The sequence below is a fragment of the Schistocerca piceifrons genome, chromosome 5 (assembly GCF_021461385.2).
Source record: "Schistocerca piceifrons isolate TAMUIC-IGC-003096 chromosome 5, iqSchPice1.1, whole genome shotgun sequence".
NCBI lineage: Eukaryota > Metazoa > Arthropoda > Insecta > Orthoptera > Acrididae > Schistocerca > Schistocerca piceifrons.
This window is the reverse complement of record NC_060142.1, coordinates 479,401,849-479,546,027: the sequence shown is the minus strand read 5'-3', so window position 1 is coordinate 479,546,027 and position 144,179 is coordinate 479,401,849. Positions and strand designations below refer to the sequence as shown.

At 39.6% G+C, this 144,179-nt stretch overlaps 1 protein-coding gene and 1 long non-coding RNA gene across 2 annotated transcripts in view; both read left to right on the top strand.

Annotated features, from left to right (window-relative positions):
* LOC124797843 overlaps positions 1–39,380 on the top strand; it is a 92,252-nt gene extending 52,872 nt beyond the window's left edge. Inside the window, exons 2-3 of the long non-coding RNA XR_007016888.1 lie at positions 20,611–20,678; positions 39,258–39,380. This is a non-coding gene — a long non-coding RNA (uncharacterized LOC124797843). The remainder of the gene's footprint in view (positions 1–20,610; positions 20,679–39,257) is intronic.
* A 35,657-nt stretch (positions 39,381–75,037) lies between these two features.
* LOC124797922 (protein catecholamines up) lies at positions 75,038–124,289 on the top strand. Its single transcript, XM_047261055.1, has 4 exons — positions 75,038–76,165; positions 110,885–111,084; positions 111,196–111,271; positions 122,612–124,289. The coding sequence occupies exons 1-4, from the start codon at positions 75,367–75,369 to the stop codon at positions 122,785–122,787; spliced, it is 1,251 nt and encodes a 416-aa protein (XP_047117011.1). The 5' UTR covers positions 75,038–75,366; the 3' UTR covers positions 122,788–124,289.
* The last annotated feature ends 19,890 nt before the right edge of the window (positions 124,290–144,179 follow it).

Sequence of the window (144,179 nt, the reverse complement as noted above, 5' to 3'; positions counted from 1 at the left end):
ACCAAATCATCTGGCTGGGCCACGGATTTCAAGTCGTTTAGGGTCCACCCCTATATGATCATGAACCCAGGAGAGGCGCTGCAGGCGATGTCGTTCTGTTAACAAAGGCACTCGCGTTGGTCGTCTGCTGCCATAGCCCACTGACGCCACATTTCGGCGGACTCTCCTATCGGAAACGTTCGTCTTATGTCTAACATTGATTTCTGCCATTTTTTCACGCAGCGTTGCTTGCCTGTTAGGACTCACAACTCGACACAAACGCTTCTGCTCTCGATCGTTTCTTGTTGTTCTGGTGCAGGATGTCACGAATCAACCAGGTTGTCACTCATGTAGGCTATATTGGAACTTACGCTGGTTTACCTGTACGGTGGAATATGTTTTATTTTTTCTGTCTATTTTTGTCCATTCATCCGCCCAAGTAGTTTATACCAAAGATTGAAGCGTGGTATACTTGCAGCGATCAAGCCTGTGAAGCTAACGAGAAAAGATGATGAACATTAATCCTCTTATGTTTGTAAAAACTCCTGACGTATGTACTGTCTAGCTCTTCACGTCCATGATAGAGGACTTCAATTTCTGTTTAGTTCACTAATAATGTGAAATACATTAATTCTTATAGTGCAAGGTCAACTTCATTTACCACTTCCTTATTTCACCTGCTCTTTGTATTTACATTACCAGTATCTGTAATACTTCGAAGAAGTAAGAAATGTAAGTAGAGTAAACTGGACGCTGTAACATAGTCTTCGTGGAAGAATAGGACGTAAATAGCTTCAAGTCTCGAAGAAATATCATCTAATAAGTCAATATTCTATGTTACAGATTTCACACGTTTGCAAAAAATTGTAAGCCACCCTGTCTGGAGTGTGTGTCGACGTGTTTAAATTAGCTGAGACACACGCTCCCGAATAAGCTCACTGTTGTTGTGCCTCTTGTGTGGCGCAAGTAAATTTGCATCGTAATCATTATTCTCAAAATTATTAATTAATCAGTAGAACCGGCGAACGTGACAGGATTGTGCAAGATGGGTTAGACAGCTCCAGTAAATAAATGATATAAAACATGTTGTGTAACATTCTATTGTAATAATTCTTTTTTTATTTTCTTCGTTTCATTATGATGAGAGAAAACCAAGGCAGCCACCACATGGTATGCATAAATTATAATTTGTTAACTAGAGGAATTGTAACAGCAACATTTTAGATTATCTATAAGGAACGAAAGAACCCTAACTTATAGCTTACATGACTGCACTTGGTAATGCCTCAATCAAAAGTAGTATCAGTACCTTACCCTATCCCATCACCAATTTGAAGCATTTTTTTTTATTTTAAAGAGTTTGGGATGTGGTTGCAAAAATTGTAAATGACAACAATATCCTATAATACTAGCGCAAAAAACTTTATGTACTGATTGGGAAAATTCCCGTAATCAGTTTTAAGGTTAAAATTCAATTTTATTCCACATTTATAACTTTAAAAAAGATTTACAAAATGGAACGAGTTAAAAAGGTTACCCCTACTAATCAAAACAATACAGAGATAAAAATGTTGCTGTAATGGATGCGATGACAAATGATAGTGACACAAAAAATGTCGATCATATTGACAACAGCTGGGGATATTACAAAAATTCAGTTTATGATGGTAACAATGATGTCTCATCTCCTGATGCTACCTAGTTCACGGTAGATGAGACTAATTCCCAAATCTCACCCAGAAGCATTTTTTCGCACTAAGCCAGTGAAAGACGTACTAATGCAGTCAGTAAACTTCAATTTCTCAATGTTGCAAGAACTTGTTCCAAATGTGACAGAACAAGTCACGGTAGGTACACAAGATGCTAATGTGTCATCAGTGCATCTAATGCAGTACATGCATACAGGCCTCACTAGTGGTGGGACAAGCTATGTTCTGGCTCCTTTTTTAGTGCAGGTTGCCTACATCAGGGGCAGGTATGCACTTATGAGAAAACCTATTGTTCTCATTTGACTGACAGGTACTTAACGTTTTGTTCTCCTTTGATTGACAGGTCCTTAACCTATTGTTCTGCTAAAGGGGTCCTTCCTTTTGATTGACAAGCACTTACCCTATTGTTCCCCCACTCCCTACCACTCCACTCCCCCTCAGGAAACCACACCCCTCGCTGCTACAGATACATTTTCAGGCCTGAGTTATTGGAATAGCTCCCATCACTATTATCAATTTAACTGATTACTTAATTAAATTGATCAATTAAGTAACCTCTCCCCCTCTGGTAAATCCCCTTCCCTCCCCCTCCTCTCCCCTCCCTCTGAAAATGGTGGGAAGCTCAAATTCCATCAGGACAATACAACATACCACGGCTACCTCCACTAACCTAAGAAAATGGTGGGAAAATGGGCACTTGGGCTACCTCCACTAACCTAAGGCATCCGACTGCAACCTCTTCCTAGGAATTGGCTGGAAAAGGACTCAGACTGTGCTGGATAGGATGGACATAAGTCTTTATTTAAACAATTAGAGACAGTACTGCCATCAAGTGTGTCCACTCCGAGGTCTGGAGACCAACTGACCTAGTACACAGTACTGTCACCACAGGGTGCTGCCATCGCTTCTATGACATAATCCAAGATGGCGGTGGGGTTTGGATTTCTCCTGCTGTTCATTCTCTGCTCTTTGGAACATGTAGGTCTTGCAAGAAGTAATTACATGGCGCAAACATGTTGCATAACATAATGCTTGGCACTGTACTCTGGGTGCTTTAACCTAATGTTTGGCCCTTTGTCAGTACTTAATCTATTATTCTGTTAAGTGGTTTTCCATGGCACCCCCATTTCCTTAAACTACTGTACTGACTTTGATACTAAATTAAGTAAATATTTATCTCCTCCCACCATTTTCTGATACACTTTTCGAATGTCATATGCTTTTGAACGCCATTTCTGGTGCATTCATCTTTGTCACCCATCCTCTTAAAATATTGTACTGCATTTTACATAAAAATTATGAAAATTAATCTAGTGTTCTGTACATAACTTAAAATTAATTAAATCGATATTCTTCACACGTAAGGGGTAGTTTTTTTTAAGTTCACAGCATCCTATTGGTCGGTGAAGTCGATGGAATATAGTTTAAACAAAAGTTCGATAATAAACAACACATCCAGCCAGTCAACGCCCGACGCCGGCACCGCCGACTGCGCACATGTCCCCAGGAGTCGGGATGCATCAGGGGTCCCCGGAAAGTAATGATGCGGTCGTTAGCTGCCAAATCATGTGTAGGTGTCATTTCGGGTCCCGCAAGGATGAGGCAGTGGCATCTCTTTCATACACGACTCCCAAGAAATACCTGTTCACCTAGGCACCGTTGCTGGCGCAATGATGCACAGCTGCGGTGAAGGTCCAGTGCCCAAAAGAGATGTTGCAATGCTTCCCAGTATAGAACAGGGTGCATTCTTCCTAACAATCCTAATGGAATAGTCCATCCATCATTGAATATACCCGTCAAACTGCTGTTGCTTCTGCCAGTGTGGGAGCTCTGTCCACCCTTTTTCTCTGCAGATGAGACTTTCAGTGGCAAAACTATTTTGTACACAACGCCATATTGCAGTGGCAGTTAAACCCCAGACAAGTAGTCTACAGATAATCAAATACATAAAAGACTCACAAGAATATTGGGAACCAATAACATATTTACCAGTATAACTACAATTGAATATTACGATTACTCCTGCAGTCTGATACTGATAGATGTACAGTTAATGTCTCCTCTTGACAGCTGTTGGTCTGGAATGAATCTCAGTATCTATAGTACACATAATTTTCCACTTAAAAATCTCTCTCATATACTCATGGTTATCGATGCGCTGAATCTATACATCCCTAGCGACAGGACACACACTCATTTTCTCTGGTCATGCCACAACATAAGCCACAGTAACATTACACTGCAATATGTACACATTTCACACAAACAGTGCAGTTATGTTTTATATCTGTAGAACACACGAAAAAATTATGGTATGCCTACACTCACACCGGCTATATGTCTCGATTCTCCTTAGTCCTAGGAAATTATCTGACAAAGTATTCGAATCAGCGCTTCTGGAAGATGCTGTATCCTGCCAAGATTCTCTCAAAGAAGTGTTATGAAGGACAGGCGTCTGGCATTATGTGATAATGAATACCACACCCGCAGACCTAATCCTTGGAAAGATATGACGGACACGTGTTGGTGTACTGTAATTAACATCACTATCGATAGCACAACAAGGAAAATGCGAGGGTACACTTAGGGGTGACGATGAGGGGACATATTGTTACAGCCATATAGCCCGTCCTGTTTGTACACTATAGCAGGTCCAATCGAACACTTGAATTGCTATATTGTGCAGCTGTTTACGAAATGAATCTATCAGCACTTATGTTTGGATATACTCCTCAGTACATTGAAATCACAGTTCACAATGTCCAATCTATCCTTCTGTTTCCTTGTAACATGTATTCTCCATTACTAACGTCCTTTAGGACTGATGTGGGCATAGTATTATTTGTGAACTGTGGTAGGATGTGGACAGTGGACACTATACATCAGGCGTTAGCTGGCCAGACATCCTCGGTATCTGGCCCACCAAATATTTGAGGTGGTACCTATACTGCCAAAAATTGAATTCTGAGGGCTATCGCGACCAATACACCGCGACATTGTCGGAGCTCTATCTTTACAAAGCAGAAGGTGGTTAAACTTGTGGCTATCCACAATAAACAGACAGACCATTCTCCGTGTGATAGTGAAAAAAAGAGTGCTTAACAGAGTAGATTGGCGAAAACAGTTTAAGTAAAAAAATTCTTTGCATTTTATTCTACTCACGAGTCTGGTGCAAGTCTTTCAAATGGACGCCACTTCAGCGACTAGCCTTAGTAATCAATCATTATGGAAGATACTTCTTAAGCGAGGTTTCACTTTCTTTTGACTATGTTGTAAAATACACATAGCAAGTAAACTGTATAACACATTTTTATTTAAAGGAAATTTAAAGAAAATACAATACCTGGTGTACATAATGATATTGGATATTTTAGTTGTAACTGATGTATAAAATTAACTGTAATTAATTAATATCTTGAAAACTCACAGTGTTAAGAGTATTCATGTAAAGAAATTTAACATCTTAGTAATAATTAGTGACTTTTATGTAGCTGTAACTTTCCTTTCATAATTACCTCCAGTTGTGGATCAAGTTTACTGGTGGAGATAATCATCAGCGACTTCAGATGCTCATCACTTAATTTTGATCTGTAAATACTTTTTGCATGTTTCATTTTGGAGAAAGTTTTTTCACACAAATAAGTAGTGCCAAAAGCGGAAAAAAAGCCATGGGCAAATTTATGTAAATTTGGAAACTGTGTGGATATAAGACATTTATAAAATTCCAGTGATGTTGACCTTGACTGTTTTTCTTTAAAAAAGTCACTACATTGCAAATCAATAATTTGAAACTGAAGTGCTGCTGGTAACGCTTCTATATCGACGTCAAAGGGATTTTGAAAAATCTTGATATCGTTTGAATTTGCATCGATATCTGAAAAACGTGATTCAAAATTAATTTTTAAACCAACCAAAGCTTCAATTGCGGAAGTTACAGGAAACGGAATCTCAGTTTGCTGACTGAATGTTTGGCATGTACTAAAGTGCGTGAAGCATACTTTGTTCAACTGAGATTGAAACAAAGGAACCTTTTGTCGAAAGGACTTAACATGCGTTTATAAGTCTGGCAGAAGCTGATTTTCACCCTGCAATTTTAAATTAAGGTCATTCATATGTTTAGTTAAGTCTGTATAAAATGTTAGCTTCTGTAACTCAGCCAGAGGGCGATTCTTTTCGTTCAAAAAATTTTCTGTTACTGTTTGGAGTTCAAATAAATGGGTCAGAACTTTAGCGCAGCTAAGTCAGTGCACTGCAATATAATATGGCAAGTCGCTTTCCTCAATATCTTCAAGAAACTCGTGGAACTGGCGATGACTGAGTGTATGGGATCTGATATAATTAACAACTGAAATAACTGGCTTCAAAACTTCTGACATATCTAAATGTTTTCCACACAAAGACTGTTGGTGAATAATACAATGCACTACTAATGGTTTTGAGCCACCGTCATTCTCTATGGCCTTAGAAAGGAGAGCAACAACACCTTTATTTTTCCACACATGTTTTCGCCACCATCAGTTGCAATACATTTTAATTTCTTCCACTGAAGATTGTTTTTCTGAACTGTCCTCTCAACTCCTTTAAAAATATCTTCGCCAGTGGTCGTCCCGTTAATACTGTGAACATCTTCATACACTTCATAATTTTTGTCAATCCCTCGAATAAAAAGTAGTACTTGAGCAGTATCTGATACATCTGTTGACTCCAGTCTAAGTCTTGATTTTTGTCACGTAGTTGTGCTGATATATTTTGTGCAATGTCATCTATTCTTCAAACCACAGTGTTTGCTGACAAACTTATGTTTTTAAATAAATTAACTTTCTTGGGACACATTTCTTCTGCTTTTGCAATAATGCAGTTCTTAATTAATTCACCGTCGGTAAATGGCTTACACAGTTTCGCTACTAAATGAGCCACACGAAAACTAGCACGAGTTGCTGCATGTTGTTCAGCATTTACTTTCTTAAACAGCGACTGCTGGGTTTTTAGCTGGGGTTTCAAAGACTCATACATTTCCAATCGTTCGCATCCTGTAAACTTGGAGTAATTCTGAGAGTGCTTAGTCTCAAAATGACGTTTGATATTGTATTCTTTGAAGACTGATATTGCTTCATTGCAAATAATACACATTGGTTTGTTGCGTGACTCCACCACGAAATACTTATATCCCCACTGCTCTTCAAAAATTCTATATTTACTGTCAACCTTTGGTTTCTTTTCCATATTTGTACACAACTTCACAAACGATTGTAACCTGAAAATAAAATTGTGCTATTTAATACTAATAAAACCAGGGAGTAGTCTGCCTAAACAAAATGCAATGAATTTATTTTTAAGGTACTTTAATTACTAAGTTGAATACTCACAATTACACTGTAGTTCCACTAAAAAATACACTGAAAAAATACTCAAGTCGTGCTATACGTATTTCGATTTTCAGATTTTCCTTGCCTCTTCGAATTCAAACTTTGAATTGTCCCACACTTCGTCGTCTCACGTATTAGTACAGCGCATAAAACACTAAAAAACTCGTAAGACACTCGCAACATAGACACAATCACGCAACACAAATATTAAATATATGCTCTGGCTCTGCTGGTCGCTACAAGACTACATAACTAAACTTATTGTTGCGCCGCTTGAAATGACAATGCGTTGACATACTCTACCTCTGTTACGTCTTGCAGTAATAGTGTTGCTAACAATGATTATGAGATTTCGCAGGACGCTTTCGTGAAGAATGTGCAATGGCATACTTTTTGTCGGTGAAATTCGCCAGAATAAAATACGCCAGCATTTCGGCCAGGTACGTCCACCAATCAAAATTATGTAATTAAATAAAAATCGTAGTTCGTTTCAAAGCTAGCTATTCCACAACCTTAGATTTTTGCGATTTCATCTTTTCTTTAGCCTTACATTACGGTTATCATGGAGTGCTAGGGTGCTTTAATCCCACTAGGTAGATCTTGGCCCTTATGACTTCGTGGAAGAGTCAATGTGGCCCGCAGACTAAAAAGTTTGGAGACCCCTGCTATACATCTCTCGAAAGTTATATTGTGCATGTATCACACAGAGCCACTGTTTTAAGGAAGTACTTTTCTTGATTTACAGTTCGATATCATAGTTTATCATAGAGAAACCTGCAAGAATAATGTATGCCATTGGCTTGAAATATATTTCTTACATTGGAATATTAACAGCACTGCATTCCACATGACTGATAGGTCGGAAACTGAAGCGATCTAACATTATAGCCTGTCTTAAGTGCAGTACGTTGTAGTCTTAGGAGTGCATGTGTTTATGTGCTCTCTTGCCAGTACCTACCAGGTACTAATCCTAAACTCTAGAACAATACTTTAGAGTTGATAGTGTAGTTGATTTCTGTAAAATGCTTTGAACTCCATCTGTCTGGAGCTCCAAGATGCATAAAAATCATCCATTTCTTGTTCTTCTTAACTATGTGCTATTACATCACAACACTTTCAAATTTGTTACTATTCACCGATCAGGGGTGCTAGCCTACTCGACATGGGTGCACCTGGAAAAATCTTGCGTATTTGGATGGGCGAGGACTCGGCTAGCTCCATTCATTCACAAGACACGGAATGCAGAGGTCTAGTTCTGGTCAGCTGCAGATTAAATCGGTAACGGTGCTGCAGGGCCGGCTGGTCAAAGACAGTGCAGGGGGGACATTTCAGTCTCTAATTTTATCATAAGACTGTGAGAATGCTCTGTGACTCCCATTCGCATTGAGATAGATCGTAAATTGTGCACTATGCAAGAGGTGCTAGAAATATGTAGAGCGCTGCCTGGTATACTTTCATTACGTATGTGTTCGACAATTAACAATGAATGGACGTACTGCACAGTCGTCTATCTACATTTGCATTGATACTCGCAAAGTAGAGACGGGGTGGTTTAGCTGTGATACTGAAATTGGGAAACAGGCTGTCGCATCATTGGTCGGTGTCGAAATTATTGTAAAATTGCTAAAATTGTTCGCACTATCAACTGTGATGCTTATTATTGGAGTACATCCACTGGTACACTGTTGGTTACCACATAATGATTCACTGATATCGATTGTTTGAGTTGGAGAAACAATTTTGGTGGAGGGACAACATCTTCTGGGGATGGATAGCTCTGCAACAGTGATCATGTACATGACTGCAATATGAGGAATCAGTCGAAATGGAAGGCAAAGACATCAGCTATACTTTCACTGTTACAGACAAGAGTAAATATAGGGGACGTCAATCACTCTCGGACAGCAGATTGGAAACTCTCCACAACACTACCAAACTCTTCCAGTTTCCTTATGTTGTAACTGTCTTTAATTTAAAATCATTGAGTATGTGTGGAAAGTTAAGGCAGCCGAGTAACAACATGATTTACACCATGTGATGTCTAGTTTTCTGCTTGAGGCAATGGATCAGAACGTGTTTATATCAGTTTATAACCTGACACAGACCTCAAAGTTGTGGTGGAAAAACAAAATGGCAGTGTACAAAGCGTGTTACAGCAAAAAATAACAATGTTTCAAACAACGACATGGGGTCACAGGGAGCGTCTCTTGCGACTTACAGTATACTCTATGTTATATGGTCATCCTCCTACAGCACAGGTGAAGAAACTTTTGTGCAGTACATCAATACCTGTATATTTAATAGGATTGTCTCATGTGTTCGATGCCAGCACACATGCAGTATTTGTCTTCGATATATGGGAGGAGAGAGATGCGGTAAAAATCTCATCGAGTTCTCTATCGGATTAAGTTAGTGGAGCTTTTATAGTACGTAATTTTTCTCTGGTGGATGGTACAGAATAACGATGACATATGTGTTGTTGGGGAGATAGACGAGAATGGGACCTGAGGGACCTGAATCTGTAGCATCTGCTTGTAGTTTGGAGTAGCACCACAATGCAGTAGCAGAATCCACATCCTTCCCCCAGTTCCCACACTGTCTTTTATACTACCTTGTGTTGCAGGAGCAGGCTTCGTTTGTGGTGAATAGTCAAAACACAGTTCTGTCGCAGTGTCTCAGCGTCGCTTGTTTCTATAAGGGTTGCAGAAGGTGGTAGATATAATTTTCTCTGACTTCTACCCAGTTCCGACTTACACTGGAACAATCACATGCGCAAAGCTGTAGAGACGGTAGTGCAGAGTCTGAGGGCTAGTTGCAAGATGCATAGGGGCTACCTAAAACCATCTTGAAATTTTACTGTAACATATAGGTTTGAGAAAGGTGGCTCGTTTCAAAGCATGAGAGTGCCAGAACTATGATTCACTGTAGTTCAATTCTTTTATCTTGGCGACTCGCGCATGCCCGCCCAGACGCGGGAGATTGCTGCGTTGCCAGTTGCACACGACGCACGCGCCAATAGAAGCAGCGCCATAGTATAGCATAGTTCGCAAGCTTACGTTTAGGGGGGAGCGCGCAGTTCATGAAGTAAAGCCACCCAGCCGCATTAACCCTTTCGCTGCTACAAAGACGTGCTCCCTGCATTCCGCGCTATGCGCGATTTTGTCACTGCACTGCTCGCCTGTGCAGACACATCGTGTTCCGACTGCTTTGACACTCTTATCAATCGATTTCACAAAAACTATGTGGCCAAAAAATTTGATTTTTACTCGTCTTCTTGACTGATACCTTCCCCCCATAAATGACTTAATTTTGTTTCGATGCTCAACGCAGTTATTATGCAGCATTAAATATAGTAAACCATTGCACGAAATTTTGAAGAGTTTGCAGAGGTAGAAGTCCATAGCGTATACTTTCCGTATGGTCGATTTTAGTTGCCACAATTTTGAGAATGAAATGTGGACAGGATACCTAAATTTCATATAAAATTTACTGTCTAACAACAGCTCATTAAGTACCACATAGGTGTCGCATGTAATATTGAGAAATACTCCGTCTTTCGCTACTGTAACAAAAGTTTTATTTATACTGAGCACGTTTGGCTTTATTTTAAGGCACTTCAATCAATCAAAAGGAAGTAGACAAAATACGTTAAACAAAACTGTGGACTTACAAAAACATTAGGACTTGAATATACCGTCTATCAGTGAAGTGCTCTGAGCTATGTCAAATATAATTTTTGTGTGTGGCGCACACAAACATCATTTATTTGCTAAAACACTGATCTGCCAACACAAACGTTGAATATTGTGTTACCGCAGCACAAAACTACGAAAGGTGACTTGGCAATGGAGGAGACAAAATAATGTGCAGAACGTGCAGTACGGCATTTCACAACAGAACAGCAAGGTGATAACACATGAAAACTATGAGTGTCTTAAATCATTGAGTCTTTAGCCATGCAATGACATCATTCGATATAAATAGTCCAGTTGAATATGACGAGTGTATTACACGCCAGGAATACTTCTCGCATAAACCTTATACATCAACAAAATTTAACAAAAATGATGAAATTAGAATTTAACCTCCCATGAAACAGTTTAATATATCTTGATGGATCATTCACAATAAGGGATTGTACTGCTACAGTTGCATCGAACCTTAGACGTAATGCTTTAGCGTTCCTGTTCCATGAGATACGATACAAACTTAACACAGTCGAGATTGACTGTACTCGCAATGTAAGCATAACATCAACTCTTAAAACGTATGTATCTGCTTCTCCTTAGGATTTGAATGATTTAGAATATGCTGGGTGATTCATTGACGAGCCAGTGGATAGAACAGTGGACGATTACAAGAGATTTAGTGCATGTATGTCTTTAAAATTGCTTATGGAATGCTTTGAGGATATGCGGAGAGATATTCTGAATGCTAAACAGGAACTTATTCTGGTATGGAGTGCAATGCATAACTACTAATACCTTCAAGGAGCTCAAGAGGAGAACGAAATCACCATCAATAAAATAATATGGAAAGTGCCACACATCACAATATTGGATAAGTGGCGTTTTAAGCTTCTGAAAGTTCTGAACGTTGGTGTACTTCTACGGTTATCTTTCCGTTCATTAAAGGTTTCTGAGTACCCACTGCTACCAACTGCAAGCAGACAGACGTGAACTATTAAAATCTCTGCTCAGCTGGAAACGCCCAGGTTCATCATACTTGCGTTTAAGACCAACAGAAGAGGGAATATAGCAAATGATTCCACCAAATTTGATAATCTCAAATTAACTAATACCAAAATCTATCTGAACTCTGAATTCCACCTGTATGACAATTTACACCAGCAGTGGGACGAAAATATATACAATGTAGCACATGACATGTATGAGAGGTTCTGTGCTTCATACTATGAAGGGGAGGGATGTCTACTCAGTCAACAGAAATTCGAGGACATGGTGCGAATCATCATAACCGACTGCTCGAAACAGAACGAGATAATTAAATCTGGACCTATAGATGTACGAACAGAATTTGAATCTTCAGCTAATTTCCTAGAACACACTGCAGCGTATGCCCTAGTTCTACATGGTAATGTGATTAATTATACCCCACTCACCACACTTGTGCAACAAGCTGTATAAATGAAAAGGTACTGCGCTATACTCAGACCATTCCACCATGCTATCTCATGGTGTGAAAGTCATTGTAAACGCTGAGGGTACACAGGGTGTTACAAAATGGTACGGCCAAACTTTCAGGAAATATTCCTCGCATACAAATAAAGAAAAGATTTTATGTGGACATGTGTCCGGAAACGCTTAATTTCCATGTTAGAGCTCATTTTAGTTTCGGCAGTATGTACTGTACTTCCTCCATTCACCGCCAGTTCGCCCAATTGAAGGAAGGTAATGTTGACTTCGGTGCTTGTGTTGATATGCGACTTATTGCTCTACAGTTCTAGCATGAAGCACATCAGTACGTAGCATCAACAGGTTAGTGTTCATCACGAACGTGGTTTTGCAGTCAGTGCAATGTTTACAAATGCGGAGTTGGCAGATGCCCATTTGATGTATGGATTAGCACGGGGCAATAGCCGTGGCGCGGTACGTTTGTATCGAGACAGATTTCCAGAACGAAGGTGTCCCGACAGGAAGACGTTCGAAGCAATTGATCGGCGTCTTAGGGAGCACGGAACATTCCAGCCTATGACTCGCGACTGGGGAGACCTAGAACGACGAGGACACCTGCAATGGACGAGGCAATTCTTCGTGCAGTTGACGATAACCGTAATGTCAGCGTCAGAGAAGTTGCTGCCGTACAAGGTAACGTTGACCACGTCACTGTATGGAGAGTGCCACGGGAGAACCAGTTGTTTCCGTACCATGTACAGCGTGTGCAGGCACTATCAGCAGCTGATTGGCCTCCACGGGTACACTTCTGCGAATGGTTCATCCAACAATGTGTCAATCCTCATTTCAGTGCAAATGTTCTCTTTACGGATGAGGCTTCATTCCAACGTGATCAAATTGTAAATTTTCACAATCAACATTTGTGGGTTGACGAGAATCCGCACGCAATTGTACAATCACATCATCAACACAGATTTTCTGTGAACTTTCGGGCAGGCATTGTTGGTGATGTCTTGATTGGGCCCCATGTTCTTCCACCTATGCTCAATGGAGCATGTTATCATGATTTCATACGAGATACTCTACCTGTGCTGCTAGAACATGTGCCTTTACAAGTATGACACAACATGTGGTTCATGCACGATGGAGCTCCTGTGCATTTCAGTCGAAGTATTCGTACGCTTCTCAACAACAGATTCGGTGACCGATGGATTGGAAGAGGCGGACCAATTCCATGGCCTCCGCGCTCTCCTGACCTCAACCCCCTTGACTTTCATTTATGGGGGCATTTGAAAGCTCTTGTCTACGCAACCCCGGTACCAAACGTAGAGACTCTTTGTGCTCGTATTGTGGACGGCTGTGACACAATACGCCATTCTCCAGGGATGCATCAGCACATCAGGGATTCCATGCGACAGTGGGTGGCTGCATGTATCCTCGCTAACGGAGGACATTTTGAACATTTCCTGTAACAAAGTGTTTGAAGCCACGCTGGTACGTTCTGTTGCTGTGTGTTTCCATTCCATGATTAATGTGATTTGAAGAGAAGTAATAAAATAAGCTCTAACATGGAAAGTAAGCGTTTCCGGACACAAGTCCACATAACATATTTTCTTTCTTTGTGTGTGAGGAGTGTTTCCTGAAAGTTTGGCCATACCTTTTTGTAACACCCTGTATATGATGATGAGCACAGGCAGTTCATATTTAAAGATGCTGTATTCGTAGCATACACAGAAGATGCCAGAATAATAGAGACATTCTCAGCCAACATTGCATCACCGAGTTCTTTCAAGGATGTGAAGTGCGCTAGAACATGGAAGAGTGAAAAGTGGTGAAAACATTTCTACCATAAATTCACTGGAATTATCCTGGCATATCCTATAAAAATATGGTGACGTCGCTTCGATTATTCGACCAAACAGGTACCATCATCCACTTGAAGGGGAAGGAGAAGATCTCGTGGATGCGCTGAATCTTAAGTTTGCTGCTGTTCAATTCTATGGGTGTCCTGCTCTCCATCAACTCAAGAATATTTTGAAAACGTAATATTACTTTTAATTTGGCTGAGAAATAAATGAACTTTTACGTCATAATATGTGTCTACTATTTTCCATCATGTTACCACTTTGATTGGGTACAGTTTTACCTAGATACTATATTTGTGGTTTCTTTCAAACACAGGAGATATAATTTTAGACGCGTTTGCCATATGTTTTTGGAAGTGGACACAGTCATGTGCCTCCTGCTCCCATAAGCCAGTTCATGCAAGCACAATAGGCGTAATCCCCTGAAACAAATCTATACATTTTGTTATCTTCCATATGCATTTGTGAGGGTAGGGATCTGTGAAATAATGACATATGGTAACGAATTTTTTCATTCATTCAATTCACAGAGACATAATTTGAATCTTTTGACACACTGTTCCGTTCTCGAGACACAATGCAGTTTTTGAGGTACAGTTCACTTCTTGAGACAGAATTTGACTCTGATATTTCAATGCAGAGATACTTCTAACTTTCACACTACAACAGTAAGACTGGTTGAGAATATGTTTTATAATTTTTGCCAGTAGCGCTGGATAAAAATGTTTACAATTTAAAAAAAAATCTGTACTAAAAACTAATGCAGAGCGACTCTTTTTTACAACAGATAAGTTCCACAGTGCCAGTAGTTGAACATGTGTTTCTGATGGACTGTGTACATGCAGAAACTAATCAGTCTTGGACAGTTAGCAGCAGGTGAATCTTAAAAACTAATGATGTACATAGTACATGCAGATATATACACAGTACATGTACGCTGTGTGTGAATAAATAAACATACAAATATTTTTTATGTGTTTACGCTTTTATCTAGATGTTTTTACTTTTGTTTCACAAATGGTGTGCATATATATTTACACATAACTATACGTATTTTTTCCTTGTTTTATACTCTTTCCAAACATATATGTACAACACATGTACATAGTATACATAAATAAATATGTAAATAAACATATAAGTAAATCAATGTTTACACAACACACACACACACACACACACACACACACACACACACACACACACACACACAAACACACATACAACTACACGTACTATGATAAAAGTGTCATACTACTTTCAGATACACACACACACAAACACATATTCTCTCACTCATTCTCTCCCTCTCATTCAACTGAGTCCCTCATCCCTTCTCTCGCTACTTGGCCTGCCTCTGGGTGGCACCTTCTAATGTATGACATACATACATTTTTTATTGCAGATCTAGAAACCTCATAATTGGCAATTCGTTTGCCTCATCTTTCATAAAGCCAATAACCTTGTTCTGTGGAACAATACCACAAGGATTATCGGCCATGTATGAGGACATGTTGAATTCCTTACCATGGTACCTCATTAATTCGTATAGATCACAGTTTTTTACCCAGTAGCTGAAGCTATCTGTATCCATACAAAGTAATTTAAGATCTGCAAAATGAGTTTTCGGAAACACATAATGAAAGTGGTACAGTGGAGTTTGAATAGGTCTAGTTCCACGTCCTCGCAGAAACAGGCTTCGTAAACTCTACTGCAATCTTCACCGTTTCCACAGCAACAATGTTCTTATGTAATATGGTGACCCACTTAAAATTTTGTCTGATGATGCATTTGCTTAAGTCTCAGCGTCCATTCCATTCGGTTCTAACCAAAATTTCACGTCTTTCCCTCAAAATCTCCATTGTTATGCCGAAAATTGAATTATTCATTAAGTTATAAAAATCTTTCTTAAAGTTACACATCACAGAAACTCTGTCTCGTGTTTAAATCAGTATACACCTTCAACCAGGGGGACTGCTTGAAGGAAATAACCTGGGTGATTCTAACCAGTGGCAGCTATCGTGTAAGAGCACAAGAGCATGTCAACACCCTGACTTTTGACAACATGCGGATTTATTGGTTCTTTTTCTTTGACTGCTGTTAAACGTAATGTAGATGTGGTAATCTGAAGTACACAGCACTAAATCTATGGTGCTATGCTACATTGCTACTCCTCTAGACACCGTGAAATTTGGGATCAGGATCGTGAGCACACCTTCAGTTGTGCATGTTTGAAGGACCTTTTACGCTTGTGCGACTGGCGTGACGTAATCGACTTACATGTCAAATACAGACGACTCTAATAAACAACGTGTACCATTTATAGCGTTTAAAGCTAGCCCTTACCACTCAACTACAAGTTTACATCAGTGCCAACAAGGAGGTAGTATACTGCAGCAGACTTCTATCCCATTTCACTTGGCATAAATTCCGCTAGACGGTGGCATAATCCTCAGATATGGCAGTTCACTCACTATATACTAAAATTAGATCGGACATAAGTATATGTTATAGTTATACTGATAGAAAAATCTTTTTGTGGGAATCAGAATGAGATATAGTATATTAAGTTTTGGATTTTCCCATACAGTAATCCATTGAAGGCGCTGAGAACCATAAAGCACATCATCATTCATTGTAATACTGTAGCATTTATTCATGCTTCTTACATCTACTGATCTTACGATGGATCTGGTTTATCTGCACTGCAGGCCCACATTGTATGTATGAACATTCACAAAAAGCTGTTTCACTTGTTTCTCTGATATTAACTTAAATGTTGGTTCGAAGATGGTGTGCTTTTGGTCCTTATGGTTCTCACAGCCTCATTTGCACTATAGTCAAGTGCCAATGTTGGTAGACAGTACCAGTACTAGCAGAATTTAATCTTTTCCACAAATGGCAGTTTGTACTTAAAGAGTTCCTTGCTTACTGTGTAGGAATCGACTTTCATGTGCAGGGTCAACATGGACTCTGTTGAATCTGTTTTAAGTGCTAATATAAAAGAAAATACCCAGGAAAATTTAGCCACACAGGGACTAGGGCCTCTGAAACCGGATCTATTGACTGACAAAGTGACGAAATCAAATAAATGTGACCATAAGCGAACATATAAAAAAGAAGTGTATGATAAGAATACGTTGTTTTGAGGGTGTAACTTAAGAATATCTGATTGTCATTCTTACGACCCACACAACAAGTATCGCTTATCATACAATTCTTTGTTAAATGTTCTTCCCGGAAGGCAATTTGTTAACTAATATAAGTGTTAGAGATATTGCCCATTTGTCTCAAAAAATTAAAAATCATGAAAGCTCCCGTTATGCAAAAATACAAAACAGAAAGTAGTGAAAGTTTAAACACTATTTTATTCTTGCCATAAACTGTATTTAATTATGCACAAAACAACAAAATTCCACAAAACAATTCTTTCTTTTTTCAGACAAGTTATGCATATAATAATAATAATTATTATTATTATTATTACTGTTATTATTATTGTTGCCAGTGACTGTAGTTGTATAAATATGTTGGGAAGCATAACTGTTATACAGCATATGCTATTAATTTCATGCTGTCATATTTATTTGAATCTCAAAGTTTGTGAACACCTAGAATCTGCACTCATGAGCCACCACTGATTCTAACAAGCTCCATCCCCAAGCTGAGACACTGCTGGAGATGTCAATAATGAATCTCTGCTTATTCCCCAGCATTGTCATCAGTTTTGGAGTGGAGACTCCTCGTGGAACTAAAGTTCGTGCCAAGTAAGAAGTTGGCCCAATTTGCAGCCGTTCTGCGCATCCCCCTCTACTAGTCACTGGCGGCCAATAATATTCATTCTCTGTCCGAGTGGCTAGCAGAGAGTTACAGCTACGGAGCGAGAATCCCGATCCTACATGCTGAACTGTTGCCGTACTTTGTGACAACCAAATTACTCAACTATCAGTTCCTTTGTTTCCTTTTCTCTGCACCAGTATAGCAGTGAATGTGTATCTTGTAAATGTTTAAGTGCGATTAAAAGAAAACTCAGATGACAGCAGTAAATTAGAAGTGCTTCACAAGCAGGCGAGACCGATTATTTACCGCATTTATAACTTTTTCAAACATGAATTTAAAAGCAGGTCTCCTACTGTTGATATTGGAAAACACAAGAACAGACTCCAGAACCATGTGAAATCGGCAACAGAACTGTAAAAAGAATTGTAAACGAAAGTGTCAGAGCTGTAGGAATTGTAGAAACAGCTGGTGTCGTGTAGCCTGGAAAGTATTGAAATCGCAAGGAACTTGTAACACAATGATAATTTTAGCATGCTTCATATGAATGATGAATACCCGACATCACAAGAACGTGTTACAGTTATGCAGCTTTGTCAATATAAAGAATTTTAAAAGACTTTGGTTCCAGATGCGTTAAGAAGAAAGCTTTCAGTTCAAAGAAGTGATGTAGGTGCAGCACGTACTATATGCCATATAAAGATTCACGATACAAAAGAAGGAGGTAGTTCAGCAGTGTATTACCCTGATGAAACATGGGTCAATTAGAATCATTCGAAGAAGATCTGCTGGAAAATGAGTGATGGTACTGGCGGTTTTAAAGTTCTCATAGGAATAGGTTCTCGGATAATTATTCTGCATGCTGACTCTTCTTCTGGTTTTGTTTTTGAGAGAACATGAACGCTATCATTTTCATGGTATGATTCACAGTTCTTGTCATACCTTGCTTTGAAGTCAGTCATTGCAATTATAACTCAACTGTCATAGAGAAAACACCAAGTAGAAACACCAGAAAAGTGCATATCTTTCGCCAGCTTAAATATAAAAATATTAAGAACTTTATAAACCAGACACATGCCGATCTCCTGCAACTCGTTAATTTGTACAAGCCATGCGCCAGAACATACAAACCTTACTTTGTTGCACGTGAATGGGGTTACATAGTTTTGCGTTTACCCCTGTCTCACTGTCATTGTAATCCCTCAGAATTAATTTGAGCAAAAGGTTTTAAGGCTATGTGGGAGAAAAAAGAAGATTCAAGATAACATACAGTGAATCACTTGTGCATAAGGCAATACAAAATGAGGTAACAGACAACATCCCACCTGTAGCGTGGGCACAGTCTGTGTGGCATGCTGAAAAGCTTCAGAAAGAAGAATTTGACAGGGAAATGATGATGGATATAAGCCTTGAACCTATCATCACAAATTAACAATCAGATTGTACGGAAACAGACTCAAATAGAAGTGACAATAGTATTACAGTGTAGACTTTGGAACAAAGTAATAATATTTCTTAGTTTTAAAGACTCATGGTTTAAAAAATACGTTTGTCAACATATCAGTTGTATAAATAATAATGAGAACTTCCTAGCCTTTTTGATTAGGACCTAGTATCATTTTAATTATGCAAACTATGATGTTCATCATATTGCTCAAGGAGAAGTTAAGCTTCTTCTCCCACCATGTTGTAAACCTCTGTCATTTTCAAGGCACGAACTGCGTAAAGCCCTAAAATGACAGTAACTGTTACTTATCAAGATATCGGGTTTCGATGTTATCGTTCAGAATCCCAGGAGTTATTGGCAGAAGATGGTTAATTGTTTGCTTGTTCAATGGATTATAAATACATTCTCTCACTGTAATTTCGAACGTGTTAGTTTAGACTCATAATGCCGGTTCACAACGAAGAATATGACAACTTACTGACCATTTTTACGATAGTCTTTTACATTAATCTTTTCTATCACTAATTCTTTTTTACATGCATTGATTACACTTAACTACAGTCAAACACACACACACACACACACACACACAAAGCCTTACACATGTTTAAAAATTCTATTGAGCAGAAGCAGTTGTCAAACAAATATGATGATTTCGGTTTGTGCTTGAGGTTAATTTTATTGTGTATTAAATTTTTACTCATAATACAGTTCAAATGGCAATAAATAGTAATTATTGCAATCAGTTTCAATTACCATGTCGTTAGACAATTGTCGTTTTGCTTTACATCTTCACAAAGCCGTTTCAGCTGTTCTCGCCTCCCCATGTCACACAGAGTAAATCTGTGGAGCAAGCAGTGGTTGCAATGTCGTAAAGGCGTGAATTGTTATTATTATTATTATCGTTAATTCCCCATTTAGGAGAGTTTTAAAACACAATCAATTTGCACAGCTTTTTTTGTCTCTTTCTTTTCTCTTCCCAAAAACCTCTCATATATTCACTGTGTTTCGTCTTCCTCTCTTCTGTCCACTTCCATCCTGGTTTCTTCTCTTTTGGTGTTTCCTCGAATTTCTGTTTCCTGATTTTTTCTCTGTATTTTTCTCTGTTTGTTATTTCTTCTGTGGAGATATTTAGTTTCTTGAGGTCTTCCTTGGTTTTCTTTGCCCTGTTAGTTTTCTTTGTATCACTCATTACAATGTTAAAAATCTTCTTGATCAGCCTATTTTCGTTCATCCTATAAATGTGCCCATAGAAATTTGACCTTTTTTTCTGATGTTGTTTGTAATTGTCTCTGTCTGTTTGTACATTTGCTTTGTCGGTCTTTTTTCCAGATCCTCTGTTGGTGTGATGGCTGCAGTAGTTTTTTCCATTGGGGTGACTGTAGCGGTGTGGGATATTGGTAAGTGGATCAAATTCATCAGTGGTTCTGTAGGATATGCAGTAGAGAGAGGAAAGTAGTTGAACAGGGGGGGGGGGGGGCGAAATTGCTGCCCTTCAGGCACAGTTAGAGCAGGCTAGGGAAGATCTGAACAGGTTAAGGAGGCTGAAGAAGGGTAAAGAGAGGTGGAAAGTGGCAACAGGTAACAGGAGGAACAGACGTAGAACTTTGTCAGACAGCATTGTGGTGAATGTGAAGAATAAGTTTGACTTGTTGCTTCAGTTAGAAACTCATGAGCCTCAGACAGAGGTTGGTGTAGAGAGGGCACAACAAACTTTCAGCAGAAAATTGAATAACAATGTAGGGAAGTCAGCAAAGAGAAAGAAAGTTTTTTTATTAGGTAGTTCACATGCCAGAAGTGTAGGCCAACTTTTGCAGAACCAGTTAAGATCAGAATACCAGGTCACAAATTTTTTTAAACCTAGTGTTGGTCTGGGTCAGGTTACAGTGGATTTAGGTTCACTCTGTAAAGATTTTACCAAGGAAGACACCATGGTTATTGTGGGTGGGCTGGGCAATAGCATTGACAGAGATCCTGGGTACAATATAGAGTGTGACCTGGCAAAGATTGCATCAGCATCAAGACATAGCAGTGTTGAGTTTGTGTCTGTTCTGAGACGCCATGACCGACCTCATTTAAACTCTTCTTCCAGGAGAGTTAATTTGGAGTTGGAACGGCTACTTGGGTCGGGTGTGGGGTCACATATTGGTTTGGTTCCTGTTGATTCTCAGTAGGTGAGATTATACTAGACATGGCCTACACCTAAACAGGAAAGGGAAGGGTAAACTGACTGGCCTAATAGCAGGAAATGAAAGGGGGTGGAGGAGGCACTGCCAAGAGTGGTAATATACCAGTGGTCATAGATGTTGGAGCAGCACCTTTTTAGGATAGGTAGGACAGAATGAAGTCAAGTTCTGCGAGAAATAAAGATTGAAACAAAGAAAGAGAAAGAAATCAAACAGCATAATCAAGGCACATTGGATCAGTGAACACAGCTATTGGTTAAAAATTTACAGATCAGAAGAAATTTTATTTACACCCGATTTCATCTCGGTAAATGTAAAATGCCAACTATCTGTAGTGCATCAAAACATTCGAGGGTTTACAAGTAAAATTAATGAACTACTTATGTGCATTGATGAATTAGAGTCATCGAACCCAGTTGATATAATCTGCCACTCTGAACATCATGTGACCACTTGTATAGATATGTTGAACCTTACAGAATTAAAGTTAGCCTCTCACTTCTCTAGACAAAATACGGAGAAAGGAGGAGTTGCCACATTTGTTAAAAACAGTTTTAAATTTAAGAATATTGACATTTATAAATTTTGCTTAGAGCAACACTTAGAACCATGTGCAACAGAGATAGAATTTCATAGTAGGTCCTTTATAATAGTAGCCATACACAGAGCACCTTCAGAAAATCTCAACCTGTTTATAAACGGTCTTGAAGATTTATTATCTCATCTAAAATTTAAAAAAAAAAAACAAAGAACTAGTGGTTGCTGGTGATTTTAATATAGATGTCCTGAAAAACACTGTCAGTGAACAGTTACTCAAATCAGTTACTTTTCCCAACTATGGTATACAAATTTTCTAAGACTGCCATTGATAATATCTTTATAGACAATTGTAGGCAACCAAGCCACATTACAAAACCAGTAGTAAATGGGTTATCTGACCACGACATGTAATATCTAACAATAAATTTTGAAAATTGTCAAGGTAAAACTTCTATCAGAACTGAGTACAGAAGGCCAATAAAACAGTCAAAAACTGAGAAATTTAGGAGATTGCTCAAAGAAATTAATTGGATGTATGTTTACAGCATCCAAGACACAAACGGAAAATACAAAACATTCTTAATAAAGTTAGCACCATATTTGAAAATTGTTTTCCCCTCATGGTAACTCAAATTAAGCAGAAGTCTAATAAGAAACCATGGATCACACAAGAGATAAAGATTTAATGTGAGACAAAAAGGAAAATCTATCTGATATCTAGGGACACCTTTGATGCTAGCATTATAGCTCATTACAAAAATTACTGCAAAATATTGAAGAAGGTTATTCAGAAATCTAAACACTTGCATTATGAGAAGAAGATATGTACATCCAGCAATAAAATGAAAACAATATGGGGTATAGTTAAGTCAGAGACAGGTAGGACCAGAAATGAGGAGTAACAAATAGCTCTAAAAATAATTCAAAACCTGGTAACAAATGCATGTTGTGTTGCAAACCATTTAAACAAGTATTTTGTCTCTGTTACTGATAGCATGGGGTTGTCAGGTTCAGTATATAATGCAATGGAATATCTGGGACCAGTGCACACAGGCAATCTCAGTAAAATGGAATTGACACTTACTTCATCCAAAGAAACAGAGTCCATCATAAAGTCCTTGAAATCAAAGCATTCTAGTGGTTATGACAATGCATCAACAAAGTTAATAAAAGAGTGTTCATGTGAGCTTAGTCATATCTTAAGTTATTTGTGTAATCAATCACTTATCACAGGGACATTGCTGGACTGGCTTAAATGTGCTGAAGTTACACCTCTCCACAAGAAAGGTGACGAAGAAATACCATAAAATTACTGACCGATCTCACTTTTGCAAGCTTTTTCAAAAATCTTTGAAAAGGTTATGTTGAAGTGTCTACTTAAGCACCTTAGTGAAAATAACATATTGTCAAAGTCAGAGTTTGGGTTTCTTAAGGGTTCTGATATGGCTATTTACACTTACAGTGAAAAAGTCCTTCATTCATTAGACAACATATTAGAGGCAACTGGCATATTCTGTGACCTATCAAAGGCTTTTGGCTATGTGAATCACAGCATTCTTGTAAGTAAATTAAAATATTACGGCATCACTGGTAGTGCTGCGAAGTGGTTTCAGTCATATCTTACTAATACAAAACAAAAGGTATCATTATGTAACACTTCAGCAGTCAACAATCAGACATCATCTGACTGGGAAGAAATTACATGTGGTGTTCCCCAAGGTTCCATACTAGGTCCACTACTGTTTCTTGTGTATATTAATGTCCTGTCATCTGTTACATTACCAGATGACACGTTTGTCTTATTTGCAGATGATACAAAGATTGCAATAAATAGTAAATCAAATGTAAATTTAGAAATGGCAGGTAATCAAATTTTTACTGACATTAATAAGTGGTTCATAGCCAATTCACTGTCATTAAACTTTGAAAAGACCCACTATATGCAGTTCAGATCTTCCAAGAGATTTCCTTCTACTGTGTGTATAAAATATGATGACATGGAAGTAGGAGAATTTGAAAGTGTAAAATTCTTGGGATTACAACTTTATAATAAATTCAGTTGGGAGCAATATACTAACGAACTGCTAAAGCGCCTAAACAAGTCTGTGTTTACAATGTGAATGATGTCAGACATAGGAGATATAAATATAAAAAACTCGCATATTTTGCTTATTTTCACTCCATTATGTCATATGGTATCATATTTTGAGGTAACTCCACAAACCGGGAAAAACATTTTAGAGTACAGGCAGCATATAATAAGAGTAGTGTGTAGTGTAAATCCAATAACATCATGTCGAAACCTATTCAAAGAATTGGACATACTAACCACAGCTTCTCAGTATATTTATTCCTTAATGAAGTTTGTTGTAAATAATACATCTCTTTCTCCAACTAACTGCTTAATACGCAGCATCAATACTAGGAATAAGAACAATATACATAAATATTTAAAATCACTTACTCTTGCCCAGATAGGAGTCCAGTATTCATCAACGCATATTTTCAATAAGTGACCTGCAACTATTAAGAGTTTAGTTTGAGACAAGGCACAATTTAAACATAATTTAAAATAATTTTTGGTGGCCAACTCCTTCTATTCCATCCATGAATTTCTCAACAAGTGCAGTAGATCATTTTAATGAAATTTATTATACTTTAATTTTTGACGATACTTGGTTGTAACAGACAAGTAACTACCTACCGCGTGAATGATGGATGTATGGAAAGCAGATGTAAGTCTTATGTCTGTAAACAGTGGAAGTTTAATTTTAAATCTTGTACGTAATTTGACTGTTCTTAACTGAGGATCATTAAAATGAATAATTTATTTCAATTTTTGACAACACTTAGTTGTTATAGCCAAGTAACTGGCTACTGTGTGATTGATGGATTTAATGAAAGCAGATGTAAGTATTAAACATGTAAATATTAGAAGTTTAATTTTAATTCATGTACATAATTTTACTGTTTATTTACTGAGGATCATAAAAAATTATGAAGTTCTAGTTTTTCTAATTACATTTTTGTGATGTGTTTATCTGACATGTTCCACACCCGAGAGGATCCCCTATGGAATGAATAATTAATCGAATCTAATCTAATCTCTGAACTGGCCCATAGATCTTTCTCAGAATTTTCCTCTCTTGCTTTTCCATTTCCTTTATTTTCGTTCTTTCCCTGATTACTGTCGTTTCTGGGGCTTACAAGGCTTCTGGTAAGACTACTGTTTTGTAATGTCTTAATTTGGCATTATCGCAAATACTTCTTTTGTTGTAATGGTTCCATGTAAGTCTGTAAGCATTTTGTAGCATTGCAACTCTTTCTTCATTGGCTTTCGAGTTTAGTCCTGTTTTCTGTATAATCTCACCCAGGTATTTGAAACTTTCTACTTGCGCTATCTTTCCATACTTCGTTACCAGTGGGTTTCTGTCTGTGGATTTTGTTTCTGTGTACTGGGTTTTTTCATACGAAATTTGTAGTCCTGTTCTGGCTGCGACTTCATATAGTGTCTCTAGGGCTTCTTTGGCTTCCTTTCTGTTATTTGTTATGATGGCTATATGATTGGCAAACGCCAGATATTTTATGTTGACAATTCTAGTTTTGTGTCTCCCTATCTTTACCCCATTGACTCCTTTGTCCCATGTCCTGATTTTCTCTAAAACTGCGTTAATTAAATTGGGTGACAGGCCATCTCCCTGTCTCACTCCTGTCTTGATTTCCAACGGTTCCGAGATCTCTGCAATGAACTTCGCTTTGGATTTAGTATTTGTTAATGTTTTCTGGATTAGTTTTCTGGTCTTGTTGTCTATCTTCATTTCTTCCAGTGTACTGAAAAGTGTTTCTCTGTCTATGGAATCGTAGGCCTTCTTGAAATCAACAAATGTTATTGTGGTGTTCCCGGACTTTCGCGTTGTTAATATTGTTCTCAGACACCAGATCTGTTCACTGCAAGATCTTCCCTTCCCGAACCCTGCCTGGTATTCTCAGATCTGTGGATCTATCCCAGGTTCTAAGCGATTTAACAGAGATTTGGATAGAATTTTGTATGTCACAGGCAGTAACGAAATTCCTAAATAGTTATTAGGGTCTGTTTTGTCTCCTTTCTCGTGGGGTGGATGTGTTAGGGCTGACTTCCATTCTTCTGGCACCTTTCCGTTTCTCAGGTGTTTTTGATTATTCTGTGTATTTTCGGTGTAATGTTTACATGGTCTAATTTCCATATTTCTGCAATCAGTCCATCTTCTCCTGGTGCTCTGTTATATATCAATGATTTTATTATTTTCAAAATTTCTTCATATGTTGTGGGTTCAGAGTCCTGGCTAGGTTCCAGTTTTGTAAACTGTAATCTCTGCTTTGGTTCATCACAGCTGAGTAATGTGTCAGCGTATCGAGCTAATATTTCACAATTTTTCTTCGATTTTGCCTCCAGTGTTCCATCTTGTCTTTTGAACCATAAGCTTGGAGGTTGATATCCTGTCACATTTTCTCGGAATATTCTGTAAAAATTCCGTGTGTTGTTTCTGGTGAAGTCCTATTCTATCTCCTTCAACCTGCTGTATTCATAACCTCTTTTTTCTCTGCAGATTATTTTTTAAGTGTTTTTCTGTATCCTGTTGAATTCTTCCCATTTTTCTTGTGTTCTATTGCCTTTAAATTTTTTCGAGGACTGTATTCTGTCTTCTATGGCTCTGTCGCAAGTCATGTTCCACCATCACTGTTCCCTTTTTCTCGGTGGTTGCCCCAATGTTATCAGTTCTCTGATTTTTTCTGACAGTTCTGTCCAGTTGTTGCTGTTGATTTTCGTAATTTCTTCTATTATTTCTTTCTTGTTTAGTTGCAGGTACTGGGATCTGTTCTGAAAGGTCTGTTGGTTCTCTTGATTTGTATGTTGGGTATAAATTTTGCTTTGATTTGGAGAAGGTGATGATCAGACTCAAAGATGTGAAATAATATTCTCTCATGACAACTGATCGAAATTGGTTTTAATACTTGTTATTTCCCTCATAGATTTGAATGTATAATATAGCATACTATAGGCAACTGAGCCTGGTTATTGTCCACAGCTATGCAGTTCGGCAATGTGGACTTTGTCTGCCTGTTCCCTGCTGCTGTGCATGTGCAGTTCTCATCTCCCCACACTTCCTTTCCGCTACACCTCTATGCGCAGATGTGCTGTGCTAGGTGATGTGGGATATAGTTGCTCTGGACACAGCAGTAAATCAGCATACACATCATGCAAACTAACAGGGTATGTGAATTCTACCTCCACCACCGTTATGGCAATCAGGTATCTGATATATCTCGAATCAAGGGATGCATTGAACCTGTCACCGACCTGTGGGCTATTCATCTTGGCCTGTCCATGGACATCCCCCGCCCAAATTGGTCAATAGTTCAACGCTGCATTTCGTTTTCTTGAGCATTGTGTCCCAAGGCAACCCAGGTGCTGTTTAATAAAAGGAGGAATCCAGAGAATATGTAGTCATCCATAGATTCTGGAATTTCTCGAAAACATCCACAAGCAAGCACACGTCTGTGTCCGTGTAGAGCTGTGCGTACTCTTCTAAATAAGCAAGCACACGTCTGTGTCCGTATAGAGCTGTGCGTACTCTTCTAAATTGGAGATGCTGAATTCTCGCCAGACATTCATGGCTTGCTCATACTCGCAACTGTTATGGCATCGCCTGTAAGATTACTGGAGAATGCATCTATCTCGGATAGCCTGGTTTCGTTGAGTTTTGCCACAGTATCCAAACACTCATATGGGGAAAGAAACTTTTGCCCACCGGGAAATGCAACTCTAGTGATATGCGTATCATACCAAGATAGAGTTTCAACGAGTTTCTCGAGTGATGCCTGCATGAAATGAAGTATGTCAAGGAAGCGGAGCATAAGTCTTTGCATCATTCGTTTGCAGGATGAAATACGAGTATATTTCTCAACGCTCTCAGGCAGAATGCTGATCTGATCTTTCTCCATGCAAAAATCAGCCAAGTGCTCAACAAGAAAGTAAGCGTCATACCCACTTAAATTATAAAAGGAAACGGATATGTGCCATAGTAACTAGTCCTTCAAATTGGACATATTGCAAGCTGCACCATGGAACTTCTCTGTAATATGATAGTAGTCCCATGAGGACTTTCCGCTGTTCTAATGGCCGCCCATAAATATGACAGTCAACCGAGTTATTATACAAATATTCAGTCTCCACCGATTTGGTCATGGGTATGTTGTTGCTGTAAAGTTTATCAACCTCCTATGAAAGTTTTTGGAGCTCAATGAGCAGCCAAACCGCGGGACTATCCCTGGCATAAGATTTGTAGCGGTTCAAACTTGAATCATAGGACGTTACAATTTGGTACACTGTCACATACAGTGTGTGTTTTTCTGCAAAGACGGTGTGTCAGACTTTAGAGTCACCGTCACAGTGGTTCAGAGGAATCGGTGTTCACTACAAATGGGCATCGCTCCTGATGGTGAGCATGTTTAAGCGTTGTGAATTTGTCTTCCTCAGTAGGCATAATAACACGTATTGGATCCTTGAAAGTGCCATCTATTAGATGTGCTGCTAATAATTTGTCTGAGGAAAAATATTCAGACTCCTTAAGCAAATATACTCTACATGACAATCTGTTGACAGTTGGGAGGAAAGGAGCTGGGATATGTCTTTGATCCGAACATAATGATAATTACCTTTTCCTTATGTTTCCCGTTGGAGATTAAGAGGATGTTTACTTGCATATTACACTCACTAGAAAACTTTGAGAAATGGAGGAGGCTGATGATTGTATGTTTATTCTGCTCATCTGACTTGCTTTTCTTCTCCAGGGTATAAACATGAACCGATGTTCTGGTATTCTGCACCTCAAATTTAGGTATGTCCTGGTCCTTGACAGGGACCTCAATATCATCAAAGCATTTCTGAACGTCAAGGCATCTACTGTATCAAGATCTACACTCTGGATGTGCCTTATAATTTCTCTCGCAAGCCAGGATTGACCATGGAAAACAAGCCTGAAAGTTTTGATTTTGGACATTAATACATCTTTACTTATCATGTGTATGTTTAGGAAGCACCTGTGATGTAGGGGGAGTGTCATTGGTTGGTAATCAACACGTCCTCAGTCCCGGGTTCGAAACCCAACATCGCTTAAATTTTGATAAGTAGTCAACATTGAGGCCAAAGACTTCAGGCACACGAAGTCACCCTCATTCTACCAACGGCCTTGTCAAAGAGACCAGAGGAGTGGACAGAGGTTCAGGACACTCTCTTGTGCTTGGGTTGGGAAACAGACCCTAAAAGCGGAAGAATCAGCAACTATCAGCGGCATGAGGACGCAGAAGGTAATGGAAACCACTGCATAAAAGACACATAACGTGTATCTACAGGACTTGTGGCCAGTAACTGAAAAAGTGTCATGATGGTCTCTCCACTGGTAAAAGATTCTGGAATAGTCCCCCATTCGGATCTCAGGGAGGGGACTGCCAAAGGGGAGGTGAACATGAGGAAAGGATTGAATAACCAACTAAAGGAAGGTTAACTATATATGAGTCAGGGCGTGGAAAGTCAGAAGGTTGAACATGGTAGGGAAGCTAGAAAATCTGAAGGGGGAATGCAAAGGCTCAATCTAGATACAGGAGAGGTCAGTGTTGTGAAATGAAAAGAAGACAAGGATTTCTTTTGGTGAGTATAGGATAATATCAACAGCAGCAGAAAATGGTATAATGGGATAAGTATTCGTTATGAATGGGAAGGTAGTGCAGAGAGTGTGTTGTTGTGTGTCCACAGCTCGTGGTCGTGCGGTAGTGTTCTCGCTTCCCATGCCCGGGTTCCCGGGCTCGATTCCTGGTGGGGTCAGGGATTTTCTCTGCCTCGTGATGACTGGGTATTGTGTGCTGTCCTTAGGTTAGTTAAGTTCTAGGGGACTGATGACCATAGATGTTTAGTCCCATAGTGCTCAGAGCCATTTTTGTTGTTGTGAACAGTTCACTGAGAGGGTTGTTGTTATCAGAATCGACAGCAAACCAATACCAACAACGATATTACATGCCAACGTCGCAAGCTGAAGTCAAAGAGATAGAGAAAATATATGAGAATCTTCAAAGGGTAATACAGTACATAAAGGGAGGTGCAAATCTTATTGTCATGGGGGAATGGAATGCAATAGTAGGGGAAGGAGTAGAAGAAAAGGTTACATGAGATTATGGTCTTGGTATAAGGAATAAGAGAGGAGAAAGACTAATTGAGTTGGAAAAGGCTGGGTGATATGGGAAGATTTCAGTTATATTACATCATGGTCAGACAGAGGTTCCGGAACCAGATTCTGGATAGCAAGGCATATCCAGGAGCATATACAGATTCAGATTACAATGTAGTGGTGTTGAAGCGTTGGCTGCCATTTAAGAGATTAGTCAGGAAGAATCAATATGCAAATAAGTAGGATATGGCAGGTACTAAGGAATAACGAGATACACTTAAATTTTCTAAGGCTGTAGATACAGCAATAAAGAATAGCTTGGTAGGCAGTACGGCATAAGAGGAATGGACATCTCTAAAAAGCAGTCAAAGAAGTTGGAAAGAAAAATGTAGGTACAAAGAAGGCGACTGTAAAGAAACCATGGGTAACAGAAGTAGTATTTCAGTTGATAGATGAAAGAAGGAAGTGAAAAATGTTCAGGGAAATACAGGAGTAAAGAAATACAATTCACTGAGGAACGAAATAAATATGAAGTGCAGGGAAGCTAATGCATGAAAAATGCTGCATGAAAAATGTGAACGAATCGAAAAAGAAATTATTGTTGGAAGGACTGACTGAGCATATAGGAAAGCCAAATAACTTTCGGTGAAATTAAAAGCAATGGTGGTAACATTAAGAGTACAATGGGAATTCCAATTTTCAATACACAGGAAAGAGCAGATAAATGGAAAGCATACATTGAAGGCCTCTATGAGGGTAAGGTTTGTCTGACGTGATAGAGGAAGAAACTGGAGTTAATTTAGAAGAGATAGATGATCCAGTATCAGAATCAGATTTTAAGAGAGCTTTGGAGGACCTAAGAACAAACAAAGCAATAGGGAGAGATAACATTCCACCAGAATTTCTAAAGTCATTGGGGGAAGTGACAACAAAACGGCTATTCACGTTGGTGCGCCGGATGTATGAGTTTGGCGACATACGGTTTGACTTTCGGAAAGATATCATCCACACAGTTCCGAATCTACAAGAGCTAAGAAATGCGAAAATTATTCCACAATCAGCTTAAGGGCTCATGCACCCAAGTTGTTGACAAGAATAATTTACAGAAGAATGGGAAATAAAATTGAGGATGTGTTAGAATACGATCAGTTTGGCTTTAGAAAAGGTAAAGGTGCCAGAGAGGCAATTCTGACGTTTCGATTGATAATGGAAACAAGACTAAAGGAAAATCAAGACAAGTTCATAGCATCTATCGACCTGGAAAAAGCGTTCGACAATGTAAAATGCTGCAAGATGTTCAAAATTCTGAGAAAAATGGGGTTAAGCTATAGGGAGGGACGAGTAATATACATTATGTGCAAAAGCCAAGAGGAAATAATAAGAGTGGATGACAAAGAACGAAGTACTCGCATTAAAAAGGGTGTAGGATGGGTATGTAGTCTTTCACCCCTTCTGTTCAGTCTCTATATATCGAAAAAGCAATAATGGAAATAAAAGAAAAGTTCAGAAGTGGAATTATAATTCAAGGTGAGAAAATATCAATGATACAAATCGCTGATGACCTTGCTATCCTGAGTGAAAGTGAAGAATAATTACGTGATATACTGAATGGAATGAATAGTCTAATGAGTACACGATATGGACTGAGAGTAAATCAAAGAAAGACAAAATTATGAGAAGTAGCAGAAATGACAACAGCGCGAAACTTAACATCAGGACTGATGGTCATGAAGCAGATGAAATTAAGTAATTCTACTACCTACGCACCAGAATAACCAATGATGGATGGAGCATGGAGATTAAAAGCAGACTAGCACTGGCAAAAAAGGAATTCCTGGCCAAGAGATGTCTACTAGTATCAAACATAGGCCTTAATTTGAGGAATAAATTTCTGAAAATTTATGTTTGGAGCACAGCATTGTATGGTCTTGAAACATGGACTATAGTAAAACTGGGATAGAAGAGAACGAGATTTTCACTCTGCAGCGGAGTGTGTGCTGATATGAAACTTCCTGGCAGATTAAAACTGTGTGCCGGACCGAGACTCGAACTCGGGACCTTTGCCTTTCGTGGGCAAGTGTTCTACCATCAAGCACGACTCACACCCCTTTCTCACAGCTTCACTTCCGCCAGTACCTCGTCTCCTACTTTCCAAACTTCACAGAAGCTCTCCTGCAAACCTTGCAGAACTAGCGCTTCTGGAAGAAAGGATATTGCGGAGACATGGCTTAGCCACAGCCTGGGGGATGTTTCCAGAGTGAGATTTTCACTCTGCAGCGGATAGAAGAGAATTGAAGCATCTGAGATGTGGTGCTACAGATAAATGTTAAAAATTAGGTGGACTGATAAGGTAAGGAAAGAGGAGGTTCTGCACAGAATCAAAGAGGAAAGTAATATGTTAAAATACTGACAAGGAGAAGGGACAGGATGATAGAACACCTGTTAAAACATCAGGGAATGACTTCCATGGTACTAGAGGGAGCTGTAGAGGGCTAAAACCGTAGAGGAAGACAGAGATTGGAATACATCTAGCAAATAATTGAGGACATAGGTTGCAAGTGCTACTCTAAGATGAAGATGTTGGCATAGGAGAGGAATTTGTGGTGAGCCACATAAAAAAAATTAGGAAGCTCTATATAGCTAGACCCACCATTTACTGGATCATAGACATGCGCATGGATGTCCTTGTGTAGTATTCTGCTGAGTGCTTTAGCTGACCCTATAACTTCCATCTTGAAAAACTGGTACAGTATAGCTCTCAGGGCGGATACACGAAACCACTCGGTGATTGATGTGGTTTGCATTATCAAGCCATTATCCCCCCCAAAGATAATGAAGACTCATCTCTTCACTACCAGAAACAACTTTTTGTGGGTGGGTGGGGAGGGGGGGGGGCAGGGGAGAGTGACAGTACGATGCACAGCACAGCACCACATTTAATCGTGGGTTACTGTGGATCATTAACGACATTCAGGACAGGAAGTCACACTCTTAGAAACGCAACAGTGTCAGAGTGCCCTCCTACCAGATTCTCGATTCTCGTGAATGAGATTCGCTCCTCATAGATGTCTGCAATCACCGAGTATTCTAACTGTGGTATGGTGATGCTGACCTGATGTCCTTTACTAAAAGGACGGCAGAGTGATATGCTGTTAGGCTCATTATCATTAACCTATCAGTAAAACTGTGTCTAGGAATCGAAGCCGACGACTGCATCCACCTGGTGAATGATGGCTTGGGGAGGAGGTGCCTGCTGGGGGAGGATTGGTATGTGCTGAGCTCACATACCATTTGTTGCTGGTGAGGACAATCAGTCTGAGCTGGAGTAAGAGGATACTGCAGCAGTGAGGTCCAATAGGATCACCCAAGTTGATGCTGATGCTGCTGGATGCTGGAGCGTTCATTTCTGTCCACCTGAGGGTTGGGAGATCGTTGCTGTTCCTCTCCATCTTACTGAACCATCCATGGATGCCAGAAGATATGCAATGGTGTGCAACAGCGCCACCTGGGGCGGTGTTGTGAACTATGTCAGTTGGTTTCTGGACTTCAAGGTGAACACGCAGAATTTGCTATTCCTGCCAATAAATTTGAATTTCCCACCATTTTGAATTTCCTGTCAGAAATTTAATTTCTTGGCATTTCCAGAGGTGGGGTGGGGGTTGGAGGGGGAAGGGAGGGACGGTCAGGGAGAAGGGACCCACATGCCAGATGGGGAAAACCCATGATGTTATTAGAGTGTGGGCATGCCCCTTAATGTATGCAACCCACAGTAACAAATTGTCTCAGAACGTAGTTAATTCTACTACTTAGATCGTCAAAGTTCCGATAATGAGTGGAGAGCCCTGCCAAACGATCTCGATTGGGGAGGGATCCAGTGGCCTGGGGTAGCTTTTGGCAAAAACGAAATCAGACAAAAGAAACTCTTGCCTTGTGTGAGTGAGCATTATATTGCTGAAATGAAAACTTGCGATCGTATGAAGGGTGACAAAACATGACGTAGAATAAAGTCGATGTACATCTGTGCTGTAAGGGTGCCGCAAATGACAAGGGTCCTGTTATGAAAAGAAATGGCATCCCAGACCATCACCTCTCGCTGTCGGGCTGTATAGCAGCCGACAGTCAGGCGTGTATCGCACCGCTGTACACGGAATACCCAGACATGTCTTCAGTCTGAAGTCTGAAGGACTGGAGTGGAACTGTCTTCAGGATAAGTCTCGTTTCGGAATGAGCCCTGATTACCAGAATTTCCGACCCATTCATATAATTCCTTCGTGGTGCGTCTTTTCTGACTTAAGCATGTATATTCAATCATGTCATCTTTGGATTTGACAACCTCGGAAATGTTCTGTTATAAGGTCGAAGCATCCAAATAGACTATACTTCATAAAACCGATTTTAGGGATTGGTCAGATTTTATGCAACAATTTAAGAACAAATCCTAGTCAGAATGTGAACAGCAGAAGTTTACATTCGAGTTACAAGATCCAAGCCCTTACAATGGGCGATGGAGCAGGAGTACAAAATACTTCGAATGGCATTTAAATAAGAGTAAATTGATAACGAATACTCTGAGGGGCGTTAACTTCTGCTCACAGAAATATTCTTTGAGAGGGAAGTAACTAACCTTCGAAACATGTTGCAAAAACTGTAATAGAGAGAAACAGAGTTTAACATAGTCCATAGTTGCTATACAGATACTGTTCAAAGCGTAACAAGCAATCAAAAGACTATTTTGCTCAATTACAAGTGACCAAAGGAGGTAGTGAAACAACCCTACCGAAAGGCAATTCGATGAAAGGGTTTGGAGATGGAAAAAATGAAAGGTCTATGTTGGGTGGATCGCTTCTTATGTTCTGTGTATTCCATACCAGGAAAAAGAGAGAACTGACACAGAGCATAAACGAGAGAATCATGTGTTTCATGTGCGGAAGTAAGATCAAATACAATGGGTTAATATGTTAGTCACTTATTTAAATGATGAGTGGACCTGGGTTTCGGATCATTTGGGAAATCTAATACTGGTGGGATACGTGATTACCAGTGAATTAAGACTGAATGAACTTTCACATTGAAGTACAAGTGGGATTGTGGATCATTTGGGAAATGCAATACTAGAATGATACGTGATTATTAGGGTATTATGTCTGAATGAACTCCCACATTTTAGTAAAGGTTCATCCCCTTTAGATATAACGCGTAATAAGAGAACCGTTATTATGGGCATCTTCATGGCCTCTGGAGGAAGGAGCGAATTGGCAGGTACAGCCTGAAGTAGTACAAAATAACTTAATACAGAATGCTGAGAGGAGACTTGAAGATACAAACAGGAAGCTAGGAAACCAGTCTACCAAGAAGGAGACTTAGTCTTAGCCAAATCACATCCCAGAAGCTATAAAAGTGAGAAGGAATGCAAGAAGTTTTTTTACTCTTATGAAGGAATGCTGGTAGTGGAATGGATGTCTCATCCAAAACTCTTGTTACTAAAAGCGCCAGTATCAGAAGTTATTAAACATATATATGGTGTAGAGCAGATTTAACCATTTCTCAACAAGTAAGTGTACAAAGCATACCCCTTGCAGAAGGTCCAATAAAATTATTCATAGATTTATGTCAGCTGACTACCAATAGTTACAAGCAGCCTGCCCAGCTAGCCAAGCGGTCTAATGCGCTGCTTCCTGAGCGGGAAGGCGTGCCAGTCCTCAGCATGAATCCACCTGGCGGATTAGTGTCGAGGTCGAGTGTAATGGCCACCCTGAGGATGGTTTTTAAGGCAGTTTTCCATCTGCCTTGGCGAATGTGGGCTGGGAACCCTTATTCCACCTCAGTTAGACTATGTTGGCGATTGCTGCGCAAATGCTGTCTCCTTGTACGCATACACCATGATTACTCTACCAGGCAAACATTTGGGGTTACACTTGTCTGGTATGAGACATTCCCAGGGGGGGGGGGGTCCACTGGAGGACGAACTGCACAATAACCCTGGGTTTGGTGTGGGGTGGTGGCGGGGTGGTTGGAACACTGTGGCCTGTTGTAGGGTTGTGAACCACTGAGGGCTACAGTGGACGAAGCCTCTCCAGCATTTCTAGGTCCACAGTTTCAATACACAATACACAATACTTGTTACTAATCTAAGCAACTAGAGCAAAGAGAGGGAGAACCGATTTTCCATAGTGGTTGATGACAGAGGACAACTATGAAAGGAAAGAAGAATGATCTGAAAGCCATTAATCACAAATAAGCATTAAGTGATAAACTGAAAAGGTAATAGAATGGAGTAGTGTGATTACAAAGCATACACAGGTGCAAATTCGTAAGGTAAGGAATGCCTGAGGGATCTGTTCTAAAAAGTACCTGAATGTGGAATTAGTTATTTTAGCAAAACGAAAAGGTCCTCGTTCGACGTGCCCTCATCTGTGCTCCCTCATCGGCTTCGAGAAAATGCGACGTTCATCTCACCATGTCCTCTTCTCGATGCTAACGGTGTCCCGTCTGAATTTGTTTCATATTCTGTTGCGTTCGCGCTTGGCTCGTCCTTGCAATCCTATGCGTTTACTCGCTTTCGATTCTTCAGCAGCTACTCGTCTTGCAAAACTTGCAACTGTCTTGGCGCTCTCTGCCGTCTTCTTAGCATCATGTGCAATCTTTAAACCTTTCATTGCTTTGGTGTTTACTTTCCGTAGGTTTTCCTGGAGTTTATTTGCCCATGACTTGTGTTCCTCTCGCTTCTGATTTACCTGAGCCCCGATATTTTTTATGTCCATCCTCGTCTCGTTAATTTTCTCCTCCATTCCTTTTACTTCATTAATCTTTACCTCCATTCCTTTTAGTCCAGCCTTTAGTCTATCAAGTTTCTTCTACATTCCCATTACAAATGCCACTAGACTGATGTCCTTTTCGTTTGCCTCAGTATCGTAATCGTCCGAACTCATACATGATTTCTGTGGTGTGTCGCTTCATTGCATTCTGATACCGCCCTGTCTTCTCTGTCCGGATTTCTAATAAGCACCTCTGCATCGATATGTTGTGGTACTCTCACATCTTATGTCACAATCAAGCTGACACTGTTTGTCCCCTCAAGAAAACCATATCGCTTTCGTCTCCCTGATTTCCTTGTTGTACGACCTCGTTGTTGCTAATACCGTTCAACAGCAACGCCTCCCTACGTTCAAACTGTGCCTCAACCGTTTCATTGCGCTCTTCTTCCATGACGTATGCTTTATTCTCCCGCTCCAGGTCTAATTGTCTAGCCCTATTTCTCGTTATCATTCAAATTATCTATCAACAACAAACTTTAATTATCCGTGTAATACATGGCAACCGTATTATCTAACTCACAAAATTTACGAAGTACAATACAATGACAATAGTACATGATATTCAGAATCAAAAACAACCAAACACAAAGAAAATACAATAGTAAACACCACAAAAATAATACAACGCCTTTAGCAACGACGGGAGAACGGTCGACAAATGACACAGAAGTCGATGACACAAATGCACTTTAAATTAAAAAAAATAAACACATAAACAACACAATCAAAGCATTAATTATCTACAGCATATTAATGAACCACATTTTTCTTTTTCTTTTGTTTTAATTTCCTCATAATGTGGACCTGTAAGGGAAGTAGTCAAACTGACAGCATCACAGAAGTGCCAAGGACTTGGATCCTGGCAGCAGTTCGCCAGTTGAAGGCCTTCAACTTACGTTTCAAATCTAGACTTTAATAGTAAAATGGGATGGTACTGTTAATGAGAACTCAGGGAGAAGTTGTGATCTAAATGACAAAAGATTTATTCATCCTTATCATCACTAGACAACACAAATGACTAAAGAAACGTCGCACAAACATTTTTATTTGACGAACGATTTCACTAACATGGGGGTCTATGGTGGACAAAGTGATCAGTTGGGGATCGACACACGACACTAACCGGAACGCTAATCGCTTTATCTGACTTCATACACGTGAATCCGGGTTATGGCACAAAACTACACCACCATCAAGCGTCTATATTCGATCATTCCAAAAATGAAAATATGGTTCGAAAGAACAGGGTGCTGAGGAACATATATTGGAGCCCTACGCCGTAGCAACGAATACTTTAGCCTCCTGGTGGTCAGGGCGGCACACCACGATGCGTTCGGCAACTGAGGTCATGGACGGCCGCAATCTGTTATTAATGTCGCGCGCCCGAAAAATACAAATACGCGCTATCGCGTTCGCTTAAATCGGAAGACAGGTACTTTCCTATGAGCCTTCTCGGAGCTAGTCAGTCTACTTGAACGCGGCTGCCTCCCGACCGGCACCAACTAACTTGCCTGCACAATAAGACTGCGGAACTCGGCCGTCCGGAAATGCCTCCCCCATGTTCCACAGAAGAAACGCGCTTCCCTCGGCCAACCATCACCGTGCGCTTTTACTGCAGTCGTTTAAATCGGCACCTTATTCCTTTGAATGCAGGTAAAGCTTACCGTTATTCCTTCCATAGAGCACGCAAGCAAGAGCATTAACTACTGCCCATCATCGTCATGATGTATGAAGTCAAAATTGCAATAAAGATCATATTCCCTAAGAACATCAAGCAGCGTAACACTGGAACACAAGTGAGAGTGCCTTGCAATCTCTCAATCTTTTCACATGAATCACCTGAATACATATAACAGTTCCGCTAACGCACTGCACTTTTATATCTTGTGTACACAATGCTATCACCATCTGCCTATGTGTGTATCGCTAGTCCTTAACTTTGTCACCTCAATGCAATCACTATAGATAAACCAGAGACTGTCATAAGTCTTTTTTAAAAAAGCAAAAAGGGATAGTATGAGCCTTACTACCTGCCAAACTGGGCCAGCAAGTGGGGAATCTAGTGTAACCAAATACCAAGATTATTACTCCAAGACTCCTAACAATTAAACATATGTTGTATGCATTCCAAAATCATAATGTCAGATTTTTAAAGAGATTATTCTTGACGTCATTTGTGTGTTTATAAAATTGGAACTGTATTTAAATGGTTTGTTTTGTATCTGTTTCCATGGGAGAGCGCAGTAACACAACGATGGCATCATCTTCAGTGCAGTCGCCAAGCAGAGAGCTTACCGATATTGTCCACCAAGTGAACACTGTTGCACAGTACAAGATCCTGTCAGCGTGTGTTATCACCCTCTGATTTAAATCAAATAAATACATTTAATTTCATGTAACAAACAAAAATAGGACGATCACTGTTGTAAAGGAAAATGTAATGGTAGCTATTTCAGTTCTTGTTTTGACTGCTTATGATCAACATCGATGTTATTGTAAAGACTGTGTTCAAATAAAATATCTCTGTGGAAGTGGAAAATTGTTTAATTGTCTATCAAGATTTCTAAAGTGGATGTTTATGTGGTAATGGTAGATGGAATTTACATCTGACTTCCTCAGAATTGAGTTTTGTTGAGAACACTAGAATAATTGCTGTTTGAAGTGACTCAGTTATCGATATCTAAAGGCAAAAACAGAGATAATAGATCAACTGTCAACTTTTGGAAAACCGTGGGACTTTCATGAAGTTGATGTTACGCAAATGATTGAATTTTTGCCTCTCTCTACTTTCAAGCTTGCAGAAGGTTAATTTAACTAATTTTACATAATTAAATTCATAGTGGTGCCTGCTCTGGAAAAGAAGTCAGGGAACATAAGCTAAATTCTTATATTATCTGATTTAAAATTCATCAACTGTTTGCTAGATATGACATTTACTGATGTTATCTGTTTAAATAATAATATCTTAAAAAGGGGGGTGTGGCTCTGTAGAATCTGGGCAGGCTCTTCCATTACAGGAATTTTATTGTCCACAAATCATTGTCTTACAGATGCTGCTTTGTATATGGGTCTATGAACTGTTCATTTACTGTACACTCTACATAATGCTGTAAAATATGTTTACTTTCTACCCAATTTTAATTTAGCTAAGCGTCTTAAGGGCATCACATTCTAATCACTAAAAACTTCCCAATACTGAAACATCACCTCTTCTGTACTTCACTGTTGGCACTACACATGATGGCAGGTAATGTGCTCCAGGCATTCACCAAACCCAAACACATTCATCGGGTTACCACAGAGTATAACATGATTCATCACTCTTGATTACTTGCTTCCAGTTATCCACTGTCCAATGGCATCGTTCTTCATGTCAACTCAATCGTGATGTACCACTGACTACTGAAATGCTTATGAGGAGCTGCTCGACCAGTGTATTCCAGTCTTTTTAACTCAATATGCACAGTCATTGTTGAAGCTGGACTTCTGGTAACACTTTGGAATTTTAAGTGATTCCTTCTCCTAATTTTATTCGATTTTTCTCACTCACACTCCATAATTACTGATGCAGCTGCTCATCAGTAAATGACGTCTGCCTGGTCTTACGCTTAATGGAGCACGTTATCATGATTTCATACGGGATACTCTACCTGTGCTGCTAGAACATGTGCCTTTACAAGTACGACACAACATGTGGTTCATGCGCGATGGAGCTCCTGCACATTTCAGTCGAAGTGTTCGTACGCTTCTCAACAACAGATTCGGTGACCGATGGATTGGTAGAGGCGGACCAATTCCATGGCCTCCACACTCTCCTTACCTCAACCCTCTTGACTTTCATTTATGGGGGCATTTGAAAGCTCTTGTCTACGCAACCCCGGTACCAAATGTAGAGATTCTTCGTGCTCGTATTGTGGACGGCTGTGATACAATACACCATTCTCCAGGGCTGCATCAGCGCATCAGGGATTCCATGTGATGGAGGGTGGATGCATGTATCCTCGCTAACGGAGGACATTTTGAACATTTCCTGTAACAAAGTGTTTGAAGTCACGCTGGTACATTCTGTTGCTGTGTGTTTCCATTCCATGATTAATGTGATTTGAAGAGAAGTAATAAAATGAGCTCTAACATGGAAAGTAAGCGTTTCCGGACACATGTCCACATAACATATTTTCTTTCTTTGTGTGTGAGGAATGTTTCCTGAAAGTTTGGCCGTACATTTTTGTAACACCCTGTATATATATTTGTGTATATGTATATATATATACACACACATATATATACACATACATATATATATGTATATATGTGTATATATATATATATGTATATATATATATATATATGTGTATATATGTGCTACAGCTGTTTTTCTAGACTTCCCTTTCCTAAATCCATGCCATGCTTCATTCAGGATATTTTTGTTTTCCTTTTTTGAAATTTATAACTTTGTATTTAGTAGCTATTTCTACAATTTTTGTGAAGGTGTATATAATTGCTATAGGTCTGTAGTTTCCAGGATTACCCTTGTCACTGCCTTTGGAAACTGGCATTACTTTATTCTGTTTTAGACATGTGGGGAACAGTCCCTCCTCCATTACCAAATTTAATAGGAACATCAGAGTCTTAACTAGATACTGTGAGCAGTGTTTGATTAATTTTGCAGATATTCTACACTATGTGATCAAAATTATCCGGACACCCCAAAAACATACGTTTTTCATATTAAGTGCATTGTGCTGCCACCTACTGCCAGGTACTCCATATCAGTGTCCTCACTAGTCATTAGACACTGTGATAGAACAGGATGGGTCACTCTGCAGAACTCACGGACTTCGAACAGTGTCAGGTGATTGGATGTCACTTGTGTCAAACGTCTGTACCCGAGATTTCCACACTCCTAAACATCCCTAGGCCCACTGTTTCCCAGTGATAGTGAAGTGGAAACGTGAAGGGACACATACAGCAAAAAGCGTACATGCCAACCTCGTCTGTTGACTGACAGAGACTGCCAACAGTTGAAGAGGGTCGTAATGTGTAATACGGAGACGTCTATCCAGACCATCACACAGGAATTCCAAATTGCATCAGGATCCACTGCAAGAACTATGACAGTTAGGTGGGAGGTGAGAAAACTTGGATTCCATGGTCGAGCGGCTGCTCATAAGCCACACATCACGCTGGTAAATGCCAAACGACGCCTTGCTTGGTGTAAAGAGAGTAAACATTGGACGATTGAACAGTGGCGAAACGTTGTGTAGAGTAACGAATCACTGTACACAATGTGATGATCCGACGGCAGGATGTGGATACGGCGAACGCCCGGTGAACGTCATCTGCCAGCGTGTGTAGTGCCTACAGTAAACCTCAGAGGTTGTGGTGTTATCGTGTGGTCGTGTTTTTCACGGAGGAGGCATGCACACCTTGTTTTGCATGGCACTATCACAGCACAGGCCTACATTGCTGTTTTAAGCACCTTCATGCTTCCCGCTGTTGAAGAGCAATCCGGGGATGGCGATTGTATCTTTCAAGACAATCGTGCACCTGTTCATAATGCACGGCCTGTGGCGGAGTGGTTACATGTCAATAACATCCCTGTAATGGGCTGGCCTGCACAGAGTCCTGACCTGAATCGTATAGAAGTCTATAGAAGACCTTTGGGATGTTTTGGAACGCCAACTTCGTGCCAGGCCTCCTCAGTGCAGCACTTCATGAAGAATGGGCTACCATTCACCAAGAAACTTTCAAGCACCAGATTTAATGTATAGCTGCGAGAGAGAAAGCTGTCATCAAGGCTAAGGCTGGGCCAACAACACATTGACTTCCAGCATTACCGATGGAGGGCGGCACGGACTGTTAAGTCTTTTCAGCCAGGTGTCCGGATACTTTTGATCACATAGTGTATCTGTCCTCTGTGTTTTTGTTTATTAGTGATCTGAATATAGCCGGCCGGGGTGGCCGAGCGGTTCTAGGCGCTACGGTCTGGAACCGCGCGACCGCTACAGTCGCAGGTTCGAATCCTGCCTTGGGCATGGATGTGTGTGATGTCCTTAGGTTAGTTAGGTTTAAGTAGTTCTAAGTTCGAGGGGACTGATGACCTCAGAAGTTAAGCCCCATAATGCTCAGAGGCATTTGAACCATTTTTAATATGATTATATTTGTAATTTCTATTTCATGTGTTCGAAATTGGAACAGACATTCTGTAATTTCTGGTAAAGCTACACTCTTTTTAGTCTGTGCTTCATTTTGTTTCATTAGCTTCTACACTATATTTACATAATACTGATTTAAAGTGGAACACACTTCACATTGGTCAGTCAGTCCTTTCCCTTATGCTGTAAGTGCTATTTTCCCACTTTCTGTCTCATTTCGTTCCTATTTGTAATTATGTGTGACCAGATTGTCTTAGAAATATTTGATGAAGTTCCTATTTTACATTTACAATAGCTCAATTTTGCTTGCCTTACCGTCTTACTGTATTCTCTCTTCTGTCTGTACATTTCACAGTCCAATTGATTATTAGATTTCCTCTATCGTTCATTTCAATGCTTTAAATCATCTCTACCGTTCTTGACATCTCTGGTGGTCCATTTCTTCGCATGCCTAACATTAATCCTTCTTTTACCTTTTGGATGAGCTATGTTTATGTGATGACTTAAAGTTGAAATGAAAGTTTTACAGCTTTCTTCCACATCATTGCTAATTACAGCCTTCTAGTTTTCTAATCTGAGTACATTTCTAATGTGTTGAGATTCCCAGCATTTGTCATACTACATTCTACAACTATATTTCCAGTTTCAGTTTTCTTATTCTGTAGCTCAATTAACTGACCGTGGTGATCTGAAATGACAGTGTCAATTATGTGTACTTTCAGTATATTTAAAGGTATATCTGTAAAAATATGATCTATTATTGATTCTGATGATTAAGTGCTGCTTGTTGGGTTACAACATCATGAAAACATTTTATGCAGCTATTCTGTATCAATGTATTTATATTCAGGCTGTCAGTAACTAATAGTATGGAAATTTCTTAATAGTTTTGCTGGGTAGTATTTCTAGTTCTGTTAGGAAATCATTTATGCTGGGGTTTCAAGACAGATATATACATAACACTAGACCTGAAAATTTGTTTGAATTGCTGCTGCAAAACACATTTCTCTACAGTCTGTAACTGGCCGTGGAACACATTTAGTTATACTGCTATAACCCTGTAAATTGCACATTTTTATTTCATTTTCAGTTAGTCCATGTTCAGTCATTATGTAGATATTTGGTACCCTCTCCTCTACTTATTTTGAAGCATAATGAATATTAGTTTGTTTCTTTTCTATATTCTGCTTTTTCTTTACCTTTTTTACCTGTGGACATCAGAATTCTTACTCTTTCAGTTATAGAGCTTACTCCCTTTGAACTTAAATACTCTTGGTGCCTATTTGTCACAGAAGAGCCTATTTCACAGAAATGATTGTCATTCTCCAGAATAAAAAACGCTTTATCAAAATATTTTTGGCCATATAATGTTTCTATTACTTTATCTCTAAGCTCAAAGTCAAGAATAACTCTGAAACTGTTATTTAGTCGCTTTGTTTCAAGTTTTTCAGCTGTAAAGTTGTTATGGTTAGAAAGATCTTTGCAGGAAGCTAGTGACATTTTCAGGAATTGTGCCACTTTTGACTCTGCTAAGATGTAGCCACCGTACAGCATTCCTTGTTTGTATGTTGTGCCAACTAGTGTTTTTATCTTACTTTTAGGTTTGATATTTCCAAATGCAGCGGAATTCTCTTCTCGCAGGCTTCACAATGGAACTCAGTTCTCTGTTTTGAGCACATCACAACACAATTTCCAATGTTACTAAGGCCTACACAATCATTGTGGAAGGATTTTCTACACCACAGTCCACACACCAAAACATTTTCCATGGTTTTAATGTGTTTTTCCACTTTACTTTTTTAATCACCATCGTCGCTTGCTGTCATCTTACCACTTGTTGTCAGAGAATCAGAGATGGTATCGCATAGCCTTATTTTCAGATGTGCGTCTCGTGGGCCACGACGAATCGCTTCATGACGTTATCAGAAAGGCCGAAAATATGACAGTGCTGCCTGGTGACTAGACCTTTAAGCAGCTCTATTGACATAAGTGACGTCAGTCGCCTCGTGGGCACAGGCTTTATACGGACCTGCCCTCAGCTGCGATTTTGGAATGTCAAGTTAATACAGATTGGTTGAATGAAGCTTCAGTTATGAGAATTAAATGTAGAAATAAGGTTCGAATGCGAATAATCTCGATTACGGTGACATACTAACCCGTACCGTAGTCAGAGTTACAGATTAGAGCCTTACGTGATTGATTGAAGCCAATTGATTACGAACTATTAGGGAATGGTAGAGTGATTTATAGCATAACACATGTTACACCTTCAGGACAATGTCTCTAAGTGTTTTTTTTAGCGTATTAAGTGCAGCTTACTAATGTAACTACCACTCAGGCGGATGCAATACTTAACTACGAATTTGTCTTTGCACCCACACCAGCAGTAACAAATGCGGAGAGAGGGATCAGGTATGATAAAAGATACGTAGTGGAACGCCCCTTGCTTTTTTGCGGTCTGTGTGTTTATATGTACCTAATATGTGTCAAAACGCACATCAGATTCTTGTTCATTGTCTAATATATGTTTTTGGGCATGGCCTAGTAGTTTTTATTATGAAAAATGCGTTAAATATGGGAAAGTGCATTCAAATATGGCGCAAATAAAATATTAGGCAATAGCACACGTTGTCTGTTACCAAACCTTTATTTCTCGTACGTTGAGTTCCACAACTGTCAAGGAAGTTATCACTTTTCGACCTATGTAGGACTCAGACTATGCTACAGATAAACTTGATACTCCACCCAAGGTTTCTAGGGAAATGGGGGGGGGGGGGGGGCGAACTTCAATACAGTACTCCAGGCCAGATGTGCTCTTGCCCAATCTGTGTTACCCTCCCCCAAATTAACCAACCAACCAACCGATATGCATAAATTTTTTATCGTTGTTGTTCTGTAAACAAGCAGCTATCTGCCAATCACATCTTCCTATATGTAGTTTCTCATAATCTAGTTTATTTTTATGTGATATTTTGATAAACAGAGCTGAATGAGGGATTATTAATAGATATAATCAGTAATGAGATCTCCCAATCTGTTACACATGCAAGTCACCGATTATCAGAGTGTGTCAGGTACAAAATATCTTAAATAAATCGCGAATCTTTAGGTTAGTTTCAACTAATATTTTTTAATGTCCACTCATGCTCATAAATTAAGGATAATTCTGATACATGGTGAAACAATTCTCTGGTGGGCGGTTTGCGGGTTTAAATCACCTTGGGGTATGACCATGTGGTGCATTTGACCTGCGGTCGTTGCATGGTGGCGCTGGCAGAGGTGTGTTGGTGCATGTCAGAATATGGTGCAGCGAGTAAGTGTGCAGACGTTTTCAGACATGCTAATGGTGACTGCGTGTTGAAAATGGCTCAAACAACACATATTGATGACATTATGAGGGGTAGAATACTACGGCGACTGGAGGCTGGTCAAACACAGCAGGTCATAGCATGGGCCTTCCGTGTGCCACAAAGTGTTATCTCAAGATTATGGGAACGATTTCAGCAGACAGGAAACGTGTCCAGGCGCAACAGTACAGGACGTCCACAGTATACAACACCACAAGAAGACGGTTATCTCACCGTCAGTGCCCGCAGCCAGCCACAGAGTACTGCATGTAGCCTTGCTCAGGACCTTACCACAGCCACTGGAACAGTTGTCTCCAGGCACAGAGTCTACAGACGACTGAACAGACATGGTTTATTCGCCCAGAGACATGCAGCGTGCATTCCACTGACCCCTGGTCACAGAAGTGCCAGTAAATCCTGGTGTCAAAAACACAGTACATGGTCATTGGAGCAGTGGTCCCAGGTTATGTTCATGGACGAGTCCAGGTATAGTCTGAACAGTGATTCTCGACGAGTTTTCATCTGGCGTGAACCAGCAACGAGATACCAACCCCCTAATGTCTTTGAAAGGGACCTGTATGGATCTCGTGGTTGATGGTGTGGGGTGGGATTATGATTGGTGCACGTGCACCCCTGCATGTCTTTGACAGAAGAACTGTAACAGGTCAGGTGTATCAGGACGTCATTTTGCACCAGTATGCCCACCTTTTCAGGGGTGCAGTGGGTCCCACCTTCCTCCTGACAGATGATAACGCATGGCCCCACAGTGCTTGTCATCATGGAGGAGTACCTATAAACAGAAGATATCAGGCACATGGAGTGTCCTGCCTGTTCTCCAGACCTAAACCCCATCGAGCATGTCTGGGATGCTCCCCGTCGACGTATAGCTGCACGTCTTCAAATCCCTAGGACACATCAGGAGCTCCGACAGGCACTGGTGTAAGAATGGGAGGCTGTACCCCAGCAACCGCTCGACCACCTGATCCAGAGTATGCCAACCTGTTGTGTGGCCTATGTACATGTGCATGGTGATCATGTCCCATATTGATATCGGAGTACATCTGCAGGAAACAATGGCGTTTCGTAGCACGGGTGTTTTGGGACGGTTTTCTCAACTTATCACCAATACCGTGGAGTTACAGCTCTGTGTCGTGTGTGTTCTCTATATGCCTATGCTATTGGCGCCAGTTTTGTGTAGTGTCACGTTGTGTGGCACCACATTCTGCAATTATCCTTAATTTATGAGCATGAGTGTAGTAGGTAGTCACAGTTTTCTTCTGTATTTTAATATATAAACATACTACGCAAGGGACCAAATGGTGCATGGCGGAGGGTACTTTGTCCCACTACAAATCATTACCTTTCCTGTCCCACTCGCAAATAGAGTGAGGAAAGAAAGGCTATCTATATGCCTCCATATGAGCCCTAATTTCTCATATCTTCCACAAAAAGAACTTTGTCTTCCCTCCAGGGATTCTCATATGAGTTTGTCAAACATCTTCATAATACTTATATATTGTCTGAACCTACTAATAACCTGTCTAGCCATCGCCTCTGTGTTGCTTCAGCATGTTGGTTCACTCTGACCTGGGGGGGTTCTCAAACACTTGAGCAGTACTCATTAATGGGTCACAGTAGTGTTCTGCACAGATGGTCTAAGTGATCTTACCCTCATTCCCAATCTTCCAAAACATATCCATCTTACCAGAGGAAGGTTCTAATGGCCCTGAAAGCTATCAATAGTTTTTATTCATGTGCTATTTTTCTCTCATACTTCATACAAAGCATTTCATAATTTTACAGTATAACAGTAGTGTTAAAATTCTGTTTAATATGAATCTTAGTGTTAACCAGCAGATGCATCTTTGAGTCGAAGCGTTATGCTTAATTATAATTATAATAATAATATATTATAATTATAATTATAATTATAATATGCTTAATTATAATTATAATTAATTATAGAAGGAGAGGCTAATAAAATACTTTTAATATCTGAGGATTTCCTGTTTTCTGTCTGATGTATAGCAGCAACCTGTTAAAGACTTTTGTATCAGAATGTAAAATTCCACTCTGAATCGTAGGCAGGCATGCATAGTCTACATGGACATTAGTAAAATTATACCTTTTATTAACAACAAATTCTATCAGGAAGTAAATATATTGAAATGTAAGTGTAAGACTCCCAAGGACCCTGAAGAGATTTCTGTAAGATGCAGAGCTCTCAGTTTTACACAATAATTTTACTCATATTGGTAAAAAGATCTGTTAACTTGCCACATCAAATTTGTTTAATATCCCAAGCTTTTCATACAGCCTCCATCACCATTGGCAAAGACTAGGTCTGACTGTCATAAAACTGCAGAGGCTCACACTTATATGCCCAATGGACGGCACCTGCTTGGCTTAATTAAATCATGATGACATCATCAAGATGGCGTATGCTAAGGTAACGTTCTCTGAATTCATAGGCTACATTTGCTTTGATGTCCAGCATAGCTTGCAGCACCATCACTCATATTGGATGATGAATATCATACAGAAGATGTACCCAGATGTATGAGCAGTTCGAAGACTTCTTAAGTAACAGAACCCAGTATATTGTCCATGAAGGCAAGTATTCATCAGTCAGGTGTATCATCGAGAAGGTCCGAGGGAAGTATCATAGGACTGCTATTTGTCTCTGTATATGCAAATGATCTGGCAGACAGGGTAAACAGCAATCTGCAGGTGTTTGATGACGATGCTCTGGTGTATGGGAAGGTGTCTTCAATGAGTGACCTTGGGAGGATACAAGACGACATAGACAAAGTTTCTGGTTGATGAGAAGAATGGGAGCTAACTCTAATGTAGAAAAATGTATGTAATGCAGATGAGCTGGAAAAACCAGTGTGTAATATTCGAAACACAGCGTTACAGTTACGTTGTTTAAATACCTGGACATAATATAGCAAAGCGATATGAAGTGGAACAGGAATGTAAGGGTTCTAGTGCATAAGGTATTAATGGTCGTTCATTGGATGAGTTTTGGAAAAGTGTGGTTCATCCGTAAAAGACTCTGCGCATAGGACAATAGTGTGGAACATACTCGACTACTGCTAGAGTGCTTGGGATCCACATCAGGAGAAAAACATCGAAACAGTTTAGAGGTGGGTTGTTAGATTTGTTACTGGTACTTTCGAACATCATGCAAGTATTATGGAGATGCTTTGGGAACTCAAATGTATATCCCTGGAGGGAAAGCGACGTTCTTTTCGAGGAACACTACTGAGAAAATTTTAAGAACCGGCATTTGAAGTTGACTGCAGAACAATTTTACTGCCGCTACAGTACATTTCACGTAAGGAATACAAAGATAAGATGAGAGAAATTGGGGCTCATATCGCGGCATGTATCTGTAGATGACATTGAAATTCGTGCAAGAAATCGTGTAACATATTGACAGATCTACTGAAATTGATTTTTGTTGAGGAAACTTCTTGGACTGTATAGTCTCTGCCTTATATGAAATTTGTTAGCTCAGTGTCATATGCTGAACGGTTTACATTAGACAAGTTTTTGTGTTCTGAAGTGAAAATGACTTCAACAGCGGCAGAATGCACTTCCACTGGAGAATTATTGGAAGTATATAGTGGTTTGCCAGCCTTATGGAGTCTATAAACGAAACAAGTGTGGTGTCACCGCCAGACACCACACTTGCTAGGTGGTAGCTTTTAAATCGGCCGCGGTCCGGTAGTATACGTCGGACCCGCGTGTCGCCACTGTCAGTGATCGCAGACCGAGCGCCACCAAACGGCAGGTCTAGAGAGACGTACTAGCACTCGCCCCAGTTGTACAGCCGACTTTGCCTGAGATGGATTACTGACAATTACGCTCTCATTAGCCGAGACGATAGTTAGCATAGCCTTCAGCTAAGTCATTTGCTACGACCTAGCAAGGCGCCGTTATCCTTTGTTATATTGCTATTATACTTCTGTATCACCAAGAGCGATGTTCTACAATTATGGATTAAAGTTAAGTATTCCAGAAGCTACGTACTTTTCTTTATAGCATTCATTACGTATCCTGTTTCAGACCTCACGCCAGCCTGCGTGAGTTTAAGCGCGTGCCTTTCGGCTTCCTCTCATTGTGTCTAGGCTGTCTTATCTAGACACAACAACAAGTATAGTAATCAGCAGAAGAAAACACAGTAATATGATCAGTTTTTGTCGAAATATGGATAATACACCGAGAAGCTGGTAAGCAACTGTAAAGAAATTACAGTCATTGCAGACACATTACTGGAAAGAATTTAAAAGAATTATGAGTGTATTAAAAAGCAGAGGTAGCGGAGATGCTCTAGTGGAGCCAACAGTTCAGTACTATGATGCTATGGCTTTTTGTAAAGCCAAGAAATTCATCTAGGCTTCTCCTTTTCCTTACATGAGTGCAAAGCCAGTCCAAGAGCTGCTGTCGATGTCTGCCATTATTTGTTTGTCCCAAATTTAACACTAATATTGCATAATAGTAACTCGCTGTCTAGAGACAACCAGCAGAATCTACATCTACATATACATTTATATTCCACAAGCCACCCAACGGTGTGTGGCGGAGGGCACTTTACGTACCACTGTCATTACCTCCCTTTCCTGTTCCAGTCGCGTATGGTTTGCAGGAAGAACGACTGCCGGAAAGCCTCCGTGCGCGCTCGAATCTCTCTAATTTTACATTCGTGATCTCCTCGGGAGGTATAAGTAGGGGGAAGCAATATATTCGATAGCTCATCCAGAAACGCAGCCTCTCGAAACTGGGACAGCAAGCTACACCGCTATAGAGAGCGCCTCTCCCGCAGAGTCTGCCACTTGAGTTTGCTAAACATCTCCGTAACGCTATCACGCTTACCAAATAACCCTGTGGCGAAACGCGCCTCTCTTCTTTGGATCTTCTCTATCTCCTCTGTCAACCCGACCTGGTACGGATCCCACACTGATGAGCAATACTCAAGTATAGGTCGAACGAGTTTTGTAAGCCACCTCCTTTGTTGATGGACTACATTTTCTGAGTCCGGTAATACACTATCAAATTTCTTTGTCAAATATCTTTGTCAAAGGTATTTGATAGTGTAATAGGAACTTTGTCAAATGCCGTCCAATATTTGATCAAATCTAGGGCCTCGCTTGTCTTCTGTTCACTGCAATGTGACATTTTACCACACGGAGCGCTAGCATCACTGCAGAGTTCTGTCATCTATAGTGTTCTTATAAACATTGCCCACAAATACAATTGGGTGTACCGACAACTACAAAATTAATAGAGATGTATGAAGCTGATGAGGCGCTTTACAAGGTGAGGCACCCTCAATACAAAAATAGATTAAGAAGATTGGAGACCTGACCTTCCTAGCCTAACCTAACCTAACCTAACATAACCCTCTCCTGTAGCAAGGAATCGGAGTGTCACAGTGAGCCTGTCTTCTGAAGACGCAGCAGTTCTTAAGTGAATATTTTGCTTTGTGATATGAGGATACAATTCACTGAGCACATACAGAAATGTATGCTCATCCATTCTTAAGTAATTGATGTACGACTGGATGTCTTCCACTGTAAGCACACATAACAAGTTTTGTTGAATGCTTTTATCGTGCCGTTGTAAAACCCACGGCTTCACCCAGATTAGATTAGTTTTTCGTTCCATAGATCCGTGCTGAGGAGATCCTCGTGGATGTGGAACATATCAATTTTTTTTAAAGCTGAAATAACAATACTAATAGTATGAATAAATACAATACATCATTTGTTTCTATTAAAAATATCGTCCATGGAGTAGAAGGAGTTGGCCACTAGTTAGTCTTTCAGACTCCTTTGAAACTGATCTTTATTTGTAACTAAATTTTTTATGTTTGCTGGCAAATTATTGAAGAAGAGTGTTCCTGAGTAGTGGACCCCTTTTTGAACTAAAGTAAGTGCTTTTAAGTCCTTGTGCAGATCATTTTTGTTCCTGGTATTGTATGTATGAACTGAGTTGTTTGCTGGAAAAAAGGTATATTATTTAGGACAAATTTCATTAAGGAGTAAATGTACTGAGAGGCAGTAGTTAGTATACCCAGTTCTTTGAAGAGGTTTCTGCAGGACGTTCGTGAATTTACTCCACAAATAATATGTATTACACGCTTTTGGACTCTGAAAACTTTTGTTTGACTTGAAGATTTACCCCAAAATATTATACCATATGACATTACGGAATAAAAGTAGGCAAAGTGTGCAAGCTTTTTCATTTTTATGTTGCCTATGTCTGCTAACACTCGAACTGCAAATACAGATTTGTTAAGGCGTTTCTGCAGTTCTGTGGAGTGCTCCTCCCAATTGAATTTATTATCAAGTTGTAATCCCAGGAATTTAAGACTGTCAACCTCGCATGTATTGTTCCTTCTTTTTCCCCCACTTCTTTTCCGCATATGCAGACAATGCAATTGCTGTACGTGCAACTGCTGCGGTTAATAGCAAGTTGTTGTCAGCCATCTTGAACTTTGACGAAAAATTTGATGACAGTGTAATACCCCTTCTAGCGCTACATCAAAGATCTTTGTCAAATATATTTGATGGAATATTTGATCACATCTTTGATCAAATATTTGACAAAGAAATTTGATAGTGTAATACCGGCCTAAGGACTCTCCCGATGAATCTCAACCTGGCACCCGCCCTACCAACAATTAATTTCATATGATCATTCCACTTCAAACCATTCTGCATGCATACTCCCAGATATTTTACAGAAGTAACTGCTACCAGTGTTTGTTCTGCTATCATGTAATCATACAATAAATGTGTTCGCAATTCATTACATTTGTCTATGTTAAGGGTCAGTTGCCACTCCCTGCACCAAGTGCCTATCTGCTGCAGATCTTCCTGCATTTCGCTGCAATTTTCTAATGCTGCAACTTCTCTGTATACTACAGCATCATCCGCGAAAAGCCACATGGAACTTCCAACACTATCTACTAGGTCATTTATATGTATTGTGAAAAGCAATGGTCCCATAACACTCCCCTGTGGCACGCCAGAGGTTACTTTAACGTCTGTAGACGTCTCTCCATAGAGAACAACATGCTGTGTTCTGTTTGCTAAAAACTCTTGAATCCAGTCTCACAGATGGTCTGATATTCCGTAGGCTCTTACTTTGTTTATCAGGCGACAGTGCGGAACTGTATCGAACGCCTTTCAGAAGTCAAGGAAAATGGCATCTACCTGGGAGCCTGTATCTGATATTTTATAAAGCGAGTTGGGTCTCAGACGATCACTGTTTCCGGAATCCATGTTGATTCCTAGAGAGTAGATTCTGGGTTTCCAAAATTACATGATACGCGAGCAAAAAACATGTTCTAAAATTCTACAACAGATCGAGGTCAGAGATATAGGTCTATAGTTTTGCGCATCTGCTCGACGACCCTTCTTGAAGACTGGGACTACCTGTGCTCTTTTCCAATCATTTGGAACCTTCCATTCCTCTAGAGACTTGCGGTACATGGCTGTTATAGTCTGTCTGTAAACTCAAGAGCGAGCAGCGCTTTTGGTGGGGGAAGTGGCCTTTCCCGGAAGAACGCTGCCACCGGCCTACAGGGGCACCCAAAATCTGTTGCCCGTTACCTGCCTAGCGGTGTAGATCGGCGTGCAGTGATATACGTCATTTCTGTTGGTGGGACCTTAGTTGCTAGTGTCAGTCAGTTAACTTTGTATACTTCCTGATGTACTTCGATATCCGGAAGTGATGGATAATCGTCTAGCATTGCAAGAAAATGTGCAGAATACGAGGAAGAGGAGGTATTTGCGGAGTAAACGAGCTTTCGATCGTCTCTAATGTTATTACAGCGTGTATTAAAGAGGCGACACAAAAAGGGCTGTTGGCTAATATTACCAGCCCCAATCAAAGGGCTCAAATTTATGCAAAAGTCAGCCTCGTCCAATAGGATGCATAAGGAACGAACGCGAAAACAAGCCACATGGCTTAATGGAATCGCCACAAACGAAAACTAATAATCTTGGGAGGAAACCGATCGTTATAGACAGTTTCAAAATCACACGAAACCATTGATACTAATGGAACACTAAATCTCTATCTCGGTCATTATTCACCTGATTCTGAGACATATTACTAGAAATATGTGCGCAATAGATATTCTAAACACTGCTGAAATTTTCTTCGAAACATGTACATCGATTCTGGACTTATAAGCAAACAGCTTGACATACGAGGTGCGTTCACAAATTAATTTTTATTTTTTGTTAAGAAATTTATTTGTTAATCTACAGCAACGTTATCCTCTTCAAAATATTCCCCGTTGCATACTATACACTTGTGTCAGTGCTTTTTCCTATTCCCTGATTCTTTAGGAACTGTTTCTTCGAGATAGTTTATAGATCTCTTAACTGTGCATTTTTAATCTCATCCATGCTTTGAAATGTTTATACCACTTCTATGCCCTTGGTTCACCCATATCAGGCTTACCAAAAGCAATTTTTAACATTTATAAAAATTTCATACACTTTATTCCATTCCTATAACAAAATTTAATACACATTCTCTAATCTGTTTTTATACAAAACAAATAATCCTTGATGCTACCAAAACACATGTAACCTTTCTGACAAATGACAACAGAGTAAATACCCAATATGTATAACATTGTACACATACTTTCGAGACATGTTCATGAGGATAGTAACAAAAAAGTAGTGCAAATCGGACACACAAAACTATAAATTTCTGCTTACTTTTTAAACACGCTTCGTGTTGCAAATCTTTCAAAGAAAACTTCCACCTTTTAGTAGAAACACAAAGTTAGAACAAGCCTTAAATTCTGCAGATTGAGTGCATTATATGGCGTTCGTTTTACGAATAGCAATAGAGGATCATACAATACATTCACATGAACAGGCATTCGGTTCTATGTCTGTAGTGTAATCCTGACTTCCATTCTTATCTTAATATTATTTACTCCATAATGTTGTGTTTCGGAAGAAGCTATCGTTTTTTCTATCCCTTCTGGTCTTAATGCATTTGTCTAAAAATGAACGCAGCCGAGACGTATCTGCACACGGCGTCGCCACAGATTTAAATCGCGCACCGGGGCAGGGCCAGTACTACGTTGTGAAACAGCCTGTAGAAGCGCCTTGTGACGTAGCTGGGTTGGCAGAGTGGGGACTCGCTCGCTCGCTCTTCAGTTTATCGACAGACTATAGAAGGGGGCAAGTTCTTTCGCATACTCTGTGTAGAATCGAACTGGTATCCGTCAGGTCCAGTGGACTTTCCTCTGTTGAGTGATTTCAGTTGCTTTTCTATTCCTCGGACACATTTCGATGTCAGCCATTTTTTCGTTTGTGCGAGGATTTAGAGAAGGAACTGCAGTGCGGTCTTCCTCTGTGAAACAGCTTTGGAAAAAGGTGTTTAGTATTTAAATGCCATCATTATCTCAGAGTGTCTGGATATGCTGTTTCGAGTCACTTACTGATATAACGTAAGACCAAAACTTCCTAGGATTTTCTGTCAAGTCGGTGCATTGAATTTTACTTTCGAATTCACTGAACGCTTCACGCATAGCCCTCCTTACACAAACTTTGATATCGTTTAGCTTCTTTTTGTCTGAGAGGTTTTGGCTGCGTTGAAACTTGCAGTGGAGCTCTCTAACTTTGTTGTTGAACCACGGTGGGTTTTTCCCGTCCGTCACAGTTTTACTCGGCACGTACCTGTCTAAAACGCATTTTACGATTGCCTTGAACTCTTTCCATAAACACTCAACATTGTCAGTGTCGGAACAGAAATTTTCGTTTTGATTTGTTACATAGTCTGAAATCTCCTCCCTTTCTTTATATTCCTATTTACTTCCATATTCAGGGATGCTGCAATGGCCTTATGATCACTGATTCCCTGTTCTGCGCTTGCAGAGTCGAAAAGTTCAGGTCTGTTTGTTATCAGTAGGTCCAAGATGTTATCTCCACGAGTCGGTTCTCTGTTTAATTACCCAAGGTAATTTTCGGATAGTGCACTCAGTATAATGTCACTCGATGCTCTGTCCCTACCAGCTGTCCTAAACACCTGAGTGTCCCAGTCTATATCTAGTAAATTGAAATCTCCACCTAAGACTATAACATGCTGAGTAACTTTATGTGAAATGTATTCCAGATTTTCTCTCAGTTGTTCTGCCACTAATGCTGCTGAGTCGGGAGGTTGGTAAAAGGAGCCAATTATTAACCTAGCTCGGTTGTTGAGTGTACCCTCCACCCATAATAATTCTCAGGAACCATCTATTCTCAGGAACCATCTACTACTATTAACAGCGACAAACACGCCACCACTGGTTGCATGCAATCTATCCTTTCTAAACACTGTCTGTGCCTTTGTAAAAATTTCGGCAGAATTTATCTCTGGCTTCAGCCAGCTTTCCGTACCTGTAACGATTTCAGCTTTGGTGCTTCCTGTCAGCGCTTGAAGTTCCGGTACTTTATCAACGTAGCTTCGACAGTTTACAATTACAATATCTGGTATGATTTTTTTTTTCTTGTAATTTAATTGAAAGCTTTGTTGCTTTAGTAAAAATAAAATTGGGTCTTTTTGTCGTGACAGAATAAATTACTATTAATCACACCAGATTTGTCGGAGAACAGCAGCAACATGTGTAATTGACCCAGCTTTAAGAAATTCTATTACCTTTTAGCGGAAAATTCGTGCGGTACTCTCCGACGTTAGAAAAGTCGTGGTGTTCCGTTCGGAGCAGGAGGCGGCTGTCTTTTCTCCTTCGCGATATCGAAAATTACTAAAAAAAATGAACAGAAATTTTTTTTCGGAGGAAGATCGCGCGGAGAAAACAGACGGAAGTTACATGAAAGAAACCTAAGGGACCAACTAATTGGATTTGTACGAACATATAAACGGAACTGAAAGAAGTTGGAATAAATACTATAACGATGTCGTCACGACAGCCTCCTGTTCCGACAGAACACACGCTGGATCATAAGCTGCATAAATCTTTTAAATAGAAAAGATTATCACAAGTATAATTAATGAAAATAAAGTTGAGAGATTTTCTTTGAAATTAAATAAACTTCAAGGCTTCAAGTATTATATTATGAAACGGAAACTTACATTAACATGGCCACCCATTGTGGCGGTGAAGCGAATTTTCATGATACACATTCTCGCTTGTTTGTGGCTACATATATTTTTCAATCACTTAAACTCTTAAATTTACAATAAAATGATTATATCAGTATGGAGCACAATACTTTTGCATCCGACTCGCAATACATTCACAGAAGAACTAGAGAGCGGCGCGGCTCCCTGCAGAAGTAAAAATTGGCAATTGTTATTTTGAAAAACATAGGTGCATCGTTTTTTTTACTGATCGATAGCAGCGTATAACAGTTTATAGCTATCGTGATATTCTGCGCTTTTCAGGAGTGCGGCAAAGATATCTGGTTACAACATTCATTGGTACATGTTAGAAGTTCGCACATACTGACGCAAATACAGGAAAAAAACTTTTACATGTTAAAAATCGCAGTGATAAAGGCTGTAATGTCACAATGCCTCCCATGTGAGGCATGATGATTCCGGAAGGATCATCAGGACTCACAAATACTGGGTTGCTGCTTGGTCCCCACATGTCCTTACTTTACCCCGCACCCTTTGAGGCTGTTGCCCTTTCTGTACTTGCCCGAGGCCATCTAACCTAGAAAACCGCCCAGTCCACGCCACACAAGCCGTGTAGCCACCTGCTGTGTGTAGTGAACTCCTGACCTATCCAGCGGAACCCGAAACCCCACCACCCTATGGCGCAAGTCGAGGAATCTGCAGCCCACACGGTCGTAGAACCGCCTCAGCCTCTGATTCAGACCCTCCATTCGGCTCTGTACCAAAGAAGCACAATATTATGGTCCAATGTTATTGATAGTCTAGAGGCCACTTTATGTGAGTGCTGTTGAGACATTCATGTGTAAATAATTCATGCCTGTGGGAACCCCTGCTTAAAGGCATTTTACACTTGTCAAAAATGTCATGTCATATCAAAAAATTCTACAAGGTTTATCAAATGTTGGCACTCACACAGGTCAACAATGGCACGAAATGTCACATCATGTTAAGGCATGTCACCATGAAGATTTCGCAAGAAGAAAGTTCTCACGATGATATTGGTAGGGGTTCTACAGCCAAAGTTTCTTTGATAATTTTTCTGACGTTTCACCAGGAGAAGTGGCTGGCATTGTGGAAGCTTCACCCTCCATTGCTGGTGGTGGACTGAAGTCGAGCTCGCAACCGCAGATTATATGTATCTGGCGCGCCAACGTCCAAGGACTTTTCTGCGGTCATATCCAGTGCGGTTCTGTTGCTACTTGCAACGGTCGTTTGCTGCAGCATGGGAATGCAGGATATGTTCACCATGAGGCTTTCTTCTTTGTAATACGATAACCAGAGCGGGTGACGTGGTCAGGGTTATAGGGCACGGCTGAGTAGAAAAAGGTGGCTATTTTTAGCAATCTTGCTCTTTGTTGTTGGTTCTTCCAATACATTTTCCGGTAGCTCAGCCCCACCACTCGTGTTGGGGTGGAGTCGTGCTTATACACACAGCCCGGGGAACGCGACGCCGCGCTCGGTCAGCGGCTGCGCAGGCGATAGGAGGTTAGCAGCACGGGGCCCGGCCTAGCCTGCCTCCTGCAGATGCGGCAACTCGTGATGACGCCGGGAGTCGCCAGTGCAGCAGCGGGCAACGCCCTCCGCCTGCCGGTCCTCGGGGACAGTGTCACTGATGACGACGACGTAACAGCGACCGAACGCCCAGTCGGTCGAACCGAATGCCGACACCCACCTCTGATGCCCTTAAATAGTGCAGACTGCTGCTGAATCCGCCGGTTACACAGCGCCGTGTTTATTAGAACGTTCTCAATGAGTTGGCTAACGCAACAGCGCCACACGCGGCCCGCGCCTGCGTAATTCTGCTAATGCTGCGTTCTGGTTGTTGATGGCGGCCGTGCACATACACAATACCGACGCTCGTTGCAAAACTCTGTCACCTGCATAACGCGCCGGCCAGCCTTCTTTCGCCGTCTGCAGTATGGCTGATGCATCACGCACTGAAACACACTGAATCACAATTTCACACCATATTTTCTAAAAATGACCCCTTGTTCTCTACATCTTTCTTATTGACGCTATTCTTGTGTTTGTGTATTTCTATAGTTTGATAGCTCTTCTCTGCAGACAGAACTTCCAAGTTTGTGCATTTTACTATGTGATCAACCTCACATTGTGAGTGCTCTGCCACAGTCGATTTCTCCACCTGTTGCAACCTGCAATGCTGCATATATTCTGTGATGCTGGTGTTGATTGATTGCCCAGTCATTCCTACATAAAGTTTCCTGTATGTGCATAGTATGTGATATATTCCCAATATTGCAAGTATGTACCTTTTGTCCTTTTCCTATCTGACACACTCTTTGAACTTCTTTGTCGGATTAGAAATAGTCTTTACACTATGTTTACACAATATATGCCCATTTCTGTCCATCAGTCTGGGAAAGTACACTTCGCTGAGTGTTTGACTCTGTTACACCACTTATAAAACTAGTGGAGTACCCATTGCTCCTCAAAACGCTTTCCAGGTGTTGCATCTTGCGCCTGAGGTGCTGTGGCTCACATATTAGTCTTGTTCGCATTATGAGTGTATGCCCCTTCTCTGTCTCTGTTACAGGGCATAACAAACCAATCTTGTGCAGACTATTAATACTTCATGCATATACTTCTAGTGAGTATCGCTAATGTTTTATGTTCCAAGAGGAGTTGCTATATCAATAGCTATCTTCAATTGGCATCAGCACCTAGGGGTTGATTACAAATAACAGTGTTCATTATAATAACTCACATCTGGACATTTATGTACATGATACTGAAGCACTTTAGTAGAATTTCAACTTCAACGTTTTCCTTTCAACGATTTCTCATCACACATATGTTTACAAGCAGCTTAGATCACAAAAACATAACACATGGTTTTAATACCAAAGAAAACCACTTGTGTGGAATTTCTTGTAACAAAACATATGCTTCATGCGATGTGACATATACAATTCCTAGCTAGGACCTCAGACAAGAACGATGTATCTCGCATGCAAGTACATGTGTACATAAATTAACACTATTTTCCAAAATGTTCTAGAAGCTATTCCTGCAAATTGGAGTTATCATTAGCGCCTGTTTTATAAGCAGTAAACATCTACATAAAAAATGCATCACTTTATGGATACAAAAATCTGAGAGATAAAACAATAACAATTGTTATTTTATTTATTTAAGAAAAGAAGTTTAACCATTTCAAAGTATACCATGTCTAAAGGTTTGTATATACTTAGCTTTTACATGAAGATAAGTTTTTTCTGAAGAATTTAAGCATGTTTTTGAAGTATAAGGATGGTTCTTGATTTGGTGGTGAGATAGGTTTCATTTATCATTATGTAAACTAAATTTTGAAAATAAGTGGCATTACTTGTGAGTGATATAAAACAAATAACAAATGACATTTTTAATAGACACAGAATTTCTTTCTGCAATGAAATCCAGAGGATCACCAAGTTTTGTACTGTAATTGTTTCACATAATAGTTTGCATAAATGTGTAATAATATCATGGACAAATTTGAAAAAGATGTAACTTAATAAATACTTCAGAGTATTGCATACTTATATGAACAGCATGAATTCTGTACTGCCACGCGGGATTAGCTGAATGATCTAAGGCGCTACAGTCGTGGACTATACAGCTAGTTCTGGCAGAGGTTCGAGTCCTCCCTTGGGCATGGGTGTGTGTATTTGTCCTTAGGATAATGTAGGTTAAGTAGTGTGTAAGTTTAGGGACTGACGACCTTAGCAGTTGAGTCCCCTAAGATTTCACAAACATTTGAACAATTATGTACTGTATGTCTGAAATAAGAGTAAACACCACCGAAAACTGAGATAGAATCACAACTTTTGGTAAATGCAGTATTGTACTGAAAACTTTGGCTGATATAGAAACCCCATGGCATGAGCGTCTGGACGAAAATTTGGAAACACCAAAAATAAACACATTACCACGCCTAATGAAGTGGAGGAAACACATTTGCGTTAAAAACAGCTTCCATTCGTCCGAGATGTATAAATACAGGACCTGTATGGTTTTCAAGGGAATCTTACAGCATTCTTCCTGCAAAATAGTGTCAGTTCCAGGTGATGATGATGGAGGTGGACAGCAATCATGCACTCTTCTCTCTAAAGTAGGCCACAAAATCTCAGTAATATATATATAGATCTGGTGGCTTTGGTGACTAGGAGAGATGCGACAATTCATCTTCATGCTCACGAAAATATAGGAAATAAGCGCTGTGAATGGGGGCCCTGTTGTCTTGGAACATAGCATCACCAATGGGGAACAAACATTGTGCCATGGGATAGACCTGATTAGCTGAAACTGTTGCATAATTCTTAACCGTAAGGTGATCTTGCAGAGTAACCATGGGGCCATGGAATACTACGATATGGCTGCCCAAATCAAAAGAATCTTCTGGCCAACTGACTCCCTTAGATTGTTACATAGTCTAAGGTTTATGGCTATGGCACCAAATTTTGCTACAGCCATTTGAATCACTGATTTGTGGGTTTGGAATTCCAGTTCGCCCTGCAGTTCTCAGTTTATGGATCTATCCTTGTGTTGTTTCGGTACTGATGGGATTCGCATGAGCGACATTTAGTTCAGCAGTGACTTTTGCAGTCATTGTCCCATTGTTATATTTTTGTCAAAATCCTCTTCAGTGACCAGCTGTCACGGTCATTAAACACAAACTATCATCCACGTTGCCACCTAGCGTACGACGTTTTACTACTTTCCCTGTTTATGGCATAAATCTTCGATACGGTGCTTCTTGAAACACCCAACAGGTCGGCTACCTTGGTTATGGCACCAGCAATTTGCCTGGATTAGAATTCACTTACACCGAAACCTCCAGATGTCAGACACTCAGATCGGAACCAAAAGTTGTGTGTCGATAGAGTATAAATCAAAACTGCGATATAGTTCGTTCTATGTGCTGTCGTCCAGCAAAACGGGCGTAAACGTTAATTAAAAGTAACACTAGAACTAAGGAGTACATCAAAAGCATAACTGGGACTGTTTCCCTGGCTAAATTTGTTGTACTTTAGATTGTCGTACCAAAGATGTTGTTGTTGTTGTGGTCTTCAGTCCTGAGACTGGTTTGATGCAGCTCTCCATGCTACTCTATCCTGTGCAAGCTTTTTCATCTCCCAGTACCAAAGATCTCGAGCTCAAATCCCAAGGTCGCCAATTTATTATACTGCATTATACATGGAAATGTTATATGGGACAATATGTTTATGACATATAAATCGGCTGTTGGAGTTTGCAGCAATGTTCTCTTGGCAGTCTGTTGTCGCTTCGTTTCTTCGACAGCAGTAAATCTGTAGAGTACAGTGTACATTAGTAGTTACACAGAATATATGGTGATGACAGGAAAATAAAGAAATGCATAACATATCCGGAAATAATAATAATAGTTAATAATAAACAAAATAATTAAATCTATAATAAATACATAACGTTCAACTAACGAAGCGAAAGCGAACTGCCAAAAGAACACTGTTACAAACTCCGAAAAGTTCTTCCACATGCCAGAAAAATGTTTTCCCATAAAACAGTTTCACATGTAAACAGTTAAAGTTATTGTTAACGATGGGATTTGAATGTGGGACCTTTAGCAGACGACACACTCGAGTTCTGCAGTTTATTTACTCACAATAAGCTTTTCCTGTGATCTGTAGCTCTGGTCATCCTTTTAATTATCGTTTATGTATGTTCTAGTGGACGACAGGACACAACACGAACTAAATCGGTGCTTTGGTTCATTCTCTATCGACAAACACCGTTTTGTACCGATCTGAGTGTCTGACATCTGAAGGTTTGGGTGTTAGCGCCAATATAACACACTCATAAATACACAGAACACTGTTATGGCCACAACTGATACTTGCTAAATACTGGGATGTTGCACAGTTGCTGTTTATGATAAAATACATCAGTACAACCAGAAGGCTTGACTAGAATCTGTATTTATTCAGTATCTCTTGTGGCGCTTCCATATTTTTGTCCATTCCCTTAATTCTTTCACATTAGAGAATAGATATTTTATTTTGAAAAACTCATCGAGAGTTTTAAGGTGATATTGTTGCAAAAAACAAGGAAGGAAACAGTGAAAGTGTTGCATCTACAGTTACTTTCCCTCCCTCCCAGACTAAATATAGCTGCTAGAGATGATTACCAAAATTAATGGGTACATTTCTAGTTCAGTAGTGTAAAAAGTATTATGACTGGCTATTGTAAATGTTGTCAACTTATATATGCCCCAGATACAATTATTAATAACTATTACATCTTAGAAACAGGATTTGTGTGTGCCCAAGGACTGCAAAAGTAGATTCACAAATAACTTTCAATAATACAGCAAATTACTTTCTTCAGGGCATCCATTGCTAGTGTAATGAAGTAATCATTGTAAAACACAAATACAGGAAAGATATCCAACTGATCAAGGAGAATTTTGCAATTTGCCATGAAAACAAAGCAAACCAGTAAAAGAAAGATTAAGAAACCACTCGAAACACTATAACCATTACTATGAGATGAATGAGCTCAGTTATTGAGTGTTGCTATTTGACATAAAACGGAATTCAGAATAATTAAAAAACAAAGAATCACCAAACCATATGAGTGTTTGTTTGCACAACCACTGACCACACTTACTAAGCATAAGACAGAGGAAAGGTTTCTGAAATATGTACACAAACTTCAAGGGGACCACACCCTGCCTATGTAACCCATGTTAGTTTAGGTAAAAATTCGACCCATTTCTGAAAAAACAATTTGATGCAGGTCCTTAATATTTTTACTATATGTTACATGATACTAATAGAGTCAACTGTACTAAAATTTACTTTATCCATATTATAGTTTTAAGAAATACTTTTTTAAATTCATTAACAAAATATATTAAGTTTTTCTGCAGAAAATATTTTTTGTGGACTTCCTAATGGGGGAATATTAATGAATGTAGTACCAGGGGTGGCTTTTTATATTATGCAGAGTCTCTGAAAATTTCATTCATTTATCTATGATAGTTTTTGATATAATGGGGCATATGTACTGAAAATTTTAGTTTACGGGAAATTGACTTTAAAGAAAAAACATTAGAAATTTGTTACTTACAAATAATTAAAACTGTCCTGCTGCATATGATGGCCCTTCTGTGGCCTCTAGCAGGTCTTCCAGCTTCTTTTTCACCTTCCTGGATGTTTGTCTTGCTTTCTTGGCCATAAACACACGTGCTAAGAAAATGCTCTTTAAATGCTGGAAAAAGATTTTTTCAGCAAAATTCTTTTCAGAGTACTTAAATAACACCTTAATCTATCGAAATTTGATGAAATCCGAAAATCGATTTTTTCGACCTGAACCACTGTGTGGTCCCCTTAAACAACACTTAATTATTATTCAGTAAAAAATTCAGCAATTGCCGTATGTAACAAATTTGGTAATCTAAGAATCTAGAAGTCAGATAATCGGAATATCCGAGTCTCTGAATATCTGATAACATGAATATCTGATAATAATACGATTGAATCTCCAAATCTCTTAGTGACTGAAACTTGGAGGATAGGCTAACATTAAATAGGCAAAATGAATATGGCGACCCATGCTTAAATAGTCTTTCAAGGAGGTTCTATACCTCACTAAGATAATTATATTCAGCTGCAGTATTACCTTAATTTTTCATCACTGGTCCGAAGTTTTCACGTATACTGCGTGAAAGGGTTAGTCTTACTATTGTGTATTAAAAATAAAAAAGGAGATGTCACACAGCCCCCCATAAAGCTGAAGGCATGTGTTGAAAAGCCTTGCCTTCAGGCTTTCATATCTAAAACGTTTAGTAAGGTTTCATTTCTGAGAATTAAATAAAGTTTGTTTACTGGTTCAATTTTTAAAAAAAATCACATTCAGTTCATCTACATCTACATCTACATTTATACTCCGCAAGCCACCCAACGGTGTGTGGCGGAGGGCACTTTACGTGCCACAGTCATTACCTCCCTTTCCTGTTCCAGTCGCGTATGGTTCGTGGGAAGAACGACTGTCTGAAAGCCTCCGTGCGCGCTCTAATCTCTCTAATTTTACATTCGTGATCTCCTCGGGAGATCATCATGCTGTCATTTGACAGTCCAAGTTTATCTGAATATCACAATTTATGTTTACCATTACATTTTCATTTATGTATGTTAAAATTTCAGGTTAAAATCTCTCCCTAAATCAACACAAGCTAATTATCTTCAGTCACTTTCACTTATGTTCACAATTACTGACAAACTACTTGTGTAACAACTTGTCTACTGTCTTGAGGGAATATGTCAAAAAAAAAATCTTAACTTGCAGTCAGGACAACAACATTTAGCTCTTCCATTTGGGCAATGTCCAAGGAAAAGTTGAGCTTAAAACTTGGACAGAGCTACAACGTGTTCCCTCACATTTGATGACTTTTCAAATATGTGAGTTCAAATAATCCAGTTACTCCTATACAGTTGGTTATGCAACACTGAATTCATGAAATTTTAGCTGTATCATAATATGCAATATTCTGGTTGAGGAATGTCTTTCAATATACAATCAAAACTTCAAGCAATACAGGAAAATTGGTTTCATATTCATGACTTTATACAAATGAAAGTATATTATCTTCTCCAATGGATAGACATGGAGGTTGTTGACCTAGCAGCAGAGGTGGCGATGGGATGCACAATGACCTCACTCTGAGATCGGCTGACTTGACAGTCAGCTGGCGCCCCTACAGTTGTTGCCGTGTCGTAAGCTGCAAGTGCTGGTTCCATGAAATCTCTGTGTCAGGCAGTGCACCACCTCGCCCTGAATTTGACATGAAACCTAAACAGGCGTTGAGCATCCACTTCCTGTACCCATCATTTACACAAGCATTTATGAACTCAAACGACTTTATGTAAGAATGATTACTATTTGTCAGTTCAAACAGAGTCTGAAAGACTTTTTGATAGGCACCTCCTTCTATTCTATAAATGGAATATCTTAACTAGGAGTATTGGACCAGCTTAAGTAAAAATGTCTGTCAGATTTTAGTTTTGACAACATTTTGTCACAACAGGCAAGATTAGGTATTTTGTGTATGATAAATTTATTAAAAGTATGTAACTCTGTTTCATGCTAACACAGAATTAATTCTGTAAATATTAGCAGTTCCAGTTTTTTGTAATGTATTCGCCTAATTTGACAATCACCTGACAAATGATCAGGAGAGTCAGTATTATATTCAGATGTTTTATGTTTTTATATTATACTTTCTGTCTTGTTCCACACCCACGAGAATCATCTCATTTTTGAGTCTATGGAACGAAAACTGAATCTAACCTAAATAAAAGTGTAAACTTTTCAGTCAGTATCCCTGTGTGGGGGGTTGATCATTCCAATAATGTAGAGTTACTTTAGAAAGGAAAAAATGATCATCACAATTATGCATGATTATGTGTTTGGTGTAGTAAAGTCCATAATACGTAAGCCAAGTTCGTATGTTGCTCAGATTATGTTTCACATGTTTAATTGTGTCCTTGTCACATCAAATCCACTCAGAATAGATTATCTTTTTAAGAATTGCAATAGTCTGCGGCATGAAGCACATTAAACAGATCACTGATTGTAGTTTTCATTGTTGTGCTGCTACTGTTGAACCCATTTCGCTCATTGCGCTGATAACTTAACACTCTCCAGTCACTGCCATTACATGTGGAGTCCACCTGGTTACCTCCAAAGGCATTTATCCCCGTGGAATTTACCATGTGTGGAATGTTTCCGCACTTTTACACAGACAGTGGATTTACACACAATACACTTATATTTGTAATACAGTGTCTTTGTGATCCACACAATAGAGTGTCTTTGTATTGATCACTCAATGACTATCTTTAAAACTTCATGCAATCTGAAGCAATAACCTTCGTTTTCCAGTAGAACACACTGTAGTAAGTATACTGTCTTGGTTCCAGTACTACTTGTATGAGACATTTCGTCACGAATTTGTATGATTTACATGTTTTCACTGACAGTTAAGCATAGCTTGGCCCCACACAGATCTACATACAGCTGTTACTTGCAATTGCACCTTTCATGTTTACAAAGTCAGTTACAAAATACCATAAAGAGATTAATATTAACTTGACCTCACAGACTAACATAGACAGACTGAACTTCGAATGTTAGTGTTGCAATTTTTTGTTCATGCTTTGGGAGATCGGAGTTGAGATATCAGCTATTTAAAAAATATCTTCTGTGACAACCTGTTTATATCGATATTTAACCAGTCTGAGAAACATTAAGCAGATTCAAGCAATAAGAGCGGTAAAATAGCTCTTGCGTAAATCTAGAATTTGCGTTATGCATGCATGCACAATCCTCTCTTCAGTAAGGATTTGCTGCAGTATATGATATGTGACTCTAATTAATGTTTAAATTTCATTTGCCTCATGGCAAGTTGTTTAGTCTTACCTAAGAAAAATTTTAACAATATACTCTACATAAATAACACACATGAGAAAGCTCTTCCTGCTAGAGCTCATGGTGAAAATTACGACATTATAATCACTTATTCATCCCTAGGCACTCTTGACCACAATGTCATATGGCGCTACACTAAGAAGTAGGCTGCAGGTTACAGTCCATCTATTTGCATCACGTCTTCCACACTAACTCTTTGGTTACACTGTCTAGCATGTTATAAACTAATGACTTTAAATTAAAAAGAAGGTTTCCCAATACTACTTTATTTAGAGACTACAAAGTATTAAAGACATTTAAATATTTTCCTTTACTCTATCACTTTACTTACTGATATAAAACATGCTCTACAAAGGGAACCTGCATCCCATACTATAGTGTATCTAGGTTTACTACTGCCTGTATTTCTTAATGTCTTTATGGAGATATAAGCCTTTGGCTCCTGCATTCTGGGGTAGACCAGAAAACAGCTCCCCTTATATGAAATACTCATTATTATACACAGGCCATTACAAATGTTGTCATTTCTTATTCTTTTTCTTGAGCAGGAAAGATTTTGGAAATACCCATAGTAGAATCTTTTCCTTAATTCGGAACTTTCGCACACACTTCACATATTCATCGTACATTCTTTTCGTAGCCTGGGCTTCAGTTCATAGGCATGACAAAGCATCTTGTAGCTTTTTACTGTAACTTACATCTACCGCTTGGACTTTAGGGAAGATTTTCACTCATTCATTGTCTTCTTTCATTTTTAATTACAGCTCAGTGTGCATTTAGTTTTCAGACAGGTGTGGCAAATTGTTGATTATTTCTTCAAATAGCTGTATTAATGTGGTCCACAGAGTCAGTCTTGCAGTAGCATATGCCTGTATGGATCAGTTACATTCTCAGAACGCCCTGTCTGCACAATTGGGTCGTGGATCCCATCTTGAAATCAAAACCGAGTTGGTCTGCTGATCCTTTAAGAAATTTCGCTACTTCTAGCAAGTAAAATTACTCATGTTATCTTACAATATGCTCTCTGGTTTAGCAAACTTTGATATATTGTCAGTAGCAATTCTATGAATTATGGGTCCAACCGAGGTCGCTTTTGCTGCATACAATTTTGCATTTTTAGAAAGTACATCATAGATTGCAGTCATATACTTCATACCCCCTCTGCCATTGGTGGAAGTTCTGATACACCGATGCAAGTTCAGTAGGCACTGTGGGGTGTAATTCAAGTTTACTGCTGCCATTGATAGGATAACTCTTTTGACACACCACACAAGATCTTGTAATTTGTGAAAAAAATGGCGTGTGACGAGGGCCTCCCATTGGGTAGACCGCTCGCCTGTTGCAAGTCTTAGAATTAGAGTGATTAGCTTTATGAGTCATGTCTTGTCGCAATACGATCGAGCATACTACACAACAGAGTTAGAGCCCTTAACTGTAGTGTGAGCGCTGAAAAAAATTCATTATTATATCTATGGGAAGCATATTAAGGTTTTCTGTGATCGTAAGGAATTGTTTTTGAATACACGCAAATTACTTCACAAACCTGCATTATGATTAACGTGAACATTCAAGGCAAGGAAAATGTCATTGCCAATGGCTTGTCAGGATTACCAGCCAGGTTAACTGAGTATAATAAGTTCGTAGAAAAGACAGCCCAATTTAAAATTTTGCTTATGAAAGACCAATTGTGTAGATGGTCACTTCTTTGGATGTGCAAAAATGCAAAGATTTTACAAGAGAACGATCCAACATGGCAAGAGATTAAGCATGAAATAGTTCAAAATCCATGAAGTAAACTGTCAGAACATTATAAATTGTATAAAGTTATGTTATTCTTTCAAAGTACTCTCACATCTGAACAGTGGAAAGTATGTGTTCTGGGTAAACCAGTCAAAAACTTTATAACTTATACTCATAATATATGGGGGAACTTTGGCTCCTCAAAATGTCCGAGGAAGATAGGACAGCATTGTAGCTTCCCAAATGTGAAAAGAAAGGTATTTCGGCCGCATGGGGTCTCCCGGCCAACAATGCTGTACGATCATTTCATTTACTAGCTGGAATGTGCAATTGTAGGCTCCCTTTCCTAGATCAACAACTACCTGTATCTGCTACTTTACAGTTCCTGCTTTCACACCAATCACACCTGCTACTTTACAGTTGTGTATTGACAGAGTAGGAAGGCAGTATGTGGCTTTCAACTTCGTAACAAATGCTTCATTAATAACATTTGTACTAGCTCCATCCAAAATGGCTGTTATTTGAAAATTACAAATGATCTCCTTTACGGCAGCTTGCACTATCTCTCTCATTGAAGTTTTACACTTCTCTGATTCAACACAGAGTTTGTCTTTCATTTCTCTATCCTCGTTTTATCTTATACATAGTTTCAAGTCTTCTTTATAAGAACCTGATCCTGTTCTGTAATTATTTCTATATCCCAACTATAAGTGTAGAGTCTGTTAGTGTTCTTTTCCGAACATGTAACATGGTTCTGCAGTTCTGCAGTTCTGTAACCCACACTCGAGCATGCTGTGTGGCCATTCTTAGTTTGTCAGATTTGAGTTAGATGGAAGTGGCTCAGTTTGTACGTCCACTACCCTTATTTCATGAGATTGTTGTTGTTGCCAGTGATTTGGTGTATTCTGGGATACACAGTTATTCCATATGCTGTTTCAATTATACATTCCACCAGGAGATGATCCATTATTTTTTGGCCATCTGCCTGGTTGCTGGTTCAGACTCCAGGTATTACCTGGAAATTCCTTTGTCATTTTGACCTTGATTATAATTCTTGCTATAACTACATAAACGATTTTCTTTCCTACACCTCTTGGTGTTCTGGTAGGAATGGTTCAGGTTATTACTATTTGCAGGTTGAAAGTATCTATTTCCTCTATTATTTGGAGACAGACACTGATTAATGTAGGGGTATTGTCTATCTTGTGTCTGTCCACCACCATTGAAAGTACCACAGTTCCACTTGCCATTCTCATTATGGGAGTTACCAATGGCACAATTCGGACCATGTGTGTTCTGATTACATTGAGTTACCTTCATTCCTTCCCACATAAGGTCTATGGAATTGATGATGGACAGGAACTTTTCATGTCATTGTTCAGTATAGTTAACAGTTTCTCCTGTACAGATACCGGTAACCTGGACTTCAATATCTTGATTACATTTCTCGGTCACATACGGTCATTCGAGTACTTTGTCTAATTAATATATCTCTCCAAAGTATTTTCACTAAGAACCTTTATTTTGTGAGTACATCTCTGAGTTATATAGTTTCTTGCATAAATGTTCCTCCATCACAGTGGTCGAAAATTTGTCTAAAGATGCACATTTGAGTTGTTCGAATGTATCACACGACTCTGCTGTCTCCGTAGCCCACAATGTGGCATCGTTATGTGTAAGGGCACTACAAACGGTATCTTTTGACCTTCACTCTACAATCTAAATATCACATCGGTAACGACGTAATGAAAACCACTAAATGTATTGATTTCCTATCGTGAATGAAAACTGTGAGTTACCCATGCTTTATGAGGATTTCTTCATCAAAGAGGTTCGCCTGTTGACTAGCTCTATAATTTGCTGCTAGCGAATAACCATTTGATGCACTGGATTGTGACACATATTCCTGTGTCAGTAAAATAATTTGATTATTCCCAAAACACACTTCTCTATCATAATCCACTGATGGTTGATCCATGTTAACATGTCCCATGCTAAGCATTTCATTTTTAAGTTTCTTTGTTTGTTAAGTAATCTGTTGTAACACTGAAGCTAGAGTTTCAACATTTTCTGTTGTATCTGATGTGATTTGTGCACCAGTGTGCACTGCTACTGGTAATTCCTGATTTAATTTGGCTACAATTTGCTCATCTTTTTGTGGCAGCCACTGGTTAAATTGAGTGGTGACTTTTTGTTTGCAATTCTCAAACTCTGATTCAATCTCCATTCTAGATTGCAGTGATAAATTTTGTACTTTCTCTGAAGTATTTCTTAGAGCTAACCTAAGACTCGATTGTGTCATCTGCACTCAACACAAATCTTCACCGATCTTGTTAACATTTTGTGGTACCTTATCATAATCGCGTTTCTATTAAGTCAATACATTATATCGCTTAGTTTCGAACTGTGCTGCAAACTGACTTAGCATCTGCTGTGTTCTCTCAGCTTGCTGTTCCATGAACAACTTCAATGTATCATCTATTCGCAAAGCTTGCGCAACAGAAAGAGTGGCTAATGCATGATTAACTTTCTCATGCTGTTGTTGCAACTAAGACTGTAAGGTTTTTTCTATCTTTTCTCCTTGCTGCTTTGCAGAAGCTTGTAACGTAGATTTCATGTCATTGTCCTGAATTTTCGCATGTTCTTGAATTCTCCAGAACAAACTTTCGAAAGGATCTGTAGACAAGGTAGTCTCTTGCTTAGCCTGTACCTGCATTTCGGAATCAGGTGGAGGCGTATTTGGTACAAATCCAAACTGATCTAATCTTTCTTGTTCAGAATCACTTAAATTCCCATCATCGCTAACGTTCTCTTGGCTGGTTTGTGCATCCGGATCCATCTTCGGATGTGTGCCGACTTTTATCATAACCCAAGCAAAGTAAAATCTCTAAATATCTTCATGTGCACCCTTTCTTAGATTTAACACTCGACAAAACTCTCAAAGCTAACAGATAAAAATTATGATAATGCTTCATGCAGTCAGATTCTTTATTCTTCCCTAACGATTTCCGAAAACAAACTAAAGTTGCATAGCGCCATCTTGCAACACATCGTATTTCACTACTAAAACCCTGTACTTTACACCCTTTTTCAGCAAAACCCCTATGAAAAAAGGATCGTGAGTCACTATAGTTTCTGGAATACGATATCTTGTGATAGAACTCAACGACAATCTCCTTGCCTTAAGTCGAATTCTGTAAGTTCAGTCGTTTTTGTGTTCGATCTTACTCTGGGTTACACTTTATATTCTCTGGTTCCAGAAGTTTGTACGAAAAGAAGCAAACAATCATTAACAATATCCATAAATATAGATTTTCCATACACACATATATACAAAACCTAATTTCTTCAGTCCTGTCACGCTCGCCACTTACAATGCATTGGCTGGTCGATTATACACTGTGACCACAGTCTAACATGTGACTGTGACTGAGAAAGATAAATATCTCTGTAAATGAGTGACATGAAGTCTAATAATGTTCATCAAAGCCAGCATTTTGCTTCATAAAATCCAACTATTACTATGCAAATGCAATTGATACCTTATTTACAATAATGTAAACGTACTCCAACTATTTTGACCGTAAATAGCAAAGATATGTTTCATACTTTACAACACTGAAAACTGAATGCCTCCTATTTCGAGCTGAAATTAATTTCATATATATTATGATGTGAATTTAGATTAAAAATTTATTACGTTACATTCAGGGTTGCTCAAGCCAATGTTAACCCGAGTTGCAGCGAATGTGGTCTGAAATTAATTTGTAAATCAAAGAAAAAATTTGATCGTGAATTATTTTTACTCCTCGCAAGGTCAGTGATTAGGGGTTGCCATTTAACATAAAATGGAATTCTGAATAATTAGAAAACAAAGAATCACCAAATCACATAAACAATCACCCACACAACTACTGGCCACATTTACTAAGGATAAGGTAGTGGAAAGGTTCCTGAAATACGTACACAGACTTTAAATAACAATTATCATTTAATAAAAAACGTGAACACTTACATTACATTGTCTTACAATTGTAGTACGTAACAAATCTGATAATCCAATAGTCTAGAAATCTGATAATGGGAATATCTGGGTCTCTGAATATCTGATAACATGAATACCTGATAATAATACAAATGAATCTCCAAATATCTAAGTGACTGAAACTCAGAGAATAGAATAGAACAGACAACATGAATAAGACTACTGGGCCTTGAACAGTTTGTTGAGGAGGTTCTATTCCTCACTGAGAATAGACAATCATTCATCACTGGGCCATAGTTTTCACATATGCTGTGTGAGAGAATTAGTCTTATTATTGAGTATTACTAAAAAAAAAAAAAGAGTGTCGCAGACGCTATTAGTTACGTAAGGAAAAAATTAATCGTTTAGTGAAACAGACTGTCTGTTCCCTCGTAAATATTGTTTGATATGCCTGTAAGTAGGGCCTATATATTTTCGCCAGCAGGCAAATATCGATGTTTTAACGTGTTATTTCACTCTCAGCACTGTGCCACACAAAATTGATCAAGAGCGTGCGTTATTATGTTTACTTTGTCCATTAATGAACTTTATCATTGGTATTTCCTCAGTTCCGAAAATATACTACAACTTTTTATTTCATAGATGATACTTCGTAACCTCATTTTCACCGTTCGGAGCTAGGCTTCAGTGAACTGACGTGATGTGACGCGACGTCCAATGTAAATGCCCCCTGGCGTGGTGGTGACGTGCCGTGACGGTACGTTTACGTCTCGTGTGAATCGCCCTTTACTAATTTTTAGTATCAATTCCTACAGTTCTTTTGTTTAACTTTCCTTCTTATGTATTTTAATGGTAGGATGCACTTATTTTTCATTTTGGCTGTGCAGTTCATTTTTAATTCATTTTTTCGTAACAGTGTCTAACGACTGAATTAATGATCACTTTAATTTCTTCTCTTGTTGCTTAATAGGTTGCAACTTTTAACTATTGATGAGTAATCTTTTAAAAGACTATGTCTTTTATCTTGAAATTACTCTCTTGTAGAATGATAGCCGTTGGATTTGCTACCATATATTGTTTTCGTTTGGTTCAGATGCTACACAGTTGATGTGTCAGATTTGTATTAGAATCTCAGGCAAAGAACAATCGATTCATATAGATATAGCAATTCGCGAAACAGACTGACGTCGGCGTCCTTGCGATGCAAATCGCACACTTTAAATGTGATGATACAAGTTTTTTAATTACTGTCATCCCTTAATTAACCTAGAGAACTGTCGGTCACTTTCTACAGTAATATTTCCATCCCTTCAGGCTATAAGTCTTTGGTAACAACGAGGCAGATCTCGGCATCGATAACATGTGGAGCTAGGATGACATGTGACTGTAGTTCCGTTTAAGATTTTTCAGTGCTCTTTGCTTTGTTTATGTTATATTTGTGCAGCCGAAGTAGTGACACCTGTTGACGTAGTTTTGATTCAAAATGGACAATTATAGACGTGTGTTATTTAAATTAGTTATCACTGTCATATTTGTTTTGGTTTTCTTCGGTTTACCTTTGGGTTGTTCGGCACATGAGGGCCATAGCCATGACTTATCGCAAGAATACTTCGAAGAAAGGCCATCTTACAAATATTCGAGAGAGGCCAACTTGCAAGCGGAAGAATTTGATCCCGAGGAACGTTTCCATAGAACAAAGTTATTGCAGGACATGTATACACTATGGGTTCAAGCTCTATGCTCAACGTTACTGATAAGTGCTGCACCATTTCTGATACTATTATTTGTCCCGTTAGACAACAGTAAGGAAAGGGAGCCTATGCTTAAGATACTGCTGAGCTTCGCGTCCGGTAGTTTGTTAGGTGATGCATTCCTGCATCTCATCCCCCATGCCCTTTCGCCTCACACTCACGGCGAAAGCGATGGTGACGATCACGAGTCACACAGTCATTCTCATGATCATTCCCATAGCCATAGTCATACAGAGGGGGGAGGAGAACCACACGTACATGATACCAGTGTCGGTTTGTGGGTCTTGCTAGGCATAATTACTTTCCTAATTGTCGAAAAATTCGTACGTTTAGTTAAAGGCGGGCATGGGCACACACACCACGTAGCACACAAAGAAAAACCGAAAATCCAGAAAAAGACAGAGTCAGATAATCAGAAAGTAGCCAAGAATGAAGGCGCTGGAGACAGAAGTAAAGAGAATGATAAGAAAATAAAAAAAGACAAACATGATATCAACGAGAAACGAGTAATAGATCAACATTCATCAGACGGTAAGTTTAATATTCCTTCCAGTATTAGTGCCGGCCGCTGTGGTCGAGCAGTTCTAGGCGCTTCAGTCCAGAACCGCGCTGCTGCTAAGGTCGCAGGTTCGACTAGGGCATGTGTGTGATTAGGTTTAAGTAGTACTAAGTCTAGGGGACTGATGACCTCAGATGTTAAATCCCATCGTGCTTAGAGCCATTTGAACAATTTTTTCTCTACAAGTGAAGTATTTTGAAACGCGCCCCCCTGACGAATGCTATCCTTCCATTAATTTACTTGGTTAAACTGGGTAGCAGTATTTGTGAATGGTAAATAAAGGTGACGACGTGAGTTACACATTGATGATAATGTAGAATTTCTAATCTTAAGTAACTTCACCAATATGGGTAGCTGTATATGATGAGTGCTGCTGTCATTGAGTTACTTTCATGGATTCCTGTTAGCTGCATGTGCATTCCATTCACTTTGCTCACACCTTACGCCTTTACACACACAGGTTGTTGTTATTTTGCAATTGGGTTTTGCATTAGGTGTTAGCAGTTACTTGTACCCAGTACTGCCACTGAAATCATATGCTGCTGATTTCAGTATGTATATCATTAAAATATGTTTCTATACATAAATGAGTACTGCTTTGAGCAGCTGTTTGAGTTTTTTGATGAAGTAACAGACTTGGAAACAAACAAAATGATAGTTTACGGACCTCCAACAGGAAATACATCAGATATACTTCATTAGGCAGTTAGAAAGGGTACTGGTAAGGCTTAGTCAAGATCATTGTCTGTGGAGATTTCAATGTTGATTTCATCTCGGATAAGACAGATATTACAGATAGCTCACTTTGATTTGTTTTCCACAGTAACATTCTCAACAAGAATAGGAGGCTGTATTGCAACACTGCTTATAATTTAGTTCTAAATGCAGCTGTCTTTGATGAAAAAGATGTGAGCCCCATAGCAGTTACATTGTTAATTCACAGTCAAATATGTGAATGAGAAAAGCTTGGTTTCACAGAATTATAAATGATGTTACTATTCAGAGAATGTGAAAGATGAAAATAGGGAATAAGAAGGAATGACATGGGGTACATGAGAATTCTGATTTCTTGCTAAAAGTATTCTTACAAGACTGTGTGTCCAGTTTACCTTTGGAACAGGTTAAGGACCTTTACAGTGGAAGCCAAGAGAAAGGCAAGCTAATACTGTGGAATGGGTTAGTTAGTTTCATGTTCCATGGATAATTTTGCACAATAAATTTTAATGATGTGGAACAAGTCAATTTTACATTCAAATTAATTGTATTAATTTGTAAATATGGCTACATGCTGAACATTTATAAGTGTTTTTAAAATTTTATTTTAAATTTTAAAATGTGCAGATGTGAGTTATTAATTCCCACCCACCACCCTTTACACATTACAATAATTGGAATTCTTCTACAGAATAGGAGGAGAATGTTTTTCAGTTTGTTTCCAAATTTTACTTTGTCAGACAAACATTTTGTATCTCCAGGTAAGTGTTCAAAATTTTGCTGTAGCATTGTGTGCCCATTTTGTTCTAAAGACAACCTGAAAAATGAGTAATGAATGTCATTTTTCTTTCTATTATCCTTATGTACATCATTGTTCCTATTGAACTGTAATTGAGTATCTACAACAAAGTTCGTGAGAGAATAAATATAATATGAAGCAGTAGTCAGAATGTCCAACTCCTTTAACAGATGTCTACAAGGTGATTGTGGGTGAGCACATTTTTGTGTAATGAAGACTTACTGTCTTAAAGATGACTTACCCAAGAACATTATTCTGTATGTCATTACCAAATGAAAATATATAGAATTGATCAACTTTCTGATTTGTCTCTCCCCAAGGTATGCCATGATTTTAAGTGAAAATGTGGTTGAACTAAGTTGTTTTATTAATTTCAAAATATGCTGCTTCCAGTTCAAATACTCATTAATATGAACACATGAGAATTTTGAAGTTTCCACACTATTTATTATTTCTTTACCATGTGTCGTGCTTATCATTGATGTAGTAACACTTGATGTGCAGAAATGAGTAGTTACGTCTTTAAAACTGAGGGTGAGACCATTCACAGAAAACTAGTTAGTGATATTGCTAAGGGCATTGGGACAATTTCTTCTGTTTCTGTATGTATGCTTAGGTTGATTGCAATCCTAGTGCCATCTGCAAAAAGAACTAATTCTGCTTATATATTAGATGGAAGATCGTTTACACGTATGAGGAAAAATAGTGGACCCAAGATTGAGCCTTGGGAACCCCATACCTAATTTCTCCCCAGTCAGAATTACTTCCCTGGGCTATACTGGTTGAATTACTAAGTACAACTTTCTGCTTTTGTTTGGTTAGATATGACATTATCCATTAGCTGTTTATACTATCAAACCCATGAAATTTCAATTTATCTAGGAGAATACTGTCATTCACACAGTCAAATTCCTTAGTCTGGTCACAGAAAATACCAACCAGTGCTATTTTATTATTTAATGTTCGTAAAATTTGGTGAATTGACAAGTAAATGGCATTCTCCTACAAGAACTCTTTTGAAGCCCAAACTGTGATTTGCTGATTATGTTGTTGTTGGTTTGCTGTTGGTGGTTTGTAGAATACATCAACTTCTCAAAGATTTTGGAAATTGGTGTCAGCAGTGAAACAGGTGGGTCATTATTAACACCTCTCTTATCACATTTCTTAAAGAGGGATTTAACAATGGCACACTCCAACCTCTCTGGAAAAACACCATGAGTTAGTGATGTGTTATACAGGGTGAACATCAATAAAACTGACAAACCACAGGGATGGATTCTGGACTGGAACTGGAGGAATAAAACTGACAAACCACAGGGATGGATTCTGCACTGGAACTGGAGGAAAAAGGCCCTGTGATCATGTGCATTGTCGCCATGGTAGTTAGTGCTGACGAGTGACAGTTCCTGCCTATTGTAAGCAGCAGAATGACCCAGTATTCATGTATGGAACAAGGAGAGATGGTGTTTGTGTAGGACCAAGCAGATGGGGTGGTCAAGAGGCAGCACAGCTATACCAAAACAAGTATCCTCACAGACACTAACCACAGCACACAACATTTCAAGCCCTTTTTGGGCATTTGTGTGATCACAGGTCCTTTCAGATGGATGCATGTGTAGGGAGGTGGTGGGCTGTGCATACACCAGATTTAGAGGACCAGGTTGTACATAATATTGAGACAAACCATAGTACTAGCTCGAGGCAAGTAGCTTGCTAACATGGTCTAAGCCAAAGTAAGATTATGTGTATCTTGCATGACAATCGCTACTATCCCTATCACCTGCAGTCCCATGGAGTCCACTTTGAACATCAGATGTGATGTGGATGCAGTGCATCTATGTACTGTGTTCCGGATCAATTTGTTGTCATTGCACGCGCACCATCCATTTCAGGCCACAATTTCGTATGACATTTTTTCCTTCATTTCCCTTCAGGAATCAGTCCCTGCAGTTTGTCGGTTCTATGAATGTTCACCCTGTATATTTTGGACAAGGCCAGGCTTATTACATGGAAACAAATCTTGAATATTCTATTGGAAACACTGTCAAAACCAGATGAGCTTTTATTTTTGAGAGGAAGTATAATTTTATTTCAGAATGAAAAGTTGGTTATACATTCATATGATGGAATTTTATGAGAGTTACATTTTCCACACACAGCTGTGATTTTTCTCATTTAACTGTTTGTCCTAATGCTTTCTACAGTATTTAAGAAATAATTATTAAATTTATTGGCTACCTGTGACTCATCACTTACGGCCCTTCTATTCAGCTCAGTAATGATGTTATTCCGTTATGTCGCTGGTTGTCTTGTCTTTCATTTCATTACATTACATATAGCCTTTAAGTCTGTTATCATAATTATGAATTTCTGACATTATGTGCATGTTCCCCGATTTTTTTAATAACCTTGCTTAGTATTTTTGAGTAGTTTTTGTAGTGTGCAGCTACCACATGATCTACTTGTCTCTGCCTTTTCCTTTCCCAAGATACTTAATCCGTCTAGTGATCAATGGTTTTTTTTGTGGCTATTTAATATCCTTTCCTATTGGCTTAAGCAAAAAGCTATTTTCAAATAATGAGATGCATTTTTCATGGAATAGATTAGATTTCATGTTAGTATTTTGTTCATTATAAATTTCATCCTAGGTAACTATTCTTAAAAATGTTTGTCCTGGAGTCATTAATTATTGTAACTGCTTTCCAATGAGGAGTATCCATACTGTAAAGCACTGTCTTATCCATCCTCACTAATGGTACATATTGATTAGAGAGAGCATTTGTCACTGGGAAGTCAGTTATTTCTTGCTTTGATCTTCACCAAAGTAAATAGTGTTAGTTAGGGTCCTACTGTATTTATCTACTCATGTTTGAAAGTTAATTACTGGGATCAAATTCTAGGATCGAAATAAGATTTCCAGATCATTATTCATATCAGATTCCTTAGGAAATCTACACTGAAGTCATCACACTGTTAACCACTTGCTGCGGTCTGGCAGCACAGTAAGGAATCCAGATTCCTGATATACAATTCAAAATTTCTCAGTGGGGGTCTATATACAGTTAAAATTAAAAGTGAGCTATTTTTCAGTATTAATTTACAAGCACACACTTCTGTGTGCTGATCACTACAAAAGCTACTTGTCTCAATATTTCTGAACATGTGTTCCATTGAAATATATGTAACAACTGCTTTTCCCATACTAGTTCTGCATGAATTAGCTACTAGAATGTAATATTTTATATGTAACTTAGGAGAGTAACTTGCACCAGGAAGAGATCACTTTATTTCACACAGAAGAGAGGCTATAATTATTACTTAAAAGTTGCACTACAGACAGTATTGAAAAATCCCTCACCGTGTCATCAAACAGGGAAAAAACATACAAAGTGCACGCAAAAAATTCCTAAAGTCCAAGCACAAAGCAAAGCCACTGTGGAGTATTATTAGGTATGAAACAAATGAACACAGTAAGGTAAATAACATTCAGCTTTTCTAATACAAGTAATAGCTTGGCTTGATGTTAATTTGAATTAAGGTTCACTAAATTTAATAAATTCTACGTAACAGTAACTGGAAACACAGGGCTATCAAAAGTAGACCCATTGGATGGGCACTGCATTCTCCACTACCAGAAAACAGTTTTGCAAAATCAATTATTTATTGAATTCTAGAAATCATTAGACCACTGAATACAACACTCTCTTCCGGTTATGATGCTATTCCGAACAAAGTACTAAAGTCATATACTGACTTTGTTGTGTACTCTTTATGTTTCCTTTGTAACCAGTGAATGAGTCAAGGTGCTTTTCCGGAAAAATGGAAGTTTGCAGTGAAACACCAATTTATAAGCATGGAGTTAATTATGTTACATATTTCCCTCCTTCCCTTGTTTTTAGAAGTTATTTGAAAACTAGATTACAACAGTATATCGAACCACCATTCTGAGAATAACCTCTCAATTTGGTTTTCATAAATGCAGAAGCACTGCGTTGTTGATAGGTACACAAACAAAAGGTACAGAGCTCTGCTAGCTTTCAGAGTGAACTTCCTTTTCCAAGCTGGAAGGAAAAACAACCCCCCCCCCCCCCCCACACACACACACACACACTCACTCTCTCTCTCTCTCTCTCTCTCTCTCTCTCTTTCTCTTTCTCTTTCTCTTTTTGTCTTCCTACATTGTGCTTAGTTGACTCCTTGCTGGCTCACGATGAGTGTACTGAGATGAGATTGAAGTGGGTGTGGTGTCGTGTGAAGGATGGAGAGAGAGGTGGGAAGCAGGGAGGGGGTTGGGGGCAAGTGTCTGGTGGCTTGTGGGAGAGTGGGGAGCCATCTGTGGGCTATGTAGGGGTGCAGGTAAAGGGGGCAGGTATGTGCTGTAAGGATAGCTCCCATGTAAGCAACCCAGAAAAGCTGATGGTGGTGGGGAGGATCCAGATGGCATGGGTTTTGAAGTGCCATTGCAACCTCACATGTTGTGCTCTGCTGCACGATGTCCCACAGGCTGGTCCACCTTGTTTTTGGCAACATTTTGGTGGTGGCCCTTCATTGCAGTTTGACGGTTGGTTGGTTGTCAAACCAATGTAAAAAAACTGTGCAGTGGTTGCAGCAGAGCCGGTATATAACATGACTGGTTTCATAGGTGGCCCTGCCTCTGATGAGGTAGAATTACCCTGTGACGGGACTGGAGTAGATGGTGCTGGGTGGGTGGTTTGGGGAGATCTGGGTCTTCCACCAACATCTGATCCCTGTGGCAGGGTATAGGGGGTGTGAGTGGCATAGTGATGGACTAGGATGTTGCGCAGGTTGGGTGGATGGTGGAACACATTCCTGTCCTGGTGGTGTTGGGTGACAAGGGGGTCGCTCCTTTGCGGATGGTTCTTGGAATGGATGTGAGGATCAGGTGTGTGTGAGGATGTGGCACAGGAAATCTATTTGTGAATTAGGTTTGGAGGGTATTATCTGTCTGCCAAGGCTTTTTGTGAGGCCTTCAGCATACTGGGTGAGGGAGTTGTCATCACTGCAGAAGCACCTACAACAGGTGGAGGGATTTTTTGGTGTTGAAGGGGTGACACAGCTGTCAAAGTGCAGTTACTATTAGTGATTGGTGGATTCAATGTGGACCAAGTTGTGGATGGAGCCATCTCAGAGGAGGAGATCGACATCTAGGAAGGTGGTACCTGGCTTCATCCACACCTCGGTCCACATCGGACCCACCAATCACCAACAGTAACTGCACTTTGACAACTACCATCCCTTCAACTCCAAAAAATCCCTCCCATACAGCCTGGCCACACATGTGTGTTTGTTACTGTCTGCATTTTTGTTGTTAATAGATTTAATTAGTATAAATTAACGCTCAGCATCCCCTGCCCAGTTTGTGTCAGCTGTTATCCTGTACCCTACTGTATGAAATCATGTGCTCAGCCGTCTGCCACCTGCACCCCTAGCTAGCCCATAGACGGCTCCCCACTCTCCCACAAGCTGCTAGATACTTGTCCCCAACCTGCTCCCTGCTTCCCGCCTCTCTCCGTTCCTCACCCCACCCTGTCCCACACCCCCATTCACCCCAGTACACTCACCGTAGTGCAGGAAATAGCTGGCAGTCGACTGAGCACAATGTAGGGAGTTGTGTGTGTGTTTTTCCTAGAAGCTTGAGAAAAGAAAGTTCATACTGAAAGTGAGCAAAGCTCTGTACCTTTTGTTTGTGTACCTATTGACGACGCAGCACTTTGGCCTTTTGGTGAGTCATCTCCTTTATTCCTAAATAATTCATAATTCTTAACCAGAACATTGTGTACATTATCATCTCTCCTGGGAAAGACATATGGGTCATTCCATCTCAAATCAGCTGACAGTCTGAACCTTGATATCTCAGATTTGGATGATTTTTTTCTCGGGTAATGTACCCACTAACACTAGTTTAAATTTGAAATTTCAAATTATTCTGACCTTTGGTTTTTGAGTTTCAAGGATTTAAAAATAAAAATGAAATTCCGTTTTTGATCAATCGATGATTGTTTTAAAATGCTGTAGCTCAAAAACTATACAACCTAGAGCGCTCAAACTTGCACCATTGTTTTCCTCTATAAATTCCCTTCAATTTGATATGTAACATGACTATACTACCTAAATTTGAAAATTTTAAACTATTCCAAAAAACATTTTTTGAAATTTCCGAAATACGTACCCTCGGATTTCTTTATAAAAATTGTATGTGTTGTCCAGTCTGACTGACTACATGCATGCAAAATTTCAAGATGGGGTCTCAATGGATTCTTGTATAAAATAATATTTTACTACCGCAATACACACTAGTGAGGTGAAAAGCAGACTATTTCTACACTATGAATACTACGGTAGGCCTATGTAATTCTAACAAACTTAAATTATTATGTTAGCCTTTTTATGCAACATTACCCTCTTATTGTTTGTTAATTCATTAACTGATATTTTAAGTGAGAATAAAATATATAAAAAAATATCTTACGATTTTGTACGACATTCACTTTTTGTTATAAAAAAACGTGAGATTTTCATATAGGGTACAGGCTCTACTTTTGGCCACTACCCCACTTATGGCCACCTTGATGTAACGGGGAAGCTACAGTGCATCGCTTCATCATATATTATAAATGCGAGGGAAAACTAAAACGTCTGCAGTATGTCTTCATATCAGATTGCCTGAAACATAATGCAGTCGCTTTCTATGTATTCCAGAAAAAACTGCTAGAAGTCATAAACCAAAACTTGCCTTTTGCACTTAAAATGATTACTTACTTTTCTGATGACAGCGCTGCACAATATAAAAATAAGAAAAACTACCTTAATGTGTGTTTACGTAAAACTGATTTTGAAGTTGAGGCAGAGTGGGAGTTCTTTGCAACATCCCATGGCAAGAGCGCATGCGATGGCCTTGGTGGAATTGTTAAGCGGCTAGCTGCTAAAGCCAGCTTACAAAGGGCATATGACCAACAAATCTTAACACCCAAATCACTTTATGTATTTGCCATGGAAAACATAAAAAACTTTGACTTTGAATATTGCACAACAGAGGACTATGAACTGTCCAAAGAACACTTACTTCCTCAGTTTAGTGACTCAAAAGTGATTGTGGGAACACAAAAGTTTCACTCATATAAACCCTGCACAGAGAGTCAAATTACTGTCAAGCCTTATCATTTTAGTCTGGATGAGTCTGTTGAATATGTGACAACACTGAACCAAATAACACCATCACATATGGAAAATATTACTGCTGGTTTTGTGACAGTAGCATATGACGACTCTTCGTGGTTAGGATGCATTGAAGAAAAATACAATGACATGTACCGAATAAATTTTTTACACCCAAAGGGTCCAGCCCAGTCTTTTTACTATCCACAACCAAGAGATATATTAGATGTCCCAGGAAAAACTCTTTTACAAACAGCGAATCCAACAACAGCTAGGGGAAGAACTTTAAGTGCTAAAGAAATGAAGTTGTCTTCTCTTGCTTTGGAAAAATATCTTAAAAGATCATAAAAGAAGCACGTTTAAATTATGTTACACCTATCCTCACTAAACACTAAGTTGTATAGATACCATGTGAATTAACTTTGTAAATACCAATTGGTATTAGAAATACAGTTCTATCCATGCAGATATCAACAAGTTAATCTTTTTCCCAAGTGAAATTACTTATATTCCAATTTCTAATATAAGGAACTTGTTGTAAATTATTACAAATAACAGTGGAAAACCAAGAAAAAGATAATCTCTGCCATTTACAACTAAGGATGAAGGTGAGTGGCTTTATTCAAAATTTTAACTTGTAGCACATATATTACCAATTAAAATGTGTTCACTTCCTTCTGATGCATAGTTAAAAGAATCATGAACATTAAATTAAAACAACACTATATCATTTAATGAATTAACAAACAATAAGAGGGTAATGTTGCATAAAAAGGCTAACATAATAATTTAAGTTTGTTAGAATTACATAGGCCTACTGTAGTATTCATAGTGTAGAAATAGTCTGCTTTTCACCTCACTAGTGTGTATTGCGGTAGTAAAATATTATTTTATACAAGAACCCATTGAGAGCCCATCTTGAAATTTTGCATGCATTTAGTCAGTTAGACTGGACAACACATATCATTTTTATAAAGAAATCCGAGGGTACGTATTTTGGAAATTTCGAAACATGTTTTTTTGGAATAGTTTAAAATTTTCAGATTTGGGTAGCATAGTCATGTTACATATCAAATTGAAGGGACTTTTTAGAGGAAAACAATGGTGCAAATTTGAGCTCTCTAGGTTGTATAGTTTTTGAGCTACAGCATTTTAAAACAATCATCGATTGATCATAAACGGAGTTTTTATTTTTAAACCCTTGAAACTCAAAAACCAAAGATCAGAAAAATTTTAAATCTCAAATTTAAACTAGAGTTAGTGGGTACATTACCTGGAAAGAAAAAATTAATCCAAATCTGAGAGGTTATGGTTTAAATCATGTAGTACAATTGGTTGATTTGACATGGAATGACCCATATATGGTCACACAAAAAAGTTTGTTAGAAAATTACCCTGTTCATATTTTCTCTAGTCTTGCCAGTGCGTGTGGTAGTATAGGTCATAAACTCCAAATAAATTAGTAAGGCTTTAAAGGCATTCTCCTTCATCGATGAAGACATGTATTAACAATAGAAAACAGAGGATCACTTTAACAAATGTTACAGTAGGAGTAAGACTGAATTTTAGAGTGGGAAAACATTAAATACATTGTTTTGCAAGATCTTGTGTTTGACCTAGTCCTGTTTTAGGATTCTTAAAAAACTGTGTCTATGTTTAATATGCTGACTCAAATGCATCCATACCAGAAACACCAAGGATAATAGAATGAGCTTGCAACTGATTCACAGCACTCAGTTTAACTCTTTAATACTACAAAGACTTATACTGTGAATTTCCGAACAAAGAAAAACTTACAGGTACCAGTAGTAGAGATCAAAGAGCACACTGGGTAAGGTGTCAAAGTTTGAGTTTCCTTGATATCCAGGTGGATAATAAACTGAGATGGCACTGACATGTAGATAAGTTCATCTAAATGCTCTGCCCAGCCTGTTGTACATCTACATCTATTCTCTGCAAACCACCTTGAGGTGCATGTCAGAGCATACGTCCCATTGTACTAGTTACTAGGGTTTCTTCCTGTTCAATTCACTTATGGAGTGTGTGGAAAGAATGATTATTTGAATGCCTCTGTGCATGCAGTAATTATTCTAATCATCTCCTCACAATCCCTGTGTGAGCTGTACATAGGGTGTTTCAGTATATCCCTTGAGTAATCATTAAAAGCTGGTTCTTGAAACTTTGTTAATAGACTTTCTTGTAATAGTTTATGTATGTCTTCAAGAGCTTGCCATTTTGGTTCCTTATGTGTCGCTGTGACACTCCCATGGATTAAACAAACCTGTGACCATTTGTGTTGCCCTTCCCTGTATACGGTCAATATTCCCTGTTAGTCCTATCTGGTATGGGTCCCACACACTTAAGCAATATTCTAGGATGGATTGTGCAAGTGATTTGTAAGTAATGTCTTTTGTAGACTGATTGCACTCCCATAGTGTTCTACCAATAAACCGAAGTTTACCACCTGCTTTACCCATGACTAAACCCTCGTGACCATTCTATTTCACGTCCTGACAAAGTGTTAGATCCAGGTGTTTGTATGAGGTTGCCGATTCCAACAGTTATCTGACAGAATATTTACGTGGCTTCTCTCAGATAGCACTTCACTATAGATAATGGCATCATCTGCAAAAAGCCTGATTTTACTATTAATGCTGTATGCAAGGCCATTAATATACAACATGAACACAAAGGGTACCCACACACTTACCTGGGGCATACCAGAAGTTACTTCTACATCTGACGATGACTAGGCTGGCATTGATGAGGTCATTCTGTTCAAGATACATCATTATATTTGAGCTCAGAGTTGTTCTAAGATACTACAACTAATTGATGTTAAGGATATTGGACAGTAATTTTGTGGATCACTTCTACTACCCTTCTTCTTAGACGGGCGTGACCTGTGCCTCTTTCCAAGAACTGAGCACGGTTTTTTGTTCAAGGGATCTATGATAAATTACAGTGAGAAGAGGCGCTAACTCAGCCACAAATTTAGTATAGAATCTGACAGGGATTCCATCGGGGTCTGGAGCTTTGTTCATTTCTGATGATTTCAGCTGTTTTTCAACACCACTGACAGTAATACTTACTTCATTCATCTTTTCAATGGTTGAGTTTTAAATTGGGTAATTTCTCCAGAGTTAAGCATTTCAGCTTTTGCTTTGCTACTCTCAATTTCAGTTCCTGTCTCATTCGCTAGGGACTGGGCTCTAACTTTGGTGCCACTTTAGCTTTTACATAAAACCAGAATTTCTTTGCCTTGGAAATCTCTCTTCTTATGTTTACCTGTGGGTTGGATTGCTAGTGTGCTTGCATTGTTTCATTCAGTGCTGTCCTATGGCTTAATCTTTAAGGTCACAGTAGCTAAAGTTCACACAGTATTTATTCTACAGAAGGATGCAGTACAAATACTTCATAAATTCAATACCTGAACATCTTGCCCAATCTTCTTCAGGGGCCAAGGGATTCTTGCACCTACATGCCAAACACATTCTCCCTAGTGTTTTTGGTTAATAACAAGATTGAATTTAGAATGAAGTGCCCTTTTGACAACCACAATACTAATTTCCATATAGATTATGCATCTATATGTTGTGATGGGAACACTGGTTTCCCATGCAAAAATCTAACATGTTGCTAGCAGACATCAGACTGGAAACTGAAAACCATCAGACATTCAAGAATGAAAAAGGATACCTAGGCAGCCACTTCTCCAACAGTTCATGAGAATAGAACTAGGGATGTAAATTCTGTTAACTCTAATGTTTGTACTAAATGGAACTTTACTTTTCCATTAAATGTATATAGGCAGTTGGAAGTGTTCTTCGCAAAGTTACATAAATGATTTGTGTGGAATACTAAATAAAAAAAAAGCAACTAAGTTGAGAGGAGGAGTGGTTGTTGTTTTTCACTAAGTGTACATGTAGGCCTACATATATAAATTTATTTAATTTTTATTTGCCGTCATATGTAAGATTTACTGTCTAGTGACTATAACAAAGCTATTACACAAAAAAGAAACTTGCAGTACTTTTATTGGAGTGTGAGACCAGAGAAGCTATCTGTTTATCCACATCTCTGACTTGCCTTAATAGATTTCTGTTAACCATACAAACTGTTTAGTAAATTAAAAGCATTTTTTGTCTTTTTTGGTACTCAGTTGACTAATTCATCTGTTCTGTTCATGAAACACCCTGTATACACCCACAGAATCATTTGATATTCTTTTATAAGTTTTCTTGTCATCTCATATGTTTCCTCCTCATTTCCTTGATCTTAAACTGTAGTGGTAACCCTTCGTATTGATCCCTATCTTCTTTCTCTTATCTATATTCCTGCAATGATCTCTGGGTTTCCATATCATAAATTTCCATCTCTCACCGAGAGATGAAATTCCAACTCGCATGATCCTGTCTTACTTGTTCAACAGAACACACAATTATACCTCCGACTGTGTCATATTGGCTTTTGTCCCTCAGTGTGCACCTTCCTTCAGTTGTCAGGTATCAGTGCATCACACCCTCCATGATAATAACTCTGGCGTTCCAAGCCATTCGGCCACATACATCATTAATGTGTTGTAATCCATTACAGGTTCATTGGGTATGATCTGTGACTGGAGTGGTTTAGCCACCGGGTTGGATGGATATCATCCATCAGTAGTCTTTCCTCAGTGTTAGGAAATATTTCATAAACATGTCTTTCGGTATTGCTGCTATTCCAAGCTTCCTGCCACTCTTTTATTAACTTGTGCTGTATTTGTAATTTGCTATAAGTGTAATCACCCACAATGTCACAGAACTTTTCTCTGTGACATCTTTGGAGATAGTATGCCACTCCTCTTTATACAGGCTGACAATTATTGAATTATGTGAAATGAAATCAGCATAACTTCTGAACAGTTTGTGTTAGGACTTTCAAACTGCACGGTTGACGGTGGGGCATGATGGGAATTGGTATGCTTGATATGGTTTGGTTTAGTAATGAAGCCAATTTCATTTGGATGGGTTCATCAATAAGCAAAGTTGGTGGGTTTGGGGAACTGAGAATTCGCTTTTCACAATCGAGAAGTCTCTTCACCCTTAACAGGTGGCTGTGTGGTGTGTAATGTCCAGTCATGGAATAATCAATGCGATATTCCTTGATGGCACAGTGACTACCGAACAATACATGAAGCTTTTGGAAGCTAATTTCATATACGTTATCCAAAGTGACCCTGATTTCGACAAGATTTGGTTCATGCAAGATGGAGCTTGACCCTATTGAAGCAAGAGAGTGTTTGATGTCCTGGAGGAGCACTTTGGGGACCACATTCTGGCTCTGGAGGACCCAGAGACACAGACGTGGGCCTCAATTGCCCCTCATAGTCTGCTGATCTGAACGCATGCAACTCCTTTTTCTGGGATTATATTAAAGAAAAGATGTACAGCAAAAACCCCAAAACCATTGCCGAGCTGAAAATAGCCATTCAGGAGGTTATTGACAGTGTCGATGTTCCTACACTTCAGCAGGTCATGCAGAATTTCACTATTTGGCTGCACTACATCATTGCCAATGATGGCAGGCATATTGAACATGTCATAACGTAAATACAGATATCTGTAGTGACGTTTACATGTTGAAGAAAGTGTGTGCACGCTGTAGTGCGTGACTAATTTACAGTGTTTTCCTATAGTTCAGTAATTGTCACCCTGTATTATGATATATTCAGTTGATTTTATTCCTAAAATCACAATGAGAAGCATTTCCTGGTGTTGTAAGCTTTGGTAAGCCATAGCAAGACCCCTCTCTGTACCTGCACCTTTACCAGCATTGCCACCATCTGTCTATGAGCGAAAACACTACATCCTTATGCCACAATGCCAGCGAGAATGTACTCTTAATCTATTTGGATTAGCTGTAAAGGCAGTCTAAATTTATTTTGGGCTATATGTATGACTTTTTGCATTATGGCTGAGGCTCTGGTGCTTACGTTTTTAAGCTGAGCCAGGAAGCCTTTGCTTTTTATCTAACGTGATGCCTTAATAACTACCTTTTTCTACTCTTCAGAGGCTTCTTGTTCAATCCTAATTGTAGGGTTTCTCATTGTAGATAATTTCCCTTTTATTAATTAATTAATACAAATAACTGTTTCAGAGGGTATCATAAATCAACTTTGATTTTGCTTCTTTTCATTTAACTGTAATTGCTCCTGTACTTCCTTCATCCTTTGAGAGTGTCATTCCTTTTCTTCCTGTATCCACTTTCTTCCTTGTACAGACCTCTATCCTGTCTTTTGTGTTGCTTCTCTATAAAGTAGTGTATTGGTTATACCCAATGTAATTTTAGTGTTCCACACATCTTTGTCAATTTCAGTGAACCATGTGGTTAGGACTTGCAGCTGTTTAGTAAGTTGGTCAGCTTGCTTAGTCTGTATATGTGTCTTTTAAACTGTAGCTTCTTTTTCTTATTACAACAGTTAGCTTTTCCATTTTCAAACAGAACTTTCTGAGTGATATTAATTTATATTCAACATTAATATTACTTCTAGGCCCCTAATATTTTTGTTAGAATTCTTCTTTTAACTTTTTCCATTTTTTTAAGATCCCCAAACCTTGTTACAGTGTTTCAGGCCTTACCACTTGTTGATAGTGTCTTAATTTTATGTTCTAGGACAAAGTTTGTCATATATGTTTCTGTCATATGGAACGCACTTTCCATTTTATGTGCTCTTCTATGGCTATTCTTTCTTCTGTATTGCTTGTTATCCTTTCTCCTAGATCTTTAAAACTGTTTTAGGTGTTGTGTTATTTTGAATTCTAAGATTTGAGCTGAAATTATGATATTTGACATGAAGTGTTTTTCAAATTGTATTTTTAGTCCTATATTATCTGCTTGTGTCTGTAGTTCTGTGATTTGTTTTATGGCACTATCCAGTGAATCAGTAATTATTGCCAAGTCATGTGCAAAAGCTATAAAAATTTTTCTTGGTTTCTTCCTAACAGAACACTCATAGTATTGATGGATTTCTTCCTTTCTCTCACTAGCTTCTGCAATGTGCAGCTGAAAAGTAGAGATAATAAACCATCTCCCTGTTGTAATACTGATTTTATTTCAAAGGGTTTTGACAGTTTTCCAGAAATTTTACTCTCGATTTTGTGTTTGTTAAAGTTCCTTTGATTACTTCTGTTGTTTTATTGTTGAGTCCAAATTCCTTTATAATGTTGTTTAATGCTTTTCTACCAATTGAGTTAGCTGTGTGGGATTAGCCGAGCGGTCTAAGGCGCTGCAGTCATGGACGTTGCAGCTGATCCCGGTGGAGGTTCGAGTTCTCCCTCGGGCATGGGTGTGTGTGTTAGTCCTTAGGATGATTTAGGTTAAGTAGTGCGTAAGCTTAGGGACTGATGACATTAGCAGTTAAGTCCCATAAGATTTCACACACAATTTTTTTTACCAATTGAGTTATATTGTCGCAAAAGAAGGTGAGTAGCCCCATCACTGTGGTGTAGCGGTTATGATACTAGACCTGTTGCATGGAGGGTTCTGAGTTCAAAACTCACCTGAACTGTAAAATATTAATTTCTGTATTCGGTTCGAGGACATTTTAGAAGTATCCACAAATATCAAGAATCACTGTACTGGAATGTTCTGTAACTGTATATATACCGTATGTGTTCGCGCCGGAGGCAGTTCGCTCTGTGGTCTTGTATGTGCAAGTGCTGAATAAACCTTTGTTAAGTGAAGTTAGTATTTGTCATTCATCTAATTACACCTTCTTCCATGTGACATTATTCTGGTGGAGATGCTGGGTATGCATCACTTCAAGGAACTCTGCAAATGACATGTTTCCACATTTTTCTTTCATATGCTTTTTAAGTTCCTGAATTGTTGGGCTCATATCCAGTGATCTCATTATAATAGTTAACTCATCCAAAGTACAAATCTGTCCACTTCATGCGAATAGGTAGAAGCATTCACGAAATTCACCTATATCCTGCTGCCGGAAATATCGAGCCATATCGCTATTAACAGCTGTTTCAAATAATACGCCAACAAATGTCAAATGGCGACTATTCAGGTAAACGGATCTTATCTAGCTTATAAACTTTCCACGAGTAACATTGTAAGTGTTCTAACACAGTGGTGAATAAAACATGTCCATGGTTGAGAAAAACTTAGCCCCCTTCAGACAATCTAGTGTATAGTCAATTCGTAGAAGAGGGTAAACATCCTTTTTAATTATCTTATTATCCTGTAATCAACACAAAAGCACGAACTGCCATCCCTCTTCCTGACGAGAACCCCTGGTGACGACCATGGGCTCTGCGAAAGCTGAATATGTCATTCTTTATCATTTTATCTACCTCGTCATGAATTATTTGACATTCCTTTGCTGACACACGGTACGCTCTCCGGCTTATTGGTTGATGGTCTCAAGTGCTAATCTTTTTGCTTCATCATCGATTTGTCTAATTTCCTCTTAACCTGTGGATTGAAGCATTCAGAGAACTCTTGAAAAATGGCAAGTAGCTTCTTCTGTTGTTCCTTAGTGAGATCTGTGATAGTCGAGCTAGAAGATCTTGTCTCGTAGTGATAGTGCTAATTTCGCCCCCAGACTCAGCAGGGGAAGTTTCTATGATGTTCAGCTGCTCTGCAATTAATGGCTTAGCGTTTCCTATGCACATTTGTCTTTGAAGGATCTGTGGTTCTCAGCGACAGTTAACTATCCATAATTCACTGAATCCATTTTTAAATGAGACAACAGAGGCTGGAATGACCAAGTTATTCTTCAGTATTATGCCTCTCTTACTTTCCACTACGAGATCCTTGGGTTGATGCATGGCATGACACGTGACAATTACCTTTCTAGCGCTGACTGCAGGAATGATCACTTCATCCAGCACACAGTCTCCACACACTCAGATGCGCATCTTCCCGTCCACAGTATCTCATCTTGTCTAGCATAATTTTTGAGCGAATACAATCTATAATTGCCTGAGAAGCTTTCAAAAAGTCCCATCTGAGAATGACTTCATGACTACACTCTTGTAAGATGATGAATTCTAAGGGCTGTGTGTGGCCACTTAGACCATCACGGATGGTACATCTTCCTGTAGGTATTACATATTTCCCATTAGCTCCCTTCAGCAGAGATGTTTTATTGTCGACGAATACGGTTTTCTGCAACAGGCAACGGTACTTCTCCGAAATGACTGAATATTATGCTCCAGAGTCCACAAGAGCTTGGGCTGGTCGGCCATCTATGAGGATATCGACGTAGTTTCCCATCATTTTTGTAGTGATTGACGGCAGAGGATTTTTCTCTTCAGCAGCCTCAACTCCAAGGAAGGTCGCACCCTTTAGTTTTCCAGGTTGCGGTGGCTAGGTGATTGGCTGGAGCTTCTAAACGGCGATGGATACCTTGATCGGCATCTTGGGAAGCGTCCTCCCCAGCGGCTAGCTTGCGGCGATGGTGACCTTCATTGTCCTGCACCAACATCTTGTTCATCTTCGTTGTCCCGGAGTTGGCGTCAGCTGAGATTGGTCTGCTGTCTCCTGGTGCAGGCGTCATCAAATATCCGCCACCTTTCTCGACAATAGCGCACCACATGTCCCGGTCATCCACAGTGGAAACACACTGGTTGGTTATCCTGAGTCCTCCAGATATGAGTCTTCCTTGGTGCCCTAACAGGTTCCTCATGCAGCATTGTAGGAATGTAACTTCACCTGGGTCTCAACTTTTTCACCGTTTTAAAGGGAAATGAAGGACGAGAGATTGGGTTCAATGTCTGTCCCACTTTCTTCCTTATGACCTCTTGAAGTGTCTCGGTTTTCCGCTTGCCGTGCAATCCTAGTGCCTTCGGAACTCCCTCTCTCACTATCTGACGAACATTTGACAAATCAGTTTATTTCTCCATCACAGACATCAATACGAAGCTTGGAACCCGTTCAAACTTGCGTGTAATTCTTTTTTGATGCATTGTCTTTACATACTGGCACCATTTTGTGGAGTTGTCTGCTGTTGAAACCTCCTTCAGGAGTAGCGCTTGATACACATCCTCGGCAACACCCTTCATGGGATGTGCAAGCTTATCTTCCTCCTCCATTCTAGGATCCACTATTTTACACAGCTCCAAGACATCTTGAATGTAGGATGCTGTAGTTTCTCCTGGATGCTGTGCCCTGCCCTTAAATTTATCTTCAGCCTTGCACTTCTGTCGTTGTGTCACCGAAATACTCGCGCAGTTCTGCCTTGAATACTTCGCAGCTTGTGAACTTCTCCTCGTTGTTCTCATGCCATTGCTTGACAGTGCCCTCCAAGTAGAAAAATACATTAGCCAAACACACCGTGTCATCTCACTTGTTAAATTTGGCTATACTTTCATATACCTTCAGCCACTTGTTTGGATCTTGGCCATCGTCACCAGAGAACTCGAAAGGTCTTAATAAGGCATTTAGTAAGCCGGTTAGTTTGCAGATGGTAGGCAGTGGGTATGGGATTGGTGCTGTTCTGGTGCGAATTTTGGATGGAAAAGAGAAGATTATAGCCTATGCTTCTAGGACACTTAAAAAAGCTGAGAGAAACTACTGAACTACAGAAAGAGAATGTCTTGCTGTAATCTGGGCCGTGTGCAAATTTCGACAGTATCTCTATGGAAGGCCATTCACAGTTCTTACAGATCATCATTCACTTTGTTGATTGACAGGCCTTAAGGACCCAACAGAACAACTTGCCAGGTGGGCACTACATCTTCAAGAGTATGACGTTACTATAGTGTACAAAAGTGGAAGAATTACTAAAGTGTACAAAAGTGGAAGAAAACACCAAGATGCCAACTGTCTCTCAAGAAACCCTGTGCAAGACTATCAAGGCTTTGATGAAGATAGTGACTGTCTCGCTGCACTCCAGGATCTCACTGCTGGGCAGGAGGAGGATGCCAAGATATCTCAAATTATATGCTTGCCTTAAATCGGTCAGAGGATGTGAAAGGACAATTTAAGGTAGTTAATGGATAATTTTGCAAGAAAAACTTTGATCCGTTTGGAAAGAGGTGGCTACCAGTGATTCCTAAACACATGTGCTTAGGTGTTCTATAGAAATTCCATAAAGACACCACATGATTTACGCCATTTTTCTTGGTGCTTGGGCGTGAAGCGGCTACGATCATGGACAATGTGTTTCTGTTACATCCTGATGATGTAGATGACGACTACATTGGCCAGGTGTTAACCAGAGCTGAGGAAGCTCGGCAGTTAGCTCGATTCCGCACACTGCAGGCTCAAGAAAACGATCGCCGAAGGTATGACATGAGCCACTGCCCTGTTGTCTACCAGCTTGGTGACAGCGTCTGGATCTTCACTCCTGTTCGGAAGCTTGGTCTCTCTGAGAAGCTCCTCAGGCACTACTTTGGACCTTATAAGGTTGTAGGACAGTTGTCTGATGTTGCTTACGAAGTTGAAGCTTTCGACCCCGACACAAGATGACGAAAAATCAGATATACGGTCCATGTCCTTCAAATGAAGCCCTATAAGAATCCTACAAACCAGGGTAAACTCGAAGCACCAGCCACAGGCAACAAGCGGAAAGGTGACGAAGAGCGTAGCGGCAAAGGAAGTTCTAAGGAGGTCACTGCCAGGGTGAACATCAGTCATCAGGAGTCTGAGTATGCAGGACCAATGACTCGTTCCTGGAGTAGGACAACGTAACAACGAGACACTGTTCTCCTAAGGAGAGAGCAATGTCGCAGAAGAAGCTGAGTAGCACCGTCACTGTGGTGTAGTGGTTATGATACTAGACTTTTGCATGGGGGGTCGTGAGTTCAAAACTCACCTGACCTGTAAAATTTTAATTTCTATATTCAGTTCGAGGACATTCTAGAAGTATCCACAAGTATAAAAAATCATTGTACTGGAATGTTCTGTAATTGTATATATACCGTATGTGTTCTGGCCAGATGCAGTTTGCTCCGTGCTCTTGTATGTGCAAGTGCTGAATAAACCTTCGTTAAGTGAAATTAGTGTTCGTCATTCATCTAATTACACAGTCTTCTATGTGACAATATGCCTTTTTAAAATCTTTGAGAGTTACTACATATTTCAAGTTTCTGATTTTCTTCATTTCTATTGTGTTCTTTAGATTTAGCATTTGTTCTGCACAAGACCTTCCCTTCGTAAATCCTGCCAAATATTCTCCTAGTTGTAGGTCGTGTATTCCTTCAAGTGCCACGCACAAGATCTTACATGTCACTTGCAAGAGAAGGATTCCTCAATAATTTCTAGGATTAGTTTTCTTTCCTATTTTATGCAGTGGTTGTATTAATGCTGATATCTATACTGATTGTGAGCTGTTTGTTGTCCAAATTTCATTAATGATTTCTGTTAAACATAGAAAGTGTTTCCAGAATTCAGCAACTATGGCTTCTGACGCTTCATTATTTTTAAATTACTTTATGATTTATCTGATTTTTTTTCTATTGTTGGTGGTTTTGAGTCTGGCTGTATTTGGATTACATCATCAAAATGAAGTTAATCCTCTGTGGATCGCCACTGTGTATTTCTGTGAAGTAATCTGCAAGTATTCTGCAGTTCTTGGTGTTATTATATGCAGTCTCTGTGTTTGTGAATCTATAAACAGTAAACTTGGCAATGTGTCGTTGTTTAAACTATTATTGAATGTTTTAAAAACTCCTTCTCTTGTTTTGCTTAAAATATGACTCAGTTGATATTATTTGATCTTTTCTTTGTCGTGCTCTGATCTTTTTGAGATTGAGAAATTATCTATAGAAAATGATTACAAAACGCAGTTGGAAAATAAGAATTACCCTTTCAGTAGCGTATGCACTGACTTATGAGCAGCAACTGTTAATTTATTTTGTAAACATCACGTGTGCAGTATTTCCATTGCAATCTGTTTACTAGATTGTGCACTCATGAATGGGAGCAAGTTGTCTGTACAAGCTGCACAGCCATTTACTTCTGGTACTGCTGTCATTTTTTGTAGCAGGGCCTTCATGCCTAGATCCCTAAATATTGGTTGTAAAACTTACGACAGTTGTGGCTAGCAATAAGCAGAGATGTGACATTGGTGTGCGTCTGTGTACTCTGAATGTTTGCCACTAGAGCTAACAATTGACAACTTGATGTAATGTTCGGCCCCAACCAGAAACTGAATAATCTCAGCTAGCAGTAATCTTGAACTGGAAGACTGGTGCCCAGGTGCCCTCCGTTTATCACACCATCCTGACAGCCTCCATTGCTCCGTGGCCTGGAGGTTCTTCATTGGTGGCGATGTTCAAAGTGCTGCTTGCAACACCTGCAGAAATGTTTGAGGTGCCAGCTCTGGCAGTATCAGTAAGTTACGACACTACTCTCATCCCCCCTGAACCTCCTCACCGTCATTGTGTAGTGATGATTGCAGCAGTGATGATGGTGGGTGCACTCTCTGCATCCAGTTACAGTGCAAGGTTTTCTGGTGGTCAAACCGCAATTGCATCTTGAAGTGGTGCGGTGCCCCCCTGGCTGACTGTGGAGGTGGGAGGGGGCGTGGTAGTGGGACGAACACCTGTGGATGTCAGCTGCCTGCTTTAGGGTCAAGGTCCATTGTTTCAGGGTCAGGTATTGGCTACGCAGAACCCGAGCTACCTGGAGGAGATGCAGGATGCATCATGCAGGCAGGCAATGAATCTGTAAACAAAGTGTCATTGGCAGGATCACATAGAATGAGATTTTCACTCTTCAGCAGAGTGTGTGCTGATATGAAATTTCCTGGCAGATTAAAACTGTGTGCCAGCCGACTAGCACTTCTGAAAGAAAGGTGATAGAGCACTTGCCCGCGAAAGGCAAAGGTCCTGAGTTCAAGTCTCAGTGCGGCACACAGTTTTAATCTGCCAGGAAGTTTCATATCAGTGCACACTCTGCTGCAGAGTGAAAATCTCATTCTGGAAACATCCCCCAGGCTGTGGCTAAGCCATGTCTCCGCAATATCCTTTCTTTCAGGAGTGCTAGTTCTGCAAGGTTCGCAGGAGAGCTTCTGTAGAATTTGGAAGGTAGAAGGTGAGGTACTGGCAGAAGTAAAGCTATGAGGACGGGGCGTGAGTCGTGCTTGGATAGCTAAGTTGCAGGCAAAGGTCCTGAGTTTGAGTCTTGGACAGTTTTAATCTGCCAGGAATTTTCAGGATCACATAATTTACGGGTGTGAAGTTGATTCAGATGCTGTCACTGCAATTTGCCTGGGCCCTGTATCAAAAACATGCAATTGCCAAACAAATTTATGACGATGCCAGGTTCCCAGTGCCTCTGGCCTCTGTATGATCTAAAAATAACTAGGTCATTAATGTGATACATTGCCTGAGGGGCCGGAGTAGGCGCCGTCCACCATCGTGAGCACAGAAACTGGAGCAAGATGCAGTGCGTCATTCATGAAGCAACTCTGATGGCACTGCACTGTTGCAAGGCTGAGAGTGGTAGGACAAGAAGGAGAGTGGCAAAGCTTGGTCTCACATGTGATGCGTGCTTAATTTATCCATCTGCTGCTTAAGAGTGTGAACAAAGTGTTCTGTTTTTGTATTAGACTGTGGATGGTAAGGCACACTGGTGCTGTGACAAATTCCTTTGGCTGTACAGAAGTTCTCAAATTCTGCAGACACAAATTGAGGTCCGTTGACTGTCACAAGCAACTCTGGTAGGCCCTCAAGACAAAATATGGATTACAAGGCTTTGAAGGGTGCAACATGTCATTGTAGAGTGCATGGGAACCACGAAAGGAGACTTGCTATGTGCGTTGATGGGAATCTGCCAACGAGTTTTCCTATAGGGTCCAGCAGAATCCAAATGCAAGAGCTGCCAATGCTTCAGCCAATCAAAGAACTGTTGAGAAGAGGGTGCATCGTATTACTCTCGAGCATGGTACTGATCTATCATATACTCTAGTGTGAGTCCATGTTAAACCATGTACAATGTCGGCAAGCTAATGGTTTGGTGCGAACCATGCCTCAGTGACACTGATGAAGCAAAATAATTGCAAAACAAGATTGTTCAGATTCAGTGCATGGCAATAGGACACCATGTAACATAGACAAATCACGTCAATGTGCAAAATGTCGGCAATCCTGTGGACTAACAATTTGTTTCACAGTATGAGGCCAGTCAGTGCAGACATAGTGCAACAGGATCTGCAGGTCCAGACCCGCTGCTGTGGACTGGTTGATCATCCAGTGACCTAATGGAAATTGGTCCAGCACGTCTTGAGTCCTGTGCAGCAGTGCGGTAACAAGATGCTTCTGAAAAGTTGAAGTCTGCATCCAATCTCAATGGAAGATGCGAAAACATGTCTGCATTGGTGTGCTGAGTCAAGGAAAAGAAATTTCACATTCCTGGGACCGTGCAAAAAGTACCCTTTTGTGGCAAAGGCAGTGCATTGGTGCCACAATCTGAGCTACATTTCGAATGAAGCAGGTACATTATATCAGCTTCCCTAACACTGACCATAATTCAGTGACATTCTTTAGAGGTTTTTCGTTACCCCAAATATTCAATTGCAGTTTGAAAGAACACACACTTGTCTCTGTTGCATTTAATGTGTGCAAAGATTACTAAGGTGCTCATCTGATGTGTGACCTGATACCACTGTATCATCTAAATAATTTGTACATGAAGCACAGATGCAGTTAATTGTTCCAAATAATGCTGGAAAATTGCTGATGTGAATACACTACCGAAAGGCAAACTAACAATTTTGGAGTCCCCTGTGTGTATTAACAACAAACACTTGCTGTGATTGGTCATCTAAAGGGATGTAGGCATCACACAAATCAATCTTAGAGAAATAACGATCAGCTCCCAAATGGTCCATAAGTTTATCAGGTTGAGGTAAAGAAAATGAATCAGTCACAGTTTAGGGGTACACTATTGCCTTAAAGTCTGCACAAATACACGATTTGCCTGAAGGCTCCCTGACAGGTACTGATGGAGATGTCCACTGACTGGCTGTGATGGGTGCAATGACACCACTGTCCTGCCACTGTGCAAGTTCCTGAGCAACCTGTTCATGGAGTACATGCCCTGAAGAAGCAAGAAAATTAGAAGCTTTGTGTGAGCCATCAGCATACAAGCCTTTGAATTCAGCACACAGCTGAGCAACACTGTCCTTCAAATCAAACGGAGTAACTGAACACATTGTCTACCACTAGCAACCAAAGCAAATCGAGGCCAGGTATATTTCCATGGTTCGGTAAATGCAAAATCTGGAATGTCATATTCTTTTGAAAATTCTGGTATATGGCAGGAAGGCTGTGTGAACTGAGTGCTGTAATGTCTTGTCCATTCTATGCTGTAAGCATACTGTGTGACTTCTGCTGCTCAGTGTTGACAAGATCATCATAAGTACTGCGATGGAGCAAGGAAACTGAGGCACCCATTTCTAATTGCAACTTAATGGTTTGATGAGCTATCACAAGGTCTACAAAGAGTTTGTTAGAATGGCATTTCGCCAAAGAAGCTACTAATTTCTTGAATAAAGAACTACCAGACTTCTGCTCCACACTAGAAGATCTGTTTGGTTCAGAATGCACAACATGTAGAGTAAAGTTTGGTTTCTGTGGGTGTATTTTAGGAGAGAGAGCCTTCTTTTCCTGTAAGCATACCACTTGAAGATGTCCAATTCTGCCAATGAAAAAGAAGTTGCATTTCATGATACGAGTAAGTAACTCTTATGCACTGAGAAGCAGTGTGGGCAAGACTTCGCGCTGGTACTTTACTGGTCTAGCTGAGCTCTGGTGGGCCAGTGTGTGCTCAACTTGGAAACAGACTGCTTATGCAGCTGCGCAATGATATTGCTAGACGCTACATCACAACTGTTTACTGTCTGGGAACTGTCTATGGCACTGTCACAAGACTCTTAATAGTTAATATTTTGCCTGACTTGCTGCAAAGGGGGGTCGGGATACTTAATAATCTGTTCCCTTATTCGATTATCAGCCACATTCTGAGTAATGGCGTCACATATCATGAAGTCACTGCAATACTTGCCATAGTCACAATAAACATACACCGCCTAATAAGCCCTTGTAAGACTGTTCTGTCACCTACTGTCTATGACTTTGTCCTGACTGCTTCTTTAGTCTGAAACATTTAAACCTGGCAGTCTCCCCACATGGACTTTCGTGTCACAATATCTATTCAAAGCGTGGATTAATTCTTCACGGTCCACAAGGTCTAGCTGTAAGGCAGGGAACAGTTTGCAGAACGTCATATACACTAACACACCCACCGTTGATAGGAAAAAATTATTTAACATTACTTGATACTTGGTGTGTAGATAGATGAGCTTCAAACTGGAGCAATTATTCAGTTCAGTCCTCTTTGTCCTCCTTAAATGAGCAAAACAGAGGCGCTGCAGTAGCTGGTGGTACCTGATTGTGATTCTCATTGGTTGCCATCTGCATTTGACTGAAGCCCTTTATCATCTCAATAAGTTGTCTTTTGTTGCACCTGTAACTGAAAAGCTGTGTTTGGTTGAACTATGGTGCCAAAGGCATGTGCAATTGTGGCACTCCTTAAGTGTGAGGCAGGCATGCATGGGCCATGGGGTAGCCGTAGCCCAACAAAAAATACTAAAGTTAAATCAATATTTGACAGCACAAACAAGTAACCTGAACAAAAATCGCAAGCACCGATCTGAAACAGAAATACTCCCAAGCACATATGGTAAAAGTACAACAAAAAGTCTAGCAAGTGATTAAAAAATGGCAACAAAGGAAGTAAAATGATGTGGTGCCATAGATTCAATAAGGTTTGTCACCAGATGTTACATTGCAAGTCGGTAACCATTAAGTTATGAGGAGCCAAATGTTACAGCCTTACTGCTAATGATAAGTGGGTGGAAGGTTGCTAAGAGGAACTGGGAAGACAAGAAAAATGTTAGTTGACACAAGTTGTTTTTTAAATAAGTATATTGCACTCAACTTGTGGGTGAAGAAGTGCTACACTGTTGACAACTTAAGGCAGCAGGCAACCAACATATATGCACACTGAATGTTAGCCGGTAGTGCTTACTATCAACAATTTGGTTTAACATTTGGAACTGACTAGCAACTGGAGTAATGTTGGAGTAGAAGACTGGTGCTCAGGTGCCCGCCTCTTATAACACCATCCTGGCTGGCTTTGTCGGTCGGCAGCCTGGAGATTCCTCATTGGCGGAATATGCAAAGCAGTGCTTGTGACACCTGCAGGAATATTCGAGGTGCCACCTCCGGCAGTATTGATAAGCTACAATACTACAAAAGTTCTCCTCCATTATGCCATTTATGGAATATGATGTGTGAATGGATTAATCGATGATTAAATGAATCAAAAATGAGAGTAATTCTGTTTCAGCACTGAGACTGACTCTGTGAACATGACAGAGCTACAGGAAAACTTCTGCCAGATTTGAAAGAAGTTGGGAGATGACATTAATACAATGACGTTTTGAGTCAGTCTGTATAGCAAGTCTGACTCCCATGCGGAGGAGCTAGGTTTGATTCCTGGTTCTGCAAGGGATTTGTGAGCAGATTGGAATGGGGCTGCTCACAGACCTCTAAGGCCATTTGACAAGGTATCTGCATGAGAAGCTTGTCTGTATAGGACACAGTTTTCATTTGGCATGTTGTTGTATTTAGTTCATAGACTGATTTGATGTGGCTCTCCACACTAGTCTATACTATGCTTCTCTTCATCTCAGCAAAACTATTACCACCTACATCTGCTTAACCTGCTTACTGTATTTGAGCCTTGGTATAGTCTTAAAATGTTTTCTCTCTCACACTTCCCTCAATTGCCAAATTGACAGTTCTTTGGTGCCCCATGATACCTCCTATCAACCAACCCCTTCTTTTAGTTAGGTTGTCATAAATTTCTTTCTTCCGCTAATTAGACGTAGTACCTCATCCATAGTTATTCAGCCTACCCATTAAACTTCAGCATTCTTCTGTAGCACCACATTTCAAAAGTTTCTATTCTCTTCTGCTCTGGACTGTTCAGTAACTGTTTCATTTCTGTACAAAGCTAAGCTCTAGAGAAATACCTTCAAAAATTACTTACTAATATTTAAATTTGTATCTGATGTCGATAAATTTCTCTTCTTCAGTAATGCTTTTCTTGCTATTGCCAGTCTATGTTTTGTATTCTCTCTACATTGGTCCTCAGTGATTACCTTGCTGCACAAATAGCAAAACTTATCTACTACTTTTAGTATCTCATTTCCTGATTTGATTCAAATCACTGGATTTAATTTAAGTACATTCTGTTACTGCCGTTTTATTTCTGTGATGTTTATCTTATAATCTCTTTTCAAGATAGTTTTCATTCCATTCACCTATCCTTCCAAGTCCTTTGCCACCTCTGACTGAATTACAATGTCATCAGAAAACCACAAAGGTTTTATTGACTCTCTCTGAAGTTGTATTTCCTTTCAATATTTCTCTTTGGTTTCTTTTACTGCTTGGTCAATGTACAGATTGAATAAGATTGGGTAAAGGCTATAACCCTCTATAACCTTTTTCAACTGCTGCTTCCCCTACATGTCCTTCATCTCTTTAACTGCATTCCAATTACTGTACAAGTTGTAGATACTCTTTTGCTCCTTGTATTTTATCCCTACTGTAATCAGAATTTCAGAATGTAATCCTGTCAACGTTTTCGAAAACTTTCTCTAAATCAAGAAGCGCTGTAAATGTAGTTTTCTTTCTTTAACCTATATTCTAGGATTATTAGGAAAATTAAAGAGACCTTGGAGAAAAAAGAATCACCTGTATGAATATCAAGAGCTCAGATGGAAAACCTGTACTAAGCAAAGAAGGGAAAGCAGAAAGGTGGAAGGAATACATAGAGGGCCTATACAACAGAGATGTACTTGAGAGTGATATTGTGGAAATGGAAGAGGACGTAGATGAAGATGAGAAGGGAGATATGGTACCGCGTGAAGAATTTGACAAAGCACTGAAAGACTTAAGTCGAAGCAAGGCCCTGGGAGTAGACAACATTCCGTTAGAGCTACTGGTGGCCTTGAGAGAGCCAGCGATGACAAATCTCTTCCATCTGGTGAGCAAGATGTATGAGACAGGTGAATGACCCTCAGACTTCAAGAAGAATATAATAATTCCAATTCCAAAGAAAGTAGGTGCTGACAGTGTGAAAATCACTGAATTATCAGTTTATAAGTCACAGTTTGCAAAATACTAATTCATATCCATTACAGAAGAATGTAAAAACTGATAGCTGACCTTGGGGAAGATCAGTTTGGATTCCGGAGAAATGTAGGAACATGTGAGGCAATACTGATCCTATGACTTCTCATAGAACATAAGTTAAAGAAAGACAAACCTACATTAATAGCATTTGTAGACTTAGAGAAAGCTTTTGACAATGTTGATTGGAATACTCCCTTTCAAATTCCAAAGCTGCTGGGGTAACATACAGGGAGCAAAAGACTTTTTACAATTTTTACAGAAACCAGATGGCAGTTATAAGAATCAAGGGGCACAAAAGGAATGGAGTGGTTGAGAATGGAGTGAGATAGGGTTGTAGCCTGTCGCCATGGTTATTCAATCTGTATATTGAGCAAGCGGTAAAGGAAACAAATGAAAAATTTGGAGTGGGAATTAAAGTCTGGGGAGAAGAAATATAAACTTTGAGGTTTGCTGATGACACTGTAATTCTATCAGAGGCAGCAAATGACTTGAAAGAGCAGTTGAACAGAATAGACTGTGTCTTGAAAGGAGGATATACGATGAACATCTACAAAAGCAGAACGAGGATAATGGAATGTAGTTGACTTAAACCAGGCGTGGTGAGGGAATTACATTAAGAAATGAGACACTTAAAGTAGTAGATGACTTTTTCTATCTAGGAATCAAAATAACTGATGATGGTTGCGTTTCTGAAGAAGAGAAATTTATTAACATCGAGTATAGATTTAAGTGTCAGGAAGTCCTGTATGAAAGTATTTGTATGGAGTGTAGCCATGTATGGAAGTGAAACATGGACGATAAACAGTTTAGACAAGAGACTAAATAGAAGCTTTTGAAATGTGGTGCTACAGAAGAATGCTGAAGTTTAGATGGGTAGATCATGTAACTAATGAGGTGGTACTGAATAGAATTGGGGAGAAGAGAAATTTGTGGTACAACCTGACTAGAAGAATGGATTGGTTTGTAGGACACATTCTGAGGCATCAAGGGATCACCAGTTAAAACAGGAGGGAAGTGTGGGGAATAAAAATCATAGAGGCAGACCAACAGATGAATACAGTAAGCGGATTCAGGGGGATGTAGGTTGCAGTAGTTACTTGGAGATGAAAAAGTTTGCACAGGATAGAGTAGCATAGAGAGCTGCATCAGACCAGTCTTTAGACTGAAGACCACAACAGCAACATCTTCTAGGATAAGTCATACAGCAAATATTGCCTTGTGTGTTCTACATTTCTCCAGAAGCTAATCAGATCTTTCTAATGGTTGGTATCACATCAGTTTTCCATTCTTCTTGTAAACAATTTGTGTCACCATCTTGCAGCTATGACATAAAGTGAAAGTTTGCTAATCTTTGAATTTTAGAATTATTACGTCCTTCTAGAAGTATGAGGGTATTTTGCTATTATCATAAATCCTGCACTCCAGGTGGATTAGTTTTTCTGTGATTGGCTCTCAGTAATTCTGAGGGATCATCACCTACTCCTTATTTCAGCTTAGATTCCTTTGAACTCTGTCAAATTCTTCTCACTGTATCATATCTCCCTTGTATAGTTCTTCTGTATATTCCTGCTCCGTTTTAGCTTCCCCTTTTTTCTTAATAATGACATGCCATCTGATATCCATACAGCTGCTTCTGTTTTCTGCAAAGGTCTCTTCAATTTCCCACTGGTTATGTCCATCTTTGTGGTCATGCATGCTTTTTGCAGCATTGTTATCATCAATCCATTCCTACTTTTCCCATGTTTTACTTTAAGTCAGTCTCATTTTTAGATATTAATATTCCTTTGGCATTCTTCACATGTTTTGCTTTTATATTTTTTTCTTTCGTTGATTAAATTCATTATCTTATGTGTTATCCAAGGATTTCTACAATACCTTGTGTTTTTACCTATTTGATCCTTTGCCAGTTTCACTGGTTCATCTCTCAGAGCTGCTCTTTTGTCTTCTAATGTATTTCTTTTCCTTGTTTCCATCTATTTCTACCTAATGCTGTCTATGAAACTTCCAGTTCCTTTGCCTTATCCAGGTCATATCTCCTTAATTTCTGAAGTATCTCCAGTGTTAATCTCCAGTTCATAATCAATAAATTATGGCCAGATCCCATATCTACGCCCTGGAAATCATCTGCAGTTTAAAATCTGGTTTTGAAATCCCTGTCTTACCATTATATAATCTATCTGAAACCTTCCAGTGTCCCCAGTTATCTTCCATATACAGAACTTTCTTTCATAATTCTAAATAAAGTGTTTGCAATGATTAAATAATGCTTTGTCTAAAATTCTACCAGGTTGCTTCCCCTTTCATTCCTCTCCCCCAGTGTTTGTTCTCCTGCTATTTTTTCTTCTCATTCTTTTCCTACTGATGAATTCAAGTAATCCCATTATAATTAAATTTTCATCTGCCTCAACTATTCTGATAATTTCCCTTATCTCATCATATATTCTGTCAGTCACTTCATCATCTGCGGTACTAGTAGGTGTATAAACTTTTTCTGCTGTGGTGGGTGTTTGCAATGTGTCCACCTTGGCTGACTGCAAGTCCCAATCTTTCCGCCATTGCACTTCACTGATTCCCAATATATTTATGTTCAACCTAACCATTTCACTTTTTAAATTCTCTGACTGACCTACCTGATTAAGGGATTGTGATGTTTCATGATGCAACCCATAGAATGCCTATTTCTTTCTGTGTAGTCCCCACCAGACAATCCAAATGAAATCTCTGGAATATTTTACCCAAGAGGATGCTATCATCATTAAACCATACAGTAACACTATTGCACTTGGGAAAAATAGTGGCTTCAGTTTCCCCCTGCTTTCAGCCATTCACATTATCAGTACATTTGGATTCAACAAATACTGGGTAGATTTTGACTGCAACACAGGTCCAATGGATGGTCTGGAATATGTACTCTAAACGTAATACTGCCCTCAGCTGTCTTTGTTTTTGAGGTGGTGCGTGTTTCCAGCAGCCGACCACCTGGATGACAGTGTATCTGGACTGGACAGTCAATCTAATGTAACAACAAAAGTGATCCATCGGACCAGGCAACATGTTCCTATTAACCCACAGTCTAATCTCTATGATCCTGTGCCTACTGCAGTCATAATTGATGGTGTCACTGGGTCAACATGTGAAAACAGAGAGATCATCCACTGTGAAGCCTCATGTTCAACAATGTGCACAGAACAGTGTGTTGCAAAACACTTGTAGCTACACCAGCATTATACTCTGTCATCAGATGTACCATGGATTGCCACCCATACTGTTTTACATTGTGTGCAAGTCTCCGATCTCCACTTTCTGTAATAAGATGTAGATGCCCAGCACCTTGTCACTTACTAAGTTTCGTCATTCTTCAACTACTTTCCAAAAATGCTGGAGACAGCAGTTTGCAAACAGCCAACCAGCTTTGCCATTTTCTGAGTGCTTGTTCTCATGTGCAGCCCAAAACAATCTGCCCTTTGTCAGAGTTGCGTTTGTTAGTGGATTTCCTCATTTGTGACCCAAATTGTCACTAGAATGATTTCCCCATTCATCTCTGCTCTGCTTATATACTTTTCTTACCACATCGCATGCCCACAGTGCCTGCACAACTGTCCTGATGGACGGTAGTTATAAGGTATTGGCTTATCAGTGCAAGTGTTCAGTTTTAAGTAACCCGCCCCTCTTCAGTCCCTATAGATGATGTGAGGGAAGGATAACTATCTGTTTCCACTATATGAATCTGAATTTCCATAATTTATTGCTTTGATAAGTTTGTGTGTAGTACTAGCAGTTACAAGAAACTAGGTGCTCCCATTTCTAAGGAACTAATGCCCTAGTGTGTTAGTGCACAACTATTTTTAGACTTTGAACAATGTCTGTATTTTCAACATATTGGCATTGAATGAGCAGTCTGTTACAGATGTGATCATGCCCTCTGCCAGAAGACAAAATCATTGGAACTCATTGTTGCCTTAAGGAAAATTACATGCAGAAATGTTTGGAACAATCTAAGTAATGGATGCAGGCCTGTGTGAACTCATTGGTCTTTAAAGGTGATTGCCACTGATAGAACATATAGTATTACAAGCAGGTCCCCCCTTCCCAGTATACGCAGTCTTTTTCCTCAGTAAGTAGATTATTGACATTTTAAAAGTAACACTTTTTGTTATGCACAAAACATAGTATCTGCCACACACATTTTGCTGAGCTTATTAGGGATACTGCTGTGGCTAAGTTTGATCAAACTAAATACCAAAAGTAAGTAATTGAACAGATAAAAAAACTACTCACCAAGCAGTAACAGGAGAACACACATATAAAAAGTATTACAATTTGCTAGCTTTCGGAGCCAGTGACTCCTTCTTCTGGCAGAAGGGTTGAAAGGGAAGGAAGAGGGCTGAAGGAAAAGGGCTGGTGAGTTTTAGGAAAAGAGGTAGAATTCAGTAAAGTTGCCCAGAACCCAGGATCAGGGGAGATGGACCAGACAGGATGAAAAGGAAAGAAAGTTTTTCAGCAATACTTTTTACCAAATTACACAAGCCACTTGGTGCAAAACTGTTGGACAATTTTGATATGTTCAAGTCTACATCCCATCTGCCCTGATTTAAATCCCCTGGATTACTATATATGGAACGTGATTCAAAGGGTAACAATGAATCAAGTGCCCACTATATATGGAATGTGATTCAAAGGGTAACAATGAATCAAGTGCCCCAGTGTGACACCATTAAGGATTCACCACCATGGACTCCAATAAAGTACATCTAGCTTTTATGCATTTCAGATCAACACTGAAGGTTTATATTCGAGCTAAAGGGGATATGTAGAATGAGTGTGCTGTATAGGGGTCTCACATGCACCGTGTTAAAAGGATTTTTTGCAGTATTTAGTACTTCACTAATGAAATTTCTCCTGGTGATTTTGGTGATTGTTTGTGTGAGACAAGAGAGACTCTGTGACATTCTGCACCAGATAAATTTAATGAGACACTTTTTTGATCATAGAGTGGGAGTAGAAAGGAAAAATGTAAAAAAAGAACAGTCTCTTGTGAAGTAAGGAAAGAGCAGAGAAAACTGAAAGATTTATAACTAAGTTGTTTATTTCACAAGTTTCCAATTCCCCCTGTCTCATAAGACAGTCATTCTTCTTTCATAATCATTGCTTTGTGGTAAGGTAACTACTTTTTCTGCTGCAGCTAATCAATATAATCTGTTACTTGTACCTGTTTTTATTCATGCTGGTGCCACTTTTGTTCAGGGTTCTGATCAACTTTTTCTTTTTCGTCACTTGTTTCAGCAACCCATCATTTTTCCCCTTGCTGTAGAGAAAGGAGTGCCTGGTTTCAGTTTGCTCAAGATTCATGATTGTGGATTACTTATAGTTATGTATAAGGGAAGGAATAAAGGTACAATCCCATCGCGGTACTGAGTGGTTGATAAGACATATGAATGGTAATGAAAGTGTTCTTGCTTAGGTGCCTGTTAAACTCACAACAATTCAGTGTATATACTGAGTTTTATCTTCACTCCTTCTGTGACTTGTATTTCATCAAGGACTTTCTGTTACCTTATTTATTTGTAATTATCTTTGTTATCTCTGACACTGCCTTCATATATGATAAATTTATAGTTCCTGCGTGATTCTGTGACAAAGTGAATCTGTGTTGCGAATAGTTATGTTTTTTCCCCTTCATGTGCTTAAAAATCCAATTTAACTTCTACACTAATGAAAGTGGTAGTTTAGTTTTCACTAGTTTTCATTATCTTCAAAATATATTCTACAACTTGTCATTTTTATTGTACAAATAGGTGAAATTAAGGTGGCTGGATATCTGAATCTTGCTGCAGATTTTACACACAATTTTACTGATGGTTTGGCTATTGGAGCTTCATATATAGCTGGAGAACAAATTGGTGTTGTCACGACTTTTACCATTCTGTTGCATGAAGTTCCACATGAAATTGGTGACTTTGCAATATTAATACAATCTGGATGTGATCGGAAGAAGGTACGATAGTGTTGCTGTAACTGCTGATGTAAAATGAATTGATAATTTGATAGTATTTCTTGTTTTTTTATGGATTTTGCTGAACATAATGTTTCTTAAATATTCTTGCAGGCTATGTTATTGCAGTTGCTGACAGCTCTTGGTGCTCTGAGTGGAACTGTTGTCTCTCTCTTAGCTGAAGGTGTGGGTAAGTATCAAAGAGAATTCTGAAAGTGATTTGAAGAGTTCCAGAAAGCAAATCTATATTTTGTCATTTATGAAATTCGTTAGAAATAAACATACAGAACAAAATATAAAACATGTACATTAACATTATGCTAGAAAACAATATACTGTCAGACAAAAATGTTCTACATTAATACTGGAATGCCATTAATTGAAAAGTGGAGAAATTACCATGAAAAACAGTCTACAGTCTGTAGTTTAACAGAGAAAATAAGTTACTGAAGTCATAAAGTAAAAGTATTTCACCCAGCTGTGAAAACATTGATGAAAAGTAGGAGAGGTGGAGGGAGGAATGAGAAAGGGGTGGGGATTGATAGATTATATAAGGTGGCTTATTTTTTATTGATCACAATAAGCACATATTTAAGTTCCGGTACAATGGTTTTTTAGTCATGTAAACTGGCGCATAGCTAAATAATGGACATGTGAGTGCCTTTGTACAGCACAGGCTTTAGGTTTTCTTTCTTTCTTTCTTTTCCTGTAACACAGACCAAACTGTTGTATTATGTGTACAGTCATTGTCCAAAATACCACCAATGAAATTATTGATCAGTTTTGCTTATTCACTCACCATGGATGAAAGACTTAAAAGCAGCAAATCTGTATTCACCAAAAGAGGTATCTTGGTTGATATTTGTCAGTTATGTGCAGTATACCTTCTGTTGCACATTACAATTGTATGCACTCATTATAGAATGAAGTATAATGCTTAACAAGCCGCAACACATTACTTTCATTGCCAATATGGTTCATTTCAAATTCTTGATCCTTATAACTAAGATACTTGGGTGGATGGGACTTATCACATAACAATTCTGTGCTTTCAGTTGATCTGAGCACTACACCAATAAGGTTTTACAGCTCTTCATGAGGTATTAATTTTAAACATAATTATCAGAATGTACCACTAGTGGTTTGAAGTTATAAAGAAATGATTTGTTATTAACACCTCTGTAATATCTTTATCTTCAATTTACTTGTGCTGTTGTGTCTGACAGTGTTCTAACAATGTAGTGTGTCTGCTGTGAATTCTTCATGAGCCGATTGTTAGTTTCATGCCTTATCCAAAGAAAAATATTTTATTTTATCAAAAACTGAAGTACATAAAATTTTGGGCTAGAAGATAGGTAGAGAGGGTCTTCAGAAGCAACATTAATTTGAATTTATTTACAGATCCTTTTATTCCTCAGTTGTGTTTGTGTGGATGAATGTTGGTATGCCTTGACCACCTAACTGGTATCCTCCAGGCTGGTAGCACAGAAATTGGATTGCAAAAACCTGTTGAATAACATGTCGCCACAAGAGCTCTTTTATGGAGTGGGCAGGTGTCCATTGAACAGTCCTTTTGCGTGAGAAACTACCATATTTTCACCAGGGATTCAAACAAACTTAATGGCAACACAAAAACAGCTTAGCATGATACCTGCTTTTGGAAATAAACATATGTAGGTCTCAACATATTTAGCATATTTCCACTAATTACTGTCTTAGGAGTGTGTAGCATGAGAAGACTCAATAAAAATGTAAAATTTTTGCAAACAATAAGGGTGTGAAAAAGATGTAACATTTAAGACAGTGCAGCAACCAATAAGACAGAAGACTTCTTTAAATGTGTGTATAATTTATGATGAATCTACAACACAGACAGTAAAAATAAAAACAATGATGTTCTGAAAATAATATCAGTGGGCAGTGTATAAAGCCATTTGAGGTATGAAGGAAGGAACTGTACGTGTTCATGTAGAAATGGGTAAGGCTGGGGACTAAGTAGTATAAAAGGAATGTGAAAAATAGTTCACAGAATGTCTGTAGAGGAAGACAATTGTTCAAAACTGGAACAATGCTATCAACCAAGATACCTTTCTAGGTGACTACAGGCTTCCTGCTTTTAAGTCTTTCATCCATGGTGAACGAATAAGCAAAACTGATCACTAAGTTCATTGGTGGTGTTTTGGACGATGACTGTAGAACATAATACAACAGTTTAGTCTGTGTTACAGTAAAAGAAAGAAAGAAAACCTAAAGCCTGTGCTGGACAAAGGCACTCACGTGTCCATTATTTAGCTTCACAAAAACAGATAGCAGGCAAAAAATGCTATAAACATGTCAGCCTCCTCCTCCGTAATGTACAAGATCTTTACCAAAAGTATCACAGCTATGTGGGAGGAGGGACTTCAGATTTTAATCATGCAAAGGAACAATCTACGGCTTCAGAAGTGGACATAATGTACAGAACCATTTGCAAGTTTGGAACAAAATTGTATAACAGAACAGTAAATGTGAATTACTACTTTAGAAAAATGTTTGCTTACTTACTGATGTCAGGTAAGCCTTTGGTACCTGTAATGCTGACACTGTGTAGGTAAGAAATTGGCCACAATCAAATAGGCTCACATTCTCAGGGTTCCGTTCAAACTTAATTGTGTATATAGACACTCATCCATTCCATGGATTAAGAATATTGACAATTTTTGCCTGCTGTTGACATTTGACACTGGCAAGATATCAGTCCTGGTGGTTCCAAGACTTTGAAGAATGTTTTAATTTCAAGTTTGAAGTTGGATAACAAATGACAAAATAATATTTTTTTTCAATGTTGTGACATTAAGTTGCAGACAGATATGTACACATAAACCTTCAGCCACAGCCTTCATCAGAAAAAGAAACATACACAAGCAAGCACATTTCATGCACACAGTATTGCCATCTCTGGCAGCTTGGACCAGACTGCAGATATTGATAAGAGTGGAAGCATCAATCTTTTCCGTACATTGTTGGTATTCCAACCTGAAGTTTTCATGTGATATAATTACAAATTAACAATTTTTCTGATTTTTGTACTTTACTTGTAGTGTGAAACCTACCTTCGTGCCAAATGCCACGATTCTAGGCCAGCAGGAAGTATGATATAGGTTTTGATGGGCGATAATGTGAATACCAAAATATTTGACACAAGTGGCCATGTCTTTTGATTGCATTGACTTAGAGGCTTAAGTTTTTTACACCGTAAAGGGACCGTAGACCTTAGTATATGACATAATTTAGTTTCACTAAAAGCATATGGTATCTCTTCTCGGTGGCTATACTATTCACTCATGTTATGACTCTTCAAATGACTATGGAAGCCATATCATCATACGACGACAAGAAGAGGTGTGGTACAATGTGGACCCAGGAAGACCAGGGAATAGCCCCAGGGAAGAACCCACAGCTGGCTCTGAACTCCCATATACGACCTGGAAAGCCCTGAATAGACTACAAACAGGAGTATCAAGATGCAGAGCAAACTTGGAAAAATGGGGCTACATCAGTGCAGACGAGCCCTGCGAGTGTGGAGAACAGCAAGACCCACAACACCTACTGGTCTGCAGGAAACTAAACAACCCATGTTCGACTCAAGACCTATTTGAAGCAAATGACAAGGCTATTCAAGCTGCAGTGTATTGGGCTTCACGTGGGATATGAAAACCGCTCTTTTTCGCATCCTTAGCGCTTATCATTATATGTTACATACTTTTCTATATTATTGTAGTTAATTTACCTTATAACCATGTATTATTGTATTATAACTGCTTCTCTTGCATTGTAATATAATTTTTTTTTGTAAAATGGTGATGTCTTGGATACGATAAATAAATAAATACAAACAGTGTATGAGGCCAGATTTTCACTTGATGGCCACAGTTGGAACTAATTTGTTTTCCAACATAAATCAGTTCCATATTAGCGTATCAACCAAGTTTTGCTCCCACATGATAATTACAGCCCACACAGGACCTCAATGAGTAGCTGCACTTTAATTGGTACTGAAATTGAGATTAGGCAAACAAGATTTCTATAATCTGACTTGATGACAGTCAGCAAACTGAATGCACAGGTCGTAGTCAAAGCCTTTCAGGGGAATTCCACTCCCATTGACGATCAACTGGCTGCAGCCCACATTGCTTTGACAGGTGAATGGCTCCCACACTACCTTACAGAGAGAGACCCAAGAACATCATTGTAAAACTTTGGCAGAAGAATTTCCCCAGCACTTCATGCTCTCAACACCAGGAAGGCCACAGGATGTGATGAAATATACAGTACCTTTTTTTTTTAGGTAGATGCCACCAGCTACCGTCACTCATCTGGTTGAAGTCATTAATGAGTTGTTCCAGACCGACTACATATCACCTTGTGTGGAAATTGTGCTTATTTTTAAGACTGGGAAACATCCTCACCAGGTGCAGAGTTACTGCACGTCAAGTTTATTGACTGTCATCTCTAAAGTTTTGAGAGGGTGTATGTCAAGAACCTGTAGCATCACATCACCACTGAAGCAATGCTACCCAAGGAGCAGATTGCTGCAGCCATTCAATGCTGCATCAGCTCTTGTGACTAGTAGAAGATCCTTTTGAGATGATGGAGCATCATGAGTACTTCGGTACGATGCTTCTGGGTGTATTGCGCGAGAATTTGATAATGTGCTGCACAGCTGCCGCTTGTTCAAGTTACTTGAACCAGGGGTGCTGGTGTCGCACAGCTGCCTCGTCCATTCTTAGCTTGACAGGAGGATTTTTTGTGAGGAGACTACAACTAGGATGTCCACAGTATCTTGCATCTGTACTGGCGTGCCAGAGCTCTAGGTTTTCGAACCAGTCTTGTACATGCTGTATGCAGCTGATACATCAAAGACAGACCATATGCAGCTCGTGCTGTATGCTGCTGATACAGCAATTTTCAACCAAAGCGTGAATGTCAACATTAGGTTGTTAACAGTATGTTGCCAAAGGTCTTGGTTTTAGGACCGATCCCATACCCGCTGTTCGCAGCTGACACATCAAGATAGACCATTTGCAGCTGATGCTGTATGCTGCTGAAACAGCAATTCTCAACCGAAGCATGAATGCCAACACCCTACAATGTCCATTGTAGCTTGCCTTCGACTGTCTCAACACCTGAGCTGTCAATTGGTGCCTGACCTTCAACAATACCAAAATGCCGTTCCGGACAGTTATTCTGCAGCACTGGCACTTATCACTATGGGAGGCAGCCCTGTCGTATGGACAGCTGCAGCACAATATCTTTGCGTAACTCTGTACCAACAATTTATGTAATATCAACATACCCATGATGTGAAGAGCAAATCCAAGGGCCACCTTAGCAAGTTGTACGCCTTGCTGAACTGGCTGTCACACTATACAAGGCACTGCTCTGCCCTGTCCTCGAATATGCTGCTGTCATCAGGGCCAGGCTGCTGAAATGCGTCTGCAGTCACTCCAAACTGTGGAGAACTGTACACTCTGCTTGGCTGTATGCTTACCAACACTTTCCTATAGCTCCACTGCATGAAATGACAGAGGTCCCACATCTCTGGGACCATCTTTGGGTGACTGCCCCCACCTTCCATGTGAAGCTATGGCATTCACAGGACAGTGAAATCCAGAAAGTAGGTCATAAAATACAGTGCAGCATCACCACAGGAGAGCCAACACTGGGTTACAAGAGGAAGCCTAAAGGCACGCATTTTAGCTCACGCAGGCTGGCGTGAGGTGTGGAACAGGGCAAGGAAATTAGAATTTAGAAAAAACGGACGTAGCTGGTTGAATACTTAACTTTAATCCATAAATGGTGAACGTCGCTCTTGACTGTACGTTATTCACAGTATCAATAGTAACTGGTAATGGCGCCTTGCTAGGTCATAGCAAATGACGTAGCTGAAGGCTATGCTAACTATCATCTTGGCAAATGAGCGCGTATTTTGTCAGTGAACCATCGCTAGCAAAGTCGGTTGTACAACTGGGGCGAGTGCTAGGAAGTCTCTCTAGACCTGCCGTGTGGCGGCGCTCGGTCTGCAATCACTGATAGTGGCGACACGCGGGTCCGACATATACTAACGGACCGCGGCCGATTTACAGGCTACCACCTAGCAAGTGTGGTGTCTGGCGGTGACACACACACACACACACATATATATATATATATATATATATATATATATATATATATATATATATATATATGTTGCAAACTGCACCTCAATCAGATATTTACAATCCCTCCATTAAGATCTATGAACTGCAATTCAAAGGTGGGTAGCAGTGGCACTTGGGGGTGTCTTGACATGATATCGATGGGTTTAGCAAGCAGATTCATTTGCAGATAGAGATGTACATGTTTTTAAGATGGTGCTATGTTGTTTTTGTGTAGTGTGAAGGCGACAGCACTGACCGTGAGATATTGCTGTGCATCATACTCGTTTATTATTTTTGTACTGGACAATAACAAAGTTTTTGTTTGTTATTTATAAATCCAAGGTCACCTCAGTAATAAAATGGATCTATGGTTATGCAACCCTTAACAACCACTGTCCAGAAGATAAGTATATCTACAGGAGTTGTGGATTAGGTGTTCTATGTTATTGGCTGGGGCCCTTAGTAATGCTGTTTCAAATAAACAATAACTATATCTCAGAAGGACGACATTAGAAAACATGCAAGAGCAACATGAATCCATATGGTTGAAGGCCGTAATGCAAAGTCGAAAGGAGCATATTTGTCCAACAGTGGACATTAGATAGCTAATGATCATAAAGAATCACTTGGGGCATAATTTTCTGAGATAATTCGCCACTTAAAAAGACAGTGTTGACTGCATAAAAGTGATAATGAGAAGAATGTGTTGTATTCACTAACAGTCATTAAGTAGATAGTAAATGAGAAATTGGTCAAAAGTTTATCATTACCATTTGAGAATAAATAATGATGATTTGTACAGTTATAACACTAGAAGTGAAAGTGACCTCGATTATTTGTTACTTAAGCCATGATTCTTCAGAAAACTGTTTAATTATGTAGCCACAAAAATATCTGACCATTTTGCTAAAACCTAGAATATGTAACGGGTAGCAAATCAAATTTTAAATCTCATCGTGAATTGCTTGTTTCGAACTACTGCTACTGCTCACTGAACGAAATTGCCTCTGATACAGTCAGAACACCATTTCATATTAATGTAATTTCTTGTATCAGCTTTTTTACTGTGGACATTTTGTAGCTTGCTGGTTTAATTTTGGTGCAAACCTATTGTTGACATTAGTACAATTTGAGCTAACCAGCCTTTGATTAGCATGAACAAAACTGATTCTGAATGTTTCAACACAACAAAAATTCCTTATTATGGTAACAGTGTCTGCTGCACAGATTGAACAAGCGGTTACTGCCTAAGTTGAATGTTTAACTCACAGGTGCATATAACTAAGGAAGAAGCGAGTCATAAAAACGGTTGTTGACACTGTGTCTTGGAGTGATAGACATAATTACAGCTAACTTAAAAACATGGAACATACAAAATCATATAAAAATTCACAAGCCAAAGAATAAACAATACAAGAGACCATATTATGAAACACACCGCTCCTGGCAGCCGGTGTAGAAGCTGTTTGACAGCTGTGACTCATTTGTTATTGCCAACCACATACACAACAGTGCACCACTGAGTACAGTAACATCACGAGTTGGTGCAAACTTCGTAGCTGGTGGTACATTAGCCCGCACGGAAACGGGCCAGTGTGTGTATGAGGCAGCTGTAAAGAGTTGTGCACTCGTCGTCAGTCGATGTTGGCCACTCGTTACTCCTATGATAGAGATTGTGGAACCAGTACTGAACGCTGCTGTAATCCCAGTGCTGTGGATGGTGGCTCTTCTTTGAAAACATGTGTAGGTCTGATGCAGTTAATGGCATCAGTTGTGGGCTTACTGTTTAATACAATGTCTAAAGCCCGAGTGCTTTATGGTAGGACACAGTACAAGCCAGTGTATGGCAGTTGCAGCGGTGGCTTAACACTCTCCGTTCAAAGCACCACATGGGTACAGGTTTCCAAGTTGCAAGACACAAAAGTGATTGGCGTATCATGGCTGGAGACACTGGGCATCATGTGTGTCCAACATGGTCTCTTAATTGTTAAAGGAGTTCAGGCTTAGTTTGAGTTGTAAACGTAGTGAGCTGGCTTCAACAAATTCCTAGGGAAGACACAGTGGTTCACTGTAGACTAATTCCACAGCTGAGGAGTCTGAATCTTGCTTATAAATCATTCTTAGGCCCAGGAGAACTATCGTAAGGGTGGAAGTTCAGGATGTACCAGGGCACATGGCAACTACCTTCAGAGAACCAATGCCTTCTCATGACCAGGCCATTACTAGCAGGATGGTAGATACTAGTTTTTTTTAATGTACATACCCACAGAATCTAACAAACTGAGTGAACAATTCCAGTTCAAACTGCCTGCCTCCATCAGTAGTTAATAAGGAGCAGGCAGCCTAGCATAGCTAACCAAGTTGACTTTAAGGCAGAGGCTAAGGTTTCCACAATGATGTTGCTCCCTGGTGGCAGAAAACACGAGTACGTCATCCAGGTAGGTGAAGCAAAATGGCAGTCCATATAGAATGGAGTTGTTAACACTCTTCCAGGTTTGCGCAGCATTCCATAACCCAAATGTCATAAATTTGCTGTAGAAGAGCCCGAATGGAGTGATTATCGCTGTCTTAGAATGTCCTCTTCTGCCACAGGTATCAGTATATATGATTTGGCAAAGACTAACATGCTGAATACAGTCATGCTGTGTAGCACGTAATTGTAATCATGTAGCAGTGCTACTAGAGAGTGATGAACCACGGTTCTTGCGTTGAGCATGCAATAGTTGCTACACAGGCACCAGGCTGCTCCTTTCTTCTGGACAAGGTGTAGTGCAGATGACCATGGGCTAGTTGACAACCAGATTATGCCTTGTTGTATACCATGTGCATAGGTGTGGCTGGTGGTCTGGTCAAGGCTGGATATTGCCCCAGCAGTGCAATGTACTTCTGGTCACATGCATGTATTGGCTTGGCACTATGCAACGATGTGTTGCGGTGGAAACAAGCTGCCGTCAGTGTGGTAACGCTGTTGACCAGTCTGGAGTTGACTACATCTCATAAAAGATGGTAATGTGCCAGAAGATCAGCCCCTATTATTGGCTGCACAACATTGGAGATGGCAAAGTCCCAGATGAATACACAACACAGTCCCAAATTTAACTCTATCTGCTGCATTCCATATGTAGAGATGGGTAAGTTGTTCATGGCAGATTAATGGAATGCAATTGGCAGTCTACAGTAATGGACTGAAGTTCTTGACAAGATGCTTAAGCCTGAGTTGGTTTCTGTTAAATACTTTTGACCAGACCACCTATAATTAAGAAACAGGCACCATGACTTTGCTGGGCAGTCAGTTGCACCTACTACTGGCTGCTGCTGACATTTAGGTATGAGCATGGTGCTGTCCATTGAAGCACATGTTCACTGAACCTACAGTGTTACCAGCATATAGGGTGTTCCATGGGTGATGACGCAGCTTTGTTGATGGTTAGCTTCTGGATCTCCCACAATTATGCCCTCCATCATTCCAAGCACCATCCTGGGACAGTAGCACACCAATCTATGTGCATAGCATGTCTACTTGTGCCACAAGCAAGTTGACTGTTGTTGCCGCTGTCATATTACTGCCTGGCGATGTCACTGCATTAACCTGTGCACTTGTGATGGCCTTTTGAATATGATCCAATGATATTTCCGTATGCAATGCGAGAGTTGCTTTGACTTGGGTTGGTAGCCGACTGCTCCACAGTGTAACTGTATCAACTTTGCTCAATAGATGATGCAGATATTGTAACGGCTTATGATTACCATTGTCTTCTTGTGTCAGTACCTGTCCGATTCGCTTTTCGTGTGGTGCAGTGACTCTCCAGATTCATTCCGATTTAAGCTTTTCACATGAATTTTTGTGCAGCAGCAGAGGGATTACATCTTTTACCTCTGAAGCGTAGTGGTGGTAAAGTCTGCTCATGACGAGGGTAAATTTTGTCAACTCGGCCATAATTCCTGCATAGCTAAAGCCGGTTTTGACTTGAGAAAACCTAGGATCACATTGTTCAGGCAAAATGGAGGTAAAGAGACCACTAGTCTAGACACTGTTGATGCATCTGTATCTTGCTTGATACTTAAATTCCCTAGTAATCACTCAACCTCCTCCTTCACTCCAGATCATGTCGAGATTACCCGTTGTCGGGATCAGCACGATTTGGGCTGGCTCATATTTGCTTAGCATGAACAAAACTGGGTCTGGAGGATTCTTCCAAACCAAAATTCTCTATTGTGGTAACTGATTAGACAAGTGGTTACTCCTTGAGTCCAGTATGAATCCGAACATTTAACTTGCACGTGCAACGTTCTGAATGTGGATATAACTAAGGAAGAAGCGAGTCGGAAAAAATGGTTGTTGACAGTATATCCCAGAGTGATAGACATAATCACACAAAAAGATGGAACATACAAAAGTCATGTAAAAATTCACAAATCAAGAAATAAAGAGTACAAGAGAACATAGAGACATATCCTGAAACAGAGCACGCTTGGCAGTTGGTGTGGAAGCTGTCTGACAACTGTGACTTTTGTTATAACAGACCCCACGCACGACACTGCACCACTGAACACAATAACATTGCTGTTTTGCACAAACACTACACTTAATTGTGTTAACCAAGTTTCCTACATAACAATGACCACAGACCCAAAAACCTAGTAAAAGGATCATTTCTGGTAACAAGCCCACAATACAGTGAAACTAGAAAGCAATTGTGATCATCAGATTCAACAAGAAGATAACTAACACTCAAATAAATCAGTGTTGTTATTTGAAACTGGAACTGTTTGTCAGAAGTAAGTCATGAAATAAAGAACTCTGTCTTAATGTGGTTTTCTTGGAACTGTTTATAGAAGTTTTCTAAATTACATGTATGCACTTACATATGATAACAAAACATCTGTTTTTCAACCATTAGATTTGATTTTTTCTAAATCACTAATATTTTCAATAGCTTTCATGTGCAAGTCACATAACCCCATCTAACGGTTTAATTCATTGTTATACCATAGGTACAGCACAAATTGTGTAAGAAGGTAAGTGATATTGACTTGAGATATTGTATTTGTCTGAGAGTAATTACCTTTGAATACTGGGAGCTGTAAAACAAATGTGGCAAATATTTTTTTTTAACAAAGTTTCTTAATTAATTTAACTAACAACATACCAGTGAAATGATGGCTCTGTTATAACTCTGCTTGAATTAATTTCCCTTCAGGCCAGAAAAGAGCTAATTCATGTTCATGGACCAACACACACACTGTCAGATATTTATAATCAATTTTCCTTTGTATTGTCTATTTACTAATAAACACTTTGTGTCCCTAAGATGAGGTTTGTACTAAAATATTAATTTTGTTTTCAGATAATGCTGCTTCATCTTGGATTCTGCCATTCACTGCTGGGGGCTTCATTTACATTGCAACAGTGTCTGTGATACCTGAACTGTTAGCTGATACAAAGTTCTGGCAGTCTGTAAAGGAAATTATTGCACTTTTGTTTGGTGTTTACATGATGGTTATTATTGCACATTATGAATGAATGTTGCATAGAAGTCTGTTACATTCTTTAACAGGTGATCATGTTTGGAATGTGAAATGTTAACTGTATAGAAATCCCCCATTGCTAAAAGAAAAATGAGATCTCTCTGCAAGATAAACACAGTTATTTGGAAGGGGTGTATCCATCAATTTTACAAGTAAAGCCCAGTTAATGGACACAACATACTCAATGAGGCAGTTGTCTCATTAACGTATCATACCTCTCAGTTCCTTAACTATGTGATAGTGGCAGAACACATTGTTCATTTCTTTCCAGTCATCACACTGCTTGATGTGCGAAAGAGAAATTATTTCTGTTATCACCTTTGCTGGTTTTTTATTCTTCTTTTCCCACAAATTGTGGGCATAAAAATTCACAAATCTGATTTCAGTTTGAAGCATGTTCTATAAATATTATTTCATCTCACATTCTTAAGACTTCTTGCTCTTACTGTTTTTGGCAGTGAAGCTTTCAATTTAACATTTTTCATGTATGTAGTGATGTTTCAGATTGGGTGTCACGTGCTTAACCTCTGCAGATGCAGTATGTACTTAACCCTCAGTTAAATCCAATGTTTTTATTTAATTATTCCTACACCTTGCATCATTAATCTTTCTATTAGATAAAGTGTAACTTAATGTTATACACTTTTCTTGATACAGTGATGGTTAAAAGTTACCGAAATTCAAGCTGTATTATTGATGTATTAGGTGTATTGATGTATAGATTGTTGCAGATAATTGATTTTGCTAAAATGCTATTAGTTTAAAAGATCCCAGTACTGGCACTCTGTTGTTGGGCTTACAGTATTCCTTTGAATATGTATTTTCTTTTCATGTACAAGAGCTTATTGCTTAATTAGGTGCCAGTGCTTGGAAAGCTATCAGTGTCAATTAACTAATGAAACAAGCTTATGAATGTGGAAATATTTAGGTCAGAGATGGAGAGAAACTATATTCGTAATATACTTCTGCCGAAGTGGTAATGGACAATGGATTCATAAACAGCTTGCCCACTTGAGATGATTGTCGCAGTAACAATGAACAGTGTTTCGCATAAGAGACAATATCAGACTTTTCATTTTCTATTACAGTCAGTCAGTGTCCCCCCCCCCCCCCCTCTCTCTCTCTCTCTCTCTCTCTCTCTCTCTCTCTCTCTCTCTCTCTCTCTCTCTCTCTCTGTCTCTGTCTCTCTCTCTGTGTGTGTGTGGGGAGGGGGGGGGGGCAGGCGGGCACACATGCTGCTATATGTGTCAGTGTTTTCCTCCAATCTTTGTTGTAGGGCAAATTTTGGTTAATGTGTGTAGTGGCCCGTACCTGTAATAATTGTGCTTGACCTCTTGTTAAAGCATAAGGTTTATTACCAAACTAGTTGTTTTGTAGCATAACATTCCATTTCTTCTGAAACAGATGTATTGCTGTAATTTTGTATGTATCATTTGACTCTTGAACAGACATCACATACCAATAAACCAGCAAAACTGCGGCTGTAGAAATAATTAATTCTTCAACTGTGTCATTAAGTGGGAGTAAAACAAAGGACTTACATTCTCAGTTAATGGAAAAAAGTCTTAACAAATCTAAAAGTTGAACTCCAGAGTGCTAAGTAGAAAGTAACACATCTGTTTTACTGACATTAAATACCTTGCTGGGAATTGAGAGAAGTCTTGTATTTACGGATTTTTTTCTGTCACTAGTATAATAAATAAAATGGTGATTGAACATGAGGAACTGCAAAGTCGAAGTAAAGTGGCCATTGTGATGGAATTTAATCTTTAGCACACCATTGCAAGGTGTAGTAAAAAGTATTAGCAGAAGATAAGTCTCCATTACTGTTTACAGGGACAAATTATAACCAAATCTTATGAAATTTTCATTGCGGGAGTATCTTTTGTGTGAAATTTTTTTGTTGATGCCCACATACATAGGGAAGATGATGATCATAATTTAAATACAAGATTAAAGTGTTAGTTTTCCCCGCATGGTGTTATAGAATGGAACAATGGAAAAACGGCTTGAAGGTGGTTTGGCGAACCCCATGCCAAGCACTTAAGTGTGAATTGCAGAGTAATGAAGTAGATGTAGATGCTTTCAAAAATCTAGCTTTATTTGGATTTTACTATACATGCCTAAAAAAAATTTTTGTCAGTGTTTGGAAGAGAGCATAGGTGACACCAGTCTACAAGAAGGGCACTGCAACAGAAGTGATGTACAAAAATAATGTCTATGTTTCATAAATTATGACTGTATTCTGAGCTCAATGGGGATATTGTACATATACAAAGAAGGGCAGCATGTATGTCTCAAAGAATCCATAGATAACATAAATGAGCCCCTAAGAAACATTATTTAGTCGTTCAGTTCAGGTATCTTTCATGAGTACTTAATGTAAGCCATAATTTTACCAGCACACAAAAGGGTGATACTGAAAATACGGAAAACTATTGTGTAGCATCTCTGTTATCTTCATTCTCAAAGATAATAGAAGTAGTTATGGGAGATACTCCTATCCACTACCTTAATTAATGTAACTTTCTAATGAAATCACAAATTATTTTCAGACAAGATCGTAGTACAGAAGCACCTATGTCAGAATTTGCTAAAATCATAATGGAGGATATGGAGAAAGGCAATTGTGAAACAGGAATAATTTTAGGTTTTTCCAAGGCATTGGACACAGTACATCATAAAACGCTCCTCCACAAACAAGAGGATGTAAGAGTAAAATCAATAGTAAAAAGGTAGTTTGAATGATATGTCATGATTAGAATACACAGAGTTGAAATTTCAGAGACCTACACAGATCTCAATTGCGTAGACAAACATCTATTACATATTAACATAGGAGACCCACTGGGGAGTATATTGTGCCCAGCTCTAGTTTTGATCTATATTAATGGTGTCCCAAAAAGTGTCATGCAGGAAGACAAAATTCTGTTTGCCAACAATATCAACATAAAAATTATGGATAAGATACCAAAGCTACTGCTGTTCAAAGCTGATGACTTCCTCTCTTACTACAACCTTCTGCTTGACATTATAAATATGTGACTAGTCTACAACAACACCTGACTGACAATATCAGGATTCCAATGTAATACACCCATTCACTCCTCCAAGCTTACTGAAGTTACAGACGGTGAGTATGCCATACTACTACATGATTTTCCAACTATGATGAGGTCTCTCAGTGACCTAAGGAAGTGAGGCACAGCACCACACACTACATCAAGACCACTGAAGGACCACCATATCTTATAGACTATGATTGTTAGCTCTGGATCAGCTAGTGATAGCCAAGGCAGAATTCGATTGCATGATATATGTAGGCCTCATGTGGGCATTTACCCATTCCTGGGCTTCACCATTGCATTTGGTTACAAAGAAGTGCGGTACATGGCAGCCATTCGGCATCTACAGATCACTCAATGCTCATACAGTTCCAGACCTAGCTGCCAGTACTCCACAACTAAAACTGCCCATTGCGAAGGCATAAAAGCAAATACCAGTCTCTGAAGATATTCCAAAGACAGCCATAATAGCCCTCTTCGGCCTGTTTGAGAGCAAGTTCATGTTGTTTGGCCTCTGGAATGCCACACAAACTAGGCATATGTTCCCAGAATGAGATGGTATATGTTAATCGATTCTGTATTACAAGGCCCGTCCTTGTGTTTCGCCTATTTAGATGATGTACTGGTATTTTCAGCCTCGCTGGAACAGCTTCGCCAGATCTTGTGGAAGTACTCAGATGACTAGATCAATATGGTGTGGTACTGAACACGGCAAATTGTATCTTCTGCCAACCACAAGTGGACTTCCTTGGCCACTGCATTTCCCCATGAGGCTGCTTACTATTACTTCACAAAGTGGAAGCCATCCTCCAGATCTCTCGGCAGACCACAATAAAAGAATTATGGGATTTTATTGGTATGCTGAACTTTTACTGCTGCAACCTGCAATGTGTGGCAGAAATACAAGAACCCTTAACAGGTCTAAATGCAAAAGAAACACAGAAAATTTGTGAACAGTCTGCATGACAAAGGAATAGAAGATGCTGCATTAATAGCACACATGGAGCCGAACGCAATGCTAGCATTGGTGGTGGACATGAGCCAGACAGTGGTGGGTGCAGTGTTCCAGCAATACAACAATAGTATGTGGCAACCTCTGGCCATTTTCTCGTACAAACTGTCGGTGTTACAACAAAAATGGAGTATGTAAAACTGCGATTTACTGGTGATATGTGAGGTGGTTAAGTGCTTCCGCCCTATGCTAGTGAGTTGAGGTGGCATAGTGGTTAGTACATTGGACTCGCATTCAGGAGGATGATGGTTCAACCCACATCTGGCAATCCTGATTTAGGTTTCCCGCAATTTCCCTAAGGCCGTGTCCTATGTGAGTGACAGAAGCGAGCGACAGTGAGCAGCTTCTGGATACGTGACACTCCAGCGACAAGCAGCAACATCGGGCGAAAACCTAGGGTCTCCTGCATCCGAGCGACCATGTCGCGCCACAAGTTGGCTGCTTAGAGCCATCCAGCTGTTTCTATAAAATGGTGTTCTTAAGCTATAGAATACTTTAGCTGGAGAATAAGGATACAGAATTAGTTTTACTTAAGAAAATAAAGCGAAAAGGAATACTGTGCATGAAATTTGCAAAGGGAGGAATCTCCATGGAGAATTTCATAAGTATCGCCAACTATGAAGATCACCAGACAAATTCTTCGAATACACATGAATGAGCAGAGGAGCCTTTGACTATCTCATCAATAAATTAAATACGAATGTTTTTTTACATGATCAAGAACTTTTAACAGGCAGTGAATGTGGAGGAATGACTATTACGTGATTAACTGCACTAAACTCAAAGATAAGCACAGAGATTTAGACCACTGAATGATAGCTAGCTGTGGTGTAGGGGTAACATATACAGTTAATAATCACGTTTGAGGAAAAGGTCCTGCATACAATTCCCAGCCATTCTTATATTTTTACTGACTCAGTTACGATTCTGTATACTAAGTTTTATGTATACTGTTTACACTGCATCGCTAAGTATGTTTTTAAGGTCTTGCCAAAGAACTTGACCTTCACATCTATCCCAGTATATCACGCAAATTTAATTCCTGATAAATTACGATGAACCATGAAATTTTTCAGATATTTGATGTTGCAAACGTAATTCATCAGCAGTCAGTGTTAAGGCCAAGCGTTTCAATTACTTTAAATAGTCTGTAAAAGTAAAGCCTACCAAATTTTTGAAAAGAATGTCAAATGTTTTGTGTAATGATTTGTCTAAAAGTCTGAAATAAAAAATTTTAGGGAAACGCTTGGTGTACCTCATTTTCTGTTCATAATTTCAAGCATCATTCAAAAACACGTAGAACATAGTGTTTGACTGTTTTCTTACATTTTTGGATTTCAAGTTTTATTCAGAAAGCATGATCTTACTGACTCCTCATTTGCATTCTTAACGTACTTGATTCGAGGAAGCCTTTGTGACATTTAAATACTGCACCAATGTATCTTTTTATGTGCAAAATAGCTAGGTCTTGAACAGATGACATTTTTGACACTTTATTTACAGCAGCTTTTCATGAAATATTTCAATTTTTCCTCAGCTTATTAATTTTTCATTCATTATCCTGATTACTTTCAAGCAGTTAAATATTTTCATGCCAAGCTAGACCTCACACTGGTCACTTTGGTACCCCATTTACCTGTTTCTCTCCCTTTGTTTGACTATGAAAATTTGGACAAAACCGCATGGTGTAAGTTATAGGGAGTCTTGTTTTTGCTCTGCCCATGCGTTTACAAAAATGTATTGAGTGTTAATCACATGATAAAATAGTCCTTTCTGCGTGCTGTCATTCCCAAAATTCGTTGTTTCGATATCTTGAACCTTTTATGAGACATGTTGGTTCCCGAAGTGCAGGAAAGGTTCGGACGCGCGGCGAGCGACCCGTCTGCGGAAATAAAAACCAATATCTCAAGAATGAAAAGAGATATCATCCTGGTCTCAACTTTAAATACAATTTAGATATATTGGTTACAGTTCATATGCAATAATGTATGGCCTTAACTGAACTATACGGACAGTCTACATACACAATGTGATTTTACCTCTGCAAATTATTAAAAATTTCATGCAGCCATGTACTCAATTTTGTGCAGCACCATAACTATGACGAATAAAGAAAATAAATTCTGACCTTTATCATTTAAGAATATCAAGCTATAGGTTGCAGAAGAATCAAATTTTTTAACCAAATAGTTTTCTTAAAATCAGATGTGGAGTAATTCATAGCTGCCGTCGCGTCCGCTCCATTGCTTTGCCGAGAAGACACGTGGCTGTCGCTGTGTGTCGCGCGTGCTGCAGCGACAAAATTCAAACAAGTTTGAATTCAAACATCGCCAGCTGCAGCGGGAGACAGGCAGCGACACAGGTGTTGCTCACGTAGGACACTTCCATAACTACACCTATGGTTCTGTTTTGCCACCTGAAGCTGTCGCTCACACAGGACACAGCCTAAACCACTTCAGGCACATGCTGGGACGATTTCTTTGAAAGGGCATGACCAACTTCCTTCCCCAATCTGATGGGACTGATGACCTTGCTATTTGCCCCCCCCCCCTCCCCCCAACCAACCAACCAACCAATCAATCCAATGCTAGAAGCTCGAGATGGACCACAAGCCGTTAATGTATGCTTTCCACCAAAACAACTTCAATTGCTCACCCAGACAACCTAACCAATTGATATACATCACGCAGTTCAGCAGCAGTACTTGACATATATCTGAGATTGAGCACATAGTCGCATACTGCCTCTCCTGTGCTGGCAGTGTTTCTGCCACATACTACGACAAGCTCAGCAAAGCATAACTAATGGACTGAGACTCTCAAATTCTGTTGTGGGAAGCAACATCTTCATTGTACCTGCAATTAATAATGTTCAGGGACTGACAACACTATACTGTGACATGTCCAATGCAAAACCATGTATGTATCTACAGTCCACCTTTAGAAAAATATTTTTGAGTTCTTGCAAACCTGTGCCACACTGGCATGTGCCTAACAATACATCTAGCACTGGGTTGTTTTGTGTGGCCGAATTAAGAGAGACTACCATGGGTGGACAGGATGCTGCATCCAGTGCCAGAACAGCAGTCAGCCATTATGTACATTCACCAGTTGGTGATAGTCCGGATACTAACCCTTGTTTCACATAAACGTCATGAGACCTTTGCCTCCTTAAAGCCGTCAGTTATCTGCATCATTTCACACAATGGCCAGAAGCAGCACCTGTGGACAACATCTTGAAAGAAACTTGGGAATATTACTTCGTGCTTAGCTGGGTATCACGATTTGATTGCCTGCTTCACACCACAATGGACTCCAGAAAACAGTTGAGGTTGGATCTATTCGCCAAGCTCATGACATTCTACTGCACATGCCATCATAAGATAAAGAGCAGCCACCCAGCCAGCTATGGGACGACTGGGCATTGCTGATATGCTACGAAACTGGGTGGAGAGACATTCTTCCAATTGTTTTACTTGGACTGTGAAATACCTACAAAACCAATCTGGACACCACCTCCACTTAACTGGTGTATAGAGAAGCATTGTGACCACCCGGTGAATTTGTAGATGTGAATACTCTGCTTCATCCATACACATCAACCTTTGTCGGACACCTGAGAGGTCACATGTCAAGAATACGACCTCAGCAAATGTCCAGACAAGGAAGAGCTTTTATGTTCATCCATAGTGATCTGAGTACATGTGAAAATGTCATGTTGCATACTGACAACATCAGACAGACTTTCAATCACCATACACCAGATTACGCCAAGTCGTCAATAGGAAGAAGTGTACACTACAGATTCCAGTTAATAGAAAGCATGCTACAGTCTGTATCAACATAATCAAATCGGAGTGTCTTCAGTGGGCTGCACTGTGCTGAGACTCCATGCATGCTGGCTCGCTCAACACCCACTCCAACAAAAGTAGCTCTCTTACACCACACCAGCCTCCATGTCATCATTAGGAGACAAACACACAATGAGGTCTGGTCGATGCATCCATTTCCTGGTCATTACCTGGATGGTGCTCTGCTTCAGCCGAGTGGGCTGTTGTAGCAACCACAGCTGTCAGCACTGTTTGTACAGTGTGGTCTGTATATGTTGTGATGCACGTGTTTATTAACTTTTCACTGTTAAAAATAGTTTTTGTGCCAACTGTGAGAGCATTGGGTTTCTATTATATTTTTTATGTTCTTTTTATTCTTAGGTCCATAGAAGTTTTTATGTTCTTTTTATTCTTAGGTCCATAGAAGTTTTTATGTTTTGTGTTTGCTCTTTTTCTTCTACGATTTGTCATTTTCTTGTGTTAGTTTTAGTTACAGTAAACAGAATAGTTTGGTTTGTACCTGACTAGCACATATATTTGCATTTGTGACACTCAGATGGTATTGCCTAGTTTTGACGATGAATACATGGAATTTGCAGGTGGACGAGTAAGATCACAGCTCAATAGCTGAAGATCTTTTAGACTAATAAACAGTGAGAATCTGGAAACTGTCAGCAGGCATTTGAGCTGTTAGAATGGGACACAATCAGGATGGTACTTTTTGATATTCTCTTATGAAATACAGACTCAAAAATGTCAGTGATAAGTTTAACCTATTCTCGAATTGTTATCCATTTTGAAGTACCAACCTGAGTGATTTCAGGAGATGATGTCTTACTTGGGGAATCAAAATATCTGGCAAAACAAAGAGAATGCTTTACATTTCACTCAGAAATTCTATCTAACCGCAGGATAGGAAGCACTACAAATTATACTGTAGCATCCTAAAGAATGAGCTTAAAAATTCCAGGAGAATGCTTATTAAATCTGAAACAGACTCTTCAGATAATAAAATAAAAACAATCTCGAAGGTGCTAAAAATGAGACAGAAAATTTCAGAAGATAGACTATCGAAGTGTGTCATAATGGTAGCATGGTAGACGAAAGAGAGAGAGCACCCAATATCTTTAAATGGTAGCAGGTCATATTGGTTGCAAAGGTGCTATGGTTTAAGCTATGGACCTTGTATAGAAACCAGTGGAACAATAGTGAAATGCATGCAACATACATCACAAGAGATGAGACTGAAAAGGTAACAAGTCAAATGAAAAACAAAGATGCCACTGGGGTGGGCTATACGTCTGTCAAAAGGATCTCTGTTGCAAATTTATTCTTAGTATGTAACACATTTAAGTAGTCTCTAGATCAAGGTTCTGTCTTTAAAAGCAATCATTAAACCATTGTCCAATGAAGGTGGTAATGCAGATGTTTTCAACTACTGGCCAGTTTCATTGCTTACAAACATCTCTAAAATCTTAGAGAAATTAGTGTTAGAGAACTATGAATCATCTTAGAAAATATAACATCCTTAATAAAAATTAGTGTGGAATAAAAAAGGGTATTTCAATTGAGTAGTCCATTTTCTTATCTGTCAGTTGATTCCTTGAATCTATAAACAACAAAATTTCATCTACTGGAACCTTTTGTGATCTGTCCAAAGCAATCTACTGTGTGGATCACATAACCCTACTTAGGAAGGCTGAGCACTATGTCTTAAATGCTTAACTAGGGATGTGGCTAGAGTCATATCTAGATGACAGAAAGCAGAAGGTAGTACTGAATAATTCTGCAATGGCCTCCACCTTCTCTTACTGGGGTACAATGAAATGTGGGGTACTGCATGACTCGGTGCTTGGTCCCTTTCTTTTCCTAATCTTCATTAATGACCTGCCAGGGTGGACACAAAGAGCACTCTTCTCTTTATTTGCAGATGACACATCCATTATGATTGACAAAGTACCCAAATGCTTTCTAGAGTATTGTGACTATTATATTCAAAGGAGCTCTAGATTGGTTCACTTCAAGCAATCTGCTCTGCATGTTAACAAGACTTATTTCGTTCAGTTTCAAACAGCAAAGAAAACATTGAAATAAAACTTGGTGACAAATGTTGAGAGATGAGTCAACCAAATTCATTGGATTACATATTAACAACGACCTAAACTGATCAGTTCTCATCGCCAAAATATGTAAAAGATTGAATACAGCAGCATTGCCATTCATTCTGATCCATCTGTGTGTCTCTTGGAAACCATCAAAGCTCCATACCTTGGAATTTCTATTCACTTATGACAAGTGACATCACATTCTGGGGAAACCAGTGACAAGCAAATAGTCTTTATTAAGCAGAAAGGGATCATCAGAATAGGCTATTTTCCTATATTAAAAATATGGTTTGTATTGTTGTTATTCTGATTTATTATAATATTTTAGAAGGATTTGCGGTCAGTGTTCACACAATGTGTGTTATTTTATGAAATTAAAGCTTATAAATCATCATATATCAAGATCTGGTCACATGATCAAAAACACACTGTTATTGGCAGGTACTCTGGCTAGGAGTAAGAGGAAGCTGTCAAGTGTGTTATAGGAGCATTAGCCTAAGTTGTGAGGTTTTTAAATACTTTTTTGGCAAACAGTTTAGCAATGAAGTGATGGTTAAGGCAGTTAAACAACTTTTAAGTACCGTATTTACTCGAATCTAAACCGCATTCGAATCTAAGCCGCACCTGAAATTTGAGACTCGAAATTCAAGGTGAGAGAAAAGTTTTAGGCCGCACCTCTAAACCGAAACAAAATTGGTCCGTTATAATATGAGACATAATTTAGGTCGAATGAATGACGATACAGCTACAGTAGTTTGGTTCGAGTCGTAAGCTTAGCAGTTAATCTTTACCAGGTAGCCATTGCTATGCGTCAGGCGCTCCGTCCTTATTTATACGGGTACCCTTCCTTTTTCACGTGCTTCGTCTGGTTTTAATTGATTGCTTATTTTTCTTTGATCTGATAAGTCGTTCTCTTTGTTATACGTGTTAACGTCACTCTAAGCAGAAAATGCATTACTGTGTTGCGCCATGCATTGTTTGTCGCTTTCTGGTAATGAGTGTTTACGGCCTGTCGCCGCTCGCTGCATGGCTTGCTTTTGTGCACGGTACCGCCGCATACAATTTAAAAAAAAAAAAAAAAAAAAAAGAGAGAGAGAGGAATCGTCTCATTAGCGAAACAATGCCAAGAGACTGCTATTTGTTGTTACTTACACTGCTGTCTTTGATAATGATCAACAAGAACCAAATAATAGACTTCGTATGATAGATGTGCTGAACGACAATTTAGCGAAAATTTTTCTCCGTTTGAAAATCTTTGCAGACGCCTCTTTTAGTACATTACATTCTGCACCGAAATTAGAGTCATATTAGATTTAAAAATCTAGTCAATTGCCGTGCTTCATTTCTCTCTGTATCACTATTACGCATAAGAATAATACGAATATAAACATGATATGATATGTATATTCTTCCGCGTTTGCTGTTGTCTTCCTCTAGTTTCGTAGTTCATTAGGCAGACAGGATTTAAATGAGATAGCAGCAAACACGAAAGAATACATGACAAAATGTTTATATTCGTATTATTCTTATAGTGAAGAGAATCCTGCATGTGATTCACAATTCATATAAGTTCCTATTAGCAACCATCTCTTCTCACGGGTAGGAAAAAATTCAGAACGTAGTTTTTCCCATATTGACAAACATCCCAGTCTTGCCAGTCGGATTTTCGTAGTACATTGAAATGCTGCTACATTCGAAGATGAACAATACGAAATTTGTATTTCCTTAGTTGGATAATGTATGAAAATGTAGTGGTCGAAACTCGGGGCGGAGAAAAAAAAGCTCGTCTTCCATCTTTTTTTTTTTTTAATTTATTTACTGACGCAGAGGTTTTGGCGCCAGTATTTATCTTTGTGCCTGCAAAGCATGCCTGTGTAGCGCTACATGTATTCGACTGCAGAAGTTAGTTGTGGCGGTACCTACCAACATTTTTCAGAACTTCCGCTTACTTTGCACTCGATTCTAAGCCGCAGGCGGTTTTTTGGATTACAAAAACCGGAAAAAAGTGCTGCTTAGATTCGAGTAAATACGGTAACTATACAAACGAATTTTTGTGAATGCTGGAAGTCTTGTGAAAGCTGATGCATTTATGCTCCACACATTTCGAGTGGCGATATGTGCAGCGATGGTCATTCCGAAGCATAATTAAACTGGCTCAGAACTAAGGAATTGTAGAACTTTTACCAATGGATCCTTGTGTTGTAGCTAGATTGTCGACTGTGAGTCATGGGCTCGGACCCAGTGTGCAAAAAATTATACTTGGCAAAACTTAATACTGATTTCCTCTGAAGAAGGCACTCGGCAGTGCCTATTTCTAGCAGGCGTTCGGCCGCACAACAGGTAACGTATCCGACTGCAGAGTAAGAGGTTACATGTTCGAATCCTAGCAGGGTCACACATTTTTAAAGGTTTTACACGAAATACCAAGATAGCGTTAGCAAGAGAACATTGTACCCGTTGTTTCGATTGTGGGATGTGTTATTTACAGCTTCACATTAGTCTTAGTCTGAGAAATGAACAACGGTGGATAAGCGCATTTACTTTATGAACAAACAATTCTCTTTTTTGGAAAGCATTGCTAGTAGTGAAGATATTACCACACGCCCAAAGTACGAGGTTATACAGAGAGATATAAAGCGTGTACAACATGCAGGCGTCACAAACGTATTGGCAGTGATGTTTGTTGGTGTAAACTAACGTTGGCGTCTGAAGCAGACCTACTACTTCCGTGAAATGGGGTAACTTGGAACACTTTTGATCTTCATCTGCACCTGGTTTGTTCAGTTTTGCCAAAATATTAATTTAAATAATTCCAAAGTACAGGTGACATTACAGAGCAAATGAATATGTGAAGAAAAACAGTTTTGTAAATTTCTTTATACTAGTTATTTACCAAAATGTCGGTGTTCCAAGTTACCCCATGGCATGGTGTTACTTGGAACACCTATGCTTTTATAATAGAAACTTGCAGTTTTGCAAGTTTGACTTATTGTGGGATACTTGCAACGTTGAAATAAAGACAAAAGAAGACTTTAGATATTTTTTATTTATAAAAAATCCAAAATTGACCACTGGTACCAGTTGTAAACATTTTGAAGCATTGCCTACTGATGTACATTCAAAATGTGTGTTACATGAGGATGAAATCTAGTGCAAAATAGTTAAAGAATTTCTTGTAAATTTAAATATAAGCTTATATTTCCAATTGAAAACAGTAGCATCCTCTTCTTTCAAATAAAGGGGTAACAACACGGACAACATTTTTTATGTTTATAGAGCCCATGTCATCTTGTTGAGGGAATATGTATATTTTTGAGGCGAACGGTCTACCCGACGGGAGGCCCTAGCCATACGACATCTCCATCTCTCATGCTTTTGTTGATTTTCTCATGAATTTCACACTACATGTGACACCATTAATGCTCTGTATTTGAGCGACAAAGTGTTTCAAAGTCTCTTTGGCTTTAAGTGACTATGGTCAATATTTCCAGTTCTGGCAGTTGTGTACTGATGAAACTGACTTTCATCATCTTCCTGGCAGTATTCTTCTTCTTCTTGTTCAGGGGAACTACAAATAAGGTCTATGTCACTGTTAGTCACGTACAGAATAATCATTAGTCTCACTACTTGTGTTACTGCCAGTACAAATCACCTGTGATTTATTCTGTTCTCTCATTTTATTAGTGCTCTTGACTTGATGTTGTACAGATTGTATTTGTTGGTCCCCAGGAGGGTTATTCAGTCTCTTCTTCTCCTTTTCTCCAGTACTGGAACCTGAGGGCTGCCATTTTTTCTCATTTTGCTGTACCAGTAGTTGCTGAATGTCATCCACTGAAACACTTCTCCCTGGTATTACAGCAAGGCGCTTTTTCTTCCTGGGCTGTGGGTTTGAGCGCTGATTAACTGAACGCTTTGCACTGGTCTGTGAGGTCTCAGATCTCTTAAATTCTTCCAAAAACACTTTTAAACTGTCAGACCAAGATTCTTCATGTGCAGTCCCTTCATTTTCATTTGGTAGGTTCTTCAGAACCTTACCTTTATTTAAAGGTATGATCCCAGTAGTCTCAAACACTGCTATCAAGTTTTGCTTAGACGAACCATCTTTTTCTAAATCATTCAAACATTTCTTCAGTAGATGAGGGAAACAATCTTCTGGAATGGGTCCCCTGTGTTTAGTGTTATATTCATCAAGAACCTACCGCCAAGACCTCTTAAGAGGCCTAAAATATGCTGCATCAAGCAGTTGACACAAATGGGTGCTGTTTGGTGGCAGTAGGACGAAACGAATATTGTTCTCTTTACACTCATTGATAATTTTCATTGAAATATGACTGCTGAAATTATCACCAATGAGTACTTTAGGAGAATCTTTTCGAACTTTCTGAAGTATGGCAAAGCAACACTGTGAAACCAGTCCTCAAAAATCATCTCATTGAACCAACCATTCTTAGATCTGATGTACCGACAGCCAGTAGGGCCCCATTCAGTCCACGAGTCATACAGGTATTCTGCTTTGTAGCAAACATAGACAGGTAGAACAACTGCAGAGGTTGAACCACAAAACATTAGACACACTAGACTTTGAGTAATCAATTATTCGGTCTGGATGCTTATATCCCCTGTGAGTAGGGCCTAATAACTTTTTTCCTTTGGGGGTCATCGGTCATGTTAGTTTTGTCATAGTTTATTACTCCTTGAATCACCCCACTGAAAGATTTTTTCAATTCCTCAAAATATCCTTCAATCACTTTTGCAGTGAGAGCTGCTCCTGCTCGAGCTATAGTCTGGCACAAACGCTCTGACAGAAATGATTGATGTCTATCAAGGAATCCTCTTACCCAATCGATTCCACGCATATTGGTTGTAAAACGATTCTCTACAACACCTCTTTAATCTAAAAACCCTTTCACAATGAGACGAACATCGAACTGAGTAAATGGAAACCCCCATTCACTTGCCAGCATAATTCCCTCTGCAAGACATTTTTCATCCTCAGGTGTCAATACTGTTGGTCTACCAACATTTTTCATATTTTTGCCATGTAATTTTCTGCAAAGAGTTGATGCAGTGATTCCATACTTATTGGCTACCTTACTCAATGAAATAACACCACTCTGTATTTCTTGCAAAGCCTCCTGTAAGGTTTCTTCAGAATAATTTCTATATTTGTGAGCACCAGGGATTCTTTTATACACTCTTGGCATCTTGGACTAAAACAAAACAAACGAAATAAATAAAACTATCATATTCCATTTGTCTGTCTATGTAATTACAATGTGAAATTGTGTTTAGATTACAACGTGGACTAACTTGAAATGCATGGGGTTACTTGCAACACCCATTCCAAGTTACCCCACATCTGTCATTAATATATAAAACAGTAAATATGTCACAAAGTTTGAGAAATAATGAAAGTGTGTTGATATAGCCATGTTAACAGTAAGTGAGGTTAGAAACTGATGATGTGTCATTAATTTCACTCTCATGTATTTCGTTGCATGGCAGAAGTTTAGAGAGCTATTTTTCTGGGTTAAGAAATGTCTCTGTGATTAAAATTGCTTAAAAGTTACTTACTGTAGTAGTTTACTATAAATTTGCGCCAGAAAACACACACAAAGCTTTCTTTTTCTGTCTGAACATGAAACAAATGAAATTCACTTCATATCATTGTTGCCAACCACGTAGAAGCAAAGCATAACACAAGTGTTCCAAGTAACCCCACCATTCCATATTACCCCATTACGGTACTTTATGTGAGGTGACGAAACTGATAAAGTTTAAGGATCCTAGCTGACAGTATGAAGATAAAAACATTGTTCCTCATAAAGTAAAAAGTGTTTGCTGACATTAACAAGCAAATAGTTCTCTGAACAAAGTGCATGAACAGTGGTTACAAATGTAAGTGCACTTAAACAGCAAGGAAAACACAGAATATTCTATTTTTGATCGGTGTTAATGAAGTTGTGATTTGGCTATCATATGAGAGGACTGTCGAGTTTTTTACATATCAGTGAAAATGTTCTTTCGGGTTAGATTCGAACCAGCGATCTATGGACATCAATATGTAAAATTCGACTGTCTACCGCTGTAACAACTTTGGTACCTAACAGTTGAGGTGTAGTTGGCTGAAACACTCCCTATTTTTCTGCATTTTTAAGCCTACTCCCGTCTCCTGTTTGTATTTTGTACGGGAGATACAATCTCGCGTATTTGAGAAAATGACACCGATTAAGATTTAAACCTGCCGCATATTTTTCGAATCTCGTTGCTGGACATCGTTAAAACATCGATTAATCGATACCGGATAGTATTATCGATTCAGTTGCTATATGGTACGCAGGAAACACACGGTGACATCTCGTGGAAATCGGGTTTTCTGCCGGATATCAGCGTCTTCCAAACACGATATTTCGACATCATTACTTGACGTCTTCATCAGGTGTTCCCTGAGACTGGCTGCTTTTTTTTTTTTTTTACATTATTCCCTCTCCTGAGGGGTAGTGGGCGGGCCATTGGAGAGCTTCTCGCTCTATTTGGCCTTAGTTTAACAATTTTTGCTTGATAATTTCTCTTCATTGACACTGTCCTTATAACTATTACTTACATCTACTATACATTTTGTGTAATTACAATTCTAGGTGTCCTCAGTCCTCAGGCACACTACAATTATGTGAGGTGATTGACAATATGATTTAAGATGATTCAAATGGCTCTGAGCACTATGGGACTTAACATCTGAGGTCATGAGTCCCCTAGAACTTAGAACTACTTAAACCTAACTAACCTAAGGACATCACACACATCCATGCCCGAGGCAGGATTCGAACCTGCGACCGTAGCGGTCGCGCGGTTCCAGACTGAAGCGCCTTTATGATTTAAGAGCTAGACTTAAGTTAACAGAGAGAAGTTTGGAATATGGCTAAATTTTTTATATTTTTGGAAAATTCATGATATATTTGGTACACTATTACTCAGGCAATAAGTACTTCGATGGTTGACAATATGAAGCAGAAATGTTTTGGTTATTATGATTTTGACTAAATGGGTGACCAGTTTGCTCTGCTTCCTGGCCTATGGCGGTGCAATGTTTGGGTTGTTCTGGTGTGTGGGAGTTCACATTGGATCGGGATCCGGGTCTAGTGCCATTAGGTGTGGTGGGGTTGGTGATTCATTTGCTATTAGTGTTATTTGTGCAGAGTGTTCATGTTCGTGAATGGTGTCTGGGTGTGTTGCTAGTACGTTGTGTATAATTGTTCGTGGTGGAAAAGTGTATTTGAATTTCGGTTTGTTTTTGTGTCTAGGTAGGTTTGTGAATAGCTGTGTGAGGTCGGGGCGAGTTGTGAGTATGCGTCGGCCGTACCGTGCGCGGAGGACCGCTAGTCTCGTCTGAAGGGGAGTGACCTTCGCTTCTTCGTATGCTTCTTGTCTGGGGGTGGTGGGTGGCAGTCTCTGAATACTGCGTAGAATGCGTCTTTCGGTCTGATATAGTCTTTCTGTTTTTGTTCGCGACATATAGGCTAGGTGGGCAGCTGCATACTCGAAGAGGGGCCGGACGAATGTTTCGTAAGTGTTGATGGCTGTTTTGTCATTGCAGCCATAGAATTTTCCCTGGACTCGTCTAATTAAGGACTGTCGTTGTCTGGCTTTGTTGAGTGCGTCTTTGACATGGTGGTCCAGGTTTAGGTACTTGTCTAGAGTCACTCCCCGGTACTTGGCTTTGTCGGTCATGTTCAGTCTGGTTCCCCACAGCGTTAGCGTGATGTTGTCAGGGTTTTGTTTCGTCTTTTTGGGTATGTCGCGGTGTCTGAACAGGATTAACTGGGTTTTGTTAGGGTTAGGCTTTATGCGACATTTCTGCATCCACTGTTGTAATTTCGTCAGGTAGGTCGTCGTTTCACGGTTGATTGTGCTTGTAGATGGTCCTGAATTCCAATACGCCATGTCATCTGTATAGAGTTGGACTTGTTCGTTGGGTCTGGTGGTAGTGGGTACGTCCGTGGTGTATAGTGAGTATAGCAGGGGGGAAATTATTCTGCCCTGCGCTACTCCTGCTTCCGCTACGGTCGCAGGTTCGAATCCTGCCTCGGGCGTGGATGTGTGTGATGTCCTTAGCTTAGTTAGGTTTAATTAGTTCTAAGTTCTAGGCGACTGATGACCTTAGAAGTTAAGTCGCATAGTGCTCAGAGCCATTTGAACCATTTTTACTCCTGCTTGTGGGGAGAAGGGTGATGATGTTTCGTCATTTACATGTACCTGGGATTGTCTGTCTAGTAGTAGCGATTGGATGAGTCTTACTGTCTGGGGGGGGGGGGGCAGTCCTAGTTTCAGTAATTTGTAGAGTAGGCCGTCATGGCAGATCTTGTCAAATGCGCGCTCAATGTCTAGGAAGACCGCGAGCTTGCATTGTCCCAGATTCTGGTGTCTTGTTATGTCTGTGGTAAGTCTTAGTAGGGGGTCGTTTGCCGAGTGTCTTTTTCTGAAACCTGATTGGAGGTGGGAGATTATTTGTAATTTGTCTGCATAGTTGGTGAGTCTGTCGGTTATTATCCTTTCGAAGGTTTTCCTGAGCACGTCTATTAGGGATATGGGTCGATAGGATTTTGGGTCTGTTTTCGGTTTGCCTTGCTTGTGAATCATTGTGGTTTTCGTCTTTTTCCACGCTATGGGGGTAGTTTCGTGCGTCATGCAGTAGTTAAACAGTAAAGTCAGTAGGGGGGTTAGCGTCGTGAGGGGGCATTTCCTGAGGTGAGTTCTTTGGATGCCATTTTCGCCTGGGGCGGAGTTTTGGCCCCACATGATGGCGTCTGCTACTTCGCTTTTCGTTATTTCTTTAAGTAAGTCGTGGTCGTTTTCGGAGGGCACGGTGGGCATGTGGAGGAGGCGGGAAAGTTCGTCCATGACTGTATGTCTGAATTGCTCGTCGAAGAGGTTATCTTGGGGGAAACTGTGGGCATTTACCAGTACTTCGTTGAATGCCTCCGCAATTTCTTTGTCGTTGGTGGTGGGAGTGTTGTCGATTGTCAGTTTGTATTTTCTGTCCGTGTTTTGTCCTGTGAGTGTTTTGAATTTCGTCCAGAACTTGCGTCCTTGTCTGTGGTCAAGTTTTTTATGTAGTGTTGGCAGAAGAGCCAACACTGTTTTTCTAGAGGAGGCCGAAATGCACGCGTTTAATTACACGCTGACTGGCGTGAGGTCTGGAACAGGACAATATCTTGAGAATTGTAAATAAAGTACGCAAATGATGTAATACTTAACTTTAATCCACAATTGTAGAACATCTCTCTTGATGATACACGCTTCACATAATAAATATCAATTGAATACGGCGCCTTGCTAGGTCGTAGCAAATGACGTAGCTGAAGGCTATGCTAACTATCGTCTCGGCAAATGAGAGCGTAGTTGTAAGTGAACCATTGCTATGAACGTCGGCTGTACAACTGGGGCGAGTGCTAGTACGTCTCTCTAGACCTGCCGTGTGGTGGCGCTCGGTCTGCGATCACTGACAGTGGCGACACGCGGATCCGGCGTATACTAATGGACCGCGCCGATTTAAAGGCTACCACCTAGCAAGTGTGGTGTCTGGCGGTGACACCACAGTTTACATGTATTGTCCCACTGGTTTTGTCGATGTTCCGAGACGAGACGCTTTATTTTCGCGTTCAGTCTATTCCATTGTGGTTTGAGCTCTGGATTGTTTGTCCTTACTATTTCAGTGTGTAATTGTCTTTTGCGTCTGATGAGAAGTAGTACGTCAGGGGGGAGATGAGGTTTCCAGCGCTCGATGGTCTTGGTGGGGATGGCTGTCTCAATGGCTGTTTTTATTGAGTCCACGATTCTGTCGTTAATTAGGTCTAACTCGGTGTCGTTAGTAATCGTCAGTGGTGCCTGTAGGTCGTTATTTATCGTCTCTTGGTATTTCTTCCAGTCTGCTTTCGAGTACAGTCGTATGGTTCTGGAGGTTTTGGGGGTGGAGGAGGATTAATTGCGGTTGTGCTGAAGAGAATAGGGAGGTGGTCGCTCGTAATGCTGTCTCCTATTGTTGCTGCGGTAATGGTGTCTGTCAAACTAGGACTGTGTAGGATGTGGTCGGGAAGGGAGTTGCCACCGTGTCCTACGAAGGTGTAAGTCGTCATCGGGATTCTAGTAGCGTTTTCCGTGGTTAGGAAGTCCAGGAGCGCTTCGCCGTTTCTGTTGTTGCCTGTGTCGCCAAGGAGTTCGTGTCTGGCGTTAAGGTCGCCCATTAAGATGTATTCTCTGAAGGTGGCCACGTATCTGAGGAAGGCCCTGGGAATTTCCGTGCCTGGGGTGACGTATAGACAGACTATCAGCAATCGGCAGCGTCTTGGTCGAGGAATGGTAACCATAACTGCTTCTAGGTGATTGAATTGGATAGGGAGCGGGGTTTCTTGTGTCGCGAGGAATTTTTTTGCGAGTATTGCAACTCCTCCCCTGCCGTCTGTTCGATGTTTCAAGTAGGTGTCGTAGCCACTGTTAGCGTTGATGTGTGATTCTTTGGTCCATGTCTCGGCAATGTCCGCGATGTCGATGTCCTGCCTTGTCAGAATGTATTTAGTAGGGGTTTTTTGCTCCTGATGCCGCCTGCATTAACGAACATCAGGTTGTCCATGGTGAGTCTAGGGGAGGGAGGGGGTCGGTGAGGTCTTTAAGTCCTGAGTGTCTGCGCCTAAGAGCGGCGGGTAATGGTGGTTGTCACTTGTTGTCCTGTTTGGTTATAGATTACGTCTTTGTCGAAGAAGCGCTGGACCACTTGTCGAATTGTGCATATTACATCCTCTTTGCGGCCTTGGAAGAGGTTGGTTAGGGAGAAAGTCATGACTTTAAGAAAGTCCTCGGCATTCAGGACTTCTCCTTGTGAGGAGGAGGTGTCAGCCAGGTGAAGAGGGCCCTCAAGTCTTTCATTTATGGCTGCTGGGGGCCTTTCCTTGGATTTGAAGGATCTTGCGGAGTGTGGTCCTCCTCAGTTTGCGCAGGAAGGGGTGGAGCGGTCGTCGCTGGCGCATTCGGCAAGATGGTGGTTGCCGCCGCAGCGACTGCATTTTGGGGTGGATGTGCAGTCTTTGGTGTGATGATTAAATTGTTGGCACCTCTGGCACTGTATAGGTTGGGGTTTTGGTGGGTTTGAGGGCTCGACGTTGTGGTGTGATAGGAAAATGTGCACGCCGTTTTCGAGCATAAAGTCTATGTGCTTTTGGTTGTGGGAGATGACCCTGAACATCGGGCCAAATCTCCCTGTTCTGCGCGACTTGATGCGCCATGCTGCGCTGATTTCTAGGCCCTCAAGTTTCAGCTCAGAAATCACATCGTCTTTGTCAACATCGAAGTACACGTCCTTTATGACTGCACTAAACGATGGGG

What these genes read in the sequence shown, in the direction of transcription:
- LOC124797922 (XM_047261055.1), top strand. Translation starts at nt 75,367, where the DNA reads ATGGACAATTATAGACGTGTGTTATTTAAATTAGTTATCACTGTCATA. An exon ending in CTGGATGTGATCGGAAGAAG is followed by an intron (nt 111,085 to 111,195) that starts GTACGATAGTGT and finishes ATATTCTTGCAG; the next exon opens with GCTATGTTATTGCAGTTGCT. An exon ending in TCTCTTAGCTGAAGGTGTGG is followed by an intron (nt 111,272 to 122,611) that starts GTAAGTATCAAA and finishes TTTTGTTTTCAG; the next exon opens with ATAATGCTGCTTCATCTTGG.